Genomic DNA, 142,301 nt, shown 5'->3' on the forward strand with positions numbered 1-142,301 from the left:
TCCCTGCAGGAGACTGAGTTGGATGCCTCTGTCCACAGCTTTAGCGATGCTTCACTACAAGCATTCGCATTGATGTCTAGGGAATTGGGGCGGTTGATGTCTACTCTTGTGCAGGCTCGCCGCCAGGTATGGTTGGCACAATCTCCTCTCACTGAGGCCTGTAGGAGAACCCTCCGCAGTGTTCCGGTGGAACCAGGGGAGCTGTTTGGTTCCGCAGCTCTGGAAGCGCTTGAGCGCACGGTCCAAGCCGGACGGACTCGACAGCAGCTGTCCGGGCTTCAGAGAAGCGTTCCGCCTCCTAGCAGGCCTAGAGGTCCTCCAGCTGTCCCACAGCGCAGCTCTCGTCCACAGGCTCACCCCAGGGGCTACCTAAGGTCTCTGCGCCCACGTCCACAGCCTGCTCAGCAGCAGGCACCGACCTTTCGGGTGCCTGACCGGCTGCCCTCAGGACAACCTCAGTCCTTTCCGACCCGTCGTGCCTCTGGAACCTTTAGAGGCCGGGGACCCCGGCGCTGAAGCCCGGGGGTCGGCCGTCGGCTGTTTTTCCCAGCAGCAGCTCAGCTATTGGGCTGCCTCCACCAGGGACCCATGGGTGCTCTCAACCTTAACCCACGGGTACAAACTTCAGTTCCGACGCCGGCCCCCAGCCCATGGCCGGGTCAAGATGACCATCATAAACGACCCGGCAAAAGCCCAAGCCCTCACCCAGGAGTTGTCCGCCCTCCTGGACAAGGGTGCCATCGAGCCAGTAGATCCCCTATTGCACCCCGGGGGGTTCTACTCAACTTACTTTCTGGTAGCAAAGAAAGATGGCGGACTCCGTCCTATCCTCGACCTGAGGGGTCTCAACAGGTTCCTGAAGGTTCTGAGGTTCCACATGCTGACCACTGCAGAGGTTCTACGTACAATTGCCAAAGGAGAGTGGTTTACGTCAGTAGACCTGAAGGATGCCTACTTCCACATCCCTATAGCTCCACACCATCGGCAGTTTCTGCGGTTTGCCTTTCAAGGGCGCCATTTCCAGTTCCGAGTGCTCCCATTCGGTCTCTCCCTCTCCCCTCGGGTGTTCACCAGGTGTGTGACCGCAGCCCTTTCGCACTTGCAGTCGCGGGGCATGAAGATTCTCCCATATCTGGACGACTGGCTCATCTGTGCGCCATCCCAGTCTCAAGTGGCACTGGACACGTCGTGTCTTCTCTCCCATGTGGCCCGCCTGGGCCTCCGGGTGAATTTTACAAAGAGTTGCCTGGTTCCATCGCAGGGCACGCTTTTTCTCGGTATGACTCTAGATGCAATCACCATGAAGGCTCGCCCATCACCACAGCGGGTGGACGACATCCTCCACCTCCTCCTCCTGTTTCGGGAGGGCAGGCAGTTACGCTATGTGGAGTTTTTGCGCCTCCTAGGGAAGCTGACGGCTGCCGCTACCGTGATTCCTCTAGGACTGCTGTCGCTGCGTCCCCTCCAGAGGTGGTTGCACGGCTTTCATCTAGATGTCCAGTGGCACCGACACAGGAAACTCAAGGTGTCACGTCGTTGCCTTCTTGCTCTGGCCCCATGGAGAGTAAGGTCATTTCTCCTGCAGGGCATGCCCTTGGGTTCCATTGCATCTTGTCGGGAAATCCTCACAACAGATGCTTCTCTCTCGGGGTGGGGTGCTGTGTGGCAGAATCGAACAACTCAGGGGCTGTGGTCTGTCCGGGAGCGCTCACAGCACATCAATGTTCTGGAACTGCGGGCTGTGCACAGGGCATTGCAGGCCTTTCTTCCCTTCCTGGGAGGCCGGCATGTGCTTGTGCGATCAGACAATGTCTCAACTGTGTCTCACATAAACCACCAAGGAGGCACCAGGTCTGCACCGCTGCTGCAGGCGTCCCAGGACCTCCTGCTGTGGGCAGGGCCACACCTGGCCAGCCTGAGGGCGATGTATTTGCCTGGGGAGCAGAATCAGGCGGCAGACTTACTCTCCCGTTGCAAGCCTCCGCCGGGAGAGTGGCGGCTTCATCCGGATGTGGTCCTCAGCATCTGGGACATCTTCGGCAGGGCAGGGGTGGATCTCTTTGCCTCAGAGGAATCGACCCATTGCCCCCTCTGGTTCTCCTGGACGGAGAAGAGCAGCCCTCTGGGCCAGGATGCTCTCGCACACGATTGGCCAGAGGGTCTCCTCTATGCTTTTCCACCAATCCCTCTGATTCTTCCAACACTGCAGAGAGTCCTCCAGCAGGGTCACAGGCTACTGTTGGTAGCCCCCTTCTGGCCGGGAAGAACATGGTTTCCACTGTTGTACAGTCTCTGCAACGGTTCACCGTGGCGCCTCCCAGACAGGAGGGATCTCCTGTCTCAGTTACAGGGCCGAATCTGGCATCCCGATCCTCATCGCCTGCAGCTGTGGGTCTGGTCACTGCAGGGCCCGACCCGCTGCTGACTGAGTGTTCAGATGGCATCTGCAATACCATATTGAATGCAAGGGCGCCTTCTACCCGGGCGCAGTATGAGAACAGGTGGCAGCTGTTTACTACATGGTGCTCAGACAGGGATGTGGACCCTGTGCACTGTTCAGTTCCAAAGATTCTAGAGTTCCTCCAGTCACTCTTGGATGGCGGCCGGTCCCCGGCTACCTTGAGGGTATATGTGGCAGCTATTTCCTCTCGACATGCTCGGGTGGACAACGACACTGTGGGGTGTCACAGATTGGTGTCTCTTTTTCTGAAGGGTGCATGGCGGTTACGCCCCCCACGAGCACAGCGCGCCCCAGCCTGGGATCTGCACCTGGTGCTCGATTCTCTATGCTCACCTCCCTTTGAACCCCTGGCTCAGGCAGAGCTGAAGTGGGTCTCTATTAAGACTGCCTTTCTCCTTGCTATCACGTCAGCGAAGCGTGTTGGGGAACTTCATGCGCTCTCTGTGAGTAACTCATGTTTGCGGTGGAACTCCGATGGCTCAGGGGTTACCCTGTGGCCGAATACAGCTTTTCTTCCGAAGGTTTTGTCTTCATCCAACCTTAACCAACCTATCCACCTGGCGCAATTTACTCCCCCAGAAGGGGAGGATAGATTACAGCGGCTGTGTCCCGTACGTGCTCTCAAAACCTACGTGGTCGCGACTGCGAGTATAAGGCAGTCAGACCAGCTCTTCCTCTGCTATGGTGGTCCTAGAAGGGGCTGTGCTCTCTCCAAACAGCGGTTGTCTCATTGGGTGGTGGATGTAATCACCCAGGCATATAAACGAGGTGGTCACCCCCTGCCATCCGGGGTGAGGTGCCACTCTACCAGGGCGGTCTCAACTTCATGGGCGGCCCTGCGCGGCGTGCCCCTGGAGCGCATCTGTGAGGCGGCATCATGGGCATCCCCAAGTACCTTCTCCAGGTTCTACCGGGTGAATGTCGCCACCCCCCATCCACTGGAGGTGGTCCTGTTGCCGGACTCTGTGCTCTCCTCTCAATAAGGTATGTGCTAAATTCCTCGTGACTTTTTTGGTATATGTCATCCAGTGCTTAAGCACCGCCTCTGGCGGTCAGTAGGGATGAAATAGAACGAGAGTTACGTATGTAACTACGGTTCTATGAATCCCGGATGACCGCCAGAGCGTTCTGTCACTCAGAATCACTGTGTACTCGCGAGAAGATTCTGTAGGAACAGATCCTCTGATGTCACCGGAAGTTATAGACTCTCCGTAGGCATCAGGGGTCACGGGTGACTTTGTTGGTATAAACACTCGACCTGCGCATGCGCGAGATGGATCATTCAGTGCTTAAGCACCGCCTCTGGCGGTCATCCGGGATTCATAGAACCGTAGTTACATACGTAACTCTCGTTGTTTATCCATGGATGCCTTCTGAGTTCTGATTAAATTTAAAGTCACTAAAACTTTCGATCAATGCTACCTCACGCTCCAGGTTTCAACAGAATTGATGTACAATTTTAGATATATATTCACTGGCAAATTAATCAATTAATTGTTACGATTCATTCTGTTAAAACCTACAAAATATATATAGCTAATGACGATTAACTGTATGCATTTGCATTTGAGCTAAATCAACAATTCCCGGAATTGGAATAGTGATAAACAATAATTTCCCTTAACAGGGTGGTGGAGAAAATATCAACATTAATAATTGTAATTATTAATGAATAACTTATCATTATCAAAATGATGATTGGTTGTTTAAACAACACTATTCCGTAACCCCTCTATTTGCTACAATGTTCTTACCTCAACTTAGATTAATTAATACATACCTATCTTTTTCAGTGTGTGCACTTATTGGATAGAACAGAAAACCTTAAAAAAGTTTCACAGGTCACAAATTTTGTCCAAACTTCACGAAACTCGACATACACTATCCTTGGACCAAGCCTCACAAAAGTTACTAGAAGGATTTTTGATTTTTGGAAGCATTTGCCCGTCACAGCCCAAACTAAATGTGCGTCGACGCCGCCAAAACAGGAAGTAGTTTATATCTCAGGAACACTTTCACGTATTGAAACCAAACTTTGTACATGAATTTTGGTCTCCAATGTGAGGATGCACAACATCAAAAGAAAAAAACATTTTCTAAAATTGTATGCTGCCAAACAGGAAGTAGTTTATATCCCAGGAACGCTTTAATGTATTGAAACCAAACTTTGTACATGAACTTGGGTCTCCAATGTGAGGAGGCACAAACTAAATCTGCGGCACACTTTTTCAGGTCCTCCGGAAATGCATTTTCTAGTTCTTTTTACAGCACGTCGTGAATGTGTTAGCATTTAGCCTAGCCCCATTCAGTCCTTGGGATTCAAACAGGAATGAATTTAGAAGCAACCTAACACTTCCATATTTTCCCTATTTAAAGACGGTTACATGAGTAGTAAAACTAGGAAGAATGGTGGTACAATACAAAACGTGGCGATTTTTTGCTCAGATCTGATTTTTTCTTTGACTGTTCACACTATGTGGCTAAAATCAGACCGCTGTGTGAACTGTTCGTGATCCTGAACTGCATCGCATGCGCAAAAGAACAATACTACTTCACACGCAGCAAGCGGTAAAACGGAAATTAACGTGCACTACCGAGCGGGTGTTGTGGACTTCATACAGAGCTTCGCAGACTGGCCAGTTGACGCGTTTTATTTCAGTTCCGTGGGAGCGAACGATACAAGCCGAGGCAGTCTGCTCCCGGGTCACGTGCAGGTCCGTCATCTGGACAAGCTTCAGGAAAGTCAAACACACTTATTTGCGTGTAAGGGGCTTTCATGTATAAGGCGATGTGCAACAGAAGCTTAATATTTAATGTCTTGAATGTTTTTAAGTAGTTTTGCAAACATGCCGTTGGTGCATATTTCCACAAGTGTGACACACTTCAATCTAGAATGACATAAAAGTCGCATGAATTCCGATATGACTGTTCAGACTGAGGTCGCATTGCAAAACATCCGACCTGTATCTGATTTAGAACCACATATGGAAGTGGCTCAAATCAGAATCGAAAAGATCAGATTCCATGTGGTTTGTGCTGTTCACACGGTCATACAAAGAGACAGACATGGGTCACATTTTGATGACAGTGTGACCGTATTCTTAGTCACTTCGACCTCGGGTGCAGTAACATCAACTGACTACTCCCCCTTTTGCTTAAACTTGCATCAATATTACTTCGCCCGAGGTCAAGGGAACCTGAGTCCAATTTTAGCCGCCTTTACACAGGGCCGCATTATCCATAGATGGGATTGAGTGAGTGTCCTGGCAATAGGGGGGCACAGACAACTCCAGACCATGAATCATTTTTTTTCAATCATTTTAATTACAGAACCGTCAGAAAATTATGGTGTATGATGTTGACGGTCACTCATTGTGTTACAAATCAGATCCGAGGACTGGTTTGTGACAATGGATTTAAAGGATGCCTATTTATTTTTCCTGCTCACAGAAGGTTTGCCCTTGGGAGCGTGGCAAACAATATCGGGTCCTTTCCTTCGGCCTAGCTCTATCCCCTCACGCATTTATAAAATCTAAGACACCTAGATTTGACTGAAAGACTGAAAGAAAAGTATGTTAGTCTTAACACAGGTGATCGCATTTTCAGGGTAATATGGAACAATTGTCTACTGCTCATGTCACATTCCATTTTCACAGAAGTGAACAAGATGAAGCTGGGTCAATCGTACACCAAGTGGTGGCTCAAAACCAGGGGCCTCATTTATCAAGCGCGCGTACTAACAGAAGTGTGCGTAAAGTGTGCGTAGGATCAGTTTTACATAAAGTGTGGAATTTATCAAATTGCACTTATACGTAGAAATGTGTGTAAATATACGCACACCTCGGAGTATGCGTACGCAGAGCATCTAGTTGTATAATAGTGATACTACACAGGACCGTCCATCCCTAGCGTTAAAAGAACACTACTGTCTATTTATTATCCACCCCCAGGTGTTAAAAATGATTACTGTTAATAAAGTAACTGCAAATCAGTGTTGAAGTTAATTAATGAAATTATCGTCTAACCCTATATAAGAAAGCTCCGTCAAATGCTTGACACAGTGCAATGGCTTATCTTGCATTATTGGAAGACTTGGCAAATCATCCATTCCGCCGGGAGCGTGTTTTCAAAGATCGCGCCGAGGATGCTCGTTATGCGGCTGTCCAAGGAAAGTTCTGTCATTGTCTTTCCTCCTCCAGTTGGACTGATTTCCCGTCGGTGTGCTGTGACGCGTTTCTTTATTTTGGCTGATAATTTAATGTCAAACCACTTTTTTATTTCTAGAAGTGTTTTCATACCCAATGGAATTAAACTCACTGGTAACATGTTCCCATGCAGATTTGTTTTCTTTTGTTAGTCATTCCTCCTGCACTAAGTAAACCAAACAGGATGTGTTATTAGGATTTAACCTCATCCACCAGTAACTCAATTTCTGTGTCTGTAAAATTCCTCTTTTACGCTCTCTTTGCCATTATTGCGATGAGGGAAAAAGCACAACCACGTGACTTATAAGGGGAGGTGTTGTCACCATATATGGTTCATTGAAGGCGTTTCGGAATGCAAATGACCATGAACGTGCACGAGCATGGTGCTTAAGAACACATGGGATTTATCATCAAGGATTACTTACTGATGTGTGTACGAACCACGTTCGCACGTTTGACAAATCCCGATTTTTTTTTGTACTTACGCACATACTAAATTTCATTCGTAGGTAAAAATATAGAACATTTTCTACGCAATGTTGATAAATGAGGCCCCTGGGGTCTGTCTCAAGGCCCAAGGTTAGGTGTGGTATGTCGCCACAGGGTACATAGGGTCAAAATCTACATGGAGCAGACGTTCTGTTGAGGCATGCGCTGAGCTCTGGGGAATGGAAACTCCACCCAGACGCGGTGAAACAAATCTGTTGTAGGTTCGGTCATGCAAAAGCTGGCTGTTTGCGACTACATTTACATTACTTTTACATTTAGTCATTTAGCAGATGCTTTTGTCCAAAGCGACTTACAATTGAGGTAACAATACAAGCAATTTGAGCAACACAAGAACAGCAATTCATAAGTGCACTAGAACTAATCTCATCAAGTCTAACACAGTATACATAGCCAAGAGTAAGTTTTTTTTTTTTGACAGAGAATGTAAAGATAAGGTTAGAAGGTTAGCAAATGAGGTGTTGGCGGAAGAGATGGGCTTTTAGTCGATTCTTAAAAACTGCTACAGAGTCAGCAGATCTTGTCGCAACCGGTAGTTCATTCCATGAACAGAACCAGAGAAGATACGTGATAGTGATTTTTTCACTTTTTTTGGGGACGGCACCACTAGCTGTTGCTCTGTGCCAGAGGGCAGGGATCTAAAAGTAAACAAGTCTGTATAAGTAATAGCAGGTAAGGGGGCGCTGACCCAGTGGTGGTTTTGAAGGCCAGGAGCAGAGCTTTGAATTTGATGCAAGCTGCTATAGGAAGCCAGTGTAAACTGACAAAGAGAGAAGTGATGTTTATCCTCTTTGGCTCATTGAAGACCACTCTTGCCACAACATTTTGGATCATCTGTAAGGGTTTGGTTGTGCTGACTGGGAGTCCGGCCAAGAGCCTGGACTAGGACGTGTAGCATTGTCAGATAGGAAAGGTCTAATTTTCCTAATTTTGTAGAGGATGAATCTACAAGAGCAGGTGGTGCTGGCAACATGCTCTTTGAAACTCAATGACCATTCCCAGGTTTCTGGCTGTTCTGGGAGGCTTAATGGTCAAAGAACGTGACCAGTGGGGGATCATGTGCAGTGACTGGGGGATAAGTCAAGATCAAGAGTGAGGAGGAAATAATCAGAGGTGTGTATTAGGGTGACCCGGGCGTGTTGAGTGGAACAGCAGCGTGTAGATAAGATCTAAAAGATTACCAGACCTGTGGGTTGGCAAAGTAGTGACTCGCTTGAGGTCTAGCGATGCAGTCAGGGTGTTAAAGGTGACTGCCTGTGATTTCTCAAGGTATATGTTGAAGTCACCAAGTACAACTAAATGAGTATCATCCTCTGGGTAGGAAGACAGAAGTACATTTATCTCATCCAAGAAATGACCAAGCTGACCTGGTGTGCGATAGATAACAAAAAAATGGATTTTAGTAGGGTGGATGATAGTAACACCATGCAACTTAAAAGAGCTGTTGTTGTCATTGTTCTGCCCTCTTGTCCTTGTTCTACTCTAGTTTTGAGGCAGGATCATGACAGGCCCATGTTTTGTGTGCTAGTACATGGCCTTTTGTTTGGGCTGTGTGCTTGCATGTCTAGTCTCCTGACCCCACCCCTCATCGCCTCATTAATCACCTTGTTATTGTTTGATTCATGTCACCTGTTCCCCTCTTGATTTGCTCCCCTATTTAATGCCCTTGTGTTTGCTGTCCTGTGCTCGATCGTCTGGTTATCTGGAGTCTTTGTTTCCATGTGAGTCTTTGTATGAAGTCAAATCAAGTATAGTTAGTTTATTCAAGTCTGTTTTGTCTAGTTTAATGTTAGCCTGAAAGTCTGTCTGTTCATTGCCTTGTTTACCCCTTGTGGGTTTGTTTTCGTTTTTTTGTTCAATAAATCTGTTAAGTGTTCACCTGAGTCTGCAATTGGGTTCTGTCTTCCTACAACCCTGACAGAACGATCGAGCTGACAAAGAACCCAGCAGACCAGCATGGACACATTCCCGACGGGCCCACCAGGCCCATGTGTTATTCGGTCTCCGCCAGGGGGAGGCCGATGTCAAAGACTTTACATTAAATTATTTGAAGGCAAAGCCCCTCAAGCCCAGTGAACAAAGGATGCTGAGACCCCTCCTTTGAGACATGATTAATTACCTGATTAATCGTGAGCCCAGGGGTCCAACTGGTACTGTCCGGTCTGTCCTGCTTACCACTATCCCGGAGGATTGCGTTATAGCGGTTACATCGCTAGAGGATCCTGCAACGTCCATCTCGACTCCCGGAACCCTGCCCCACCAGTATGCCTTCCCTGGAAAGGTCCCCTTCCACTGTCTCTATGTCCTCCCTGAACTCTCTTCCCTATCCAGTCAACCCTGGACTTCCCCTGCCTGCCTCATTTCCAACTCCTCATCTGCCCTGGAACCCTGCCTTGTTCCCTTCCGTTCCCCCCATCCTTTCTGGTCCTACCCTACCACAGCTTGTCTCTCCTAAACCCCACAAGCATGCCCGGACTCCTCGCCCCAAGCCCCCAACTTTACCTCCTGGACCTAAGACCCCTTCCTCGCCCAGTCCCACCCTGCCTGGACCACCCCCTATGAACTCTGTTCCCCCTCCCCCCTCCCTTGGTTGTTGTTTTTATTATGTCACCCCAACCCTGTCGTTGTTTATTCCTGTTTACCCTTGTTATTATTTGTCATGTTCTGTTGGTTTGTGTCTGTGTTTCAGTCTGTCATGTCCCGTGTTAAGTGTTCCCCTGAGGTGCGTCTGGAAGCCGCTCCTTAAGAGGGAGTTCTGTCATGGTTCTGTCTTCCTACAATCCTGACATGTTGTCACATGAGGATGTGAGCTTTTGGAATATCCAGTCATTTGGAATTAGCACACCGGTCCCTCCACCCCTTTCTGTTGTGTGAGGACTGTGGGAGAAGGTGTTAGAGTCCTCTTGTTTGATCCAGGTCTCAGTAAGTGCTAGAAAAGAAAGATCAGCATGTAAAGCAATAGCTGTAATGAAATCAGCTTTGTTTACAGCAAACTGTCAGATCCATAAGCCAATGGGAAAAGTCAGTGAGGCGGTGGTGGATTGTTAGAGAATGCAGAGAATATTAGCACTGTGTCGGTGGCAACGTGATCCAACTGAATTACTAGTTGTAGTGACAGTATAGTTTTGAAAACACATAGTAAAATAGAAGAATAGGAAATGTACAAGAAAGGAAAAAGATCAAGATAAATATAAAACAAAAAAGTTAGTACAAAATGTGCTATACTGAAGTGCTCTGTTGGTGTCCCTGCCCCACAAATTTGAATTCAGCATGTGAGACAAAGTAAACAATACAGCATTTCTCATCAATGAGACCACACTAAAACTTAACAAGACTATAAGCAAATCCACTTTCACATTTCTGTAGACTCCTTTTGATAACTGCTTCACCTAAGGAAACTAAGGAGAACTCACATGTACTCTTTGGTTTTCTCTCACTCACCTGCCCGGGCTGGATGTCATGGTACAGGAATGACATGAGGGCCTCCTGTTTTTTTCCCCAATCTCTCTGCTCCCAGGAGATCTGGAGAGGGTCCATCAGCAGAAGATGCACCAAAGTCTCTACTTAGTCTCACTTAACTCTTTCACCGCCAGCGTTTTTAAAAAAAGTTGCCAGCCAGCGCCATTGTTTTTCATGATTTTCACCAAAGTTTAATGCCTTCCAGAAAATGTTCTTCTTTAAATATATAAACATACAATATACCAAAAGAAAGAACAGACCCTCTGCTTTCAAACAAAAAAAAAACGTTTCATCCTACCTTTAGTGGTTCTTTTGCAATCAGCTTTTGAATATGGGTAGGTTTTCGCAAAAACACCATATTTTGAGCAAAAAGCAGAGATAATTCCATTTTTATGACGGACTTTTCATAGAGATCCCATTCAGAACGATCTTTAAAACAGACACGGACATGCAGCCGCTTGCCATAGGGCAATACTTCCGGTTTTAAAAAGTTGCGGATAATAGCGGTATTGCGGAAAGACGGAAAATCTCGTCATTGGCGGGGAAGCGTTTTCTCTTAATTGACGAGATATCTCGTCAATGGCGGGGAAAGAGTTAAGGAGACTAACAAGAACTTACATGTCCTCTTTGGTAGTCTCTAAATCACCTGCTCTGGCTGGATGCCATGGTACAGGAATGCCTGAATGCAATCGCTCTGCTCCCAGGAATTCTGGAGAGGGTCCGTCAGCAAAAGGTACAGAGTATGGTTTTTGAACCTGGTTTCCCTTCTAGACAGCTTCCCATTTCAGGTGCTGATCAGGAGGGATTTGTGGTCTCAGGCAAGGAGCAGTGTGTTTCACCCCTGCCTAGACCCAATAATAATAATAATAAACTTTATTTTATATAGCACCTTTAAAGTTGCATCTCAAAGCGCTTTACAGAATCATAAAAATACATTATAAAATACACATACATCAAATTTAAGAACATATAAAATAAGATGCATACAAAGGGAATAAAATTACTTATAAGCTAACCTAAAAAGTACTTAGAGAGTCGGCCTGTCGAATCTCAATGGGAAGAGAATTCCAGAGCCTGGAAGCAAACGAATAAAATACCCGGTCACCCATAGAATGTAAGCGCATTGAAGGAACTATTAAAAAGTCAGAGACAGAGGATCGAAGATTGCGTCTTGGAGCATATGCAGTTAAAAGTTCAGACAAATAATGTGGCGCTAAACCATTCAAGGCCTTGTAGGTGAGCATGAAGATTTTAAAATCAACACGATACCTAACTGGGAGCCAGTGCAAGGACTCCAGAATAGGAGTAATGTGCTCACCTTGCCTAGTTTTTGTCAGGATTCTGGCTGCAGAGTTTTGGACATACTGTAATTTGTTTAGGGTAGATTTAGAAACCCCAGCAAGCAGAGCATTACAGTAGTCGATACAAGAAAAGACAAATGAGTTTATCAATTTTTCAGCCACAGAGAATGATAACATGGGGCGCAATCGTGCAATATTTCTAAGATGAAAAAAGATTGAGTTTGAGTATAGAGGAATGAGTTTGTAAGTCTGGACATAGCAGTTATTTTCATGCTTTGGTTTCAGCCAGTAAAGGTTTCCCGGCCATCAGACTTTGCGTAAATGGAGAGTTGAGTTTATCTAATTTGCTTATGAAGCCTTTTCCTTTAACCATCAGAGTGCATTGAACTAGAGGTATGGCAGGATCTTAATCCCTTGGAGCAGGTGCCCTGATTCAGGATCTCTGGTGATGCGGCAGGTTGGTCCTCACAACTTACTTTTGTACAGTTTTATGAGTTGGATCTCATTTCTACTAGAGAATTTTGGGTGCTGAGGTCTTAGTTGTACTTTATACACAAAGACAGGCACTCGTTGTCTGGCAGATTGGGTATAGCGTTCCCATAGCATCACTATGGCGACATAGCGCAAGTTCCCTCGAAAGGGAATGTCTCAGGTTACCTATGTAACCCATGTTTCCTGAGAAGAGAACTAGATGCTGTGTTTCCCTTGCCATACTTCCTGCATCCGTGTTACATCTTTGTAGGGTGGTGCCAAATCCTGACAAATGGTAGCTGCATACAGCCTCCAATGACTGAATCCAAAGGTCCTGTTGAATTAACATCTACCTCCAAGACAACCACCCCACTGTGCAGAGACAGAATGGTCACACCTACACTTGTTTCTTGTCTCCCTCTCTCCTCATTCTCTCAGCTCAGAGCCCCTTAAGTCTCACTTCTCACTTGTAAACTGTCTTTGAAATACTACATTCTGGTCCTGGAGGGCCAGTGTCTTGCAGAGTTTAGCTCCAACCATAATTAAACACATCTATAGGAGCCAATTAAGGTCTTACTAGGCATAACTAGGCACCATTTTAGGCAGGTGTGCTGAGGCAAGTTGGAGCTTAAAGGAATAGTCTACTCATTTTCAATATTAAACTATGTTATTACCCTAACTAAGAAGAGTTGATACATCCCTCTATCATCTTAGTGCGTGCACATAAGCGCTGGGGCGCGCTGCGATACTTCAATAGCATTTAGCTTAACCCCATTCATTCAATGGTATCAAACAGAGATAAAGTTAGAAGTGACCAAACACATCAACGTTTTTCCTATTTAAGACAAGTATTTATACGAGCAAGTTTGGTGGCACAAAATAAAACATAGCGCTTTTTAGACATTGCAGACATTGTAAGTCTCTATAAATACTGTTTATTGTGGTCAAAACAATAGCAAAATAAATAGTTCTGTATTATTAAATTGCATGTTGTATGTTTGGTGCGAAATGGGTATGGTGGGGGCCCAACCTCCTATTCTTTCATAGGGCCCAAAATTGCTAGCGGCACTCCTGCAAAGGACACTGCCACTCCAGCTGCGCTCTCCAACATTTTAGTTATCTATCGCCCCCCCAGGTCAACTTGGACACTTCTTGGAGGAGTTGGATGTACTGTCTTCATTCCCAGAGGACAGTACTCCTTTAGTAGTACTTGCTGACTTCAACATCCACCTGGTGAAACCACAGGCAGCTGACTTCAACACCATGACTGCGTCGTTTGACCTCGAACGAGTGCCTACTTCACCAACACACAGGTCTGGTAATCTTTTAGATCTTATCTACACACGCTGCTGTTCCACTTACCACACCCAGGTCACCCCACTACACACATCTGATCACTTCCTCCTCACTCTTGACCTCAACCTAACTCCCCCAGTCACTGCACACGATCCCCCATTGGTCTCTCCCTCCCGCTTATCCTCTGTGGTCTCTTCCATTCTCCCCCCTCCCAACCAACTCTATCTGTTAGATAATAACAATGCCACCGACACACTATGTTCCACTCTTACATCCTGCTAAGACAGTTTATGCCCTCTGATGTCTGGATACACCATCTGCTCCTTGGCTACCTGAGGTTCTCCTCTGCTAAGACCCAATACTATCATTCAAAAATCAACAGCTCACCTGACTCTTGCACTCTCTTCAAGACCTTCTCTACTCTTCTTTGTCCGCTTGCCCCCCCCCACCTTCATCTGACTTAACGGCTGATGATTTTGCTTCCTTCTTTGTGAAGAAAACAAATACTATCAGTAGTCAGTTCTCTGAGCCACCGCTTCTTAGGCATGATCGCTTCCCTCTTTCTTTCTTCTGTCTGAAGCGGATGTTTCCAAGGTCTTTGCTTCTAACCATCTGACTACCTGCCCGCTAGATCCCATACCCACTCATCTCCTTCAGGCCATCTCTCCATCAGTAATCCCTGTTCTCACCCACATTATCAATTTATTTCTTTCCACTGGTCCCTTCCCCGTAGCATTTAAAGAGGCTCGGATAACCCCGCTGCTGAAGAAACCCACACTGTCCTGCTATTCTAGAAAACTACAGACCCATTTCTCCTCTTCCCTTCATTGCCAAGACTCTTGAACGCATGGTGTTTGACCAGCTCTCCTCTTTCTTCACACAAAATAACCTCCTGGATACCAATCAGTCTGGTTTCAAAAGTAGTCACTCCACTGAGGCTGCGCTGCTCTCAGTCATTGAAGCCCTGAGGCAAGCAAGGGCAGCCTCCAAATCATCTGTGCTGATCTTACTAGATCTATCCACCGTTTTTGACACGGTCAATCACCACATCTTCCTGTCGACCCTCAAGGCTATGGGTGTCTCTGACACAGTGATTCTATGGTTCAAGTCGTACTTCTCAGGCAGGTCATTCAGGGCATCCTGGAGAGGTGACGTCTCCAAACCCCAACGTCTCAATACCGGGGTGCAAAGAGGGCGCACATCACTCCTCTCTTTGTCAAGTTACACTGGCTTCCCATAGCAGCTCGCGTCAAATTTAAAGCTCTGCTCCTGGGGCCTCATTTATCAACAGTGCGTAGAAAATGTTCTATATTTGTACCTATGAATGAAATTTAGAATGTGCCTAAGTACAAAAAAATCGGGATTTATCAAACGTGCGCACGGGGTTCGTACGCACATCAGTAAGTAATCCTTGATGATAAATCCCATGTGTTCTTAAGCACCATGCTCGTGCACGTTCATGGTCATTTGCATTCCCAAACGCCTCCAATGAACTATATATGGTGACAACACCTCCCATTATAAGTCACGTGGTTGTGCTTTTTCCCTCATCGCAATAATGGCAAAGAGAGCGAAAAAGAGGAACTTTACAGACACAGAAATTGAGTTACTGGTGGATGAGGTTAATAACACATCTGTTTGGTTCACTTAGTACGGGAGGAATGACTAACAAAAGAAAACAAATCTGCATGGGAACACGTTACCATCGAGTTTAATTCCGTTGGGTATGACAACACTTCTAGAAATAAAAAAGTGGTTTGACATTAAATGATCAGCCAAAAAAAAAAAAAACCGCGTCACAGCACACCGACGTGAAATCAGTGCAACTGTAGGAGGACAGACAACGACAGAACTTGGACAGCCGCATAACCAGCACCATCGGCGCGATCTTTGATAACGCGCTCCCAGCGGAATGGATTATTTGCCAAGTCTTTCAATAATGCAAGATAAGCCATTGCACTGTGTCAAGCATTTGACGGAGCTTTCTTACATAGGGTTAGACACTAATTTCATTAATTAACTTCAACACTGATTTGCAGTTACTTTATTAACAGTAATCATTTTTTACACATGGGGGTGGATAATAAATAGACAAAGTTTTCTTTTAACGCTGGGGATGGACGGTCCTGTGTAGTATCGCTATTCTACCACTAGATGCTCTGTGTACGCATACTCCGAGGTGTGCGTATATTTACACACATTTCTACGTATAAGTGCAATTTGATAAATTCCACACTTTGCGTAAAACTGTTCCTACCCACACTTTACGCAAACTTCTGTTCGTAGGCACGCTTGATAAATGAGGCCCCAGGCCTCTAAAACCACCACTAGGTCAGCACCCCCTTACCTTCGCTTACTTATACAGCCTTATGTACCCTCTCGAACCCTGCACTTTATCACCAAGCGATGGCTTGTGGTGCCATCTCAGAAAGGGAAAAAAACTTTATTGCGTACCTTCTCTGGAGCTGTTCCACAACTGTGGAATGATCTGCCAGTCGCGACACGATCTGCTGACCCTGTAGCTGTCTTTAAGAATTGGTTAAAAACCCTTCTCTTCCGCCATTTTTACCTGACTTCCTAATATAAGACTTACTATCTTTTTCTTTTCCTTTTTCCTGATCTCTATCTATACATTCTTAAAAAAAAAACTAACCCATGGCTATGTATACTGTGTTAGACTTGATGAGACTATTTTCCAGTGAACTTATGTATTGCTGTTCTTGTGTTGCTATAATTGCTTCTATTGTTTACCTCATTTGTAAGTCGCTTTGTACAAAAGCGTCTGTGAAATGACTTAATGTAATGTAAATATAATACAACGCAGTGTTTGATTCCCTTCTCAGAGAACAAGGGTTATATACGTAACCCGAGACGTTTGTATGCAGAATCTGCCTTTTTTTTGTCTACGCACCTTTTAAGAATGAATTCTATGGGATGTTTTATACATGAGGTCCCTGGTGTCTGAAAGGGAGCTGTTTTCCCTCATAATACTTGATGTCATTGACAAAAGTTGACCAAGCACTGCGAGACAGACCATGTGTCTGCATAAATGTAGCAGCTACCATAGCACCTCTGTGCACTTCGAAATTGAGGTTGGTTGCAATTTGCAATCTCACCACTAGATGCCGCTGAAAAACCCACATTACACTTTTAAAACCTGGATTAAAACCTTATTTTTGCCCTCCTATAAGATCATTACCTTATCACACTGTGACATGGATCGTTTAAACTCGGGTACGACAAGCATGTAGACTGTACGATGATGACAGGGAAGCTTCGGCAGCTGCGTCACACGTTAGCGCAAGTCACCAGCATGCACTTGTGGTAAACAAATATTAGTATGCAGGTCGTAGCAGCAAACACACTGTGCAGTGATTATGCTGAATTTCTGACATTGTCAGAGAACTATCGTAGGCTATCTTTCGATGCAAGACCGGGAAAACAGCCATCTTTGAACCTCTCTCACTGTACGACATAGGACCACCGATAAAGAGCCGACACTTGGTCAGGTGGAGCCGGGGATTGAACCATCAACCTTCCACTGAACCACTGCCACCCCGCAGTGCTTTCTTTTTGCTTTCTAAGCATCCTTTTCAAAAATCAAGTTTCATTCATTCACTGCCAGTTTATTTTTTCATAATTTTCATTTATTCTTTACACGTTTATGTTTGCCATTCTGGCGCAAACCTCTTGTGTGGGTGGGACTTAATTTAGCATCTGCTTCATTCACATCATTTCAAACAAGATAAAATAAATATTACGATTCTCAAAATTAAAACTATTCTCTAAATATTATGTCTTTAATCTCGTATTGCTAGGACTTTATTTTTGTAACTTGGTCTTCATTCTCTAAATAACATGACTTTTTCCTGTAATGTTGACGTTATTTTTTAAATATTAAGACTTTATTCTAGTTATTTTATTTAGTTTGTACTTTTTCGTGATAAACTGTAAATTAAATGTTGCAATATAGTGACTTTAATCTCGTGATTTTATCTTTTATTTTAGCTTGGCCTTAATCCTCTTTTTAATAAATGTAGATATGTTATTTGCGTTAATCTGTTTTCTGGCATTAAGGATTTCAAATTTGCACGCATGAACACATTGGCAGTTCTAATAAATAAATATGTATTGCTTGAAGTTACATTTACAAATGTGGAGACTCATCACAAAAGTAGCTACGTTAAGAAGCTATTTGCTTCATTTCCTAGTGGCAGAGAGTGGGATGTGTGTTTTTGCAAGATGTTACAGTAGATTTACTCATTTTGTCCTTGCATCACCTGTTTACGTGGATCTTTGTTCTCAACCTTATGGAACTGAATTGATTGGTTTTGACCAAAATGTCCCGCCTCTGTCTCCCATGAGAAAAGCTTTTTCTTAGAGAGCGTGAGATGGGCGACGGTCAGACACTGGTAGGAACCAACATCCATTCGTTCTCCAAACCTCCTCGTCTTCTGCAGGGTTGTGGCAGAGACCGACAGTCGCACAAATTTATAGCACAAGACCCCCTTGCTGACTAAGATCACAGATAGTTGGTAAGTTGTCTATGATATCTTTTCTAGTTTTTAATGATATAACAATCTTTTAAACTTTGTATTCATTCTTTTTGAAATCATTGTTTTTGATTATCATTTGATTTTGTCACTGTATTTAATGAACTTGTGTTGATTTTGAGTTCATACTCGTCATACAGTCTCTATTGTCCCAGATCATTAGAAGTGACATTGTGGTTTTCTCCACAGAACTTTGATCATGGATAACGTTTCTGCTTTGAATCTGAACACAAGCATTTCTGGGTGGCATCCTCCGCTGTGGTACCAGTTTGACGAGTGTGCTGTAACCCCTTATGGGTTTATCTTCTACTTCTCTGTCAAAGTATTTAACCTCATTGTAGGATTCCCGAGCAACGTCCTTGTGATATGGCAGATTTTGACACAGAAAAGTGAAGGCTCAACATCCAACATCTTCTTTTTTAACCTGTCCATTATAGATGCATATTTCTGCCTCATGACGCCTGTAGACATGATTAACCGTCTTTACCTGGATGATCAAAGCCTCTGGTACTTTCAACGATTTGCTTACGGCCTGAAAGACATGGCTCCCTTATTCCTCACCTGTATTTGCCTTGACAGGTACATCGCCGTGGTCCATCCCATTGTATTCACAGGGATTCGAGACAATCGTATCCGAATGGGTGTCTCTGTGGTGGTGTGGGGACTCATCCTACCGTACACGTTGACCAAGTGCATCCTGAATGTTCTGAGTGTGTACGAAGTGTTCAGTGGAGTCATCCTCTTTGCATTCTTCCTCATGGTTTTCTGTAACTTGTCCATCATCTGGGTTCTCAGGAAGAGTGTAGCCGGGAAAGAAGTCATGAATCCGGTCAAAAAGAAGGCCTTCAAAACGGTTATTACAGTTCTCGCCATCATCGTGGTGAACTATCTTCCTCCAGTGGCTCTAATGCCGTTTGCATCAACCTACTCATTTGTGGACTTTCACTGTAAGATCACCGTCGCAGTGTTCGGCATCATGGACCTGAGCTGTACAGTTGAGCCTCTCCTCTATGTCTCTAAGATGAAGCGATCTGTGCTGTGTTGCTGCCTAGAGAGTCGCTCAAAGAAACCCATCGACGTTAGCGTCTGAAACCCAGCAAAGAACCGCCTGAAACTTTTCTTATGTCTGTACATCTTCTCATACGGTGTGTCCCCACTCAATTATATTCCACATTTTTTAGGTTTGTCACTTGGTAGATGCAAAAAATTATGCATCAGTTATTTTGCAAATTCCTAAAGAATAAGTTCATAAATATATATTTTTTGTTTGATACTTGATGTAACTGAAATTAAACCAGCTGATAATAGTTGATGTTATTTACTGCTATTGTTAACAAGCTTTTGAACTGTGTTTTCTGAGTGCTGTGTTTCTGTAAACATCATCTGTTCACTTGATGTTTAATTGTTAATATCTCTGTCTGATTGATAAATAGACTCTGAGAATATAAAAAAACTGAAACGTGCAATGATACTTCACAGTTTATTTTTTGCTGTCAGATAATCTTGTTCGTTTACTTCTCACAGATTAGATCACAGGTGCATAATTAAGAACATTACCAGTCACTAATGAAGATGTTAATTGAAATGCCTGGGAAAATAATAAATAATGAGCCAAAGTGACACAGATGGCACAAGCTTGTAATTGTTTAACTAGATGATTAATTATCATGAAAAACATTTACAGTAGGTGATCACATGACCTTCTGTTGACACAGATTGCTGGGTACAAGAATCATTTTTAAAACCAGAACAAAAAGAAAACCAAAGCACATCAACCTTATAAAATCACATCAGAAAAGTTAAAGTAACGTGCGCACACCGAAGCTCCAAAATATAAAAAATGTTATAAAAGATTTGGTCTGACGAAGAGCCTGTAAAAGTCACATATTTAATCTTGGTGTGCTGACTGCCGACTTTACTAAAGCATAACAAAACAAACAAGAAAAAAACAAAAATTGTTACATCATACAAACTGAATTTCCTTTAAAAATATTTGATTGTTTTTAAATCAACGAATATGACATGAATATGAATATATGACATGTGTGTACATTTCTCTTATAACCAAATACTGCTCTTTTTAATAATTACTAAATGTATATTTGTTAAATGTATGTATAATGAACATCAGTCTCCATTGTCACCATCATTTTTAAAGCTTTAAACAAAGATTCATTACGAACATATCTACAAAGTGTGATAATACCTGCACGTCTTAGATCTCAAACTCTGCTCATGTTTATTTAGTTTAAATATTACAAAATCATAATTACATGAAATGTCATGAAATGAAACTATAATACTGAAGAAAACCTGTTTTATCTCGAACACTGAAACTATTACGTTTACACAATTAAAGATGCATTCTTTCATTATATAAGATAAACATTTCATCAACAGAAGATGTTTAACGGCGAGTAATTTTGGCAAAAATCTCTTGGAGACTTTCTTCATTGCCAGGTGGACCATTAACCGATGTTACATAACCAGGGTATTGATGATGAAACTCTTGTGCTGGACAGGTGAGATTCAGCTCAACTTTATTAGGTAAAGACACAAGTGGAATCAGTTTAGCGTGAGCGTAATCAATTTCAAATCCTTCAAATATAAGCCCCACCCCCCATGCATCAAGCCCCGCCTCCAGGAGCCGGGAAACATCTCGAGTGGCCAGCACCATCCTCTTGTAGTCCGCTTCCTCTAGTCGGAATACGTCGCTAGAAAGTGGTTTCCGGGGAATGAGCACAGTGAGTCCAGGCGTGTTGGGAAACGGTGTAAGAAAAGCAATATGGCCGTCATCTTCCCAAACCCGCCACTGCTTTTCCTCTCCACGCACAATCCGTGGAAACAGCCCGCAGTCAGAGGCTTTACCCAGGAAGGTGTAGTTCAGAGCTGCATTTGGGACGGGCAGCCGAGCCCGTATGCTGTTCTTGACGTCCTCAAGACGGGAGTCTGCCCAGCGTGGCCCACTCTTGGAAGTGATGTATCCTGGGTCACAGGGCTGGAAATCTTCCTCTGCAGCAATGTGTGGTTTCCAATCTGCCGTCACTCCGTGAAGAGGAACAATAAGGAGCTCCACGCCGAGTCCGCTCGCCCGTCTGTGTGGTGTATGGACGAGCGCACAGCGCTGAACATCCAGCTTTTCACAAAGGAGCCTCGCTACTGTTCTTGCCCCTAGAAGCAGAGACAGGAAAGAATCCTCAGGTAAGTGGAAGAGGCTGCTAGTGTGGTCAGGGGTCTTATGAGTAACGACAGTGACCCCTGGGGTCCAAGGAGAGGGGTGCAGAAACGCCAACAGCTCCTGGCTCTCCAAGATCACATTCAAATACTGCAGTCCAGAACCCATGGATGAGATTCTGGCACATAAGAATTAAAGATAATCGCAGTTATTAGCAAGAGTGTTATAACAACATGGCAGAAATGTTGTCATTTTAATGAATTAATCAAAGACATTTGTGTAGGGACATCAACACAACGCCTCTTTGCAAGTTCTGTTATAAACATGTTTTATAAAATAACTAACATAAATGAAAAAGCTCATTTTATACCTGCCTAAAAGACTTCCAAATAACAAACAGCACACAGCACGAGCTCTAAAGCTCATTAGATTAACTGTCATACAAACTAGAGTCGCTAAAACAGGTTAACTTCCCATGACTTCCGCATAAAAACTCTTTAGAGGACGCGCGTTTTCTTCTGCAGCCTCATGATCTGTGATGAAGCCCGTGACGCTGTCCGCCTGACGGCCGGGAGAGAAACTGCACTGCGCATGCGCAGATGTCCAGCAGATGGCGCCAAACAGTCAGATATGCAGGAGCAGCTAGGGATTTACTCACACTTTACTTTCTGTGTAAACTTCATGAAAGGTTGACCGACCGACCGACCGACCTAATTTCTGCGTTAGTAATGTTCCATAGGGATTTTTATTACAAATTACAAATAAGGTTAATGTTTAAAATAGAGTGCAAAAAGATCTGCAATAAAATGATTCAAAGCTTTTATTGTCATTTTAATGCCTTGCCACTTTATATTAGATCAACACCCTCACTCTCTGTTTTTAAAGCTATGTTGAAAACTTACCTTTTTGATCTGGCGTTTTTGAAACTATGGTTTTATAATATTATTTTGTATTACCCTTTTGAAATGTTTTTTTCCAGCACATGGTCAACCCATGGTTGTGTTTAATAGTGATATATAAATAAAATTTACATTGACATATGTATTAGTTCTCTGCCATTAAAATAAGAATACAATTAATAGAAAAAACATTTACAACTGTACAAAACAGTGGAACAAAACTAAAAAACTTGAAAATGAATTAGTCCTGCACATTTTTTTCAAGTCATTGATTGTGGAAAAACAGGCAGACTGATGATCTACTATCGTGATTAGAGCATATATTATTATTAAGTTCCTAGTAAGTCTTACTGAACTGGTGTGATCCGGTTTGAGCGAGTCGAGTCCTGCTAACACACCCACTAGTGAATCACACCCTCAATAATCTCTCTGTGCGTACTTTCCATAGTTAACCTTCTCTAAAATGAGTCAGGTTTAACTTGTACAGACAGAGCGCGCGCACACAGTTTTAGTAATTAGGCTGCAGCCTGCAGAGGTCGCATAAGAAGGCTGTATACGTCATCAATACTGGTTTATTTAAGTTAAAGGAGCGGTACATTCGCAAGCCATAATATTACAACAATTTACTAAGAATAACAGTCAACCTTATAATTGTTAATATTCTTAAAACAGTCTTGATGACGTATGCAGCCTACAAACGCGACCTCCGGATTGAGAAACGGCCACACACGCACGTGCACATCTATCAATTTTTTATTCTGAAGAGTTAACTCTTTAAACTGGGGATCAGTTTAGATAATTAAATGCTTCATTTAGTTATGTGTCAGGTAGTTTTGTGTTCAGATTTATTGTTTATGAGGATCTGTCAGAGAACACAAACTTAAAGTTTATAAAGTTATTTATAAACAAATGTACAGATTATGTCAACTCTCTCAGATTGCAAAATATAGGAGGACAAACTTAAATATTTTAGGTTGAACAAGGAATCTCATTTTTCAAGATTTTACTTCAGATCTGTAAATCACAGAACAACAATCTCATTTAATAAAGTAAAGAAAACAGTCACAGAACTTTTCAACCGAAGCATCTTTAATAGCAAAAAAGCAATGCAATTTTACAAGGCAACACACTTTATCGGGAGAGATGTAAGCACGTTTATTCAGTTTTAAATAGAGCGAAAGAGCACAAAGCAGCATTTGTACAAGCACTACAGCAACGGTTCAGTGTAACAACTCATGAGGACCCTTTCTGGACATTAAATGATTCGAGTAATAATGAAAGAATGAATTTAGTGCAGGAAAACTTCAAGTTTATCTGACAAACACCAGAAGAATCACAGCAGCAGCGTTCAAACCTACAAAGAGCTTCAGGTCTTATCCGGCCCATCTTAGGCTGAGCTGACTTTAGCTTTGCGGTGTTTTGCAGAGCGAACTTCCTCCATGAGGTTCTTCAGATACTGGATCTCTCGGCTGATGGAATCGGCTTTCTCTCGGAGATCTTGGTTTCTCCTCTCCAGATCGGTACACTCGGCGGTCAGGACCTCCTGCTCGGCCCGCTTCTTTTGACGGTACCGCGTCGCTGCGGTTTTGTTCTGCTCCATCTTCTTCAGTTTCTTCTCCACAACTTTAGGAGCGCCGGTCTTCACCCGACTCGAAACGGCGGGTGCTGCTTCGGATCTAGAATAGGGTTTGGTTCTGGAGGATCCCACTGGCTTGGGTGACGACACGGGATCCGGGCAATGAGCTGGAGAACCGGAAACAGAAACACCGCTGTCGCTGTCTGATGAATCGCCGTTGTAACCGAGGGAGTCGACTCTCGTTTCCTCTTTGGGTGTCAGAACCACTACAATGTGAGATGGACTCAGATTCAGCATGATTCCAGGAGACTGAAGCACCGTGGATGACTTTACCAGCTCAGACACGTCAATCTCACTGCCCAGGTCCAGTGTGTTGGGTGAGGAGAGGCCAGAATCAGGAGATGGTGCCGGAGAAGGAGGCTCTGATTTGATCTCCACAGATTCAAGCGTTTTTTCTGGGTCAGCTGCAGGTTCTGAAAGGCCAAGATCAAGGGGAATTGGAGGCAACGGAAGGTCCAGGTCTGATGAGCTGAAGGCCATGGAATGAAGGTCCAGTTCCATATCGGCCTCCAGACAAGCCAGGAGATCTTCTGGAGAACTGGGAGGCTCATCAGAATCACACGACCCAATGAGAGAATCCAGGTCAAAGTCACCCAGGTCTATTTTCTCCGTCATCCAATCCATGCTAGAAAATGGATCTGATGTGAAAAGCGTGATAAAGAGGAAATTCTTTAAATATATAAACCACATCCACAAACCAATCTGCACAACTTTAAATATTTCAACTAAAACCAAAGTAACACATCATATACGCATACACATGTGTGGGTCTACTACGAGTTGTGTATGTGCGTTTACCTTTACTCTGCTCCGGCTCAGATGCAGGAAGCCACGAGAGCGACGACAGCTCTGACTTACACCCTACAGAAGCACAAAGAGAGGGAGAGAGGGGCGAGAGAGAGGAGGAAGATTCAGAATAAGAAGAAGAGAGGGGCGACGACATCCCCTCGGACAGAACGCTCTCCTCATCTTCGTCCAGAAGGGGCCCGAAGGGGTCAGCCATCAGAGACGAGGGCCCCAGGAGCAGGGCCCCCACCTCCTCTAGACACATCGGGGACATCATAGACATGGCTGCGCGTGGGTTGGAAATCGTACTGAAGTTTTAATGGGCTGATGATGAACGGTGATGTTATGCTGTCTATAGCAGCAGAGCTGTGGGTGATTGCCACAAGAGACCTAAAGGAGAAGAAAACCATACATGAGGATAATAAACCTAAACAAAAAACTTGATTATGGGGCAGTTTCCCAGACAAGGTTTAGATTAATCCAGTACTAGGCCTAGCTCAAACATGCATTTTAGTCTGGGACTAGGATAAACCCAGTCTAGGAAACTACCCATTAATGTCCTGATGATTTTTATACTGGACACGTTTGGAGACGTTTTCTCTATGATTTTGTCGTAAAATGTAATATGTTAATATTGCAAATATAATATTAAGAAAATATATATGTGTGTGTGTGTGTGTGTGTGATGACCACGTAGCGTACATAGCGTAAACTGAAAAATTCCATTCTGTCGGCTGGTTGTTCGGGCAACAGAAATAAACTTTGTAATAATAATTAAAACAGAACCGGTTCTTAAATGCCAACCCTTGCTGCAGGGGACATTTAACCGTAGCTTTATTTCACTGGAACAAGACACTTTAAACACTTTCCCAGCACTGAACAACCAGTTTAACCGGTTTATAAAACATCCAATGGCATTCTGGCTCGTTATGACCATAAACACCACATAACCAAACGAATACCAGACGTTAACCTCAGCAATGAACTATACACAAACATTCATTTCCCGTCACATTTTAGCCGAAAACTCCCACTCATTACTATAATTAACAGACATCAGTTCCTCTTTATGTCCCGTACCCTCTGACAACGTTTCCTAATATGGTCACGATAGCGGTTAGCCACGCCCTCTGGTTCCTGCGAGACATGAATGTGTCCTTAACGCCCTCGCGCCATTTCGAGCACTCTGCACGCGGCCGCGCTCACGCGAAAAGAGCGCGCGCGCCATTTTGAGGTGCCACGTTGCCCATCCACGATTGCTATAAACTTTATTATATTAACTTCTATCATGTTTATAAGATTACGCGTGATTGCGTGAAGCGAAAGGAAACGTCACACCGGCACAAATCAAAACAAACCGAGCTGTGTCAGTGACAGCGGTTTCCAATAACTTTAAACCGGTGTCCACATACGTGCCCGTTGTACTCTTTAAAAACAACACTGGCTATTTATTACGAACGTTAAGAGAACTTAAACAGCTTTTGAAAAGTTGAAGGCGTTTGTGACATATGGTCGTAAATTATTCCCATTAAATTAAACTTGAAAATCTGAGAAACACTTACGCCATTTTGCCGAATATTGCCAGAGTGCACAGACCGCTGCACTGCCGGATTTGCCGCTGCGAATTTTGCCGCTGCGCTCCGCTAAACCGCCATGATTCCCGTAGGAGAGCCGCGTGCGCACTGTGAGAGGAAATAGAGACAGAAAACGTGGAAACGGCAGCGCCTCGGTTCATATAGTCACACATCACAGCCGTACAATATCCTTCCCCTACACCCCACTGTTATGTATCACGCCGCCCATTTCTAGGTGATGATTGGTTCTTGAGCCTGTCAGTGTTGCAAACAAATAGTACCCAAATATTTACATTGTCATGGAAAGTAGGTCATGTGTGGGGCCACGTACGCGTAGAGATTTTAAACAGTCTGATCTGATGGATCGTATGTAGGCTACTATGTATCTATTGTAAATAATTATTTGAGATTATATGGCCAAGATTGGTTGGTGCTAAATTATCCTGTTTGTACTTGAAAAATATTTAAATTAAAATATATTATATACTGAATAAAGAACTACAATCGATTATTATTGAACGAAGCAAGATTTATGTGTTATCAAAATATGAATTCTGGCTTAAAGGTTTTTTTATTCAATGAGTTTTGCGAGAATACGACAGAAGTTTATGCGGTTTTAATAAATGACACGAGTTGCCCTCTAGCGGTCAAGAGATGAAAAGCATAGACGTCGTTTTATCACTTCATTCATATCTCGTCTGACAGCAGTTTATCACATAACAAACCAAGTGTCATTTATTCTGCACACACAATCAGTTTTGTAAATATGTTATTGATATGTCATCATGTACAGATGTTCATTCAGAAGAATCTCTGGGCTTCCAGATGAGTCGGTTCTGATAAAGCTTAGATTTGATCTTTGTGTGAACTTTATGGCATGGTTCCACAGCTTAGCTAAAGTCAGGACTAGGCCTTAGTTACATTAAAGAGATAGTCATCATTTACACACACTCATATTGTTACAAACCCGAATACATTTCTTTGTTCTGATAAACACGAAGAAAGATATTTTGAGAAATGTTTGTAACCAAACTGTTAGTGGACCCCATTCACTTCCATAATAGAAAAAAAGAATACTATGGAGATAAATGGGGTCCACGAACAGACATTTCTCAAAATATCTTGCTTTGTGTTCATCAGAACAAAGACATTTATTCGGCTTGTAACAACATGAGGGTGAGTAAATGATGACAGAATTTTCATTTTTGGGTGAACTAGATATGGTTTATCCTAGTCCCAGACTAAAATGCATGTTTGAATTGCTTTAATTTTAAAACACCTTGACCTGACATTGTTCTGTCTCAAGATGCACACATGTTGGGGCGGTTTCCCGGACAGGGATTAGACTAGTCCTAGACTTAAACACTTTTAAGAGCTCTCCAAACTGAAAACAACTTGCACTTACATATCTTAAAATACATCAGGGCCCTTTGTTTTACCTGAAAATGCACACAGGTAATGTTTTTAGTTAGGCATGTTTGTTAAAACTAATTATATTTTCTAATTAAACTAAGGCCTAGTCCTGGATTAATTTAAACCCTGTCCAGGATACCGCCCCTAAGATATTTAAGCATCTAATAATAATAATTTGTTATATTTATATAACGTTTTTCTGCAACACTCGACGCGCTTTATATAAGAAAGGGGTTTTTCTTCTCAACCACAACCAATGTGCAGCATCTATAATGAGTATGCCTTAAATAAAGATGTTACTGGTGTGTATCTTCAGTCAAATTAGTGGCATTTGCATATTTTGAGATCTGTACGTGCACGCTATTATAAGCTGAGGCAGCTCAAAAACGTGCTTAACTTATTTCCTTCTCAGGCAGGTTTTACTGGAACTGATGGTGAAACTTTTACATGAGACAAAAAAGATGAATGCAAAGTATTTGCAATATCATACTATTCTTAATGCATACTCAAGTTTTATCATCCCATATACCAATGAAGCCATTGTAACCTACCTAACATCAGTTTCAAGTCTGTATGAAAAGGTATTTGTTATTTTAACAATGATTTTAATTCTATGTTTTTGCTACACCATTTCCCAAAAACATTTTAGTGAAAGATTGTATATATGGGGGCAGTTTCCCAGAAAGGGCTTATTCTAGTCCCAGACTAAAATGCATGTTTGAGCTTAATTTAAAAACACATTGTCCTGTTTAATTTTAACTTATACCACAGGGCTGTTGAATGCTTTTTTAATGATTGGTTGAGAAATGTTTCATGGGTAAAAAAGAAGATATTTTGATAAATGATGGTAAGCCCACAGTTGATGGTACCCATTGAATTCCATATTTTTCCTTTATTAAGTCAATGGTTACCATCAGCTGTGTGCTTACCATCATTTATCAAAATATCTTTTTTTGTTTATCAGAGAAAAGAAACTCATACAGATTTATATTAATGTGAGGAGGAGAAAATGATAACAGAATTCTCATTTTTGGGTGAACTATCCCTTTAATAGTAAGAGCATTGCATTATCAATGGCTTTGATACCCAGGGAACACAAATGCAAATAACATTTAAAGCTTAAATCACTTTAGTTAAAAGCTTCATCTAAATGGATTAATGTAAATGGCCCAACACTTATGTTTTACAGTCTAGACAATGAAAGAAACATCTCATCTGAAAGATCTGTTCACTTCAAGACTGATAAAAATAAAGTTACAAATATCCCTACAGAATATTGTTTCAACCAGATAACTTTCTGCTTTTGTTTTCCGCTGGTTGATATCTGCTTTCAGAGGAACATATTCTTTGCTAACATGAGAGACAACAACAGCCTTAAGAGACATTACCAGTCTCCATCTTAATGTTCCTCCTTAATAAATACACTCAGCAGACAAGAACACTTTTACAGAAATATTTTATAAAAATCACCTCAACCCCCAGAAAAGAAAATATATACACAGTCCAACGGAGTGAAAGAGAGATTCTGAGATCATCCAAAGATGAATATTAAAGATTGGAAAAATATTCCTCCTGAAATTTCTGGAACTCTTGTTCAGTGAAGACGGATTTCTCCTCAGGTTTGGAGACGGGAAGATCTGGCTGATGACAAGCCCGACGTCCAGAGTTCTGCTTTATGATCTAAAGATAAATGATGATATAACAAAATGATTAATATTTGAGAGATGTTTTTGGCCAGACGATCAAAAGAAATTCGCACCTTTCCCGTGTGCTTGGATTGTGTTTTGTAATCAGCGTTTAAAAAATATTCAAGGTTTGATGTCAACTGACTCTTCTTTTGTTTCTTTCTGTATTCATCTGAGGAAAACAAACAGAAAGATGACGATCCCAACTACAGACATCAGTGATATACAGTCAGAGAGTAATGATGTGTTCGTGTACAGTGTCCACACTCACCAACAGCAGATTTAATGTGTTTGTCTTTAACTGTGCTTTTATTCCTCACAGCTGGACGAATCTGTTTGTGAACTCTCTGTTTATTAGAGCTCATCTTCTTTTTATGCTTCTCTCCATCTAAAAAGAGTTCATATGTGCACATACACTTAGATTGTTGTTTTACAAATATACATTGTTATTTCTACGTTGACTTTTTCTGTACGTTGTTATAGAAATCCTATGACTGAAAGTTTCTTGAGAGGCCTGACTTTACTAAACATGGATGCGATAACAGATAAAAACACAAACAGTATTTACCTTTCTCACTGAATAACTCAAGCCCTCTTCGGATCACTGATGCTGACATGATAAAACAGAGAAATACGGTGAATAATGAATGAAATAAATATGAATTAAACGTTCAGTGTGCATACATGCGAGTTCTGTTTGTGCACCGCTATAAAAACTCCCGCCGGAAACTCAAACTCAGGGCAGCAGAGTTCCGTTTACAAAACAATCAAAGGGCACGAGCCTCAGTACAAACACGTCAATGTCGGCATTAATATTTAAAATACAAAACATCGAAAACAAGGGAGAAAGTCTAGCTGGTAACTCCAAAATCGCCAGAGGTGCAAAGCTCCCCGGGTGCTGCAGTGATAGCTGTCCCGTTGCTACGCGCATGCGCGTGAGTTCACTACTCCATTTCGTGTGTGTGCTTTATTTGCATGACAAAAACTATACATAATTGTATTATTGTATTGAAAAAGCGTACAAATAGTGCAATATTATGCTACGTATATAGTGCAAAATTTAAATTGAAATAGTAAGTTATAATAATAGAGAATAAGAAGAAAGTTAAATAATAGAATAAAGCGGTAATATACATGAAGTACAGTATCTACATATAATGGAGACATTAAGTCAGGTCAGATTGATTTTCTCTTATATTCACTACTCATTCACTGGGATGGATTAAATGCTATTTTTTACAGTCTATGATTAACTGCAGAGGTCACATTTTGAGTAAATTTAAAAAGACACAACAAAATGATAAATAAAAATGAATAGGCCTACATTTCATCCAGTCTTTGTTTCAGATTCATTTGAAGTAAAGGCTTTATTCTGACATTGTGTAAGATGATGTACTGATGTGCAGGATTTATTTGTTGGTGGAAGAGCAAAGTCCCAGTCAGATCCTGGAGCAGAACACATCCTCTTTATTTGATTTATTAAATTCATACTATTTAAGAAATTGAATTAATAAACTATCCCATTCCTCCAAAAGTCTCTCTAATGTTAGTAGTTATAGTAATAGACTTTTGTACCATAAGACATCTGTCCTGTACAAATATACAGTGACTGCTGTTAATTTAGATGACATAAATCCTAAATATAAGTAACATTCATAAAATATAAAATGTATAAGGGTTAGAAAGATAGTTTCATTCGAGTGCAAGCCCCATGTAACTGTGATTTATTGCTTTAATAGACAGAAGGACAAAACAATCTTAGAAAGATTAAGCCTGCAATGAGGGACTCTAAAGCGAGGAAAGGATCTGGTACTCGAGATGAAGGACGTACGTGTAGGGTCTGAGATTATTTTCTGGGCCTGTCTTACGATTGTTTTATTGAAGATTGAACACCTTTCTTCTTAAATTCTTCAATGAGATGACCCATTTTCTCTGAATATCTATTGCACTTATGAGTACATGTTCCACTGTCACGCAATCCTGTAGGGGTTTCCCCGTTATATGCATTGTTGAATGAAGTCCTGAATGACAAAGTCTTAATCTTGACATAATACAGTCTTCCTTCCTTCCTTCTCCTCCATGAATTCCTTCCTCTTCCTTCCAATGGCTGTATTGAGTGTAGATGTCATTATCCCCAATAAGATTGACAGTTTTTATTTATCCTCTTTACTTGAGTTCTGATTTTCTATATTTCCATATCTATTTTGTCTTTTGCCATAGCTTGTTTTACTAACTTATTTATGTATTTAAATGTTTGTGTAAAGCTTCTCTTCACTTTGGGTAAAGCACTATAAATATAACATTGAATCGGCAGCATTTGTGGCGTAATGCCGATTACAACAGAAAATAATTTTGCTCGTTCCTTTTTTGTTGTTCCTGAAAAGCATGTTCAAGTCTTTAGGACATTCTGGAGGATTTAAGCGGAAATATTGAAGTTGTATGCTTGTTTAAGTGTTTTACTGATTCAGTCAAAAGCTATTTATGGTTCGAGCTGTAATGAATAAATTGTCTTTATAAATGTTCACATCCTTCTCCTTTCTGAGATTCTTACTTATCTGAAGTATGTTTGCACAGACATATTCATGCATAATATCTTATAGTTGTAGCTTAGAAACTCTGTGTGTGATTCTGTTACTGTGACTTTGTTAGTTTTTAAAATAGCAATGAATCTACATTATTTTTATAGTGCTAGTTAGTACTAGTAAGACAACACAGCAGTATAAAATCTGTGCTGAGTTTATGTATAGCAGATGTTTGATTGTGTTCAGACCCCAACCACTGAACCTCACATCTTGCAAAACTGCACAAAAAAAGAAGTAAAAACATCACAAGAAATGAATGTAAAATATTTGAGGACCTATCTTCTCATAAGCTATTGTCTCTGAATGAGTTTTTGTTTTGAAGTTATTTTTATTGATGATAGCTCAAATTTTCCGTCAGGCTACCTTTATGATAATGAATCATAGTTTTAAAACCACAAAACCATGGTTACTAAAGTTAAACCATAGCTACCACAAAAATAACCATGGCTTTGCTACAACACATATAGTTAAACCATGGTTTTGCCAATGGTAATCAATGCATCAAAAATATGCCAATAAAAACCCTCATTGTTACTGTGACACGTGGTTTTAATATTAATATGTTGTGATAGTTGTACAAAAACTCAGTTTGACTTCTCACTTTAACTCAGGGTGATATTTTAGTTATTTATCTCGTGACATACAGATGAAACTCACCCCCCCCCCAATCCCATTCATACAAAAAGAGAAAAACACTCACATTGAAAGCTGTCTTGTAAGACAGAAACTTTTGTTGCATCATATATTCAACATATTACAAATAAACATGATTGATGTTAAATCTTTATAATCTCTTAAATAAGTGTATGTCAGCGTTTTTCAACAAACTTCCGAGGGGAAACGATAATTTATTAAAAAATTTAGAGAAAACAACCATTAAATAAATTGACTGCAAGATGTCTTTAATTATTGGGCAGAAATATTGAGTGTGTAAGTGATGTCACGTGTCGCCAGAGGGCGCTACAGCAACATCTGAGGATTAAACTCATCTCCTGTCATTAAATACAAATAAAACATTAAATCCTCATCATAGTAAAAAAAACCATCATAGTCAAATAAATAAAAATAAAATAATCATCATAGTCTGAAGTCTTGTGTGTTTAATGTTGGTGTTATTAAAAAAGTTATTTCATTAGGCTATTTATTTTAGATCAAACACAGTTGTGAATATACCAATATATTTGAGATATTGATAAAGATGTTCACCTTTATTCTATATAAAGACTTTATTAATATCCTAGTATGACGTCAGTCATGAAAATGTTTCATCAGTTCATGTATCGTCGGGAAAGTTCTCGGGGATTTTTTAGAGCAGAAGTGACACGAGGTTTCTACAGAAGCGAACCGCAAAGTTCATTTATTTCTCTTCAAACGAGAAAAGGAGACAAAAAGAGAAAACAGAAAGCTTTAATGTTGAGTGAGTAAGTGATGTGAAGTTTTAGTTGTGGTCCAGGAGGGCTTGAGATCAGATTATAAGATCAGACTGAAGGTAAGGCACTGCTTTCATTCATTATTATTCCTGTATTTCTGACGATGTGTTGTGTTAAGATGATTGTTATTCTGTTAAACGCTAAAATCACATGAATATAACACAAGAGAAGTGAAGCGTAAAGCTGCTGCTCGTGTTCTTGTGTTGATAAAAGAGAAAGATGCGAAGAAACAGGAAAGAAAATAAAGGTGAGACTGATGAAGAGGAAACTGCGGCTCTCTCAACATAAATAACTACTGTAGTGTGTGTGTCCGCGCGCGCGCGAGTGTGTGTGTGTGTGTCCGCGCGTGCGTGCGTGCGTGCGTGTGTGTGTGTGTGTGTGTACCTGGTAATTATCATGTTGTGGCGACCAATTGTCCCCACAAAGATAGGAATACCAGTGTTTTTTTGACCTTGTGGGGACATTTTAATGTCCCCATGAGGAAACAAGCTTATAAATCAAACAAGATGATGTTTATTGAAAATCTAAGGTACAAGAAAGGTTTTTGTGATGGTTGGGGTTAGGGAATGGGGCAGGTAAGGGGAATAGAATATACAGTTTGTATGGTATAAAATGCATTACGTCTATGGAATGTCCCCATAAAACATGTAAACCAGAGTGTGTGTGTGTGTGTGTGTGTGTGTGTGTGTGTGTGTGTGTGTGTGTGTGTGTGTGTGTGTGTGTGTGTGTGTGTGTGTGTGTGTGTGTGTGTGTGTGTGTGTGTGTGTGTGTGTGTGTGCGTCCGTGCACGTGAGTTTGTGTTGTGTATTTGTTGTAATGCAATAAGTTTGTGTGGTTTATGGTTCATTATTTTTCACGTACCGCACATTATTGTTGCTCCTCTATGCCCTGCCTCCCTGAAACGCCTTGATTTTGTACAAAGCTCATCGTTCTGAAAAGCGCCGTGTCCTCTGATTGGCCTGCACATAGACTGTAAAAAAAGATGGAGTTTGGAGCCAAGGCATGCGCAGAAGGAATCGTCCGTGGAGCGAGAGACGGAGCCGCGGTATCAAACTTCCGCCCAAAACGCTCGCGTAAACAATTTGACCACACCAATCATAATGACACACCTCGTTTCTATAGCATCAAATTACAAGCTTAAGTTAAACTTATCACAACAATGAACACTTGAACAAATATCAGTGTGATAACAAATACTTGAAAGGACCAAAACCATCTTTCAGAAACTTTTATTGGAAGTGTAAATAATATTTTTATTAAGAGCAGAATCCCATTCGTTTAAATGGAGAGGGCGGGGTTTATGACTTGTACTGCAGCCAGCCACCAGGGGGATGTATGTTTTTGTAGCATTCTTATTTTTACATTAATTTTAATTTGAGTTATATGTATAATATTTGAAAACAATTTCTGAAAATAATTAAACATAATTAAAAAAAATAATAAAACAAAAAGGCAAGGTGGCGGATCCAAATACAGTTTTTAGTGAGTTTAATAAATCCAAAAGATGCAAACAGCCAAGGACACACAGCAGGACACAAGGTGCACTGGCATTTAATACAGTGCTGCGTTCAGACCTGACAAAGCGTTGCACAATAGAAACGGTGATGTGTTGAACACCCTGTTCTGATGACGCAAGAGTTGCAACTACGGTACCTGAGAGGCCATGCCTTGTGTTCTTTGTTAAATGTTTCTGGAGCCTGATAAAATCGTTATAAATACGTGCGTAATACTGTAAAATACGCACAATGCCATCCAGAATGAAAGATAACATTACAACCTGAACCCACTGTGCGAGCCGTCTCTTTAGTATCGCATGGTTTATTTACATGTTGGTGCTGATTGGATTGGAGTTCTGACACACCCACCAAACAAGAAAAAACGTATCTCAAACCCTGTTGCACACCGGTGAACACCGTTTCCAGGAAATATTAGTTAGTTATTGTCGCTTTTGAAGCACTGCTTCATGTTGAGGCTTCGAAACTTTTACGAATCTTTTGTTTCGAATCATTAGTTCGGAGCGTGTTTTAAAACTGGTCAAGTCAAGGGATTTTAGCAAACGAGGCTTCATTACGTCATAACTGTTTCATAAACGTTTCTGATGGTTCACCACTAGGGAGAGTTGTAAAATGCAATGATATAACGTAGTGCCCGAAAATAATCCCCTGCTATTAAAGGTTACCAAGTGGACTATTTTCATTCGCTGTGCAATATCATTACGCCTCCTGCAGCCATGTTACAGCAGCAAAGCCCTTGATTATTACACCAGAATAAGAGTGTAGTACCTAACCATATCTGCCTAGAAAATCACAACTTTTAATTTTCCGTCGGTCTTCGTACACAATGTAAGTATGTTTATATATTTCCTGGAGCTGCCTGTTTAATGGTTCTTCTTCTGCGGTGTATTCAGTTTTTGCACGAGAGCGCCATCTGGGTTTTGGATGTAGCGGCATTTTACCATAATTACAGTTTTTCTCGGCCGCTTTGGTACATTTCTTGAATCATACTTAACAATAATTGCATTTCTCAAAACAATTTGTACAAATAACAAAACACAATGGATAAAAGCCTGCAAAAGCCACTCTCTTACTCAAAATCCTTAGTTCATCTCTCAAAAGTAAATATCTGTGTCAATGAACACATGTCAGTGGCATCAGAATGACAAGTCATTGTGTTATTGTGTATGGATAAGACAGTCAAATTGTTTAGTCATGTTGTCAATATAACGGTTTACTCTGAAGTAATGTTCTGATGTAAACTATGGCTAAAGTTTTCATGAAAGTTATTGTACAGCTTAGCATAAGTGATGTGGGAGTTTGATTGCAAGAGACTGAACAAAATGTACAATTACTGTAAGCTTTTACTGTTTGTACTGTAATTTGTTGAAAGACCATCTCATTGCCATAAAGAAAGGAAAAGACAGCACTGCATAGCACAAAGAAACAAAACACAAAAGTAGAAATGTGAACATAGGACAATATCTTTAGGGGAAACTGTAGGAATTACACTGAAGTCTTTCTATACCTCCTGACCCAGCAAGCATGTTTGGCTAAAACAAGGCTAAATTTGGGCTGTCAGTAAAAGTCTAATAGACGTCTAACCATAGCCCAAGAATAGACAATGCATATACTTTTAGAACATGTCAAAGAAATGAAAGCTAACACCTTGAACACCTGTTGACTTTGCTTACATGTTGGAATATCATACGTCTTCAAGTTATTTTAGCAAAAATTGCATGTAATCAAATTCAAGATTATTTAGAGTAGAAGTGGGTTACTCATAGCCGGACTATATTGGGTCTATAGTTAGCCGTCATTTTTAACATCTTAGTTTTTGCTTACTGGGGACGTTTCTGTCTGTTAGAGAAAGTCAAGATTCACCTGGGAGCAATTGACCAATTCGGGACAAATTTAGAAAAAATGTCTAATGGAAATGTATAGAAATATGTTTGACCAAACCCTTGTTCAATCATTTTGCATGTAAAGACTTATACAATGAACTGATGTTGCGGGGGGTGAGACTATTCAAGAGAGACCCATTATAATACATTTTGATCAACATGACATAAGCAACTGATAATGTAGGAAACATCAGAGAATTGTACATAATCATTTGAATGGCTGTACTAAAGCATTTGCAACTTCTTCAAAGAAATGAGAAACTTCTTTTTTGATGTGACTCAATGATGTGAAGATTGAAGAGGTAGTTTTGAGAATTTCAATTCTGATCTGAGAAATGTACCAAAGCGAATGAGAAAAACTTTAATATATCAGCAGAAAGTTGTGCTGTGCTGGGAAAGAACTGGTTTCTATTTTCTCTGAACCTGTCAGGACAAAGAGTGAAAGTGTCAAAGAAAACACAGAAAATAGCCACAGTGTGGTCGGTGTGTTAGATTCTGAAGCGACGTGACGGTGTGCTCATATACAGACACTTCATTATTATAAACACTGTGATGTTTGACTTTAGGTCAAGTTCACATTCACTTTAGTCCTGTCGTCTTTTGTAACATTCAACCAGCACATTATAAATTATTTGGAGTTTTTTAATCATTCAGATTTGGTTGTGTGGTTAACCCTTACACACAACAACATCAGCAGTGAAAATGACAAATTTTACCTTTTAACAAAAGGAAAAACCACCAACAATAAAGATCGAATGATTATATGTCATGGCTTTGCAATCGAAAAATGTCATTATAGTCAATGGGGCAAAAACAGGCCCACAATAAATGAGGGAGAAAAAAATGAATTCTGATGTTGCATAAAAACTAAAAATGCCTCAAAGCCAATGATCACTTTTTATATTGAAAATCAGTGATATCACTTATGAACTTGGCAATTAAAGAGTTAAAATCATGAAGTTTTTTGTAAAGATTTGGAAGTTTTGATCAGTACTGAGGTTGATTAACAGATTTATGAAAAAAAATGTGTAGTTTAATTTAGTGTCTGTTTCCATCTACGAATAACACAAAAGGATAGTGAATTGAATAATGCATATTAAGGGTTAATAATAAATTTTTCTGTTGTGTAACAGAGAACATATTTAATATCAGACTTTACAAATCTGACACAAACTTTACAATGAGGACACAGTCAAGTGTTTGACAGTCATAGTTTTTCTAAGAATATATAAAGAGGAACTGTAGTATAAGATGAGTTGTGTGAGTTAAATGTGAAATGTATCTGAATGTCTCTAACTGAGATCATTACACTGAAGTTTATTTCAGATATATCATACAATTATATTTATTATCAGCAGCGGTCTCAGTTTAGACGGTTAAAAAGGGTTAAGGACAGAGAGTTATTTTAAAACATCTTCTCTTCTCCTTTTAGTTTTATTAATATCACAGCTCTCAGTGTTGTTGTGCTGACTTTACTCAAGAACTAAATGATCAGTTATCAGATAGTTAGTTACATAGATAGATAGATAGATAGATAGATAGATAGATAGATAGATAGATAGATAGATAGATAGATAGATAGATAGATAGATAGATAGATAGAAACATAGATAGATAAATGGGTTTTGGTGCCTTAACCACAGGTTGTGGTCACTTCTCTTGTAAAGCTTCTTTCCTGCTCGGAAATGTGGGCCTTGATACACACAAACGCACACACAGACACACACACACACATGCATTCACACACAGACACACACACACACATGCATTCACACACAGACACACACACACTCACACAAATTGCAATTAGCCTAAAATAAAAAAAATTCTGCTACACTTTTGTATTTTTAAAACATTATCTGGAGAAATGCAATTTGTCATCATTCTCTTTTGAAAATGTTTCCCTTTTAACATTACACTACATACTTTAGTAATTTTACTTTTATTTCCACATTGGACACAGACCAGCTGCAAATGCTTGCCGGTTTTGTCATGCCAAAAAAACACACTTAAATAAAAAAAAATGAGAGAGAGAGAGAGAGAGAGAGAGAGAGAGAGAGAGAGAGAGAGAGAGAGAGAGAGAGAGAGAAACGTCCTACTCAGTTTCCGTTTTCTGCCCTGAATTTTGGTAAATGTCACGTCAACATCAGTGGTTTCATCCACAACTTGATACCACAGATCAGTGTGTGTGTGTGAGGTGTGTTTGTGTAAGGTGTGTGTGTGTGAGATGTGTTTGAGGTGTGTGTGTGTGTGGGAAGAGAGGAAGGGTTTAGTTCACTGTGAATCACTCTTTTAACACTGAACTGTGTGTGTCATAGACTCAGACGGCTGCAGTCAACCCATCATCTATCACACGTATGTAACCTTCATTTATATAAGTCTCTACATGTGTGTGTTATGAAGAAATAATAGACACGCTGTAGACATTTAACCTTCACTGTTCTCTCTTTCTCAGTGTTTGTTGACCAGGAGAGGATTTCCAGATGCTGAGAAGAAATGGCCAGGATGAAAAATCTGACTGTAATTATTACAGTGATGATGATGATGATGTGCCTTCATTCAGCTCTTACAGATCAAAGTAAGATATTGTGTGTGTGTAGATAGACAAATGCAATTCAAATCTATTAAATAAAAATACATATGAATGCGGACATATATTCAACACTGAAATAAACTTCATATTCATTTAAATTCAATTTCACACTTGGTAATTGTTTCAAAGCAGCTTTACATTAATAGAAGCAGGGGAAACACAGAAAAATCGACAGACAATATAAGTAGCAAAATACAGAGGCTATGAATAAACCTTACAAGTGAGCGTGTTTATGATGTAACATATAGAAGAGGGTGCTAAGTTAAGCCATTGTCGGGTTGAAAAAACCCCCTAGGAGGCTTTAGCCAGGAGGAAATAAAGTCTTAGGCGGAAAAACCCTTGGGCATCACATTGAAGGACGGCCAGTAGATCAGTGGTGTGTTGACCTCCACGGCAGCTGGAACTGGGTCTATTTGTCTCAATGTCCTCGGGATCAAGGCCGAGACAGGGAGAGAAAAACAAAATCCTATTAGCGTAGGGGCCGTTCGCATGTAATGCAAGTAGGGCTGGGATAAACGATTATTTTTTTAACGATTAATCTAGCGATTATTTTTTCGATGCATCGATTAATCTAACGATTCATTTTGTCAGTCCGATTCGACTTCGATTCGATTCGATTCTCGATTATCACCCCATTAATTTACTAATAGCAAGTTATACATGTTGATTTACATATCTGAATGTAAACATTTCAATATATCTTTATTGCTCTTAAAATTTCAAAATAAAAAAAGACTATACAAGTGCAAAATAATGCATTCTTAGACAGAGGTAGCATTCAATAAAGCATTTGCAGTGCATACTGTGCAGTTCAGTAACCGTATAAAAATCTCAAGTTCAAATTACTTTATTTTACATGCATTTATGAGCAAAACCTCTTCAGTGTGCCTTTTGATGGTCTGTGTAATTTTTATAACTAGATTTGTTTAATCCACATTGTTTTCGTGCTGTTCTAGTCCATTTAATGACAGATATAAACTTAAGATAGACTTATTATAGACTTAAGAAGCACATATATTATTAAATCTCTTTCTCTTAAGTTTGTTAAAATAGATTAGGACTCATTTACTGCTGGACAGAGAGTGAATGAAAGCGCAGTCTTCTGGCAACAGTGACATATTTCATTGCTTTCTGTTAAATTGCTCAAATGACTGTTTAAAACACACTTGGCATCACATTCATGATTTTATGGTAAAATGACACTTTTTCGCGTAAATCCACGAGCATTTAAACCATAAACAAAGCACTTTCACTTTAATTGAGCGTGAGCAGCGCAGCAGAACCACGCAGAAACGATTGCAGCACTGTTGCTACAGAGCCGCCCAAGTATCTGCGGCTGGCTCCGACCTCCGTTTATATCCGTTTCGAGCCGCGAGCTTGCGCTGCTTATGCGGCGGGGTGCATGCTTGTTAACATGGGCGCTGAGAAAACCACGCGCCGCGCGGCCGCAGCCACTGCTCACCCTGTGTGAAATCGGCGTGGACTGAAGCAACTCGCGTTGCTACTACTGCGCCGCCTTTTTGGGTCTGACAAATCGACGCGCATATTTTGCGTCGACGTATTTTTTGCGTCGACGTCGTCGATTACGTCGACGCGTTGTCCCAGCCCTAAATGCAAGTGTCACACAGTGTTGTGTTTTAATATATGCTCGTTTTCAGACATGATAGCTATTGCGGCATTAGTATATTACCCAGACGAGTTATGTGAATGCTTTGTTCCGTACATGCTAGCTATTGCGAGATAAGTATAATTCACTAGACAAATTATGTGAATGCTTTATTAAAGAGAAAAGTCTTAAGTTTAGATTTAAATTGATCGACTGTGTGTGATTCTCAGATATCACAGATCAATTATTATATCGCAGAAATGTTGTCAGTTTGAGCTGTAAAAATCAAACTACATAGAATGTGATGGTGAAGTTTATTCATGTAGAGATCAAACTTAGGAGAAATGTTTTGTTAATATTGAGATCTCTGACTATAGATGGCAATGCATGAGATTACTGCCGTCTCAGGAGAAAATCTTGAATCACTATCCATTGAATCTTCATCTCTTATTGCTGTTTATGAGACAGACTGAGATATCATAGAGATGTCATAGTTGTTTAATGTGTCTTTAGGTTTGAAGTGTTATAATGACTTCTATAACACCTTCACATGCGTGTGGAACACATCAAACGTCCAGATCCAGCCGCCCATCACACCTCAGACAAACTGCTTCCTACACGTAGAGGTTAAAAAAGCGTAAGATATTATATTTATTCACATGTTTATGTATATATGAACCATGCTAAACTCTGATTGATGGGTTTTCAGTTTTATAGTAATGAATAAATATTTATGTATTTCTTTCTTTCAGTTTAAGTAGTCAAACAGAAAAGCAGCAGATGTCCATCGATAGCTCAGACCTCAACATCCGCACAGCCAGCGTTGATTTTAAAACACCTGTAAGTTGTGTTTGGATGAATAACAATAATTTGAGCGTATGTAGACAGGTTTGATTGAACAGTGACAGAGATGTGATGTTGTGTTTTCTTCTTCATTAAAGGGAGGAATCATAATAGGTGCTGCCACCATCTTTGAAAAAGTGATGTGTGAGAACTTTGATGCACCTGTGGTTCAGACACAACACAAAGGCAGGGACAGCGGTAAGCACACAAGATAATACGAGCGAGAATCACATGAATATCTGGTGTATTTGTGAGCGTGTGCTGTTTGTGTTTTTGCAGTAGTGAAAGTTCTGCCTCCTGTGGGAGTGAAAGTTGACGGGCTCAATGTTTCATGGAGTTTTGCTTCCCCAAAATCACAATATTTTCTGGGTCATGTGTTTGAGCTGCAGTACAGATCTGCTGAGCAAAACTGGACGGTGAGCAGATCATCTTCTCGTTCTCTTTCCTTTATTTTCACAGGAAGAAGTCTTAAAGATAGATCCTGTTATAATCATCATCATCATGTGTTTGTGTGCAGGACAGTAAGAGCGTTCAGATCAATGACCCTCATATACAGCTTCCTGAAGATCTTCTGTATTTACATCAGCATTATGTATTCAGGGTCAGAGCCAAACTTGTTTTTAAAAAAACCAAAACCATCTGGAGCGAGTGGAGCAGTGAGTACAGCTGGACATCTGATGATGGTAAATCACGCCCGACACTAGATACAGGTGAGAGATGTACAGAAGACCATAGCAAAAAATATTTAAAGAAAAATTCGAAGAATGATGTTCATGAATCTGTTTCAGAGTCATTTCAAGTCTGGATCACATTCACAGGAGTCGGTCTCAGCATCATCTTCATTTTTATCATTCTGTTCAAATGCAACAAAATCAAATGGTGAGCGTGACGCTGTGACACTCGTATCATCTGTTCAGTCAAATGAAATTAAAGGTTTACAGAGATAATGATTTGTGTTTTTGGGTTATTTCAGGCTGCAGAAGATCCATTCTTCATATATACCTGATCCCAGCAAATATTTCACTGATTTAAACTCATATCATAAAGGAAATTTTGTGGTAAGTGTTTTTTCAATATGCTGTGTATTCAGAGCCTCTTTACGTATTCAATTTTGTTTTATTGCAGCCTGATTCACAGTCGTTTAAATTTGTTTTTAATAATAATCTACACTCAGGACCTAAGAATGACAAAGAGGAAAACAAATCTTCTTTGTGATATTAACTCTTTCCTCGCCAGTGTTTTTTTTTAAGTTGCCAGTTAGCAGCAGCATTTTTTTTGTGTGAAAAGTTTAATGCCTACTAGGATATGTTCTTCTTCAGACCCTCTACTCACTGCTTAGTTAAAGCGCAGCCTTGAGCCTTTTTATATATGACACAACAAGCTTTATAGTTTGTACACCTGGATTGAGCGATTTTCTGTCATTTCTATTTTGCACCTCCTCTCAAGTTCGGTCATACTTTCTAAAAGCAATACTGTTAGGTTTGTAGTGTAACATAAAAAATGAAAAAGTCCCTTAATTGTGCGCACATAAAGGCATTATAATGTCATATCATGTGTATTTCAATTTGACTATCATGTTGTATTTGTTTATTGACGGCGGTGTTTCTCTTTTTCTCAGTCATGGCTCGGTTCAGCGTTCGCTCTCGAAAGCTTTGTCACAGTCGACTCTGAGTTCGTCAGTCCGGTTGAGGTCGTGAAGCTGCAGGACACCGGCGACTCTCACCGATTGGACGCACACGGTGCCACATTGAACGAAGGATGGGAAAACACTTCAAAATCCTCCAACTTCTCAAACTCCACTTACTTTTTGTCCCAGAGCTCCAACAACCCCAACGACACCCTGGAACCCTGCTCGGCACACTGCTCGTACGGCCCTGCGGGGGGAGACATTCTGCCGAACAGTGCTGACGTCGCTCGCGGTGTCGGGAAGGATGAAATGTTTGAACTGGAAAGTTCTCTAAAGAGACTGGAGCAGCTCCGTCAGGACACCCAGAGTCCCGATTCGGGCTTCGCCGTGGGTTCTGAAGACAGCATGGAGGAGTCGGACCTTCCCAGCCCGTTGGGTCTAAATCTGACCCCTCACCCGCTCCTGGGCCTGCCTGCCCCTCATCCTCACAAACATCTCTTTATGGGCTGGGAGCAGACACCTCTTGTACTGGGACCAAACCATCTGATGCACAGCATAGACTTGGACCTCAAGCTTTTAGGTTCATGTGGAATGATAGAGCCCTCCAGTGACGATTACATGCCAGTGAAAAATGTCCAAAATTAATTCACCATTTACCCGCAGATCTCAAAGTCTCTGTGGGTGAAGAGAAAAAAGTGGGTGGGCTCATTTTACTCTGCCATCCAAACAGTCTCTCAGGATCATCATGAATGTATCAAGCCACGCCCTAGCAACCATTTTGGGCACCCTAGCATCCGATCCCATAGACTGCCATTGAAACAAAGCCTATATCATCATATAATCTTTTCACTTGTGGCCAGGAGTATAATCACTGGTAAATGACAATTCATTCATTTCCTAGCAACCAAACAGAGGTACCCTAGCAACCAATTTAAAAAGCCTATACCTCTGCATCAGAACATCGTAGATACATCGGGGGGTGGGCTCTTCTGAAACTTATTAACATTATTGTACCAGTTTGTTTCCTGAATTTTGCTACATCAAGCACCACTTCACATTTTCTTCAGAACTATCTATGTATTGCTTTAATGTATAAGATGTTATAGGATTGTGAATTCTTTAAAAGAAACACAAAGCTAGAAGTTAAAGTTTATTTGTAGCTTACTGAAGTCCGTTTATTGTCATTTATCAAGAGTTCCAAAGATAAAACAAGATTGAATACTGGTGTAGGGGGACGATGCGACACTCTAAAGTCCCGCCTTCCAGTTCAAAGAACCAATCAACAATGGATAAAGACTGATGATTTACTTCATAAAGACTGATCAGTTACTCCACTCTGCTGCTATTTGAGAAATGAAATGCATTTGTGCATTGTGCAAGTGAATGTAAAGATACATCAGTGACTGGAGCGTCTGTATGTATTAAATGTGCCGTCAGTGATTCTGGTTATTTAAGCTTCAGACTTAAAGTCCCCCTGTGGTGAAAATCAAGTTTTATTGTTGTTTATATGTCTATGCGGGGTTTATAATATGCTTTAAGACAACACAAATTTCTGCGGTTTAAAATTGCTTTGGTTTGCTTTGGTCAATCAGATCACCACATTTAAACGAGTGGATCAGTTTGAGTATTATGTATGGATGCTGCTTAGACTCGGTGCAGAAACGATCACAACGTTACTGCTTCAGCTCTACTTCTGTGATGTTCACATGTGCAGTGTGAATGCTGTAAGCTGTTAACATCAGTGCTTAAGATAAGTGCTGCAAACACACAGTTCTCGTATTCATTGTGTAAAACCGAACTTAGCAGTTATGTGTCTGAAACTGTCGAATGAGCATCTATTTACATTTATATCTATGGTCTGAGGTGGTGCGAAAGAGTAGAGGTGGGAACTAATTTGCATATTTACAGATCCATGTATATTAAAGGAGGCTAGGGCGTAGAGTTACATTCATGCTGTTTTAAACATGAATAAATTACTGTCATATATATATATATATATAAATGCTATTATGATGCTCAAAGATGAGTTTTAAAGGATAAAATTATTGACTACAGGGGGACTTTAAGACGTCATGGTCTGTTCCAGTCTGGAATAAAATCATTTAAGTTAATATCAGTCTGCCATTAAACTAACTGTGTTTACCGAATTTACCGTGTTTTAGTGAGGTACAAGCTTATACTATACAGTATGGGCATAACTAGTTATTGGAATTTACTAATTTTCCAGGTTATTAAATCATGGACAAACTTTAATTTTAACATAACTCTGGATCATTTCATTTCATAGTTTCACCCTGATGTGTTATTGGAGAGTCGCCTCATTTTCTTCAGATAACCCCACTACGTGACTATAATAACAAAATATGAGTAGCTGCGTTGCATATCAGGCTTCTTCATTAGGTCAATAAGCTTGTTTGACTTTTATTATTATTATTTATTTTTCCTTTATCGAAACAAATGATTCAAATCATTCAACAGTCATATAGCAAGAATGTTTCAACAAGATATAACTCACAGATCTTTAAACAGAATAACAGATCATAGAAAAGAGAGGGGAAAAAAGTTAGAAGAAAAAAGTAAAAAAAAAAAAAAAAGAGTATACATCTAAGTATTTCTTCCTTTTCCTTATAGACATTCGAGTTTCATAAAGTATAGTATACCTAACAGGGACATTACACTAAAAAAAAATTACATAAAGGTTAACAAAATGTCATTCTTTTTGTTTTAATTTAATTTCAATGACTTCTTTAGTGATTCCATCTCAAGTAAGAATAAATTACATTTAGGGATAACTTTTGCAAATTTCTGTTTATGGATATAGTATTTACCATGATGTAGAAGTTCACCAAACATTTTGCTTCTGTGTGTGAAAGAACATATAACATCTTTTAGAGATAATTTACAATTCACCTTTCTTGGGTTTAAAAGAAAAGATCTAATATCAGTCCAACATTTTAAAGATAGATCACAGTTGTAAAACAAATGAGCCAATTCTTCGTCGTGTACATTGCAAAAAGAACATTTGTTGTTTTGATAATGAAGCTTTACAAGATTGTGTGAAATATTTTAAAATGTACCTCTTTAATTTTATTCAACATACAAACCTTTTTTATTTAACCATGCCGCTTTTCAAGTTCAAAGTTCAGTTTATTGCCATATAGTGTAAAAAACAATTGGAATTTTTTACAGTCAGTCATGCATGGATGTAATGTGGCAAACGAAACATTTAAGACAGAACAAAGATAAGACACACTATACACAATCATATGGAAGCTACTAAATGTAATACTGATATACTGATACTTATATTAATACTGAATAATACAAGTAGGAGTATTAGAAACATTAAAGTGCAAACAGTGTATTCAGTCCTGAATAGAAATCGAACAGTCATTAAGCAGCCTGGCAGCAGTGGGAAAGAAGCTCAGGCGATGCCGGGATTTAGTAGTTCTCGGGAGCCGAAGCCTTCTACCTGAAGGGAGCAGCTGAAACATGGGACAGCCTGGATGAGATGGGTCAGCCATCATTTTTCTTGCCCTTCTCACAGCCCTAATGTTGTGAAGGGTCTCCAGAGAAGGTAGAGAGGTGTTGATCGCTCTCTCTGCCGAGCGGATCACCCGCTGCAGCTTGGCCTTGTCCTTGGCTGCTGCAGCAGGGAACCATAATTATTGCTTTATAATGGAATCAATGATGGCAGAGTAGAACCGGATTAATATTGGCCTGGGCAGCCTGAATTTTTTCAGCTGTCGCAGAAAAAACAACCGCTTGTGGGCCTTTTCATGAGGGCCGTGATGTTCTGACTCCATTTGAGATCGCGGGAGATGGTCAGCCCAAGGAAACGGCAAGACTCCACAATGGTCACTGTGGTGTCCCCCAGCATGATGGAAAGGGGTGGAGCTGCATTCCTCCTAAAATCCACCACCATCTCCACTGTTTTCAGAGCATTAAGCTCTAGGTTATACCTGCGACACCAGCCCTGCAACCGCTCGATCTCCCTCCTAAGCAGATTCATCCCCCCGAGAAATGAGGCCCACTAGGGGTGTCATCTGCAAACTTCACGAGCTTGACCGAGTGGAGAGAGGTGCAATGAATATCAGAATTTTTAGCATGCAAAAAAAAAAAATTCTCTCTATGAGAGAGGTGGATGACGTCAAAGTACCGCGAAAGCGAGACAAATTTTAGTATGATTTCTCGAATCGTTTTCGCGGTACTTTAAAGTCATCGGCCGGTAGGTTCTTGCAGCGCCGAATGAAGTCGAACAGTCTCATTTTTCTTTTTAAAACCCTGCCAAGTGCATAATAGCCATCAGAATATCAAGTGTACTAAATACTGGACAGATGCGTGTTGTCATGACAACAGTTTGAATGATGTCCGTGTGTCATTAATCCTACAGTATTGTCAGGTTGAATATTTGAGGGAAAAAAACTGACCTAATCTTTCACTTCTCACTGCATTAATGAATGTGAAATAAATCTACTCATTATTTCATTCACAACAGAGGAACTCAAACCTATCTGATATAAGGATGATGATTGAACATTAGCTGTACAGCTGTACTACAATAAAGCATGTGTAGTTGCTACAGAGCGCGCAGGTGAGCTGTGACGTCACTGCAGGTAAGGCGTCGTTAGGTGTTGACTGTCGTTATGTGATTAATTAATATTCACTCGCTGTACATAAACACTCAGTCAGCATCTCGTGTCAGAGAGAGAGAAAGAAAAGAGAGAGAGAGAGAGAATCGATCCGCGTGCACAGCAACCTTTGGACTGACAAACAAAACGAGTTCAGCTCGTGTGAATAAAACAACATGTGTAGAACCTGAAACCGAACCCGAACACATCCACAATAATCTCTTCATGAAGCTGCTGAAGAAGAACCTGAGAGAACGGTTCGGTTCCGATGAGGGATGGAGCTTAAAAACGATTTCACTTCGAATCCGAGTCCCGCGAACCGAGTAAGAGAACACGAGCGCTATCGGCCTGTATTATCAGACAGCTGTTGATGTTAATGAATGTGATTATCAGACAGATGTTTAATACCTGCAGGTGTCACGTGCTCCTCATAAATGGAGTTCGTCGAAATGTCTGATTATCTTCATCTTCACCACCATCATCCTCATCCTCGCAGCATCTACATCTCTTCTTTGGTACTTTTTAGGTGAGCCATTAGCCATAGTTTGACAGTCATGGTGAAATCTGTTTACTTGAGTAAAGTTGTAATAATGTATAGTTTAAACTAAAGATCATTGTACATCACTCAATGACTACAGTATATGACATAAGCTACAGTATGAAATGTTGTGAGGTAAACAATCACAGATTTTACATTTAGAGCCAATGGGTTTCTTGTTTACATCCCTGATAACACATACAGAGACATCTATTTGATGTCTGCGTTTACACCTGCAAGATGAATTATTTGATTGTTTGCTCATCTGCAATACATCTCTGAGAGTTTCCTAAAAGATGTCATATAAAGAAATATTGAAGAGTCGACGTCTGCAAGATGTCTTTGATTTAAAGAATGTCAGAAATCAGATGTTTTTACCCACCAGCCCTGCTGAAAAAACAGCATCAAACCAGCATGGGAATAATACTGGTCTATGCTGGTTTAGCTGGTGGTCACCAGCATACCAGCACCAAAACACAACATATGCTGGTCTTGCTGGTATGCTGTTTTTTTCAGCAGGGAGTTGTATTCCAGATCTTCAGCAGATATCTTAGAGATGTGCTTGTGCTATCTGGGGCTGTTAAATAGTTTAAATGGGATGGTTAATGTGTCTTTTTACAGAATACAGGGTTTGGGTTCAGGAGCCGCGTATTATTCAGCAGTACACGGCCAGAGTCTCCATACTGAATGAGAACTTCACCAAAGATCTCTCCAGACATGAGAGCTCAGAGTTCAGAGTTCAGTCCAAGCGTGTGCAGAGCATGGTGAGACTGGACCTTCCAGAACCACCATCAGACACCTGCTCTTATCATCCCAGCCGGCATTTCAACGTTGATTCTCTGTTAAATTAACGTCAAGGACAAGGTTGAATCAATGTTGAATTACCTTTTGATTTTGCAAATTGAATCAACGTTAAACTGACATTATTTCAACCATATTTCAACGTTGATTTTAAAGCATTTTATTAGCCTTTTGCAAACATTTAGCATTAAATGTTGTATCAACATTGAAAACAGGACCTGACATTATTTCAACCATATTTCAACGTTGATTTTTAAGCATTTTATTAGCCTTTTGCAAACATTTAGCATTAACTGTTGTATCAACACTGAAACAAGAACTGACATTATTTCAACCATATTTCAACGTTGAAACAAGAACTGACATTATTTCAATCATATTTCAACGTTGAAACAAGAACTGACAATATTTCAACCATTTTTCAACGTTGAAGGTCGGTCATATGCCTGCTGGGAAAACTTTGGTTTTATTATTTGTGTTATTCATCTTTCTACAGTATTTAAAACAACATGCAATAAAATCATTTACTGATTGGTTTACAGGTGGAGAAGTTGGTGAAGTCCACAGATCTGTCCAGATACTTTAACTCTACGGTAGTCTTTGCTTTCGGGTGAGGTGCGGTCGTTTTGCTGTTTCTCTTGAGAGTGGAGCGGGATCTTCATGTCGTGTCCTTGTGTGTTTTTCTAGGGAGGGCAGTCTGGTGGCTCATTTCTGGCTGCTCCTCTCAGTTCCCAGCAGTCACAGAGATCAGATGAACGTCCAGCGAGTGAATGAAAGTCTTTACCGAGAGCTTCAACACTTTACAGGAGAAGATGAAAGGCACATCTGCACTTATGATGGTTTTCAACTCCTAATTTCATCTTTCACTATAACCGGTAACATTCATCAGATTCATTCATGTTCTTCTGTCTCGTGTTAGCAAACTTCTCTTCATTCGGTTTTAATGCTTTGTGTTTTTACCTTCCAGAAACGACCCCTAAAGTTATAGATCTGTTTCAAGCTTCATTTGGTATTACATTTTATGATTTCATTTCTTGCTTTTACTGTATTATTTTAATCTTATGTTGGATTTTTTGATCTTTTAATGTCTGAATGTTTTACATTAGAAATTAAACCCAACATAGTTTTATTTTACTGTAAGATGCAGAATCATATTTTGACATTTGTTAAGTTTGATAATGTTGAAACTGAGGACAAACTATTATGAGATTGTGTGGGTGTAGATAGTGTGATGATCGGTGAATCTAGACGTCATACATCCACAAAAAATCAGTTTGACCTCAGTGAGATAAAAGTTATGGCAGAAAACAGAAGTTTATTCTTAGAAAAGTTGCCGTTGTGTTTATCAGCAGATCTCACACACAGATATTTTCAGTAAAGTGACATTTATAAAGTGCTCACCACTGAAGATTTTAATCAAGCTTTTAAATCGGTCATGATGACCTTCAGAGTTTCATCTTCTCGTGAATGTATATGATGAGTGTTAGTAGATGACAGATATAAACACAAGTTATATCTTTACAGACTGTTATCGGTATCAGTCGGTGCTCTCCACAGACGTTGTGATACTGGAAGGGCCGAATACACAGCGATCGTCGTGTCTGTGGCACCTGAGGGCTCCTGCGGGCTCCCGGCTGGAGCTGAGGGTCGAGTGGCTTCTGTCCGAGTGTCGGGATCGACTGATCATTTACGACTCCGTCACTCCCACAGATTCACACCTCATCACCTCGTGAGGAAAATATTCAGCTTTCATTGTTACAATAAAAGGAGATTGTGATATCTCTTTAATTTATTTATGAATAAGTCCAAACGTGTCCAGATCATCTTCCTCTCTCTCTCCGTCAGTCTGTATGGCTGTAGCAGATACGAGCGGGTCGTTCAGGTGTTGTCATCTGCTGATTGGATGACTGTAGTTTGGAAAGAGGGTCTGTATAATTATAAAGATCCTTTCTCTCTGAGTGCACGAGCGTGGCCGGATCAGGGTAACACATCGCTCTCTGTCAGGATCTTATGATGGTGATTTATTAAAGATGAATAAGTGAGTTTGTTGTTGTGTGTTTCTACAGATTGTTTATTCACTGTTGTGTTAGAGAAGAGAGATGGCGTTCAGGGGATTTTACAGACTCCTTTCTACCCCAGTTATTACCCTCCTGACACCAACTGCACCTGGCTCTTTACTGTAAATGTTTTGTGTCTTATAGATCTTTAAACTGATGAGGTTCATCTATTATCATCAGAAGTGTTTGTGTGTTTGTGTTGCGAGTGAAGTTGTCGTTATAACAGAGTTTGTGTGTTTAGGTGCCGTCTGTAGAGTTCGGGTTAACTTTGGCTTTTGAGGGATATGAATTGAATCGTGCCAGTTACACGCAGACCTGCACGCAGGGCAAATGGAGCATCCAGAACCGCAGGTTTGTCCTCTCGTTGCCGTCCGGTGTTGTGTGTTATTGCGTGATGATGAAAGTGTTTGTTGCGTTCAGGATGTGCGGGGTTCGAGCGCTGCAGCCGTACGCCGAGAGGATTTACGTGCTTTCCTCCGAGGTCACGGTCGCCATGACGTCAGAGGTGTCGCTCACGGGTCCGGGGTTACAGGTTCACTACGGCATCTTCAACCAATCGGATCGTGAGTACGAACCTCTGACGTTTACAGGCTGTGATCGACGCGAGTGAATTTTCACACCGTTTCAATCCCGCAGCGTGTCCGGGTCAGTTCCTGTGTAACGTCAACGGCCTTTGCGTCCCGGCGTGCGACGGTATCGCCGACTGTCCCAACGGCCTGGACGAGAGAAACTGCGGTAAAGTCCCTCTTATTCACTCTTTCCAAAATTCTTGAGAAGCGTGTGACTAAGCCCAGGTAAGATTTTTTTAACACTTCTGAGGAAATGACATGTAAAGGAAGTGAGAAATGACGTGAGATGCAGGAGAGTGGGCAGTGAGACAGGTTTTTTTTAAACAGCCATGAACTTTAGAAATCATTCCTAATATAATTGTACTGACTGCATTTGTTGTGTTGTGTTGTGTCAGTGTGTATCGCTCAGTTTCAGTGTACAGAAGACAGTCGGTGTGTTGACTATTATAAAGTCTGTGACCAACACTCAGACTGCAGTGAAGGCAGCGATGAGCAGAACTGCACTCATGGTATCACACAAACACACAAAACAACACAAAACACTCAACATCTTTTCTAAAGTCAACTTTATTTATATCTTTTAAAGCATCTTATAGGGCTAATAGACAGGAAAGTATTGAGATGTGATGTTAATGAAGAACCAGCAAGTGTAGGAAAGTCAGATCTGTTCTGCTTGAGTTTCATGTTTGTGAGAAAAAAAAAAATCGATTTGGTTGATTAAAAATCAATTCTCAAAGGCCACAAATCGTTTTTTTTTTTTTATGAAATAACCTGATCCTGTTTGATCAAGGAATGCGACTGTTTTTACTTTTTTTAGCATACATTTTTTATCTTGCATCAAAATTGTATTGTATTTAACATAATTGTATGCATTTGAAAATTAGAGATGGGTTCTGTTTTACAGTTTTTTTCGATTGCTAAACGACAGTGGGCACAACTGGAGTCACATGTGCAAAACTCTAACTACAGTCTGCACAGCAGCAGTTCATGTGGACCAAACTCTAGTTCGTTTTTCATTGTTTAAACACAGTTTTCAAAACTTTACACACTTATCCCATGACTTTAACCACAACCTGCACAACACTGTGGATTTACAGCACTTTGTTCAAATGCCAACACACTGCTGTCAAAACTGGGAACCACACATTCAAAACAGAAAAGATTTCAGCTTTAAATATATGAAATAAGATTTCATATAAATATAAATTCCAATTTCATTTATATATTTCATTTATATATAATATTACTTTTTATATAAATATGATAGGTAGAGCTTAGAAAGACAAATTTTGGAAATGGAACAAGGAAGATGGGTTCATGGAGGGAGAAGGGTGGCAGGTAGTGGTCTGATGCTAGAGAGAGGCAGGATTAGCTCCTCAATTATTTGTTTGAATTACAGTATGTACTTTTAGTTTCTACCTTTTTTTCTCATTACTATAATTCTGTAAATTACTACAGACTATTGAAGGAAACTGCTAATTTTTATTTACCTTAAAGAATTGTTCTGTTCTAAAAATTTCAATAAATCATGTGATAAATAAATAAATAATTATTTGAAAAAATAATACATTGTATGAAGTCACTGAAATTGTTCAAACTGTAAAGATAAAAAGTTAGTATTTTCTGTATTGGTGTTTGATGCTAGTGTTTTTACTCTCAGTGTGTTCTGAATGACATTGTGTGTTATCTCAGTGAGGGTTGTGCTTTGTGTTTGGCTGCAATGAGCTGTTTTGAGTCATGTGTTAAGAGTTGTGTTGCTTGTAGTGAGTTTTGCAGGTGATATGAACTGTTTAGCTCAGGTGACTGTTGGTAGTGCAGACTGTAGTTAGAGTTTTGCACATGCAGCTCCAGTTGTGCTCACTGTCGTTTAGCAATTGAAAAAAACTGTAATTTACCCAAGTGTACCTAAAATAAAAAAAGTGTAATATACAGGTTGGTGGCGCTTAATTTCTTTTTATAAATTACCCACTTGTAAACTTATCTTCACTGTTTTTTTTATAAATAAAGTATTTATATAAAATCTATATTCGTTGAGTTGAATCGAGAATCGAGTATAAAAATCGGTCCCGTAATCGAAATTGAATCGATCCAGAACATCGGAATCAATACCCAGCCCTGTAGAGCACATTTTAAAACCACCGGTGTGGACCAAACACATGATAAAGTAGGCAAAAGAAATAAAACATAGCAAGAATATAAAGACTGATAAATATCAGGTTTATAAATCTTTTAAATCAAACATTAAGGAACCCAGAGATAAAGACTGTACATGTTGAACATTTACTTGTGAAGCTTATGAGAGTTCATCAATGATAAAACGAGAACAGTGATGTCATCATCATCATCATCATCATCGATTCGCTCTCTTATATTACACAACAATCAATGTGATCTTAACCAGACAGCACACAACAACAACAACAACAACAACAACAACACACAAGTGCTCTGTCTGTCCACACTTAATGTAAAAACAACACAATCACAACCAGTTTATATTACAGTTTTTTACAGACGCTAGGACACATTTCTCAATACTTTTGCAAAACTCTTCACACAGTTCTCCTAACAAACTTTCAGCTTGGCAAAGCAGTTCATTTCACATTCAAAATGCACTACAGCTATCAAAACACTTTATTCAGGTCTCAAATCAACTCTAACAAAAGTTGACAGCCGCCAAACACACTTTGTCACCCACAAAACAATGACCAAAAAAAAAAAAAAAACACTTACAGCATGTAGCATTATACATTATCTCTGTTTATAATTCACTGCAATCTATGTTACTGGAATCAATCAGACATGATGCAGAAGTCTTCAATATTTTATGTTGTTTATTTTTATTTTTTTTGCACCGAGTAACTCCAAAATACAAGAATTTTTATACACACCATCCACTGATACACATACAATAGTAATGCTAATCTACTCGGTCTTCTTCCTTTGGCCATTTGTTATTATTGCATTTCATTTTAAGATTTAAAATATATTTCATTAAAATATTAATGTAGAAATGTAGTAAGTTGATGTCTTATTCAGTTTTGTATTTTGTTATTGTTTTGAACATAAGTTTAACAGTTTTGAAAACAGTACATAAGCATGTGCAAATTGTCCTGTATGAATAAAGAGTTTTGGTAGTTGTTGTGTCTGAGTGAGAAAAGAGAAATTTAAGAGATGTAGTCATTGAATGCATTTTGTGCCAAAGCAATGATAATTCATCCTCAGTTTAGCCCACATAGACTTCTGTTGTGCTCACTGTGTGAAGAGTTTTGCAAAAGTGACCTAAGTATTGAGAAATGTGTCCTAGCGTCTGGAAAAAACTTTATCTGTTGTTTTGTGACTTTAACCTTTCTGCAGTTTAATAATAGCTGACTTTGATTGACAGCTGTGCCGTGTTCAGACCTCACATATGTGTGTGAAGACGGAGCGTGTCTGAAAAAACCAAACCCAGAGTGTGATTTTATCACCGACTGCCCAGACAAATCTGATGAGAAATACTGCGGTAAGAGTGTGTGAGCAGGTGTGTAAGTGTGTGCAGGTGTGTGTGTGTGTGTGTGTGTGTGTGCGTGCGTGCGTGCGTGTGTGTACCTGGTAATTATCATGTTGTGGTGACCAATTGTCCCCACAAAGATAGGAATACCAGTAAATTTGTAACCTTGTGGGGATTAGGGGAAGGGAATAGATTTGTATGGTATAAAATGCATTACATCATTGGAATGCTCCCACAAAACATGGCAACCAGAATGTGTGTGTGTGTGTGTGTGTGTATGTGAGCATGTGTTCAGTGTGTAATTGTGTTGTTTTCTCTATAGACTGTGGTCTGAGGCCGTTCAGCAGTCGTGTGGTGGGCGGGGCTGATGCGGTGGAGGGGGAGTGGCCATGGCAGGCAAGTCTGCAGGTCAGTGGTCGTCACATATGTGGAGGAGCTTTAGTCTCGGCCCAGTGGGTGATATCTGCAGCTCACTGCTTCTATGATGACAGGTGAGCGGTCGTGTCTGTCTGTCTGTCCATCCGTCTGTCTGTCTGCAGTTCTTCTGGCTGTTTAATATCTCTGTCTGTCTAGACTGTTCTCCCCGTCAGTATGGACGGTCTATCTCGGTAAACTTCGTCTCAGTGGTAACAGTCAGACAGAGGAAGCCGTCCGGGTGTCACACATTCACCTGCATCATTACTATGACGATGAGACGCACGATTATGACGCTGCGCTGCTGCGGTTGGTGCGGCCCGTGTGGTCGGGTACTTTAGCTCATCCCGTCTGTCTGCCACCCAGAACACATCAACTGGAACCGGACCTGCTGTGTTGGGTCACGGGCTGGGGAGCGCTCCGAGAGGGAGGTGACGAACACGTTCAACAGCTCTTCTGCCCTTTATAATCAAACCTTAAATACAAGCTTAGAATGCAGACTTTGTCTCTGTAAGGTCTGGAAAATTTGTCTCCAAACATCTGGATTAGAAATAAACACTTCTATAACACTTTATATGCTTAAATATGACTGAACTCACTCTCTGTGTCTGTGTGTTAGGAGGAGCAAGTGATGTTCTGCAGAAAGTAGACGTGCGATTGGTCAGTGAACAAGCCTGTGTCCGTTCCTATGGTTACGCGATCACTCCCAGAATGATTTGTGCCGGTTATCGGAGCGGAGGGAAAGACGCGTGTCAGGTCAGCATCACGTTCTGTATGGTTCATCATCTGTAAGAGGTTGAAGTCACAGATGTTTGTGTGTTTTGGGTCAGGGTGACTCCGGAGGGCCGCTGGTGTGTCAGGAACCGTCTGGTCGCTGGTTTCTCGCTGGTGTGGTGAGCTGGGGCAGAGGCTGCGGGCGGCCCGATTATTATGGGGTTTATACACGTATCACCAAACTCACCACCTGGATCAAACAGCTGATTTCTTCATGAGGAACATCTGAACTCGGTGTATTTAGAGACGGGTCAGGAGAAACCTTACAGACGAGAGCTGTGAGCAATGATGAGAGTTACATGAGCTCTAAGTCTTCTGGGTAATCTGGACTACGACAGTGTGAACATGAGTTTATTTCTAGACCGGACTTACACACTGTTGGTAAGAGATGTGTTTATCCTGAGGTGAAGTGCACAGAAGGTTAAGCATCGCTGTATATTTTGTTTTAGTGTAATGATCAGATAATATATTTACTAAAACATTTACTCACTTTCCTGTTGGCTCGTGTACCTGTATGACTTTTATGTGTTTGAATGTAGGTCCAGGCATTGGTTTTCATACGATGAAAGTGAACAGATGATCTCACAAATTATCAATGAGATACGAGAATTAATTTATGAAGACAGAATCTTTATTGTGGTTTATTCAATTCAATTTTATTTATATAGCGCTTTTCACAATAGTTTAATTGTTCCAAAGCTGCTTTACAACAGCTACGATTTAACCGTACTAGTAAGAGTAGTAATAATATAACCTATAGAAGAGAGATCCAAGTTAAGCTGATGTCAGCTGAAGGGTTAAAAAAGTTTATTTAAGCTCAACCACTGCAGTGTGAAGTGTTGACATTAAACAAGACTAAAGTCACAGATGCACAAGCAACACTTCAATAAGCTTATATTTTCTGGAACAATTAAAATTTTAAAGGTCCCATATTGTCAAATCTGAAATTTTGTGGCTTTTTTCATGAATTAATGAGTTCTTGGTGGCCTTTGAGGACCATACGAGTTTCAAAACAGTCATTAAACAGTTAAATGTAAACAGCCTGCTTGAAGTAGCTGTGAGTTAAAATAGTTTGTTTGTACGTGATGTCACGAATACACAGTTGCCACTTTAAATCTCCACCCCCCCCCCGAGCACTGTCCATCGCACCCACCCCCTTTTTTGACAAGCAACAGGCCAATCAGAAGAGAGGCTCATGAATATTACTTATTACAGGCCAAAATGATCTGTTCTCAGCAGAGCTCCTGAAAGAGGAGCTGTAAAAAATATATAGAGATTGTTTTTGGTACTTACACTGTAAATATATATTCTTAAGGACGTCATAACCTAAAATAAAACTCTAGAAAGCTTTGAAATATGTGACCTTTAAATAGATTTTCAGAAGACCATCAGATGAGATTTCAGAGTGAAATACTGACACCCGGCGGACAGCTGCAGAATTACAAAAGTTAATATTCAGGGTCTATTTTTTATAAATACAGTTTAAATATGTGAAAAAGAATAAAACAGGAATAAAAGTCACAATATTTAAGATATTTTCTTTCTTTCGCAATTACTGCCATGTGGCCGTCACACTGAGCACTTTTGTAACGTCTTCAGTTTAGTGTCACATTGTCAAGATTTTGCAGAAGCTTCTTGGGATTTAACCCTGAGATGATTTTTAAACATGATCTATTCTGGACTCTTATTGGCTGCTTTTTCTTTATTCATTCAACAATTAAAAAAGATGTAGTTTATGAATAAAATAAATATGTGAGCTGTCTGCATGTTTGAGGAACACCACAGATCTATCTACTGTGATTACAACTTGTTTAGAAAAACTGTATTTTGTTAGACTGTCGAGCAGAAGAATGTGGGAGTTTTGGTGATTCAGAGATAATTCAGCTGTGTGTGGTTACAGCAAACACAAAAAACCCAAACCAGTCAGATATAGGAAAGGTTTAAGAAGCATTAGAGCTGTTTTTTATTGAGGTTACTTAAAATATCTATTTAATAAAATGAAGACATAAACACTCTTTTTGATGAATTTAAAGATTATTATCTAAACTTATCTGAAACTTTCACAAGCAAAATTCATTTAGTGCATGCAGCTTTATTAAAGTTGATGGTTTATTCAGTAGTCCTTGAATAAACAACACAATTAATGTTGTTTATAATTATGTGATAAACGCAGTTGCAGATGTTTTACAAAATACATAACAATGTTTGCACCAATATAATGTGCAAACTTTCTGACATCTCGGGCAAAAGTCTCACAATTTACATCCACAACATGATGCATGGTGGGATACACTTAGATAGTGTGAGTTAAGGGCACTGCACTGACAGTTTTAAGACATGGCACAGTCTTGCACACTTACTACCTGTGGTCTGCATGAGCTCTCCAGTGACCAAGACCACAAGTATGGGTATTTGGATGCAGCCACTGATTCAAACACACACACACACACACACACACACACACACACATATTAGAACACACACACTGATTCAAACACACACACTGATTCAGACACACACACACACACACACACACACACTGATTCAGACACACACTGATTCAGACACACACTGCTTCAAACACACACACACACACACACACACACACACACACACACACACACACACACACACACACACACATATTAAAACACACACACACACACACACACACACACACACTGATTCAGACACACACTGATTCAGACACACACTGATTCAAACACACACTGATTCAAACACACACTGATTCACACACTGATTCAGGCACACGCTGATTCAAACACACACATTCATTTTCCAATACACAATTATGATCTGCTGACATCAGCATCTCTCACAGATCCTAAAAACTTCAGCAGCACACAGACACAAACAAAGAGATGTACAGAGACAGAAAAGAAGCTATAGAGAGAGAAAGATAGAGTGATAGAGATATATATATATATATATTAGAGAGAGAGAACGAGAGAGATCCCTGAGTCACACTGAAGGTGCTTGAGGACACAGTGGTGAGTTAAAACATTTCTTTCTCAACACTATTGAATCATTCAACAGTTGAACTGCATGATTGTCTGCATGAGTTTATGATTTATAAAGATCTCTAGATACACTTCAATTCATTTAAAATGACTTATTAAAGATTATTGGAGATTCATAACTTCTATGTGAGGACGTGGCTCTCTCTCTCTCTCTCTCTCTCTCTCTCTCTCTCTCTCTCTCTCTCTCTCTCTCTCTCTCTCTCTCTCTCTCTCTCTCTCTCTCTCTCTCTGTATTTCTCTCTCTCTCTTTGTCCTCGTCTGGAATTCATCAAACTCACATCAGCTTCATCAGTATGAATTATTGTGTTTGCTATAGATTTGTTTGATCTTTAAAGATGATGTTATAGATTTGAAAGCATCCTAATAAAGTTTGTAAAAGTTTAAGAAAAATATAACAGAGACAGACAGAGAAACATCATTATTACTGATAAACAGTGTTGGGGCTAGTTACTCAAAAGAGTAATATATTACGTATTACATATTACTCTCAAAAATAGTAATGCCTTACTTTACTTTATTACTCCCTGGAGAAAGTAACTAGTTATATTTCTAGTTATATTACTAGTTACATTTTTTTTCTGGACAAGAATGTTTATTTGGGCAAGCCACAGCCAAGAAAATGCTGGCTTCCTTACCCGCTACTGGACGTAGGGCACAGCGTTCGGAGAAACATTAAAGAGTGTGCACTTCACCGTCAAGTTATTTTTCTTCCGTTGAACATAATAAAATATGACTGAATCTCCACCCGTCGAAACTAGCTTTCTGTTGCTGGGAACCTTCCTCTGAAAAAGAGCTTGCCGTTGTTGACGCTTCCATTTACCCGATCTGTCTTTGTGCTGCTGCCGCTCTGTGCTGCTGGCTGCCGGGTGTCGACCAATCGGTGATGGTAAATGATACCTCGTGATAAACTTAGACCAATCACTGTTCCATTCACGCCCTCCTCCCCTTCCCTTTTGTTCTCTGTTTTTTGTGCCTTGTGTGATGAAGGTGCTACTGGCGAATGTAACTTAAGTAACTAGCTCGGGAAAACAGTAATAATATTACCATTTTCAGACGGGTAATGCCTTACACTACTAGTTACTGAAAAAAGTAATATTATTACAGTAACTAGTTACTTTGTAACTAGTTACACCCAACACTGCTGATAAACTTTAAATATAAAGCTGACCGGTCCTGCTGAATGATGAACAGATACACACATCTCATCTCAGAGGTTTATTACTTCCATAAAATAACAGCATGTTCATGAATCTGAAGATTACACTTATTGTGTGTTTTTAAGAAGATTACCCGAGTCTCTCTCTCTCTATTCAGGTGTCATCATGTCTGCTGTTTTTCTGTCTGCACTGCTGCTTCTGCCCACTGTGGCCTTTGGCTCCGCCTCTTTAAGACCGCCGCCCAGACATTGTCGAAGGTGTTGTGATCAGCTGGACCCACCCCTGAACCCCGCCTCCCATCCTGCAGCCAATCATACACCTGAGATCCGCACCTTTATTAACATGACAATCCTTAAAGGTAAAGTTCACATCATCACCTTCAGTCCTGCAGACTCACTGAACACAGAGATCATTGCTGTCATTGGTCAGATGAGTCATGTGATCACAATGTGTTTGATTTCACTGTCATTATAACAGCAAATATTCAAATACACACTGACCACATAGATGATTGGTGAATGTTTTTTCTCAAACCTTCAATGATTCACCTCTAAAATGATCAAGATCAAAATGATTAAAGTCCCTATGAAATAAAAAATGCCTATATTGCAATGTTTATTATAAACAATTTATCAGCGTGGGTCATTATAAAAAAAACATCTGCCCCAGACTTCAATCTAAATCTAAACTTGTATTTCCACCCACTTCCGGAGATCATTCTCTTATGACATCATCTAGACGTCATGGGCGAGAGCCTCCGTTAACTCCGCCCCCTCTAACTGTCAGTCTGCTGAGAGTTCTCAATGAAACGCCTACTTTTTGATATCCAATCAATTCACAAGCAACGCAAGCGTTTTCCTCACAGATATTCAGTTTCACACAGAAATACATCACAATACGGAAGTAAAGTGGAAGAGTAATTCTTGAATTTATTGACAGGAGAGAAAGGAGAGCGTGGTGACCGAGGAACTCCTGGCAAAGCCGGTGGTGATGGACCTCCAGGATTCAGAGGTGAGATCGGACCCAAAGGCAGTAAAGGAGACACCGGAGCTCCTGGAGATCCCTGTAAAGTCCAGCGGTCCTCTTTCTCCGTGGGCCGACGCAAAGCTCTGCACAGCGCCGATTATTACCAGGCTCTGATCTTTGACACGGTCTTTGTGAATCTGGACCAACACTTCAACATGTTTAAAGGCAAGTTCTTCTGTTTAGTGGCGGGAGTTTATTTCTTTAATGTCAACATTCACACCTGGAACTTCAAAGAGACGTACCTGCATCTGATGCACAACGACCACGAGCAGGTGATTCTGTACGCGCAGCCCAGCGATCGATCCATCATGCAGAGTCAAAGCGTCATGCTGTCATTAGAGCTGAATGATGAAGTTTGGGTGAGACTGTACAAACGTCAGCGAGATAATGCCATTTACAGCGATAACACGGACATTTACATCACATTTAATGGACATCTGGTGGCACCTAAACTGTAAAAGACAGACAGTGAATATTTCCCTTTTATTCTTCATCTCATACTGATGAAATGACTCTCTCAGTCTCGCTGGATGAGTGATGATGATGTTTGTTGGTTGGTTTAACATCAGGGTGTTTTTCTCATTTCATCTCTAAAAACATAAACAAGGGGTTTTCGTCTGGACTGTTCCTTTAATTCACTCGAATGATTTCAGTTCCCTTCTCGTAAAATAAAGACAGATGGAGTCAGTGTGAAATGATGCTGTAGATGTGTTTTCTCTGGCAGCTGGTCTAGGATCAGTCTTTATCTTCTCTTGTGTTTGTCAGTTGTGTTCATGAAAGCTCTATACAGTAAATCATCACAAATCTCAACCATTAATAGTTTCTCTTTTAGTTTTGTTTCATGAGTTTATAAACTGGTTTTGTTAGTGTTTCAGGAGGTGCTCAGCTGTATGTTTACTTTCTACAAATATTCCTTTAATTCTGATGATGTCCTGCTCATTTTTATGTATTTTCAATTAAATTCAGCAACAAAATAATCACAAAACATTATCTCGAGTCTTGACTCGTTGGTATTTGCATTCGCTTGTCTTGGACTTTGACTCCAGCAATATAGACAATTTCAGTAACAACAACATAAACCAACAGCTTTTGTGGCCCAAACCTAACTTCCAATAGACTTCTGCACAGAACAAGGAAAATAAATAACCAGTAAACTACCTTCAGTTCAAATCATAGCTAAAGTGTATGAACTAATGTTACTGTGTAAATCTATACGATGTTAACTACACATCCTTAAATTCTTGCCTGGCTGCCAAATCTGCACATCAGTGATCTGTGCTCACTCACAGTCTCCTCCCATCGTTTTTTATTTTCCACACAGAATTTGTTCAAGAGGTCTTTTTAGTCACTAGCCGTACAGACACACAAGACCGGAAGTAAACTCTGTGCCAGACGCGCAACAACATGAGTCCGATGCCATTTTTCTGCCAGATACAGCAAAATATATACACTCTAAAAACAAACGGTGCTATATAGCACCAAAAGTGGTTCTTTGCTCGTAATCATAGAAGAACCGTTTTTAGTGCCATATAGCACCGGTGAAGCACCTGTGTAGAACCATATAGTGCTTTGTAGAACCATATGTGGTGCTATAGTGGTGCTATATGGCCCCTATATGGTTCTACACAGGTGCTTCACCGGTGCTATATGGCACTAAAAATGGTTCTTCTATGGTTACGATCCAAAGCAACAGTTTTGGTGCTATGTAGCACCGTTTGTTTTTTTAGAGTGTATATTTTCTAATATAATTTTAAATATATTTTAAAATATACAAAAAATATATGTACTGAAATATATTTTGAAATGTTTACAAAATATATTTTTCACCAATATATTTTTGAAATATATTTTAAAAATGTTTTATTGTAAAGCACTTAATAAAAACTGCTACAACCGTTACATCCCTGAAAATGTTTGAAAAGATTAAAATTAAATATATTTTCAACTACAAAAATATACTTATATTTTATACAAACTTTTATATTTTGAAAAATATATATTTTTTGCCATATGGGTTGTAAAATTAGCAATGTATTGTTGCCCCTAAAATATATTTTGAATGATATGTTAATTAATTAAGGTTAAAACTAAATTCACACATATATTTAATTGAGTTTTATTTTATACAAAATGTATTTAGCATATATTTAAAACATATTTTTGGCCAAAGAAATGTAATTTTTTGCCGTATGGGAATGCCAATAAGCAGCTGCATAATATTGAGAGCAAGCCTGGGATCAAAATGCTCTCATCTCTTATATTCCTCAAGAGCAACAATCCACTTCTGTAATAAAGAAAAGGACACTGAGAAACATGTCCAGTATGAGGATTAGCCGTTCACATTTTGCAACAACCTTGCCGTTTTCATCCGCGCTTGCGCTCCCGTAGCGTCCGCCGTTGCTAAGGAACCATGAGCCGCACTTTTCCTAGATCCACTAATGCGTCTCCATCAGGTCTCCATGCATTGCTAGGGTTGGAGGCAGATAAACTCTGCAGAACAGTGGGTCCCCATAAGCAAAAGTGCTTAAGACTTTAGAGATTTATGCCTCTTAAACTCGATCATGATCACTCGATCAAATGTTGTACATTTGAATTGATTTCACGTAATGTTATGTCTTGCATTTGTTGAGGAGGAACTGCTTGTCTTGGTTGTCATTAGTATCACACTGCCCTCTAGTGTGCACATTAATACACTATCAGTCCTGTTCATTTTCTGCATTATGTTTACATTAACATACCGTACATTCTACTGTAATGTGGTGACCATTGAGAAATCAATTTTCAACATATTTAGCTTCTTTAGTGAATATATAACCTTCAAACAACAATCCATGTCATCATTATTTCACACCAATCACACCGAGTAGATGTGACAGACACACAAATGCAAACACTTTTTGTAATTAATTTATTATATTTCTTTGTCATAGAATTTATTTGTATGTTTTTTAAGGTTAACATATAGCCATTCATGTACACAAAACAAAAGGATTGTATAAACTCTCCTTAATCTTCTCATCAAACCCTTTGACTCTCTTTAGTGTTTAATCAGAGGATTTATGACATTTACAGTTTAAATGAAATACATGAACATGAGAAACTCTCACAACACACTTAATGTCATCAGATGAGAGAGAGAGAGATAGAGAGACCTTGAACTCTCTATAGGTTATAGACGCACCAGTTGATGTTGATGTTTATTGAAATCAGTGCATGATTTAGTGTCAAAATCATATTGATCATCATCATATTGATCTTAGTGTTATGTGAGTGGTAACAGAGATTAAACAGTGAAATGAGAAAACTGTCAACACTTTAAACCCAAACATATAAAGACAGAAATATCCTTTAATATATTCAAGCAAACAGCGCAGAATAAATCACCAATGAGAAGCAAATAAGACAGCACAGCGGCCTGAAACATCACAGCTGTAAGTCTCTGTATGTGTGAAGATATAACTCATTTTGTTTAAATAATGTTATAACATGTTTATTATAATGTTATGATATTTTATTGTGTTTTATTGTGATACTTTGCTGTTTGATTGATATAAATTGGAATTAGATTTTGAAAATGTAAAGTTTTCTTGTTTTGGAAGCAAACTCTTCATATTATCATCATCATCATCATCATCAGATGACATTAGACGAAAGGGCTCTGTTCTTTTGAATCCATATGTGTGTCATGATGAAGCTCATCACACACAAGATGTTATTATAAACACTGACCGTGTGTTATTTATATGAAGTTGTGTTGTGTGTCGGTGACAAACACTGATGAAGATTCAGAAGACACTAAATACAAGCGTATGACAACACAAACGCTTCCGGCTTCGGAGACTCGATCAGTGTGTGATGTAGACATGATTGTGTGTTTGTGTTCATGTGGACAGTGTGTTTGTGTTTCAGATAATAATAATAATATTAACTGAGAGGAGAGAGACATTCAGCTTTACCAACAGAAGAAATCTTCCCTTCATCTACACAGAAACAGGAGAGTAATAAATAAGATAAATAATGTAAACAGCAACAACATTTACAACAGCAAACACAAAACAAATATGACAGAGAGAGAGAGATTGAAATGAATGAAAGATCTGTGGGCTGAATATTGCAGATATAATAATGTTTTAAGAAAATTAGATGAACAATTAGAGATTATTCAACAACAAATATCACACCAGACCTCAGCTTGAAATGTCTGCTTTGCATTTTTAATCCAATTTCATCTCAGTCTGATTAAATGATTCGTTTTCCATAACATCTCCTAGCTGTGTTTCATGAGATGTGAGAGGCATTGAGTTACTGTAAGAGACGACTGATCTGTCTGTAATGAACCACAGCCAAACGTTTACCAGAATAACTCTCATAACAGATCTCAGTTTATAGCAGCAGACACTTTCTCCTCTCAGTCGTGTTTTAGGGTTTGTGTTGATCAGTTACTGCTCACTTTCATCGCATTGAAAAATAACTTTAACGTTCTGCCAAACGAATCTGTAATGTAAATAATGTGAAAATAATCCCTGTGGTATGAAGTGACTTTACTCTAATGTAATCTGCTGATTTAATGAGAACAAAAGTTCCTTAGCAGTGTTTGGTAAACACATTCTGAACAAAACCTTCAGCCGTCTCGATCAACTCATTAAAACACTTTAACATCAGACTCAAACTCATTTTAATGGGTTAATCTTCAGTGTGAGGTTACTAAACACACATAAATATGGGGTAAAATAATCCAATAAACTCAATTATTTCAAGCAAACTTTTCAGTATCGATTGATTATTAAAGGTGCATTGTGTAACTTTAAGAAGAGTCTTTTGACAGAAATGCAGTATAATCTACATAAATATATTATGAGTGGTGTATAAAGACCTTACATTATGAACCGTCTTGTTTTTATTACCTTAGAATGAGGTGTTTTTATCTCCATACACACGGGTCTCCTTACATGGAAGTCACCGTCACTTTCTACAGTAGCCCTAAACGGACAAACTATTCTAGAGAGAGCATTTTATTATTATGTTGTCTCAGACGATGACATGTTTGTCCTGCGACAGCTACCGTAGCTTCACTATGCGCTTCGAAAGGGATGGATGAGATGTGCACTAAGCCATTGGTTGCAATTCACAATCTCACCACTACAAATCTACACAGTGCACCTTTAATATTTATATTTTGACTGAGGTTATTATGTCTCTTTCTCTCTCTCTCTCTGGTCCACAAACGTATTCAGAAGATCTCACAATGATAGACAAAGATTATTTTGGGGTCTTGAGGAACTGTAGGATGGGTTTTGTTCTTGATACGGAAGTGCAAGCAAGAGAGACAGATGACAATCTGATCACACAAACACACAAACATCCTCACACAGAAAGAGCCGGACAGTCATTTACTATTACCACCAGAAGTGTCAAGAGCCCAGTCTGTCATAGTTTTTCAAAAGAAAACCATTCATGTAAACATCTAGTAAAACTCTGCAAATGATAATGACATGAAGGTTCTGCCATTGGCCGTGTCTGGGTCAAAGGGTAAAAGGCCGTCAGCTGGCATCTCCTCATCCTCCAGCACTGCTTTGTTCCTTTATTGTCAACCATCTTTATAAAATCCTTGCGCCGCTCTACTACGGTCCTGTTGGCTTGGAGTAAGGGTTCTCCAACAAATAACGGTAGCGATTGTAATTATCTAGCAGGAATTTGGGAGCATACATGTGTTCCTTAGGGTCCGAGGGCGGATACTCCTGTACGGAGCCGTCAAACCAGCCACCCGTTCGGATCAGCTCACGGATGTAGTTGAGGTCCCGTTTATCCTCGTAATCTCCCCACCGAGGAAAATCTCCATTCTGGGCCGAAATGAGTTTGAAGTGAATCCCCTCGGGCGTGAAACACCAGGAACAGTGCCAGCCCGCAAAATGGAATGGACTTCCGACGGACCACTGCACCAAGATGTGGCCGGTGTCGTTCTCGTACTTTCGGAATCCCGACATGGTGTAGTATTCCCGTCTGCGCAACCGAATGCCGTCGTTGTCGTAGACGTCCCTCAGCATTCCGACGGTACACCCGGACACCACCTCGAGGGATCCCAGTTGCTTCCAGAAGAATCCGTACAGGGATTTCCGCATGTGGATGGCAAAGGGCTCCGTCCAGCCGTCAAACAATTTGAGGAAAAGCACTCCTTCCTGAGCTGGAATTTCATCTGCATCATTTATAAGAAAAACGTCATCCGACCGCAAGCCCACGACTCGAGACATTCCATCACGGGTGAGGAACGTGCGCAGGTAGTCGTCGGCAATCCACCCGTCCTGGCGGCCACCGTCGGGAAAGTGGTCCAGGAAGACGTAGAGGATCTTTTTCTCAACATAATGGTACGTTCCGTTGAGCAGCATATTGAGGAACCTCAGCGGTCGTCTCTCCCCGTACGCCGTGAAGTTGGACTCGCACACTAGGAAAAGGTCCACGGCCTGGCTAAGTTCACGGAAGCGCACGTGTAACAGGTCGAACTCATGGTTTACGTTGATGGCGTTGATGACGCGTCGGGGTCTCTCGCGTGGCGTCAGTCTTTCCTTGGTGGGCAGGTTAGAGTGATAGACCATGGTGGGCACTCCGCAGTACGGACCGTGCCAACCCGGCCTACAGACGCACTTTACCAGCCGTCTTCCGCGCTTTTGCTTACCTTGATCCTCCAGGGATTTTCCTTGATTCTTGGACTCGTTGTGCATCTGCAGTATTCCCCGCTGACCTACTCTAACTACCGTGGGTCTCGCTTTCAATGTATCATCTTTAGGGGGTGCCGTCTCTGTGCCTTGGCGGAAACACAGAGCACCCGCTTTGGTGCGAATGAAATACTTGTTGGGATCGTCCTTAAGGTTGTGACGGCGACGGTGTAGGTCTCCCAGCAATCCCAGAGGGTCCAGATTAGATGTTTGATGGGCCTGGGGATTTTTCACTACGACTCTCGCAGGACTTTCTCCTCTTTTTGGATCTGGCTTGTGATTGGGTGGACTACTGGGTGGCCAGATGACCAAATTTCCCCTCTGAAGCTAAAAACAGTAAAGAAGAACATTAAGTTTCACTATGAATCACACATTTCATTATTAAATTATACAAACAAAAAAACAACCAATGACCGTTGTGAAAAGAGAAAATGAATCACTCAAATTCTTATTTCACTTTTGTCTATAGTGAAGTAACCATCAGATTGTACCTCTGTAGTGACTGAGCTCCTGCGCCGTGGATCTTCAGGTCTCCTCCACGGCCGCGGTGCTTCAGGTTCTCCGCTATCTCCTCCAGTCACCCGGGACTCGATCTCCAATGGCCTGTAGACCAGAGGAGGACCTTTCTCCGGAGACGCACTGGACAGCGGAGAGGAGCCGTCCTTCCAGAAGAAACCCGTTACCATGATGAAGGATCTGATTTTGGGGTAAGGTGCAGACAGTTCCCTCAGCAGAGACACATAGTGCAAGGCTTTGTAGTAGTGCAGGAAGGAAATGACACACAACCCCACCGTGCAAATCAGGAACACTCTGTGACGTCTCATTTTCATCCTGAGACACAGAAAAAGAGAGGGAGATACATCAAGGAGTGAGTTTGACGTCAATGCTTTAATTATGTAGGCAGGTGGTGCTGGGGAGCTGGATTTACACTGCAGATCTTGGTGCCCAATTTCTTCAGATTTTTGGACAACCTGTTTATATCATCTTTTAAAAGTGACTCGTATCCTATATCAGCATTTACACCAGGGATGTCTAATGCTGCTCCTGGAGGGCCGGTGTCTCTGCAGAGTTTTATTCCAACCCTAATCAAACACACCTGATCCAGCGAATCAAGGTCTTACTAGGCAGACTAGATACTTTGAGGCAGGTGTTTTGAGGAAAGTTTTAGCTAAACTCTGCAGGACACCGACCCTCCAGGATCGACTTTGGACACCCCTGATTTATACTAAACACTTGGCGAAACAAATGAAGGTAGACATACAGATTTTTTCTCTTTATCTGGAGTGACCCTTCAGCATAAATGCTGTTTGGAAAATGCCAATTATCGTGGGTGGTGTCCACCTGAGTTGACTTCATTTGCCAGCATCACAGTTTTAATGATGAGGTCATGAATGCATATATCTGATTCATATCTGATTTATTTTCACATATGAATGAGGCTTGAAACCGGGCGGAGAATGTCTGATTTGATGCGATTTTCCTGCTTACAGGTTTGTGGGTCATATACCATCTGTGCCACATGAGGGAAAACAAGATTCGTAATTGAGTCACATCAAACAGGCAGTGTAAATGTGGCCTATGTGATGATTATATTATTTCTCTATGCTTTTACACTGTTCTTCAGGGTATTATTGTAAATTCCTTAAATAATATTAAACTCCTGCTCTTAATGTTTTTTCATTTTTACCCATTTTTGTGTTTTTTTTTCTTTGTCTTTCTTGGAAAGCTGCTTTGAAGCAATGAAACATTTTTAAAAGAATGCTATATTAACAAAACTTGAATCTTAACAAAACTGAACTGAAAAAAAAAAAAGAGTTAAAACCCAGCTTATAAAATGGGATCCACATCATAAACAGACATACTGAACATCTGTCATTCAGACGTTTGTTAGATCAGAGCTGATGTCCTATTGGACGGTAATATGATATACAGTATGATGTCACAGGGGGTTTTGTACCGCTCTTCTCTCTCCACTTCCTGTCTATAATGAAAGTGTTGAAAAGTCTTTTCTGTTATAGATTATATCTGACTTTGGAGTGAAGATTTGCAGATCTTTGTTTTCTTCCAACAGCAACATTTCACACAAACTAAAGCCAAAGTGAACTGTAAGACACTTTTAAATCCATAAAGTCTAGCGTTAATCTTTTTTGCATGTTAAATTCATTCTCGTCTGCTAAGTGAAACATCTCAGAGTCTGTTGTGTGACTCATGATGACCCGAAATAAACGGCCAAGATTCCTGAGCATGAGACAGAAAACACCGGAAAATCTCCTGTAGGGCCAGCGGCCTCCACAAACACAACATGTCAAACAACAACCGTCCTCAGTACAAGGTTAGCAAGATTAAATCAACACACACACAGCACAAAGTTAGCTTAGTTTATATGAACTGTGTAAGATAAATATAACAGAATGATAAACTTCACATGAAGACATATAAACTCACACAAACACACACACACACACAAACCTGTTGTGAAGAATAAAAGACTGAAACAGGTTTTAACTTAAATAAACAAGACAAACTTTGCATCCACTCGAAAAATAATCACGCGCTGAGGGAAAGCAGCTTCTGCACAGCAAGAAAAAACTGAGACGGCAACCCTAGACCCGATATAGTCCAGTTTTGAGTAACCCACTTTTACCCTAAAAAACCTTGAATTTGGTTACAAAGATTGTACTATATTTCATCATGTAAGCAAAGTCAACAGGTGTTTAAGGTGTTTGCTTTCATTTCTTTTACGTGTTTTAAGTGTATCTTCTATTCTTGTGCTATGGTTAGACGTCTATTAGACTTTCACTGACAGCCCAAATGTTGCCTTGTTTTAGACAAAATTGCTTGCTGGGTATAGTTGTAAAGTAAATATTACACCAATTAAAATACAACACAAAGTCTCTCACCTTTAACCAGCGAAACACTCCAGAGAGCAGTCAATGACTGAAGAAATAACTTAGAAATAATACAAACCAAAAACTGACTACACAGAGTAAACCTTTAAACAAACTAAAGCAACCACGCATGAACACACACTGATACGCACACACAAACACACACACACACACACACACACACTGATATACACAAACAAACACACATATACACGCACACACACACACACACACACACACACACACACACACACACGCACGTTCTGGTTTCCATGTTTTTTGGGGACATTCCATAGACGTAATGCATTTTATTCTGTACAAACTGTATATTCTATTCCCCTTACCTGCCCCATTCCCTAACCCCAACCATCACAGGAAACTGTCTGATACCTTAGATTTTCAAGAAACATCATTCTGTTTGATTTATTAGCTTGTTTCCTAATGGGGACATCAAAATGTCCCCATGAGGTCACAAAAACACTGGTATTCCTATCTTTGTGGGGACAATTGGTCCCCCCAACGTGATAATTACCCGGCCGCGCACACACACACACACACACACACACACACACACACACACACACACACACACACACACACACACACACACACACACACACACACACACACAGGTATGTATATAGTGTTGGGTGCACTGGGTTTAGTGGAATCATCAGATTGGTAAATGTGACCTGCTGATGTCATGACACTGAGAGTAACACAAGAACACACAAAGATCTAAAGCTTTATCAACACATCTATCATCATTCACTTCATTATCTGTTCTACTGTTTCGTATTCAGAAGACATAGATAGTTTTGATCTGTTAACAGTGCTAACCAGCTGCTAACCTTATACACAAACTAGAATGAAATCTTTAATGTAAATGTATAATATATTGACATAGTCAAACGCATAAATAATTTCAGCATTACATAAAACATTAATCATGTGACTCTTTATGTTTGTTTGTATATAAATAAAGGGCAACTATCGTCTGATTCACTATTTTTCCTTTGGTGTGTAAGTGTGTATTAGTTCATGTTAATGATATGCAAAAGGTACAAACCCCAAAGTAAACGATGACGCGAGTTATCGTCTCCAACATAAATCTCTTTTCTTGGACTACAACAAATACACAGATTGTAGGCAACAGTTTACTTCCTGGGATTGTTGACGTGGACACACCGCTCATTATCATAATTAATCCAACTTTAACTCACAGCCTGTAAGTTAACTCCTGTTAGCAACCAATCTTTCAAACATGGTTACGAGTGTCACATTTCCTTCTGACGTCAGAGGTATTCAGACCAATCACAACATACAGATTAGCTGGCCAATCAGTGACACAGAGCTTTTCAAATCAATGAGTTTTCAACAAAATCAGAGCCTTTAAGGAAAGCAGAGATATCTGGAGCTACAAAAATGTACGGTATGTGGAAAATAATGTGTTTTTAACCATAAACCACACAGACCGATCTAAAAGTTTGCTACTTGTAGTCAAGGGAGGAGTTGAAGACATAGCTGTCAAGTCGTACACCTGTTGCTTGCCATGTTTCCTTTTTTAAATCGCAAAAATTGTGAATCTGTAAAAAAAACCTTTTAACAGAAGTTGCAACTCGAAACCCTTTATACTGAATATTTTAATTGCTGTTTATACTGTATGCCCGAAAATAACTGGAAACATAAGTCTACATTATTAAAATACCAACAGAGTTTCGTCTAATTTTTATTTTCGAGACGATCGTGACGTTTTGGCTTCACTTTTCAGAGCTTGTGCGGCACGCTTGGTTGATAGAAGAACTGGGGACCCAATTATAGCACTTAAACATGAAAAGATTTTCATGATATGTCTGCTTTAAAATGTTAATGAGCATTTCCACTGGACATCAGTTAATCTCATCTTTGGTAGCTCCTGAAGGCTTCATGTATGAAAACAGTGCCATGTCAGTAAGAGCATACAGAACCGGAAGTGATCGTTTATGGTTAACAGGTTAATAACCTTATTATTAAATATATTGACACTTTCATCTGACAGACATGTTGTCGTGGTTATGTTTCTGGATGAAGTTTAACTACCGGTCTCTGTTTGTTTAATGATCTGACTAGTTGCTAAACTGAACTCTGGAACAAATACCTTGTGAAAATAGAAACTAGACGACGATAATGGATTACCGCTTTGGGACGGGAGGTTTGACAGACGATCTGTAGTTAAGATTGTATACATTATATACCGTATTTTCCGGACTATAAGTTGCATTTTTTCATAGTTTGGCGGGTCCTGCGACTTCTAGTCAGGTTCGACTTATACATCAAAATTATTTCATTTGAACCAAGAGAAACCATAAGTGTCTACAGCCGTGAGAGTCCGTCCTATGCTGCTCCTGTATTTATGTCATTTAATGGATTCAGTGATGCTGAATGACTTCAGGACTTTTCTGAACTTGATTTGGCTTGTTGTGTTAATTCAGCCTCGCAGGTATGTTCTGTATGCTATTGTGTAAATAACTGTTTATTATAACTTTAACATGTATGAACACAACGTATAGTCCAGTGCAACAAAGCATTTTTGACTGATAGTCGCATCAGTAGTACACATTTTAAGCAGTAACGTTAGCTCAGTGTAGTTTTTTATATGTTTTGAACCAAGTCATCTTTTTGTTGTTTATTTAGCTTGTTATCAGAAATAAACTCATAAATAGATGCTAAGTAAATGCAATGGTATATATTATTTTCTCATTGACTATCAAACAAGCAGTCAGTTAACAAGATGAGTAACAGACAGTCAAATGAAATTAAACAAGCCTTTCTATCTTACATGGAAATGACCCTTAAAAGAAGATTGTTTTTAAATATATCACAAATAATTTACAATGACACCATGAACAGCAGTGTCAAAAGCACAGAGAGATGATATGAACATCATGAAGCACCACACACCTACAACAGCTGAAGATCATTACAATAAAAGCCATATTAACAGAATGGACTAAACCCTAAAGTTAAGTTCATGTCAGCAGTGTCAGTGTGAAAATTGTGAATGTAACAGTTGGTGTTATGGGCAGTTGGCTGTGCCAACACAACACTGCTAAACCACCTGCTGTCTCCACGTATGTTCCCATGGAAACACACGTCACACATCATGTGTCACCAAAAGTCTTGAACAATATGTGCATGTGTGTGTGTGTCTTTGTGTGTGTGTGTGTCTTTGTGTGTGTGTGTTGTGCACATTAGATCTGATTCTCTCTGGTCATTCGACACACTGTGTCCAGTTCACCTACTTGGCAGGCAACATTTTGCTCCCCTAACTGTTGACTATTGCCCTTCATACTGTAATAATGATTATTACTGATAAATAAAGCAATGCTGACATCGCGGGCAACCGTGTTGAGTTTTCTGGGGTAATAAATTTGTTTCAACCGGCTTGTTACTTTAAAATGCTTGTCATGCAATATCCACTTCTCGCCGGATGGTGATAGCAATTTTTACTAAATACTACAATAAATACAGAAGCGTTTGATATTTTGAGCTTTAGTCCTGAGGTGCCTGAAAATAGTCCCCTTGGTTACTTTTAGTATCAGGGCAATATTGTCAGGCGCTGCGTAATTTCACTACGCCTGCTGCAGTCATGTTACAGCGGCAAAGTCCTTGATTATTACACCAGTTTGGGAGTAAAGTTCCTAACCATATCGCCTAGAAAATCACAACTTTAGAAGAGTCAAGTTTTAAATAGGAAAAATATCAAAACTCTTTGTTATTTTTTAGCGTGATGCCTATTGTCTAATCACATTCAATGGATTGTGCTAAGCTATGCTAAAAGTGCTAGCACCAGACCCGGAGATCAGCTGAATGGATTTCAAAATGGAAAGATTCAAATATTTAAAATATTTAACATATTTTCAAAAAAATTGGAGTGACCCTTTAAGCAAATTATGTTCAAAGCTGAATGCTGCAAAAACACATATTAACTCTTTCCCCGCCATTGACGAGTTATCTCAATCTGCTCTTCCGCAACTTATAAAAACCGGAAGTATTGCCCTAGTGCAAATAGCTGTATGTCCGTGTATGTTTTAAAGATCGCTCTGCATCTGATCTCTATCAAAAGTCCTTCACAAAAATGCAATTATCTCAGCTTTTTGCTCAAAATTTGGTGTTTTTGATGAAACCTACACATATTTGAGAGGTGATAAAAACAGAACACATGAAGGTAGGATGAAACGGATTTTTTTGTTTGAAAGCAGGGGGTCTGTTCTTTTATTTCATATATTGTATGCTTATATATTTAAATGCTGGCAGTGGCTGGATGTATTACAGCTGCCAGAGTGATCCTACGGAACTGGAAGAGCACAAATATTCCCTCTTTCAAGGACTGGATTGAGATTATGACTTCTAATGCATCATATGAGTCCATGCTGGCAAACCTTACAGATTCCACTTCTGCTTTCAATCAGAGGTGAGGCAGTTTTCTGGAATATTTGGAAAACAAGTAGACCAATTGTTTTGCTGTTTTTTTAATGTTATTATTATTGTTATTATTTTATTAACATGTAAAGACTGTATTGGTAATGCTTGTGTACTTAATGTTTGTGGGGGAAAAGTTAAAATAAATAAAAGGTTAAATGACAAAAAAAAGAAAAATGCTGGCGGCGAAAGAGTTAAGAAATATTTGATGTAATGTGAGTGAGCAAATCTAAATGTATAATGCTGTAATCCACACGCTTCATTTTAACATTTCATTGAAATCTCAACAGTCGTAACCGGTCTGGTTTGGAACTTGGGTGGCAAATTTGTTAAAATTTCTGAGCCTGCTTGCCACTAAATCTCACGATCATTTCTCAAAAGTGTGATTCATAAAACGACGTGCACACAGAAAACAAGCAATTAGATGTGAAATCATTAAATCACAAATTATCTTAAAATTAACTGTGCACAGCTAAATAGTTTCAAATCTCTGCATTTAAACTAGTGCTGTGATGGATCGTAGCTGATCCATGATCCGTAAGGATAGGGAAAGTTTATCATTTGCACATGTTTCTAAAGCTTGCAAATGTTAACATTCAAGTGATTTAAAACTATTTAACTGTAAAAGGCGCTAAAGTGAGCAGATTTCTGTACGCACATGCAGTTAAATGTGTCCGGTCCAGCTCTAGTCAGATGTAACTTAATCATCCATTCAAAGATCAGAATTCCTCGTGTGTAAACTATAGAGAGAGTTGCACTACTGTGTCTCATACTGTAGTCCATTAACATACATTTGCTGAATAGAGCAATGGAAAACAACGTAACGTTTTTATGTGGAGCGACTGCTGCATCTTCTTCCTGAAGCGCCGTTTGGAATTCGCCCTCCGCCTGTGTGTGTGCACGCGTTTAAGTGCCCTCAGTAGTGCATATACGGAGAGACGCATTTCAAAAAGTCAGTCAACATAAAATCTTTCTGTTCTTGACAGGGCACATACAAAATGATCTCACAGTATTCTTTTTCTTATAAAAACATTTATGTCTTAAGTGAATTATAGAGTCTGAAACCAGTCTTTGGTTATTTGTTCTTAAAGAGACAGTAACCTCAATTAACCTACTTAAAGCTCTACTGTGTACTTTATTGAGTTAATTCTTAACAAAAACCCATGTTTTCTTTCAAAAGTATGTGCTCATTCATGTGTAATTACTTCCCACCCACTAATGAAAGGTTTCTCGTAAGTGTAGAATCTGCTATTTTAAATGCATACCGTCGAAGCGCTCTCTGGCTGAATCCATGTTGTGCCTCCATCTTTGAAATACATTTGCCGACGAGGGACATTCCTGAAATTCAAGCTCCGCCTTTCGCGCTTTCACTCTACACTCACGCTGGCCGATAGCTGAAGCCTCCGGAGGTTGCATGTGTAGGCGCTATACGTCATCAAGACAGTCTTATTTCAGAATATTAACAATTATAAAGCTGACAATTATTCTTAGTTAATTGTAAATTGATGTAATATGCGTATGACTTGCGAATGTAATGCTCAGTTGATTTAAATAAACCTGGCTTGATGACGTATCCAGCCTGTGACTTTGGATTTTACAACAACCGCACACCGTGATGAACCTGCGATCTAATGCTTTGATTTGAAAGCCTGTTGAAGACATATTCTCGAGGACATTAAAACAAATCGCCAAGGAAGCGAAACGGGGATTTTAAACGACAACGTTACAGGAAAAACATCAAGACCAAAGTCAATATTGGAGTTAGTTTTCCAAGATGGGGCTCAAGGGACACTGAAGTTGCACTTTCTATATTCTCCACAGGTAATTCAGCATATTCGTTTACATCTATACAGTCCATGTTGTAAACTTGAAGTTTTATAGTTCCTTGGCTAACTTTAGCATGATTATGCATAACACTTGTTAGTGTAAACATGCATGTGGTTTAATGTGTTCAAACAGACACACGCCGTCTCTCCGCCCATTTATGTAATCTGAGGTACTGAGATAAATGTTTTTCATCTTTTCTGACCTCTAGCACAAACACACGGTGACAGCGCTATTTTTAGCCTTTCATTGATAAAAGCGTCTGATCTGCGCGTCTTTCGTTTCATTTTACAAGCGTGTGAAAGTTGCGTGATCTTTTTTCACCAATATGAGAGAAAGCTCTTACATATACACGGACATGTAACGTTTACTTAAAACATAAGCATTGTACTCTGTCATAATATTAGTTCGCGTCCATTTAAACCCGTCATGGTTGCTTTTTGTATATGATTTTAAGCGGACATATCATGACAATCAGACTTTTTTCATTTTAAACATAAATCTGTGTGCTTTGATGGATCACAGGCAAAGGACAATGCAAATTGTTCATTTTTTTCTCATTGCTTTTGCTTTGTAGCTACTGGAAGCCATGTTAACCTTGGCATGACACGGCCGGGCCACCGTACGAGTTAAAACGCGTTCCGAATGGGGGGGCTAGAAAGTAATATTCAGTTGCTTGTCATATAGACTTTCACCGCTAGATGGGAGTAGATCCTACACAGTGGAGCTTTAAGTCTGTGTCATTAATGTTTATCAAACAACCCAAGACAAAGAGAAAATCACTTATGTGGCTCTAAAAATAAATAAATAATAATATTTAATTTGTATAATAAAGACAGTGTTATTATTCATTTAATTCGATTTCTGGACCTAATGCTAGTTTTAGACCTTATTAATGTGCAACACTGTTCTTTTTTATAAATGTTTGTAATTTCTTTATTTGTTATTAGATTTTTCACACCCTTTTTTTTTTGCCGATCCGAAAAATTATCCGATCGGTGCCTCAAAAAACGTAATGTGACCCAAACCGTGAGTTTTGTGATACGTCACAGCCCTAATTTAAACAATGCCTATTTAATGTCATAGACTTAAAAGAGTGCCTGTTCATGATTGAATCATTTACGAGCAACAAGAAAGACTTATTTTCCAAAAACCTGCAGTAATCGGAAGAGCAAAAGTGCGTTCGTCTGCTCAGACGTTTTTATAAATATGAACTTTGCTGTGGATTTTTACGTACGCACACTTTACCATCAAATCAAATGCTTTATAAATGAGGCCCCAAGTCATATAAAACCCCAAATCTGTTCTGTGTGTCTGTGATTGATGGCAAACAAGATTTTGATGTAGAAAATGAATTTCAGAGCGACACATCAATGACTCAAGATTCTCATGATTAAAATCCTTGTTTTGTGCTCACTGAAGTTTTTATGAACTTCTGCTCGCGAGAGTAAATCTGTTTGAGATCTCCATCCGTTACTGTATGAGGTCTCTGCCCCCCCCTCTGATGGGAAATAAGTGGAACATTCCAGCCTCCGTCTCGCTCCACAAACACTCACAGGTCAATAACAGGTCAGCACCATTTTGGCAGCAGTGGGTGTGTACTGTACACAGCTGTGTAAGGTGACACTACACACACACACACACACACACACACACACGTTACTGTTAAACTACACACACACACACACACACACACACACACACACACACACACACACACACACACACACACACACACACACACACACACACACACACACACACACACACACACACACACACACACACACACACACACACACACACACACACACACACACACACACACGTTACTGTTAAACTACACACACACACACGTTACTGTTAAACTACACATTATATTTATCATTATATAAGTCTGACATTGTGTAGTTTGAGGATCTTTTGCTCTGTCAATAAGAATCAAACAGGACGATTCATCTGCTGTCTCATTAAATATAAACAACACAAATCCACCTCTGAATGTACGCTGAGACATTTCTCATATGAACCTTTTATTTAAAATAAACTAAACCTAACAAACACAAGTCCTTCATGAGCAGATGTGTGTACAACACCTTCACTTCTCTTCAGTCATTCCTATTACTGCTCATAATCATCTGAATAAATCTGATTATTAACCATTAGTGTCGAACACATCCGGCCTGTTTAACTTACAGTCCTCAAATCACACCGCTTAAAGTTCCCAATCCAAGCCAAGTCTTCAATTTCCTGCGTGAACAATTCCAATAAACGGCTGTTTAGTTCTTAGTTTCACAATGGGGGTTTGGATCTGGAAACGGTTTTCCTTACGTCACAACAACACAAGCAGATTACATTTTCATAAAAACTTTACCTACATTTTAAAGCAATAAACAAAATCTCCGATATTCCAGGACAACAAAAATATAAAATTCCCCTATTTTCTGGAAAAGACCTTTTAAAATTCAATGATATTCCAGAAATTCCATGACCTGTGGGAACCCTGACAGCTTGTTTAAGGAGAGACGTGCTGTTACTTTATTAATCATTTAATGGGTGAAATGTTCTTACTGCTTATTACACGGCTCATTGGAATGCTTGATTCTGATTGGCTGGTCGCAACATTCAAAGGTTTGTTATTCCCAGATAAAAACCTCTCCAAACTAATAACACTCTGTAACCCGGATGCTGCAAATCATTTTGACAGGTAGAGTTAAATATTACACAAAATTAAATATAAATATGTCTTTTAATAACATATATGACATTATAATTATAAATGATGATCTGAACAAAAGTAAAGGGGTTTTCTTTACAGAAGGTCTGCATTCATTAAAAACTAATCTTCATTATTACACACAAACACAAATCACAGTAAACACAACATGATGGAGAAACAAACATTTAACTCTTAACCTGTAATAACACATCAATTAAGATAAAATGCTAACCTGCCAATGACGAGATTTTACATCAATCCATATTTCCGCTATTATCCACTAGGTGTCGCTCTTACCTAACTTATAAAACACTGAAGCATCCACTGATCCAAAAACAGTAAAAACTCTGAATCTGATCTCTAACAAAAGTCCTTTACAAAAATGCTAAGCTTTTTAATCATAATTTGGTATTTTTGAAGAAACCTACCCATATTTGAGAGGTGATAAAGGACAAATTAAAATAGTATTAAACTTTTTGTAAATGTATTTGTTTGTTTGATTGTTTAAAAGCAGAGGGTCTGTTCTTTCATTTGATACATTGTATGTTTATATATTTATAGACAAAAATCACCATAAAATGCTAATGGCAACTTTTTTTTTGAAAAGGCTGGTGGGGAATGAGTTAAATATGTGTTACGTTGTGTGTCATATGAGATGTCATTGACTAACTTTAGAAGCACAACATGTAAGATGTGCTCAGTGTTCATGTCATGTGTCTCTGTGTGTTGTTGTAGGTCAGTAACTCAATCTATATCATTAACTAGAACACAACCAACCGAACAAAGATGTTAACTTGAACTCACTCTACTAATCGTCTATAAACTCACTGCAACACGTCCAGATTAAATCTCATTACAAATCAAACCAAATAACCAAATCAAATAGAAACCATTAGCATTCATTTGCACAACAATCCAACACATTTCCCTACACACAAATTCTGATGCAAGTAAATCTGATCTGATCTGATGTAGGCTACATGAGTTACAGTAATGAGAATCAGACACAAAGCAAATGTAAAACATCAAGACGCATACGGTAGATTAGTGTGCAAACACCAAACAAATCATCTAATGGTGCTAAAAGTGCCTTCATCATATCTCACTTTTACTTTCAGATTGTAAGATGGACTGACCTGAGGTCCTGTTTCCACACAGATGTGATGTCAAACTGATTTCACCAACACACATCACACAACACACAATACACTTCATTATCATAACGAAATTACACATTTACATGAGTGACGTCACTAGGCATGGAAAAGAAAAAGCTGAGAAGCTGAGATTTGTTTGGCAGGACAAACAAAAAATCTGCATTGTAAAACCGCTCGAGGTCACAAGAAAAGAAACCAGATCCTCATCTTCATCATCATCATCATCATTCTAAAATGAGTGATCTTCATATCGTTTCTTTATCTGTTATCAGACATTTGTGATGATGATCTCTCTCTCTCTCTCTCTCTCTCTCTCTGTATGTGTGTGTCTGTCTCACCCATCGCCTGATGATGATATTCTAGATGTTCATTGCGGAGGCGCTTGGGTCACGGTGGAGGTGAATCTAACCGGACGGAGGCTGCTGTTCGCATTAAAGCGGTGCATCGGGTTCGGTTCGGGCCGGGCGGGTGATGCTTCAGCGGCGGTCCGGTGGTGGTGAAGATGATGGGGGTGAAACGCGCTCGGGTCGGGTGGTGGTCGCGTTTAGATCCATCAGCGCTGCGGAGGAAAATCACACTCGACGGATCGACGCCTCGTCTCCCGGTTTTTGTCGGTTAACGGGAAGCCCGTGCGTGTTGACTCTCTCTTTCTTTCTCTCGGTGTGTTTTTGCGCTGAAGTGACGCCTTTCCGCCCCAGCAGTGCTCGTCTGTAACCGGGGGCGCGAGACCCGCAGCTCCGCCCTCCGCGCGCGCCGACCACCGACAGGAACGCGCGAGTGCGACGACCAGCGGCTCACGCGCACACAACAATCACAGCACTAACATTATTATTACTGTTTTATAATTATTATAAAATATTAACTTTAATATCTTTGTAATTATTATTATTGTGAACACAACAACACATGAGCACGAGCTGACCAACCACATTTAACATTATCATCACTTCATGTTCATGTGTTATAAACGCATCAACGCAAATAGGTATACAAATATAAGCAAAGCAAAGCACATTCACTGTGCAGGTGTGCAAACGTGTATTTCAGCAGTCTGAGAGTTGTGTGTCTGTGTGTATATGAGATAATTGTGTGTGTGTGTGTGTTAATGGTGACAGGTAAATGATCATGATGTGACCTGCAGGGTTCCTGAAATGCAAAGTTGTAAATGTGGTCAGCTGTGATATTTGATTTGTTTTGTTCAGCCGATGTTTGAGATATAAGAATCCTGTCAGTAAGTTTGAATATTAATAACAACAGGAAGAAAACCTTCTAAGACCTGGATGTGCACATATGTGGACATCATTTTTTTTTGTTTGCACCATTATACTTAATTCTGTGTAACTGGAACCTGTTGTACACAAACATGGACTAATAAACTGCTTCATGTTCTTAGAAAACAATTTGGCTTTATATTTATTGGTTCTTCCTAACCCCAAAATAGCTGCTAGAAATCTGAAAAAAAGACAAACCAAATCCCACGTCCTAGGAGGTTAAACGTCTCATCAGATTGAGATCAACAAACAAAACTATATTCAGTAAGACAGATTTTCCTCTTCTTTCAGGGGTTTTACATCATATGCAGCAATCACTTTTTATTGAAAAAAAACCCCATTATGCATTATGGTAACTGGTTAAACAAAACTACCAAAAAAACAACAACAACAACAACTTGTGCTCAGAAGTGCTGAATGTTGTTGTGGTAAGAAGCAAGAGCGATCACAGCACCATCTTTCTTTTTTTAAATTTTAATTGTTTTTAAATGGGGTAATTTGCCTGATTGCTTTGTACTCTGTTGTGGCACTTTGAGATTTTCTTTAAAATGTAAAGTGCTTTATAAATAATGCATAATATTTATTATCATTATTTCTAACAAAACACTTCTGATTAAAGCCAGATTCAGAGTAGTTCCCCTCAATAAGTCTGTCAACAAATGGATATAATCTATTATTAAAGAGGAATAATCCTCTTCTCATCTTGATTTTAAATGTATAAAGTAAAACTCAACTTTACACTTCTATGTTTACTGTTATTATTCAGTCCAATCTGCTGGAAGCTGCAGTTCAGTCACACGTCAATCAATCAAATCAATCAAACACACACACACACACACACACACACACACCTCAAATAAATCATGATGAGATCAACAAATCTTCACAAAATGTTTAATACTCTCTCATTCATGAGTCACTTTTGATGAAAGTATTTGCTAAATAAATGGAAATATAATTAAATTATTCTCATATATATTTTATGTTAGCCTAATTAAATGTAAATACTTTTCAGTTACATGTTTAAAATCTGTCAAATCTGAGACATTTATTAAAGTAGATTTAATAATCATATTTTTTTTAAAGTTTTGCTACAGTTGTTTAATTTTTTTGTGAGCTTTTAGATTGTTTTCAGTTAGATGCATGTAAAAATATTTTATTTAATAACCATTTTGTAAGTTAGGTTTATATTTGAAACAGTAGTTGTATTTTAACACAACACTTAGTTGAAAAGTGCACTAAAATACATGAAGTACACTTACTAAATGTATTATATTTACACACCAATTTTGTACTTAACATACAAACTATTTGTCTGAAGTATTTTCTAAAATAAACTTCTAAGTGCACTCAAACTGTGCTATTTTGAGACAGTGTTTATTTGAATACACTAAAAATCTATGCAAGTGTTACTGAGTTGTAGTACAGTTTTTAAGTGCACTGAAGTACTACTAAATTAAATCTATACTTTTATTTAGTACATTTGTAGTGCACTAAATAAATAGTGTACGCTCTTTAAGACAAAAATAACGTCTAACACAGAGTTTGAATGTCTTCAGTTAAGGGGTTAAAGTAGTCGTCCTGAACTCAACTGGTGAAGAAAGTAACTACAATATTACTTAAGCGAACACAGGTATTTCCGTTTAAATTAAACAGAAAGTTAACTTGATATCACTTTTATCAACCAGTGGCGGTCGGTGACTTCAAAATGTGTGTTCGTTGTGTCATCTGAAATATATGCATGCATCATGCGCCATGTCAAAAATCCTTGCCAGATTGATGAGATTAAGCGATTATCTGGCAAACATGAGCATCTCTTTTATCATAAACCCTTCAAGATGTGTCTGCAGAAGGCTCTTATTTTGACAGGAGGCATGATGCACATATTTTGACATGACAAGCCACACACATCTTCGCATCACGCGTCCTCGAAAAAGAAGTCGCCGACCTCCACTATTATCAACATTACTTTTGGCAGGACAACTCATCAAAATAATGTCAACACTTATATTTAAACTAACAATGCATTAAATAAAGCAGCGCTAACAAACCCTCTGAATTATTTTTAGAGTCAGATCTCAGACTCTTACCAACTCATTTATGAATACATAATGAGAAAGAAAATCAGAATGTGCATATGAACATCCACAAGTCTTTATTATAGACATTGGAATGCACAGTAAACACATATAAGCATGTACACACACATACATAGACAGACACACACACACAAAAAAACAAACAGAAGAGCAGAGAAATAATAAATGTTCTTATAAAAACAGGTGAGTACTGTAATAATGAGCAGAAAACAGATGAGAAATAAAGTCACGTCTAATACTGGACAACACAAACCTTTGTTTGAAGAAGTGGGCCAACATTTCAAACTTAACACCATAAGATTTCCTCTTTTATATCATCAGTTTAATTATTCTATTAATGATGATCACCTTTAATTCATTTTACTAGAACCCTAAATAAATAGATATCCATTATGTGTATGTAGGTGCATACGTCGTCAGGGTCAATTCTACCTCGCTGGAACAACAGACGACTTTATTTGTTCCTCATATGACTCCGGCCCGTAAGAAAGCTTCACGCCGTGAGTTCTGATTGGTCCTCTCAGGCTACAGATGTTCAGAGTTCGGCAGTCAAGGCCTGTCCATCGCTGTGATCCGATCCCCACATCCGGTAAAACTGTGTGAAGTCCACGTACGGCGGGACCCGTCCGGTTTCATCCGGCTGAGCCGCTTGGCTTCCTCTCTGTCGAAACAAACTTCCATCTCCAGAACTGGAACTGGAACTCTGCGTGTGCGTGTTGGTGGACTGCAGCGTCTGTGTCGGGCTTTGACTGGTAAGAGGAGCGGAGACAGACAGAGAGGTGGGAAGAGAAAAGGGGGCGGGGTCAGACAGAGAGGTGGGAACAGGAAGCTCATTTATGGGCTGTAAGGCAGTCTGGGGAATCAGAGGTGTTATTAATCTAAAGTTAAGGGGCCATGAAGAGAGAGAGAGACTTGTAGATTATTTAAACATGAGCATCATTCGGGACAGGGCGAGTTTTAGATAGTTACCCAGCGGTAGGCGTGTCTCCCTCAAGTGTGGATGCCGTGTTTGAGCCGTTGGTCAGCGTGCCCTGCGATGGCATGACCAGAGACAGCGTGACACTGGTTTTACTGGTGCTCTGATGATTGGAGTACGGCACAGACACGGGGTAGATCCGTCCTCCTGCAAACACACAAATCTGTGAGCAACTGATGGCTGCGTATTTCTGTGAGACAGTCTGATCTGAGATCAGTAGCGTCTGACCTTGTGTTGGTGTGAGCGATCCGTCTGCCAGCTGGTAGTTGATGATTCTGATCAGCAGCGTCATGTCCTCGTGTCGAGCGCAGTGTGACGCTCTCTGCCTGCCGCTCACGTACACGTCGTGATGCAGCCGTTTGACGCGCTCCACCACCGACTGCGCAGCCGCCTCCAGAGTGCTCTGCAGAGCCAACTCTGCTGCTACCATGGCAACGATCTCCTAAGAGTGGGAACATGGGAAATGCAGTTCATGCAGATGACTTTACTTCAATATTCCACTCATTTATTCTCCAACAGTACACAAGTGTGTGGTCACCTGGTTGACTTGCTCCGGTCCGTGGGCCGATTCGAGGGCTTTGATGAGCCCCTCTGACATCAGCAGCAGGAAACCCGTCACCTCCTCCAGCGATTGGCCGCCGTGAATCTCAGGCTCTGCGATGATTGGCTTATTCTTTGCTGCACTGAATATGAACACGTGGTTAGAAGAGAGTCATTCATGCTGTATAAGTGATCCTGAGGCTCTATAAACACCTGAGCACATCGATGTCTGTGTAGTTAAATTTGACTTTGTAGTCGCCAATCCGACGAGTGCTGCTGTGACCAGAAATCAGTCCAGACTGCCTCAACCGCACCGGATCCAGACCTGAATGAGAAAGAGAGATGATCAGACTGTTTGTGTCAATGTGTGTCCATCTGTGTGTGTGTGTGTACTGACCCAGCTGTGCGAGTCTAGACAGCTCATCCTCGTTGTCAGTCGTGTGTGCTCGGCCGATCTGGATCACCTGGTTCTGACCATCAGTTGTGGTTTTACAAAGAAGAGCCCGATTGGTACCTAAATACAAATGCACAAATAAATCATCAGTATAGAGAAATAACAGATTGGTCTGCTGTGTGGCTGTAATAAATCTGTTGCACTTTCCTACTGTTTACATCTGTCTGAACTTAATGTGTTAAAATCCTGTACTACAACAAACACGTGTGTGTGTATGTGTGTGTGTTTAGCCCTTTTTACACAGACATTACAGAAAATTAATGGAAAATGGGTCCGGGATGGTTTGATTTTTGGTTCATTTACACTGCCAGTGATTTTTCGAAATCTGTGCATGCATTCACAGATATACTGTAAATATACACATGACATTGAAAGTCCCGCACTTATCCTTTATGTAATTATCTAGGACCAAAGTGTTATGTGAATGGGGTTTGTGTGTGTGTGTGTGTGTGTGTGTGTGTGTACGCACCTACATTGGCGATGTAGAGTTTATTATTGAGTATCAGAGCTACTATAGCTGTGGCTCCACCTGAGACCTCCTGCTCTAAAGACTTCAATCTTTCTGACATCTTCTGAGTCTGAGCTGTGAGAAAGACACCCTGACAGACAGACAGACAGACAGACATACGTAAGGTGAACATAATAAAATCTGAATACATTGTAAAAGTGATGCGTGTGTGTGTGTGTGTGTGTGTGTGTGTCATCACCTCTGGTAGTTGTGTTTGTAGGTTTGCCCTTTCTGCCAGAGCATCATCAATGGTCTCAAAGTAACTCTTCTCTACGACATCAAAAGCCTTTGAAGAAATGAGTCAAAGATGAAAGAGCAGAGAAGAGACAAATAACAAAGAGTTGGGCCAAAACATAATAAATATTTAAATTAGGAGTGAATTCATGTCTGTGTAAACCTACGATACCTGTGACAGGACTCTCCGTACGTCTGCATCCGTATGACTGACGCTCAGCTGATCCAGTAAAAGTTCGGCCGTCATTCGCTGACGCACAAAATCTGCCACCCTGCTGCCGTCATAACCATCAAACACTCCATAGAGAAAACAGCACTCGGTACTGCAGACAAAACCAGAGCAGAGTTTTATTAAACCAGATACATTATTAACATAACACGTTAAATACAGTGAACAGTTATGATTAAATATACATTTATGACCAGTAAATATTAACCGGTGGGACAAAAAAACAATAGTTGGCCGTGGGTTGACTTTACCTGAAGCGGAAATGTCCGTCTTCATTCGGGTGGCTCTGGGTCCCTTTCCCATCGGGGCCGTACACACAGTTTGGGGCTGAGCCGACGCCACACAGCTGACACAGAGGCAGATCATCTGTCCAACTCTGATGCTGAAATCAATCAATCAATCAAGTCTCATATAAACATGCTGATTTCAGATCAGACTCATTGCAGAAGACACAAACTTAAGAAATATATTCAACTTTCAAGAGAAAAACTTCAGTTTCCAAGCTTCACGCAGTCTTAAAGAGATTATCATCTAGTCACCCTGATGTCTTTATAAACCTGTAAACATTTCATTGTTCTGACAAACACATAGGAAGATATTTTGAGGAATGTTGGTAACAAAATCAATCGTAAGCCCCATTCACTTCCATAGTAGGGGAAAAAGAATACCATGGAAATGAATGGGGCTCATGAACATTACTCAAAATATCTTCCTTTGTGTTCCTCAGAACAAAGACATTTATACAGGTTTATAACAACATAAGAGTGAGTAAATGATGAGAGATATTTCATGTTTGGGTGAATTATCTCTTTAAGATGACCTGATTTTGCATGCTTTTATTCATTCTAAATGAATGGCAGTCAAAAAGCCTACAAACATACACAGCATCAGACACACCTGATCCGATCTAAACACTACTGCTGACCCTGAACACAACAGATATTTAAAACCTGAATCGGTCTATGAAATCAGCAGATGAGATGTTTAATGTTGTGAAGAGTCCCTGAAAGCTGAAGTCTTACACATACACGAGTCACTGACTGTTATATGTCTATTGATGAAGTTACACTAAATGTTTAGTAAAAAGTGTTGCTCGTTTAAAGACTTTAAACACTTCCTTACGCTTTGCATCAGACTCCAGCGCTGCGCCGCCATGTTGAGCGGAAGGACGTGACGTCAGATCTGAAGCTCATCTACGCGCATGCGCCATCATTCGGACGGCCAGATGAAGGGAACAGCTGTTTACTCATAACACCAGTATAGAAATGTAAATCTACGTTTTATTGTGATCAAACGAGACTTTTTCTGGAATATGACTGAAATAGTTTCATAATAAACTACTGCTGTAATACATTGTTACGTCTTTTCTTAGCAGTCATTGAATATAAATTTTAAAAGTGCAGAACAACAAAAAGAAACCATTTTATAAGACATTTTAATGCCAAAACATAAAACCTTTATTATTATTTCTGAACATTTATTATATACAGAGTTTTAAATAGAGCAGATATATTGGCATGAACTCTTCCCTTTATCATGACATTACACACAATACTGCACATAAATACAGTGAAAACAACTAAACACACACACACACACACACACACACACACATAGACAGGATTGTGTAAGATGTTTCTGAATGTTTTGGATTTAACTATTTATCTTGAACTCAAATCCCCTTTATTTTTCAGTGCTTGTGTCTTTTTAAAGATGTTAAATAAATCTTTGGTGTTTCCAGAGTGTTTGTGAGGTTCAAATATCATACAGATAATTTATTATAAGATGTTATAATGTCCACTATGTGGGTCTTAGCAAAAATAAGTTGTTTTGGGGTGTGTCCTTCAAAATGCAAATGAGCTGATCTCTGCATTAAATAGCAGTGCTGTGGTTGGATAGTGCAGATTTATTATTATTATAATATCCCCTTCTGACATCACAAGGGGAGCTATATTTCAATAAGCTATTTTTTCACATGCTTGCAGAGAATGGTTTACCAAAACTAAGTTACTGGGTTAATCTTTATCACATTTTCTAGGTTGATAAAAGCACATGGGGACCCAATTAAAGTCTGATTTTCATCATATGATCCCTTTAAGAATCTATTTCTACCTGATCAGACCCTTAGAAATGACTTGGTGTTGGTTTAAACCTAATGTAGTCAAGATGTCTCAGTCATATTAGTATTCACATGAAGCATATTTTAAGTAAAACACTTTACCAGTGCAAATAATAATAAATGAATGTGTACGAGAGTCGGCTGTTTTGTGTTCATTCATTCTGTGTCTCTTATTTTTGTTCATAGCACAGTAATCTTCAGACATACATGAACTGTATTTATCTCAACCTGAAACTACCTCACAGTCGTGCAGTTACAGGAACTCAATAAAAACACGATAAGAAGAATTCAACAATGCTCTGTAGTCTAAAACTTTAGCTGCAACTGTATCAAATTTAATAATGTGATTTGTGTAACATGAACACGACAGCGTCAAGTGTACCCGAACATCTGCTCATATCCCTCATGCCACAAATCATTCAGTAGTCCTGTCGCTGGTACCCTGCTGACCCATCAAAGACACCTTCACCGCTCTGCTGATAAGATCCGGCTCCTTCAGGACTCTCCAGGTCATCTCCAGCACTGTAGACGGCAGCAGCAGCATCTTGACTCGGATCAGTGTAGTCCTGGGAGAACAGGGCCGAGTCTGCACCCAGTTTATACCTCCGAAACGCTAGGAAGGCCTGTCCGGCCTGATCGGCCAATCACAGAGCAAGAATGTTGGGGGAAGAGGTTTCATGCAGGCATGGATGTCAGGATGAATTATAAGGCGGTGTGTGTTTTAACAGAGGGAATTCATTAATGTGAATGTTGAACCGAAGAGTCATGAGATGAATGCAAACCATTAAAATAAACCCAGAATAGATCAAAGTAAAAGGAATGTTACATTGTTAACAAAAGAGAATAAAAAAAGAGAGATATGAGGAGAAGGAATGATGAGGGTTTGGAGGAGAGAAAATAGAAAATGAGAGTTTTTAATCTACAGCCAATGAGATTTCATCAACATGTCACAGTACAAAGATACAAACATCACATATGTGTGTATATAACACTGCAATCTGTGGAAAAACATGCACTTTAATGGCACCTGCTGGTGAAACATTTAAACTTCACATTCCTTCAAAGCATCCTGATTCTCGTTAAAATAGGAAATTTAGTTCATTAACACTGACCTTTAATATCTATTTGTCCATAAATAATACTTAGATTCAGATCTCTCAGGAGAAATCAATATGAAGGATCTGTATTTGATATTAATTTTAAGTTCATCATCTATAACTTTGCGGTCTTCTGTGACTCCTTAACATTCAGACACATGCGAGTGGATGTTTGTTTGTCTGCGTGTGTGTGATTTCAGCGGTATGATGGGTAATAAGTTCCTCATATTCCTCTTCGAAACACACACGCTTCAGTCTTTCCCAAGAGAACAGCGTAAGAGCGCCCTGAAAAACACACACATGTTGGTGGCGCTATCATTATAAAGACGTCATAGGCGTAATGTAGTGACTAAAGGTTGTATATGTATATAACTGTGTGTATGACAAAGAAAAATCTTGAATCTTGGATTTCATACTCAGCTCCTAACCCAACCCCTAAATCTCACCCTTATAGAAAACTTACTAATTGTTTACTTGTTTAAAGGGACACTCCACTTTTTTTGAAAAAATGCTCATTTTCCAGCTCATAGCTTAGCATAATCCATTGAATCTGATTAGACCATTAGCATCGTGATAAAAAATAACCAAAGAGTTTTGGTATTTTTCCTATTTAAAGGGACACTTCACCCATTTGCATTAAGCTTTGTATAGTTAGAACCCCAGTCATGTTTTTGAATGGTCATGCATCATTTTCTCAGTTGCCGCTGAGACAGGAGAAATACAGATTTCAGTGTTGCACTTCCTTCTTTCAATGATATAAAAATCATCATTTTGCATCATTGAAAGAAGGAAGTCCAATATCTTTGTTGAGGGGGTGAGACTACAAACACCCCTTTTCTCAGTCAAATAGGCACCAAATTCGAAATGTATGCTACATTTCAACTACAAATATGACGCACTTTCAATAAAGATTAATGTTTCTACGGGTGAAATGCTCCTTTAAAACTTGACTCTTCTGTATTGACATTGTGTACTAAGACCGATGGAAAATTTTAAGTTGTGATTTTCTAGGCAGATATGGTTAGGAACTCTAATCTCATTCTGGCGTAATAATCAGTGACTTTGCTGCTGTAACATGGCTACAGCAGGTGTAGTGATATTATTCACTGCCCGAAAATAGTCCCCTTGGTTACTTTCAATGGCAGGGGACTATTTTGCGGGCAGTGCGTAATATCACTACACCTGCTGTAGACATGTTACAGCAGCAAAGTCACTGATTATTAAGGCAGTTTGAGAGTAAAGTTCCTAACCATATCTGCCTAGAAAATCACAACTTTTAATTTTCTGTCGGACTTAGTACACGATGTAACTACAAAAGAGTCAAGTTTTAAATAGGAAAAATATTGAAACTCTTTGGTTATTTTACGTGATGCTAATTGTCTACTCAGATTCAATGGATTGTGCTAAGCTATGCTAAAACTGCTTGCCCCAAACCCAGAGATCAGCTGAATGGATTCCAAAACGGTAAAAATCAAATGTTAACTGTAGGAAAGCTGGAAAATGAGCATATTTTCAGAGTGTCCCTTTAAGATGTTTATATAGTGAATGATTTGAATGATGTGGACTGCTGGGCTCATAATACAGGAGGAGTGACCTAAAACACACATTAGATTATTGGGACATTCAGTCATCATAACGGTGGCCAAACCAGTAGACACACATTAACACACATGTTCACATATTAAAGCAAGAGATGCACTACTATTCGACAGGCCAGAGACTGGAATTGGCCAATTTTACGTTTGATTGACCAGTAACCGGCTGGTCAGTCTCATGACATTCAGATTGTGAGGCAAAGTGCACGATTTCTTAAAAAATGCTTTGGAAAAGGGTGTCGGGCCGACTACCAAAACACACCTCTAGTCAATCAGCCGTAAGAGGCGTCTCTACTAAACAACATCGTTGCCTGGGTTGCGAATGTGTGGGGCGGGTCTATCAAAAGAAGGTCCAGAAACACAAATGCATATATGAAGATATTTATGGTCACAAAACTGAATAGTGTGGTGCTCGCAGAGTTAATGCACTGGAGTAGTAGTGAAGTTAACACGTCATAAGACACATAAACAATAACCGTAATTTAAACATCTAATAAAGTCCTAGTAAACCGCTGGATTAATGCAATACACTACGTGAAGATCCGTGAGAAGACGCTTTAAGCACAATATCCTGTGCCCAAGAGGCGCATTAAGGACATCTGATGATTCAAGTGCATCATTCTTCTCCCAGGATGTGCATAAGCGCTATTGTGACACTCAGTACTGAAGTCTTTCATGTAGTGACAGTTTTGCGCAATTAAGTACAAATATACTTGGACTATTTATTTGTACACACACACACACACACACACAATTCTAAATGGATCAAGAAAAATACTAGGATCAGATCGGTATTGGCCGATCCTCAGAATTTAGGTATGGAAATCGGATTGGTAATGGAAAAAGTGGTATCAACCCACCACTATTTATAATGATGAATATTGAGTCGCCAAAAATTGGTATCGTCAGGTCACAACTACAGAAAATCTGGATATTGGAATCAGCCACAAAAATTGCAATCGGTGCGTCTCTAATGAAAACACAGGCGCATCCTAATTACACACAGGCACACAAATGCCTGATTGATTCTGCCTGAAATAATCACTTCAGTTCCAGGACAAATTATCTTTTCTCACATTCAAAAAATAGAGCAGGTACAAACCCAGGTGAAGATGGAGAAGAACGAGAAGGCGATGGCCGCCCGTGCAGCGTCTCCACCTTTTCGCAGTGGGTTGTCCTCTGGTTTGGCCACCTGCCACTGATTGGCCAGTAAACAAAATCCTACAAACCACATGAAGGACCAGAACGCTGGAATAGACAGAGACAGCAGACTCAGAGAGAGAGAGAGAATATCATATACATTAAATGTACTGCTGTGTACAAGTATCGATGTGATGGATCACAAAATCTACTTCAGGTGATACCTGACGTGCCCACATCTGCCAGCACAGCTTTCTTGCGATCTTTAACGCTGCTGATCTGAGGGAAATACGCATCTAACGCCAGGAAGAGCATGCAGCACAGGAACGCCAGCGAGCCCATGCCAACAGCGTAGTTACAGGCGTTCTTGTTACGATTGAAGATGCAGAACTCCTCAGCATCACCGGGTCTGTTAATGTAGCCTTCATTAGCTATGCAGCCAAAGATCACTAATGAAAAAACCTAAATACAGACAGAGATAAGAATATTTAAAACTACTGATGGTCTTCAAAATGGTGTATTACTTCAATAGGTCATGTTTAAATCATTTATTCTTTTCAAGGTCGACTCATGATGAAAAGCTTTAAGTGTCCAAATCAGTCCACAGATTGAGATTTTCCTCCCTCTCTCTGATTCTTTAGTTATGAAAGTTACAGCTTTTTTACAGTACAATGAAATCTTTCAATTGAAATAAAAACTCTTATGATGGGAGTCTTTGAAACTTCTTTTATAATGAAATCAGTCAAGCTGTAGGAGGTACAAAAATAACGTCATTTAAAACCATGAACGTTCTGCTGAAATAGAGACAGAAACACACAGGTGTTAAAGACGAAGCAGAAACAAAACTAACTTCCTTTTTTAATGTGAAACGTCCATACTGTGTGAATGACATGCACACACGCACACACAAAATATTAACAATAAAAAGGTTCAGTATTTCCTTATCAGGATTGAAATCTTTTTTTTTCATATTTATGGTGAATGAAAAAATCTTTGTTTGGTTGGTTGTTTTGAGCACAAATTCAACAACTTTAAAGGTGCCAAAGAATGCATTGCAATAATCTGTTAAATTGTTCTCTGATATATTCATATAAGGTTTGTATCTTCATTAAGTGCAAAAATGATCCAGAGTCAGTTTTCATGTCCATTTACAACCCTAGGATTTATAATGAAATGGTCTATTATTAAGCTATTTGAAAGGGTCATGAATAATAATGTTAAACTCTGCTCTGATTGGCTGTTTCTCAGAGCAGCTCCTTCAGTAGCTCTGTGTGTGTGTGTAAACAGATCTTGAGTCTATGAGGCTGTTTACACTTGGCATTAACATGCGTTTTCGTCGATCGGATCACAAGTGGACGACGTTAATGCCAGGTGTAAACGGTGTTTAAAACGTTTTGAACGTGTCCACTTTCGACCACTTTCAACCACATTCAGAGGTAGTCGAAACCACTTTCGCTTTGGAGCTGCGGAACGCAATGTGGTTGAATGTGTTCGAACAGCCACACGCGACCGCCTTCTCTCCGCCCATTTATCTAATCTGAGCTATTAAACACAAATTTTACGTCTTTTTTTGACTTCTGGCGTGAACACACGGTGAACAGCGCTATTTTTAGCCTTTCATTGATACAACTAAAGCGGCTGATCTCCGTAGTTTCGTTTTGAAAGCGTGAAAGTTGCGCGATCCAATTTCATCAATTGCGCTGAAAATTCAGAGAAAGCTCCAACAAATAAACGTACAAAACACTGTGCAGCATGTATACTTGCTAAACAAGCAGCGGGCTCCGACATAATATAAGTTTGCGTCCATATAAACTCATAATTACTCCCGCTCGCGTTTGAATGACAGCAGAGAGACTCGCCCACCGTCTTACGGACCGTCCCCTCACAGTATTCAGGACAGAAGTGGTTGAAAGTGGACCAAAGAGACGGATTTAAATACCAGATGCAAATGTAAAGTGTCTCTCTCGTCCACTTGTGATCCGATCGATAAAAACACATCTTAATACCAAGTGTAAACAGCCCCTGTATTAGAGGTGGACCGATATGGCTTTTTCTCTGGCCGATGCCGATATTTAGAAATCAGGGCAGCCGATGGCCGATATGTTTGGCCGATTTTCTATATGTACATAATAATCAAAATGTTCTCATCATAAGCAGATATTTTAAATGTAAAAATGTCACTATTTAAGTCAAAGTATTTTAAAAAATGATGACTGGTCTTTCTGAAGAGTTTTACAACCTCCTCTGCAGCATGCATTTATCAGACACAGATATTACCTGACACTCTGCTGTCATCATCTTTGATCAGTTTTTTACCATGGCTTTTATTGCTTTGTAGGATTAAATCCTTATTTGGTAGACCTGATAAATTATTTATTCATCATAAAGTTAACATAGTAAATGTCTATGTTTTTTAGTTGAGACTGTTATTTAGGGCAAATCTTTCTAAACACATTTCCATTCTCATTTCTGAGGCGCTATAAGTGACTGATTGTGCTGACAGTGACGTCTTGTGAGTTTAGTGTTGGGACAGATCTGTTGTAACAACATTGTTCTTAATTTAATGTGTAATTTAATGTTGGGGCGTACATCTGGACTGTAACGTCACAGTTGGTGTTATGTTGAGATTGGTCTGTTTTCCATCGGTCTTTTGGGGTTTACATAAGGAGGAGGAAACAATCGTGTTTAAGGCTCATGATATGTCATTACCATGTACAAAACTCTTATTATTCATTTATGTCTAACTTAAATAAAGTTTTATATTCTACGGCACCTTTAAACATTTAACTCATGGAGATTTTAAGTGATGATTTGATTAGCTGTGCTGATGTTACAGGTGGTTGTTAGGATGACTGGTTACTGGTCAAAGTAAGAAAAAGCCCAATTCTCTATGGGTTTGTAAGGACATGAAGTCACTTCTGCATGTGGTTTATAACTTTGTAAAATTATACAAATGAGGGAAATTCAGCTTCAGTAGATTCATTTCACCCTCGCTTTCATTATAAAGCTAACTGTGTCACGACCGCAGACAGAGGAGTGAAGACCAGGTAAGAGTGAATCCATTTGCAGTAATACTTTTAAAAATAAACGACGTAGCACAAAAACAAACACTGGAAAACACTACACACGGTGACACGTAACAACAACAATGAACCGTAACAAACAGGTGAACAGGAAGTGACTAAATACATGACAATTACCAATAGGAGAACTGAAACAATAATAAACAGATACAAGACACCTGAGACAATTAAATGAAACCATGGTAACAAATGATGGGGTGGAGATATAAACAAGGCAAGAGAGACGGGCAAATAATAATACAAGAAGTCAAACAAAACAAACAAAGACACAACCCTAACAAACTGTGTGTCATTCAATCTGAAGATAAAAATGAATTAGTAGTTTTGGACACATTATATTGTATTATACCACGGGTCTGTTGGGTACCCTGCTGAAAAAAAAAACAGAATAGACCAGCATAATTCCCATGCTGGTTTGTTGCTGGTTTAGCATACCAGCACCAAAACACAACATATGCTGGTCTTGCTGGTATGCTGTTTTTTAAGCAGGGTAATAAATGGGACTTGAAGCCCACTGTTTGCTGTGGTCAATTTAAAACTTTATTTTAATAAGGGTTAGGGTTGCATCCTTATTGTATAGTTTTACGCATTTGGGAGATCAAACCATCCAAAGTGATTTAAACTTCCTATAGGCTACTATATATTAGTAATCAAATTGGTAATCAAATCCCATAACCTTGGTGTTTTCAGCATCATGTTTCTCCAGTTATAATACAGGAATACAAATTTATACATACACAACCATTAACATATCCTCTATCTAAAGCTAATATAGATATAATATAAAGTCAGCATCCCTACATACACGCACGCGCGCGCGCACACGTGTGTGTTTGACTGGTCCAGGAACATGTTTCTAGTAGGAAATGAATGCGAGTGATGCAAGAAAAGCGGAATGAGACTGAGGTGTTACAACATCATTTCGACCGAACCCTCAAACACTCCACAACCCGAACCGTGATCGCTACGTACCCACGACACGATCCTGAGCCCGGTTTGCGGCTGCTGGATGAACGTGATCGGGTCGAATGCCCCGCCGGATCTGCCCGCGCCGTACGCGCCGAAGCCCTGCTGCATCTCGTCCATCAGCGCGCGCTCCCGTGTCCGTCAGGCTCTCTGTGACCGCCGCCGGTTCCGTTATTTATCACCAGCAACAACCGGCGATAAATCACGATTTCTGTCTGTCTGCGTAAATCTCCTCGGCTGTCTGTGACTGACTGTCGCTCTCACAGCAACGAGCGCGCTTCAGAGAGGAGGAGAGAGAGCCCGTAGGGAGTGTGCAGGCGCGTGCTTCTGTTTGAGCGCGTGTCCGCGGTGATTGAAGAGTCGATACAGAGATGCAGTGAAACATGCAAACAGCGCAAAACATGATGCTGTATTTACGTCATTTACACCGATAATGATGCACGTGAAAGACGAATCTTTGAAGTACAATCATTTAAGGTTGTCAATGTGAATATATTTATTTTGATTGAGTGTTGAGCCGAATCAACATGAAAACCAAGAGCAGCTGTTGGAGTCATCAACTAAAACAACATCTGTGAGGACCACCAAACATTGAGCTCTCCTCAGAAATACACGGAGAAACTTAAACATTTTTTGCTCGTCCTCACCTTATTATTCCAACTGCAGTGATATCATTTCATTGTATTTTTCTCAATATCAAAGTCAAGTCAGCGTCTTTATGAGCAGCAACAGTTGATTTAATGACTCACACTCAGTTAGTAGTTTGTGAGAAGAAGCCCGCCCTCTAGTGGTGACGTACTATTAAATGTAGAAGTGACGTTCTTCAACGCTAAACCCGCTGAACCAATCATATTGCCTGATAAATGCGGTTAGACCAATAGAAACTCTTAACCTCAGTTACCAAGCAACGCGTGGGGTTTAGGTTGCCGTGCCATAAGGAAGAAAGAGACACGCGTACACAATCACATTAAATTCTGTGTTTGATCATTTGGTCGCTGTTGTGTTTAGTCTGATGGTGAAGTTAAGAGCGAGATGTGTTGTCGTGGGTAAGAATCCGTTTCATTGTTTTACTACACACTGAGTTTGTGTATTTGTTTAAGTGCATGACGGCTCGTGTGTGTGTGTGTGTGTGTTCAGGAGATGCAGCTGTAGGGAAGACTTCTCTCTGTCACATGTTTCGCAGTGATGGTGCTGTGTTTCAGAAGAACTACAGTATGGTAATAGCCAGCATCCGAACACAACAACAACATCTACACAACATAAGTGACGTCATTACATTCACTTCACACAGAAACAATCATGATTTGAGTGATTATGAGTGTTTTTGTGAGGAGCAGTAAAACGGCATCACAAGTTCCTTCAGATGTTACACCATTATTGAGACCAATGTTGGGTGTAATTAGTTAGTTACTAAGTAATTAGTTACAGTCATTTAATAACTTTATCCACTGAAACAGTACAGTAAGGGATTGCTCAATAATTTAATGACAGGAACTTTTGATGTAATTGAAGTAAATGTTGTGTATGGACTTTAGATGAATGATATATAATTCAATAATAGATTTAACATTAACATTTAAAGTCTAAGGTTAAAATAACACTCTAGTGTAGTTTACAATTCACACAATTAACTAGTTGGTTATCATTAGCATGAATATTACTGAGATATTGGTTGTTTATTAGCACATATTAATGTCTGATTCTGCAAAACCTTATTCTACACCCTAAATCCTACCAATAATTCAACTTAACAACTACTTTACTAAGGATTAGCAGTAATTAAGAGTAAATTGAGGAAAAAGTAGTTTCTAGTTAGTTAATAGAGAGAATTGGGCCGTTTCAAGCCATTCCCAACAAACATTTGGACGTGTGATGACCGTTGAAAAGACGTCCGTTCGTCACGTCCCGTCCGCGTTGAAAAATATATCCAAAATGAAAGTTGAGCCGACGTCTTTGACGTCATCTGGCCGTGAATTACACGTCTTTTCTGCACGTCCCTGGACGTCTAAATGCGCCGTATTTTGGATGTTTAAATGTGTTCCTGCATAGTTTAAATATATGTTTTAAGCCGTCATATAGCAAACATGTGGACGTTTTATGACCGTTGAAAAGATGACCCTTCGTCACGTCCCATCGCGGTTGAAAAATACCCTAAATTAAAGTTGAGCGGACGTCTTTGACGTCATTTGGCCGTGAATTACACGTCTTTTCTGCCCGTCCCTGGACGTCTAAATGTGCCGTCTTCTGGATGTTTAAATGTGTTGCTGCATAGTTTAAATGTATGCATATAAAATGAATATACACCCATTGTGTAACATCGTGAAAGGCAATCAATTGTATTGAGGTTTAACACATATTCACAAAGGTTCAAAATCGGTTCAAAATTGGTCCAGTCAGACCTGAACGTCCATAAACCGTTTTAACCACGTGTACTTCACAAACACATTAAAGAATACATTATTTGTGGCCATAACAAAAAAAGAAGCATGTTCTGATTTAGCACTTTTTATTTTTTTAACCATTTAACTATAATAACAACTTCAAAACACTTTCTATAAAGGGATAGTTCACCCAAAAATTAATATTTAGTCATTTATTCCCTCTCATGTTTCAAACCTGTATACCCTTCTATGTTCTGCTGAACACAAAGATATGTGAAAGAATGTTTTTAACAAAGCAGATCCCACAACCCATTACTACAATTGTAAAAAAAAATATTGACAGTTAATTGGTTGTGAAGTTACAAACATTCTTCAATCTTTGTGTTCAGCAGAAAATATAAAGGTATACAGGTTTGAAACATGTGGATAAGAAAATTATAACAATTTTCCTTTTTTGGTGAACTCTCTCTTTAACACATCACAGCTGTTTGGCTTTTTTGTATCCACCACCCCCAGCTCTTCCTGGAGCGTGCTTGAGGTGGTCTGCCATAGCTGCATCTATTTCCGAGTCTGTGGCATTTGGGCTCCACCTCTTCACAGCATCTGAAGGAAGAGAAGAATATGTTTCTTTTTAAAATAAATACAATTAAAATTTTGAGGCAAATGACATGCACTTACTTTCAAAATATTTATGGTCTACAGCTAAAATGATATATTAATATTATATATATTATTGTACAAAATATGCTCTGCTTTAAATAAGTGTTAGATCAGTTGTGGGGGATACAGCATTTGTCCCCTCCCTCTACAAAACCACTGTGGTGCCCTTGAGAAAGACCCTTAACTAGGTGTGTCAAAAAATGAACAGGATATTTCTGATAAAGACAGGTGAGCTGTGATGTCCCCTGAATAGATCAAGCATAACAATAAAATTACAATCAATATACAAGAACAAGTTTTTTTTAGATCAACATTCCCCAAATTACCTTGAATAACATAATACAAAGGTGTGCCTTTAAAAGACTTCTTTTCCAGATGTCCACCACCCCTCATATTGAACTTTGCCATAAGACAATTTGACATCATTCTGTGAAAGAAATGTAAGATTACTTCACCTTAGACAAATAACCTAAAAGGTCAATAAATCACAATTAACAGTAATGAGCAATTGCATAAAATGTTTAAACATACACTATGTGTTAACACTTCACAACTTCACTTGTTTCATCTACCATGTAACAAGTGCTATGAACTATATCCTCATCCCTAACTTTGGGTGACAAGTAATGGCTTACACTGAAATTATGTTTTGATTTCTTGTTTTCAGTATGGCTGACTGTTTAAGTCATTACGAACATTAAAACTTCTCAACAAGTGATGTGTGACGGATTAAATCCTGAATTGAAGTAATATAAATAGCTGGGTTAATTATGGTGGTAATCAATATATATTCCTTAAATATTATGCAGGATTACACAAATCAAGAGAAATACATACCTGTTCATAACGTTGTTCACGCAGTCTCTGACAGAATATCCACCAACTCAGACAGTTGCTGGAACTAAATGTGAAAACAATTGAAATAATGTTATAGAAAGATAGATGGAAATATAAATACATATTCTTTATGTCATAACTTACGCAGATCACCTTGTTATCAACATATTTGATGTATTCATAATGCACAATACACAGTCATATAGCATTTCTTACATGTTGCATTTGAAGGTGAGGCCATAGGTGAAGAATCAGGTAGTCTCCATCCGGTAATTTTTTCGTTGTGTTACCTCACCTGTACAAATAGAGTTAATTATATGGTAGTTTAAAATATTAACAGTAAATCACTTCACAGTGTAATACTGCATTAGTTATGAAATCAGCTGGCTGTACTTTTAGGTCTTTGTGGTTGAGCAATGACAGATATTATAAGCTCTGTATTTGTAACTATTAACTCAGATTCAGAGAAATGTAAATATGTTTATACTCTTAGCTTTGTTGTCACTAATGTAAAATCTTGCATGACACCTTGCATGTAATTTCATTAAGTACAATAAACATTTTAAAAAATACATAGTAGTGTAAAATATTAAAATAAATCACTTTTTATATCAAAGTTTTTGGATATTATGTTGACATTCAGGCAAAACCCTGACTCATGGAATACATTTTTACCTAAAAATGAGAATGACATTATAAAAGGCAAAAGTGTATGCACTTAGGAGCCAAGCAATGTGTTTGTATAGTGTGGGAATGCACCAAAAAAAGCATCAGTAGCACGTACGTCTCATAGTGTCACAGCTTATTCTAGGGTATAGATCAATCACACCATTGTGATACCGATGTTTACTGTCATGAAGTGTGCCTGTGTAAACAAAATACACCAAAACAATTTATATACATTTTTGAGTTTCATATCAAAATATATAAAAGTCATTTTTGAAAGAATCATGTTTTTTCGTAGTATTAAGCAAAAGCAGTCAAAAACTTACAACTTAATGTAGGGTAGACAAAGTCAGGGGTCGGGCACGCCTCATCTAAGTGTGGTGGACACAAAACTTGATCTTTAGCACAAACAAGGACATATGAAACATTAGAACATTAACAAATGTGTAGACTGTTTAAGTCATATCTACAAAAATTCATATCTACAGTTTTCCATACCTTTTTTTATTGTTTGTAGAATGCACATCTTTATTTGGTTTGTGTTGACCTTCAACTGTAAATAAAACGAAATTGTAATTATTGATATTAACTCCACAATAACAACTCCAATTTGTTAATGTATTTTCAAACTGAGACATTTACCTGACTTGGGTTTTGGGTGGTTATATTTTGGAGGGTCTGTGTAGGACACAGTGCCTTTAACAGCTTGTTTATTTTTTATTTGGATGAGGTTCTGCTTTTCCTTTGTACAAAACAAAAGCAAAGGAAGTTAATCAAACAAAAACTTCTGCTAAACTTTTAATGCAAAACAGTATTTAATATTTTGCATGTGCAATGTTTAGGCAATCAAATCATTGTAATTCCATTAATGCCAAATAACTTTTATTTTTCAGATAATTTACTTTCTGAAAGAGACTTTCAAGAGGCTACATTAATAAGTTACTTTGACTGTATCCTTAAACATACTTTATACCATGTATAAGTTCAAAGTACGTTAGCTTTTAGCCTTCTAGCTAATTATTGCAATACTCAGTGTGGACAATTCTGGCAACGTTTATTTCGGAGCCTTCGTGTCAAACAAGTAAAACTTAAGCACGTTAATCAAATAATACACAATGTAGCCTACTTACCCAACAGTAGATTTTGAATGATATATAGACAAAACTCCCTCGTAATCGCTCCTCGTGTTTGAATGTGAACTTCCGGAAGAACGCGTGACGTCACCACTATCTCGCGAGATAATCTGTCCTATCGCGGGATTTTGTAATATCCCCAGATTTATCACTATATTTCTTAAATTAATAGCACAGTTTTTGAAATTACATCCAACTCAGACCTAAATGGTGACCGGATATGTATCTGTTTTACATTTATATGCATACATTCAATAATAAAACAGCTTGGAATAATGACTAAAATGCAGTGTGGCTTTGCAATCACACTGGGCACTTTGTGATTATAATTTATTTAAACAAGATAAAGTTAATATATTTACTTTGTATACAAATCGTGTATTTCATAAAGATTATCCTGTTTTTTTCCTACTAGTCTAGTCTAGACGTGTAAAAGACGTCAGTGGACGTCTATTCACAACCTCTTAAAAACCTACTTTTTGCACTTAAATTAATTATTGCAGTATTAACCAAGGTGTAAGCACAGCATTTGCATATTTCACAATGACTTTATAGAAGGTTTATGATTTTTTATAGAGGGTCATGATGGACTATAAATGCACGTGTAAAAGACGTCACCTAGTGACGTCCTCTTACAACCGATTCACAACAGGGTATAAATATTGAAGCACGCGTAGTAAAAGTCAAAGTAACAATTATACATGCAACCCCATAGAACTATAGACATGTACAAATGTATCTGAATGCATTTTTATGAAATGTTCTGTGTTACATATTTTCACCGATTTGTGCCGTCATACCGCGACTATTTTTGGCCAGGGACACGACGTTGCGGTCGGACCAATGTTTGCTGGGTTCTTTGTTTCATTCACTACATAATATTGAGAGAGTAATACTTTTTTGAGAGAGTAATGTGTACAGTAATCTAATTACATGACAGAAGATGTAGTTAGTAACTAGTAATCAATAATTGTTTTGAGTAACTTACCCAACACTGGTTAAGACAGAGATGTGATCTGTTGACTTCAGCTAATGTAAGTGATGGATAGATTGATACAGAGCGGTCTGATTCTCATCTCAGATTGTGTTTGCTGGTAATGATGAGGCATCGTTTCCCATCATCGTCTGTGCTCATGAGCGTGAGGTCACAGCTGTCAGATGAATGATGGGTAGTGATGCTGTTTTACTACAGGTGATGTTTAGAGACTCTGATAGGAGCAGATCACTTTAACAAGAAACAACTGTGACTATTTGTTTGTTTGTTTGTTTGTTTGTTTAAGACTGTTGGTGTTGAGCTGATGGAGAAATCTGTGTTCATTCCAGACTCCAGTGATAGTGTGGTAAACACACGCACGCACACAACCACACACACACACACTTTGTGTTGACTGACTGACAGTGTAATTGTGTGTTTTCTCTCTGTCAGGAGTTTTATATCTATGACTCTGCTGGACGAGAGTTGTTTGCAGACGCCTGTGAGAACGTTGTGAGTAAAATGTTTTGTGTTGAGTAAACTGACTTAATATCACGATAACCTGATGTGTGTTGTCTAACATGTATGATGTGTGTGTTAGTGGGGTCAACCGTCTGTGATCTGTGTGGTTTTTGACATTACCAGTGAAGCCTCGTTCACCAGCTGCAGTCGATGGGTTGAGAGAGTTCAGTCTCACTGTAATGGACTGCAGGTACCAGGTGAGAGTTTATAAACACACACACACTAGTAGACTCTTAGACCATTAGTTTAAAGCTAAATCCACCTTCAGTTTCTTTTTTAATCCCCATTAAACCAAAGCAGTCTCATTAGACATGCTGTTTTGATTCTCTTGTCATTGTGACATCACACTGATAAAGCCCCGCCCATTGCCACTAACTGACTGCTTACTTTTACCCAAAAGCTTTTCTAAATGTGTTTGTTAATGCAGCTAAATATACTATTGTCTCAGACTGTATTTACAGGAATCAAATCTGATTAAACTGAAAGCGCTCGCTGTCTGTGTGAAAGTGAACTTTTTGAATTAGTGTGATTTACGTCACGTCTGTAAACAGACCTTTAGAGAAGACAGCTACTACATCACGTCAGGTCAGGTGTGTGTGCTGCTGCGGATGGTGAAGAGTTTGTAGTTTGTTCAGTTCATCTAGATGATGGTGTCGTGTTGTGTGTGTTTGTTTACAGGTGTATTGGTGGGTAATAAGTGTGACCTGTCATCCAGGAGAGAAGTGGAGACTTCTGAAGCTCAGACCTGGGCTCAGACTCACGGGCTTCAGTACCACGAGACATCAGCTGTAAGTTAAAACACATTCATCTCACAAAGTCTCTCTGATGAAGATCTAAACTCAACTGTTGTTGTGTTGATCTGACAGAAAGAAATCGGACAGTTTGAAGCTCCGTTCCTGAGTTTAGCTCAGATGTTTTACTCCCACTATCAGGATCAGATACAGAACATCAGGAGTCTTCTTTAAACTTCTCTGATATTGTTTAGGAAGTGTTTGTTATGATTTAGTAGTGAAAGTTTGTTTTTGTGTAAAGTCTTTGTCAGAAATATTTATGTGATCTGAACATAATTTCATGATATTGTGTTTTAGAGTTCTGAATAAAGATCTTCATAAAGAAGCTCGTATCGTTTATGGTTTACACAGACAAACAAACACACACACACACACACACATGTTGGCATATGTGGTTTACACAAACTGTATATTGTATTCCCCTAACCTACCCCAGTTTACGGGAACACTTCCTTTGTTTATAGCATAATTAACATGTCTTAAAGGTCCCTTTAATACCCTACTCATCCTGAAGTCATCTGAGATACATAAGTTCATCATTTTTCAGACAAACACATTTTCGGTTATTTTAGTAAATGTTTTAGATCTTCCAAGCTTCATAACAGTTAGAAATGGTTTCTTATTACTTCAAGTCCAAAAAATGTGCATCTATCCTTTACAGATGTAATCCACACGGCTCCAGGAGGATAAATCAAGGCCTTATAAGGGCAAACCATGCAATTTTGCAAAAACAAATCCATATTTAAAACTTTATAAACGAATAATAATCTAACAGTTCTTTGCGATACAATACAATATCGATTATCTTCGCCAGCGATGCTATGTTTGACAATATATCAAATGTTTCTTTGATGCAATTATGGTTCGATTCGATTAATTTATATAAACTTTAATATTATGTGCCTAGTTAAGCCGTTACATTTTTAATAACTCACAGATGCAACCAAAATATATAACATGAACATTTAATTAAACTCTTTATGAAAGGATCTTGGGCATCTGGTGAATGTGTGTTGGATTTGACTGAAAACTAGTTATTATGAAGAGGGAAGTCGATACCCATAGGACCCTCACGTTAAAATGCCCAACTTTACAATAAAAACAAATATGTTTACAGCCTTGTACAAAAAGTGTTTTTGGTCTATATAGCTCATTTTGCCCTTCATGACAACTGTGGGGAGGGGGGTGAACTCATTGTTTAAATGATATTAAGCCTTAAAGTTCTGCATAATTAAGACCACTTAAGTGACGGGTGAACTGCAACTGCTGTCACTACCGTTGAGCTAGGCGAGCGTGGCCTCACCCACATCCTGCCTCTTTACCAATTTTAGTTACCTGCGACTGACGCGCGGCCAAGATTGCGACGGCAGGCACCACCTACTATTGGCTTCAAAAAAGCTCTTCACAAAACTATGGGTGACATCACGGACACTATGTCCATCTTTTTTTTACAGTCTATTGGTCATTTTAATTTCAGTCGCTTTAGACGCTACACCAGGGCTCTTCAACTTCTCTTCTTCGAGGGTAAAATTGTACATATGACACATAATCAGTCTTCACCTAATGACTAAAATTGCACTTTTCTTTTTTAATATTTTAAAGATTTATAGCTAAACCACCTTTCGCCCACTAGTGGCAGTCGTAATAAAAATTTCAGTTTAATCGTAATTTCTTGTCAACATGGAACATCACTTCCGGTCGGCTCAGTGTGTCAAATGCGGTGCAGTCGCATTTGTTAAAGTTTTTTTATGAATTCAAACAAAGCTCAAATTGGATCTGATAATTACGCACCCGCAGATGGTTGGCATCCCACGCAGCCCATTTCTGACTCTCTTTCGAGTTTATCGGCAGTCATTTGTCAGGTACAGCGACAGCGGGCAGGTAAAAGTAACCACGTGATGTCATGAGACTCAATAACTCTGCTCTTTATGTTTCTCCATCATCACTTTATTGACTTCTGCTCTTTTTTTCTCTTTTTAAATCAAGAAGTCTATTTGTGTTAATTAACAGTTGGTATTTTATAGATGTATATTTATATATATAGTCATGTATGTATCATTAATACATATATATATAATGATGACATTGAAATTGTGGCCAGTTTGTGGGTGTTTTTATCTTCCCTGGGGTCACAGCGGCCACAAGAGTCACAGTATTGATGTGCAACAAAATGAAATGAAAATAAGATGAAGAGAGAGAGAGATCAAGAACTTCAAATACACCAACTCTCTGTTCAGCGTCAACTTTGCAGACATGGCTAAAAATGTGTTAGTTGATGTAAGATTAGAAAATCATGCATTTGCTTTTTTTGGGCTTCAACATGTAAACGTGTTATCATTAGCGTTAGAAATATCCCAGAGAGCGTTTTTACTCGCTTCAGTTCTGCTCCCCGCCAGCAGATGGAGCTCATACAGGTGTGGTGCGACGGTTGGCATCCTTCGAGTCCTTCTGGATGCAGTTGTGAACCTGTAGGAAGCTCGGGTCTCTTTCCGAGTTGTACATCGGTGGCGATCCGTGCGGGGCCTTGAGCGTATCGCCGCCACGGCCGAGCGTATACATGGAAATATCTGTGGAGGGTAACGCCGGGAACCCTTTTAACCCCACCGGCGAGGCTTCCCGTGAGCGCGACGGGTCCGTGGACCTGCTGGAGGAGCGCGAGCGACGCCGGTACCTGTAGCGATAGCTGGGGATCCGCGCGATGGCCGAGCCCTGGAGATAGTCGCCGGTCCCCGCTCGTGTCCGAGTCGAGCGTAACTCGCGATGGCGGTCGATGAACATGTGAACGGCGAGAACGCCCACCATCTCGGCCATGATGAATGACAGAGCGCCAAAATAAAAACTCCAACCGTACGAGTAGCTGTTCTTTTTAGAATCGCTCTTGGACGGGTCCCCCGCGTTTGCTGATATGTACACGATTATCCCGATGATGTTACTCAGACCTGAAGACAGACACAGAGATGTTAAAGATATTCACTCAGTCTTGAAGGTTTTAACATTAAAGCATGCAGTTTTAAAGTGCAAGGTTTTGAAAATGATGTCTGGTCGACTCCATATAAGCTATGAAAACTTAATACCTTTTTCCTTTATCATCTTCTGACAGGCGTGTGTGTACATTTTAGTGGCATCTAGTGGTGAGATTGTGAATTGCAACCAATAGCTACCCCCTCAATTTTAAAACACATGTTAGCCGGCACATGACAGACATGTTGTTGTCTAAAATAACGTAGTGATGAAACGCTCTCTTTAGATCAGTTTGTCTGTTTAGGTTTATTGTAGAAACATGACGGTGACTTCCATGTAAGGGGACGCGGTGTATTTAGATAAAAACTTATCATTGTAAGGTAATAAAAACAATATGGTTTATCATGTAAGGTCGTATACACCACTGATAATATAGTTAGGAAGATTATATTGCATTTCCGTCAAGAGATCCTCCTAAAAGTTACACAAGGCACCTTTCATTAAAAGATTTAGTTGAAAATGTTTAAATATTTTAGGTGTTACCATTTCATAGATATATACACTAGATGTCGCCTTGGCTACGGCAGTTCATTGGACCGAATGCGTCAAATAGAGCCGCCACATCAGCGTCATTGTAGGCAATGGTGTAACGTAAATAAAATCAACATAAATTGTCATGAACGTGATTTTCTTTTGGTTCGTTCCAACAGTCAGACATGTATTTAGCATTGAGTCCAGAAAAAAATACAAATTTGGATATTATGAAAATCTACTTTTTCTAACTATAATGCATAGTTCTAGTAGGCCTAACATCCATACGCAGCACAAAAGTCCGGCATCATCTATGAATTTGAAGTACAGGTGGAGATAGCAGCGTTATCTAGCTACTTCCTATGACAAGACCCCTGTTCCAAGATGGCGGCGGTTTTGACACATGCTTAGAACCCCAAGGCGACATCTAGTGTATATATCTATGTTACCATTTGAAGTACATTTTAAAATCACTTTTTATATTGTAGCCCAGGGACGCTTGTAGTTATAAATCTACCTCATCATCCATCTAAACAAAACTGCTGAATGCTTAAGGTACATTCATATTATAAGCGACTAGCAGTAGCAGAGCGACGCAATCTCATTGATTTCAATGGAAGCTCGGCGGCATCCAGCGACACGAGCGACAGTGACCGTTGACGGCTGGATGAGAACGAAGCAGTGGAGCTCACATCATCTGTTTCTCGTCAGTTACTTTAGTGGATTTTAGGGTTAGGGTGAAAGTTTTCCAAATAAAGTCATTAGCAACACATATTACTAATGATAAATACATTTTAGATATATTTACAGTAGGAAAGTTACAAAATCTTCATGGAACATGATCTTTACTTATATCCTAATGATTTTTGGCATCAAAAATTAATTTGACCCATACAATGTAATTTGTATGCAAACACAAATATACCCGTGCAACTTTTTTTCCAGGTTTTGTGATCCAGGGTCAGAAATATGATGTTTATAAGTGTCAATGGATTTAATGATCAGAACTGAAGTGATCCTATATTTTCTCTTGTTTAAGAGAAGCAGTTTGTATTCCTGTAGCAAAATTTTTAAAGCATTAACATAAAGGTCATGTGTTTGATTCTCAGAGAATACACACATACTGTTTAAAATGTTTCTCTTTAATGCACTGTAAGTGGTTTTATAGTTAAGTTTCTTCTGTATGAATGTAAAGACGTCTGCTCACCTGCAGAAACGAAGAAGATCCCTGAACTCAGGATGATGTTGTGATGAGATTTATAAAACTCACTCGCAGCGACACACAATCCTCCCATAAAGAGCAGAATAACACTGAGGATGGGAAATATACTGGAGGCTCGAACCGCACCTGTGTACACACAAACACACACACGTACACATGATTCTATGCTTATATTCACTTCTTTGATAAAGTTCATGCTGGTAATGAAAAACCCATAGGATGAGAGTGACGACTGATTTGATCAAACACATTTCTCTTAATATGATGTTAGGGTTAATCTGGAATCACATGTAAGAGGGAAGATGGACTTAAATGTGTCCATCATGTAAGCAAAGTCAACAGGTCTTCATGATGTTTGCTTTCATTTCTTTAACATGTTTTAAGCGTTTATGCATCCGCTATTCTTGAGCTATCTTAGACATCTATTAGACTTGTTTTAGCCAAAATAGTTTGCTGGGAAATGTCCACAGGTAGAATTGAAATCTCTGTATGAGCTCTTATCCTGATCACATGCTACTTTATTAACTTATGACATCACAGTATGATGTCACTGTTTTGGTGCAGTAACATGACATCACTCTAATCATGATACAATATCTGTCCTGCTGTATTGATCTATTCTCTCTCTCTCTCTGTGTGTGTCTGCATTTTGCATCTGGGTTTACTATGATATATGTTTGGGATAAAACCTTTAATCTGGAGAATCATAAACTGGAAAAACAATTTAGACAAAATAAATGTTTCTCTATTCACATATAATTCTAAATGAAAAATGTCCTATTTGGTTTGATTTGAATTAGTTTTATTTTAACGTTAAAAGTACATGTCCTCATTAGATTGTAAAACTGTATGTCATTAAAATAAATCATCCCTCACCTTCTTACTACAACTGAACGCTTTAAAGAGGAATAAATAAGAGGAGGTGAGGATGAATGAGATGAGATGAGGTTAGACTTGGATGAGAGGGCATATAAGAGTTTTGACCCATATAAACTGCAGTGAAATATTTATAGAAATGAGTGACCTAATTAAACACAGCTTTGAACACCGCACACACACACACACAATGTTTGACTTACGTAGGAAATACTCGGACGCATCAGCTTCATAATCCGCACCTTCAGGAAAATGATCAATGTGTTTACACATCCCTTTAAAGTTACCTGTGAGACAGACAGACAGATTGTGAGATCCTTTAAACACAGACGGCTTCTGTTGAATCTAAAGTCAATGTGGGACTAACTTAATAAAATCTGTTTTCTATAACACTGAACAGAGATCAATGAGAGAGGCAGATGTTAGCACTGAAATCAATGTCATGATATCTTCTAATGGATGTAATCAACAGTGGTGGACGAATTACACAACTCGTGTACTTGAGTAAAAGTAAAGATACCCAGGGTAAAATATTACTCAAGTAAAAGTAGAAGTACTTGCTTAAAATTTTTACTTGAGTAAAAGTACAAAAGTATCTGCCTCAAAATTTACTTAAGTACAAAAGTACTGTGATTTATTATGGCCGTATCATTTTTGTCACAAAACTCAAATTATGTGAAATAACTCTCTTGGCTAACCAATCAATTAATAGAAGGACATTAATAAATCAGACACTGATGTCTATTAAAATGATCATAAGCCTAAAACCTTAAAAACAAAAAAATTCCTTTAGCATCAAATGAAATAACAGGATTTGAGAACAGTAAGTCTCATTTCACGATTTATTTGTTAAATAATTTAACAGTTTAAGTGTAATAAAAACTTGACTTAAGCACAGGTTCACAATAGTTTTCAAAACATTAAATACATAACGTTATCTAGAAATCAGTCTCCCTTTCTTTGACAAATAAAACAAGCCAGAATATAATTTCAGAAACGTTTCATGTGCTTTAGCATGTCATATGTATATTGTAATACATAATAAATGTATTTATATATTTTGGAAGCAAAACTTTTGAAAATATTAATAACAATCTCAGTTAATAGGGAGCACTCCAATCCACCTGCCTGTTTAAGCATCATACACTGCATGGCTAGTCAAAATGTCATTTATATTTTACAACAGTGTTGATAGTGATTGTCATTTCAAAATAACAGAGCACTGAGCTTCAAATACAATGAACTTAAGTGAAACAGCTAACTATACGGCTAAAAATAGCTTCAGCCTGCTCAGCTTAAAGTTCATTCATAATAACGTCGTATATATTTTAGCAACACAATTAACAGTTTTCTGCAAGCTACTGTTAAGATTGCTCATTTAAAAATATAACCAGAATAAAAATGGCTTACTTCTACGCGTTTCCTTAGATTTGAAAGAGTATTCTTTTAAAACGAAATAGCACAGTTTTAAGGCAGGCAGAGAAGACACGAAGGACTCGTTCTTTTATTCAAGGACTTAAAAAAACGCGCGTAAATAAGGCCATTGTTGTTGTGACGGGTCAGTTATCTCCTCCGTTGTTTTTGAATGCAGTTTCATTCTCCAAACGATGCATTGGCTGGCTGCTGCACTCGCGTGACTCGCGTAGCTTACGTGAAACAGCGCGGCAACCAAAACAAGTTCAAGCACATGCTGTACCCTGATTGGTGGTTTGACGCATCACGTGTGCATCTTAGTTTTTTTGTGCAGCTTTAGTTTGCCCAGTTACGTTTTTATCCACTGATAAATAAAAAGGAACGACCGATTTTTTTAAAATGTAGTGGAGTAAAAAGTAAGATATTTGACTTTAAAATGTAGTAAAGTAAAAGTAAAAGTCTCCCAAAATAAAAGTACTTGAGTAAAGTACAGATACGCGAAAAAACTACTTAAGTACAGTAACGAATTACATTTACTTCGTTACTGTCCACCACTGGTAATCAAGTATATAGCAGCACAATATTACACTGTTTCAAAGCAGCTAAAGAAATGACAGAAAACAGATGTTGTAGGTTCTTTGTGTTCATGTCTTTTATTTTAAAGTCTTGCAGTATTTCCTTCTGTAGTTCCTAGTCATGGTCATTGTAGTCTTTTGTGTTACCCCACAGGTGTGTCTTACATATTTAGACATGACGAGCCACACACATGACAATGTTTCGACGAGTTTCGCATTCGTGCCTCCTCGGAAAAGAAGTCATGGGCCGCCAATGGTTTTGGGGTAGGATTAGACTGAAAAATCTGGCTAGAAAATATACAGCATAAAGGCATACGTTCTATGTATCCCTTCTAGCCACAACCACAGAGGAGTCGAAGCCTTAAAGTGCACCTATTTCATTGCTAAAAAACTGTATTTTGTGTATTTGGTATAGTACAACGTGTTCACTTGGTTTTCACATAACATACATTTTTGTAGCTCCAGATTTCTTCCTCAAATGCTTTGATTTTGTACAAAACTCATTAATCTGAATGTGTCCCTGATTGGCCAGCTAATCTGTACGTTGTGATTGGCTTGAACACCTCTGACATAAGCTGGAAATGTGACGCTCCTTACCATGTTTGAAAGATTTGCTCATAATGCAATGCCGACAGGAGTTAACTTACAGGCGAGAGGAGTTATGATCATTTCGGTCTTCTCTACATCACCAATAAACTGTTGCCTACAATCTTGTAGTCCAAGAAAAGAGATTTACGTTGGAGATAATAACTTGTGTTATTGTTTACTTTGTACCTTTTGAATATTGTTAACATGAACTAATACACACTTACACACCAAAGGAAATGTAAAATCATGAATCAGACCATAGGTGCTCTTTAAGTGACTCTCTGTATAAAGTTCATTGTCTATTATCAAATTATCAGGTTAAACAGATACTTGACACATTATCTCTTTTCCTACCAACCACTAGTTTTTCCGGCAATCCGTAAATCCGCTATTATCCACCAGGTGGTGCTCTTACACACATTATAAAACCCTGAGGTATTCCCTTAGGTTAGGACAAACAGTTTAAACTCTGTGTATGTTTTAATTATCGTTCTCAACCTTTTTGCTAAAATTTTGTATTTTTGAAGAAACCTACCCATATATGAGAGGTGATAAAAGAGAACAAATGAAGATTGGATGAAAAGGTTTTTTGAGTCTCAGTTGTTCTTACATTTGATATACTGTATGTCTATATATTTAGAGAAGAACATTTTCTGGAAGGCTTTAAAGTTTTGTGAGAATCATAAAAAACGCTGGCAGAGAAAGAGATCTGAAAAGTGCTCATAATTAATATAATCTACAAATGTACAATAATTGAATGATTATTAAACATTCATGTGTGTTTGAATATAATTTAAAGACGTGACGATGTGGGCGGGGGGATTTATTTGTGCGACAGGATCAATCAATAAAACACTTCTGCACACTTGTGTATGATCGCTCATGTCTCCTCAGCAAACCTCCTAACTGCTTGTTCCTCGAGGTGCAAATAAAGAACTGAGACGTCCTACAACAGGGCAGAACTTGGTTGATGTCTGGGTTTTAGGAGCATATTGAGAAGCACCCAATGAAAAGTAGGACAATGCAACGCTCATATGGCCACTCCTTTTGTGCCTCATATGGTGCTTTCCATTTATCCATTGGTTGATTTGTTCTTTTAACTGAAAGGTGGGACTTCTGTCACCAGAGCAGACATATGCAGGTGCAGCAGCTAAACCAACCTTGATAAAGGTGTTTTAGTGTAATTTGAGGTTAAGCAACAAATATTATTGTAAGTTGATTTCAGGTTTAATTGTTGGTCAGAGATATCTGTTGTTTAATTGTGATTTTAAAGGCATCTGTCTTTGCTCATTCAAATAGATAGGACTTATAGTGGCTGACTGACAGCTGCAAATGACTAAACTCTTAAAGTACAATGATTATTTATATAATACTACTTAAGAGGTTAAGTTGAAGTTAATGTTATAGATAACAGAACCTCTGCTCGCCGCTGTTTGTGTTGCAGGAATTTCTGCTGCTGCACGCACGGATGTTGCATAACTGAGTTACATAATTCAGTGATCTCCACACGTGCAAGTGATTATAACTGTGTCTAACACCATCATCTTTATTCTAGTGATGTTTGAGGTACAGTCAGTGTGCACGCAAACAAACACACACACACACACACACACACACACACACACACACACACACACAAACACACACACACACACACACACACACACACACACAAACACACACACACACACACACACACACACACACACACACACACACACACACACACACACACACACACACACACACACACACACACACACACACACACACACACAAAACACAAAACACACACACACACACACACACACACACACACACACAAACACACACACACACTGGCTCCAGATGCACACGTTATACAGTGGACTGTCGTCACCTTCAGCAGGCGTGAAATGTTCTCAGTAGAGCTGCAAACATCTCACTACCCGTCTGTAAAGTCCATACCACGGGTATGTTGAATGCTGTATTCTGATTGGCTGAGAAATGTTCCATGTGTGTTGGTTATTTTTCGATAACCGCACACCTTGTCAAATGTCTTAAAAACAGACACCAGAGTGATGTTTGTGGTATAAGAGGAATAATTGACTCCGTTCCTTTGAACTTATTTGAAAATAATGCACAACCGCAGTGTAACGGCACTCCGCTTTGTGTTGTGCCGCATTACCACCTTGGGTGTGCATTATTTTCAAATAGTTCAATGGCCCGTCATCAATTATTCCTTACTGATAAGATCATAAGTAGCGTGATCTGTTCTTCTGGTGAATGATCTCAGGTTCAGCGCTGATAGTGAAGAGCTCCCTGATCTTTGCTTCAGTCCAGTTTGCAGACATTTCTGGTTGTGAATGTTCATCTGCGTTTGTGTCAAAGAGCTAAACCATAACTTCTTGTTGCGATGAGACGCGCCACATTTTTTCTGCCTTCACAAATTACCATTTAAGATTAATTTTTAGATGTGACTGAGGACTGTGATGGTTCAGCTGGACTTGCTGGGATTTCTCATCTTATATTTTAGAAATGATCACACAACATCTGACCTATGACCTCAGTATCCACAGCATCCAAAATATAGATATAACCGTCTTCACGGCTCATTCACCTGAGACCTGAAGGGTCAAAGATTAAAAGCTTTATCTGTAGAGCCCATCCTGACCTCAGACCTGCTGATCAGACTGTGAGCACATCTTCAGTCCAGACAGAGAAAACACATTACATGTGAGAAATGAGAGAGACACAAGGAGAGACACTATCTCTTTTCTAAAGCAGAAACATTGCTCGCACAGCTGCAAATACTTCAGATGTTTCTGTGATCATTAGGATTTTAAACAGATAAAGCTGTTTCTATGTACATGTAAAGCTGCTTTGAAACAATGTCACATTGCAAAAAAAAGTTTGATAAATTGATGATTTAAAGCTCATGTCCAGCATCTTTAAAGCGGATTGGTTGCAGATTCTCATAGAATAGATATCACAGATATTTACAAGTTACGTTTGAAGTACTCAGTAAATGAAACACAACACAGTCTGTGATTGGCTGGTTTACATTTCAGTCAGGTGGTCTCTTCCTGTCTGTGTTGCAACATCATCAGATGACCCCTGTGTTTCATTGAGTTCAGTGAGGTCACACAGGTCACATCTGAACACTGTCTGCACATCACAATGATATAACAGAGAATCAAACCACCGCTGTGCCCTGCGCTTAACATGACATTCATTCAATTTATATTGAAATGACATAGAAACAGAAGTACTGTGCAGAATAGAATATGAGCAATAAAAACTCATGGAAATATTTTACTAAATAAATACACATATCATATTATATACATGCACATTTAAACTCACAATAATAAGAAGTGTGTGTGTGTGTGTGTGTGTGTGTGTGAGAGAGAAAGAAAGAAAGAAAGAAAGAAAGAAAGAAAGAAAGAAAGAAAGAAAGAAAGAAAGAAAGAAAGAAGGGAGCAGGCGAGTAAAAGTAAAAGCTGAATCCCAGTGGGTTTATGTTAGGACAACTCTTGCTTAAAACAGCAGTTTTATAAAAGCTCCTAAAACTTTGAGAGTCCCACAAAAGGAAAGATTTCGATTTAGAAGTGTCTGCCAACAATACCAATTCATTCTCATATGAGTTGTATAATCATTGATTTAAACATTAAGTGTAAAAAGAAAAACAATAAATGATTCAATAAGTGATTTCTGCTTCATCAGTTTTGTATTAAATAATAATTAAAATGTTATTTATTTAACTAAAAAAATAGGCAGTAAATGATCTAAAGCTCCAATAATGAGAGAGAGACAAAATCTATTAATAATAAATATTTCAGAAATAAACAGCAGATACTGAATCTACTGAAATATATAAGGAGAATTAAACAGGAGTTAATTTACAGGCTGTGAGTTTGAAGCGGGCGGAGTTATGATAATGAGAGTTGTGTCCATATCACCAATCCCAGGAAGAAAACGGTTGCCTACAATTTGTGTGTTTGTTGTAGTCCAAGAAAAGAGATTTATGTTGGAGACGATAACTTGCGTCATCAATTACTTTGGGGTTTGTCCCTTTAGCATATGGTTAACAAGAACTAATACACACTTACACACCAAAAGAAATGTAAAATGAATCGACCATAGTTGCTCTTAAACACCAGTGGCGGCCGGTGACTTCTTTTTCGAGGGTGCACGATGCGAAGCTCTCACAACATGTATTTAGTCGGCTCGTCATGTCAAAATATGTGTTCTACGCATTTCACCATGTTTATCATGCGTCTTGACTCTTGTCAAAATATGTGCCTTCTGCAGATGCGTCGAAAGGGTTTATGATAAAAAAGACACTCACGTTTGCCAGATACTCGCTTAATCTCACAGTTTAGTGTTAAATTAGTGTTTTGCGAGAATTTTGTGAATCAGAGCATCTCTTAAGAAGGCACATTTTTTGACAAGACGCATGATGCACATGGTTAACATGACGCAACGAACACATATTTTGAATTTGCGCCCCTCAGAAGAGAAGTCACCAGCCGCCACTGCTTAACACATAAAGTGAGAATATTTAAGTTCTGTTACCAATTGAAGTTAATCCAACTTTTACTTTACAGTGTATGTTTGTCTTTTGTGTTTTAGTCTCCATTACAGCCGTGTGCGGCATTATGGGTGGTATTTAGGGACTCTATCTATAATAATTAAAATAACAATCAACATTAATGAACATCATTAGGCTCTTCTCACATGGAGCAGTGGGGCTGGATGTTTTACATCCGTTACAAAATATAAAAATGCCATTTTGCATTTATTCATCTAATGTTAAATCATAATCAGAGCGAGAAAATCAGCACACACCTCTATTCTGATCAAAGAATTGAAACTGCTGTATTCATGATGAGATGTTTATGTTGTTGTTGTATAATAGCCTACTATTTAGGCATTGTGGAAGCATGGCATGAATTTTACCAGCTTTTTTTGATATTTAAAGTAATTAAAAATTCCTCCATACCTTCAAGACAGCAGGTCCTCCACAGGCCGGAATGGGTCATCACTTCCTCGTTCTTCTTACTGGTCTCGTTCTCATTGGTGGTCTTTATTTTGCAGACCCCGCGTGAGTAGAGCCAGTAGTCCGTGCCCACAGCGATGGTCATCAGGCTGAAGGCGGCGAATGCACCCACAGTGGTCAGGAGCATCTGGACTCCGCGCTCATACGCACCCATGTTCCCACATTCTATGAAAGGGGAGCCCCCTTTCCTCTTGATGTATAGGAAATAAATATTTGTAAATCTGAGAGGCCGAAACAAGAAGAAACGGAATGGGTGAGAGAGCCCAAAGCTCTGAAGATGATCTGCACGAGAAGATCGAGTCCTGTCTAGGCCACTTCTCTCAAGATCTGGAGAACTCTTAACCCGTTACCGTCTTACTAATGTAATACTCTCAATATACCGAACACGAGCTTCACTTCACACTATTCATCTGTCTGATCATTAAACAATGAGACTCATAGAGATAAAACATCCGTCACGTTCCCAAACCACTGCCGCCGGTACAGCAGACGCGTGCGCGTGCCTCCGGTTCTGTTCTCGGTATCCATGAATCTAAACGGAATATCCGAGGAATGAATTCAAGCGAGGGATTAAAACATATCCCATTTAAAACAAATCACGATGGGTTAAACCCATTTCGACTCAACAGAAAGACGTCAATGAAATCAATCCATCCCGGAGATTCGTAAAGAAACGAGCGAAGAAAAATGAAATAAAATCACCGGTTTTCCTTTTTCCTAAAATTCTGATCTCCAGTTTCCATATGTGTCCTTTATATCGTCGAATGTTTCCAGTGCGAATGTAAATCTTCAGTCACAAACATCAGCCCTGCTGTCACCCGAACCTGTGCTGCTGTCACAGCCGGTACCCGAACCGCCTCAGCCCTCCCGCCATCAACGATACGAACACCGAATCACGACCGACCGGTGAATATAAAGCAGCGGCGATGGATCTCAGGGTCAGTCAGGAACATCTGATATTCTCTCTCTCTCTCTCCTCGGTGTCGTTTTCCAGCAGATGTAATTCTTGGGTCGATGTCTGTCGCTGCTGCTGTCTGTCTGTCTGCCTGTCTATCTGTCTGCGGCGCCGCCGCTTGTTGCTGGAGAGAAACCTCAAACACTTTCATTCGGCTTTAATGTGACAGATGAACGTAACGATACAACCGTAGATTCTTCAGTATTCCTCACAGAATTCTCACGGTTCTGTTCACACACGCGCGCGTGAGCAAACATCTGCATGGCTCAATGTTTGCGGCAATCATCTTCACCAAGAAATCACATTTAAGGTAGTAATACAGATTTGTATCTTTTATCAAAGTAAAATCTGACCGTAAGATGTGAAGTGCATCGATGTTTACAGAGTGATGAATGCTCTGCAGATGATGTGACAGTCGCGTTACCAAGGCGACTGTCTCCCTCTTGCGATGAGATGGACATCAGTGAAGACTTCGACACGGACTACTGCAAAAACACCGTGTATATGTGATCATTTCACCAGCACTGGACAGGAAAGCAGATATTACACTAGTTATTAATAATTCAGCTCAAGTCTGGTTGTTTTTTATAAACTGTTGTGTCAATAATAACTGCCAAACAATGCGGTGATTACTATAAAACAATATTCAGAATGTAGAATGACCTTAACTGCCTTATTAATGTTAGAGAGAAACAGACAGACAGAGAGAGAGAGAGAGAGAGAAAGAAAGAAGGGAGCAGGCCCTGAATGAACAAACGCTTTAGACCGATGATCTTTTTTTAGACATTCTGTCTTTCTGCTCCACACCAAAGGACACACTTTACATTCAGGACACAGCAAACACACTGAACCAGCAGCCAGTGCGGCAAAGAGAAAGAGGGAGAGATTCGATCAAGAAGATTTATGAATATAGAATACAATAGAGTGATGTCATACACAAGGGGCATTCTGATTGGCTGAAGATTGGCCTGATGGTGCATGTGTGTTTCTCTCATGTCATATAACACACAGACTAAAGTCTCTTAACAACAGACAGAAACCAAAAGCACATTATTTCATATTTATTTAATACACACACTGAAAAGGCTGAGTTTAATCCTTTAACATAACGTTCAAGATCTGCAACAAGGGAGTCTATACATTGGTTTCATGCTCATAAAATAATAAGAAAAGCTCAGTATATAAAATCATGCCAGAACCAAAGCTTGAATGGGGGGATAAAAGAGAGGTCTGCATACATAACAGTGAGCAAACACAGAAATAAACACCCAAAATGGGAATTAATAGAAGTACCCACCAAACAAACGTGTGTGCGTTGTGACTCGACCAATGAATTTGGCAGCTTTGGTTTATTTGTTCATTCTGTCCAATAAACAGATCAGAGCGGCTATTAGCTGGATTACATCAGACAAACAAATACACACTTTAGTCCCATCAGTGACATTCATATTATAATAGTGTAGCTGTCTCTCTCAGCTTTGATAACATCATAACTGTTAACATTTTATTTATAAATAAAGTTTCTACACAACCCTGGATGTGATTTCTGTCTTCATGTAGGAAGCCGATTACCTGCAAACAAATCTTTACTCAGCACACCTTAGACATGAGATTCCACCCTGTGTAACGTGCATCCCCCCAAAGAAAATACATAACATAAACCAATCTGAATTAAGCAAAACATATTAAATGATAAAATGTTGAGCTGTTAGTTCGTAGCTATTTTCAGGGGTTTAATTATAAAGAATTTACAATCAAGTATTTTCTAAAAAAATTGTCATAAATCTGGAGCCCAGCACCATTTTGGGAACCACTGCCTTAACAGTTCAGTAGGCTGAAATGCTTGGTAAATTCCTGCTTCTCTGATGTTTTAGCTGGGAATATCATATCATGGCATGGATTTCTGACACATACAAACGCACACACGCATGCACACAGTCCAGTTGTCAGTGGTGTTGTTAAACAGCAGTGCTGGTGAATTCAGATGATTTAAGATGCCAGCATTATTGACCACAGGTGTGTGTGTTTGTGTTTGCTCTGAATGTTAAGTTGAGCTGCAGATGTGCTGACTGCTCAGTTTCCATGGGAACAGCTTCACCTCTCCTCTATATATCATTATTACTACTGGAGCTGAAGCATAGATATACAGAACACACTTCATCTGCGCTATTTATTCACAGTTGCTTCTTACATTTAGACTGAAGTTTTTGGTTGTTGCGTCACAATTTTAAGACTGCTTGACTATTTGCCACAAGTAAACACACAGTATGTAGACCACTGAGGTTTCATTTAAAGGGATAGTCACACAAAAATAAAATTCTGTCAATCATTTACTGATGTTAATCTGTATGAGCTTCTTTATTTTACAAAAGAAGATATTTTGATAAATGATGCTAATCACAGTTGATGGCACCCATTGACTTCCATATTGTTTGTTTATCCTATTATGAAAGGCAATGGGCACGATCAACTGTGTGGTGACCAATATTAATAGAAATATCTTCTGTTATGGTAAATGGTAAATGGACTGCATTTATATAGCGCTTTTAACAGACCTATGGCCATCCAAAGCGCTGTACATGTTGCCTCACATTCACCCATTCACTCACACATTCATACACCGACGGCGGTGTCAGCCATGCAAGGCGCCATCCAGCTCGTCGGGAGCAGCTGGGGTTAGGTGCCTTGCTCAAGGACACCTCGACACTTGGTCCAGTGGAGCCGGGGATCGAACCACCAACCTTCCGGTTTGTAGACAACCTACATGAACCACTGAGCCACTGCCGCCCCCTGTTTATTCTGTTGCATTCAAAAGAATAAAGAAACTCATACAGGTTTACATCAACATGAGGGTGAGTACATGATTGACAGAATTTTTATTTTTGGGTAAACAATCCCTATACTCTATGTGGGAAATGATAGGCAAGTACATCGACAGTAAATGTACCATTAAATGTTTTATAAAGAATAACTCTCATGAATCAGAGCAGGGTTCCTCAAATCTCACCCTGGAGGTCCAGAGCACTTCAGAGTTTAGCTACAACCCTAATCAAACTTAACCACCTGTGATCTTCTAGTAATCATGAAGACCTTGATTAGCCTGCGCAGGTGTGTTTGATCAGGGTTGGAACTAAACTCTGCAGGGCTCCGGACCTCCAGGGTAAGATTTGGAGAAGGGGGATTAGAAGGATGACCAGTGAGTCTATTGTGAGTGCATTAACACGAACACTGGCGCCATCTGCTGTACAGTGCATAAAGCACAGTTCAGCTGTCAATCAAAGCCAGTTTCTGAAAACTGATCCATTATAACGAAATTATTTACCTTTGTTTTCATGACTTACATCAGTGGAAGGTAACAGCAGTCCTGATGTCCTGCATATTTTGGTTCCAACCCTAAAAAAAACCCTCTATCTACCCAACTACAGTTTTCAGGTAACTCTTTAGACCTTGATAAGCCTCTTCAGGTGTGCTTGATTAGAGCTGGAAACTCTGCAGGACATCCGCACTCCAGGACCGACGCTTACCCCTGATTTTACATCAGGTCACTCATCAGAGAAAGGTACAGTAGTGTTACCAGAGTAAACAAATATATCTTTATTTAAACAGCACTTAAACAACAAAGAATTTTACAAAGAGATAAACAGAAGTCACGGGTAGATATGAAATGATATTAAACGTGTAGGAGTTTAAAGGCATTTAACCCAAAAATGACATTTAACCCATGATTTACTCACCCCCAAGCCGTCCGAGATGCATACGTCCATCATTTTTCAGACACACACATTTTCAGTTAAGAAGAAGTCTTAGATGTTTCAGTTAATCAAGTGAAAAGTTAAGGGGTCCACTCCTTCAAGTCCAAAAAATGTGCCTCCATCCTTCACAAAAGAAATCTGAACGGCTCCATGATGATAAAGGCCTTCTGAGGGTAATCAATGTGGTGTTGTTGTAGAAATATGCATACTTAAAACTTTATAAACGTAAATAACTAGCTTCCGGTAACCCCGCCATCTTAGTCCGCATTCAAGATCAGAGCTTTACGCAGTTTAGAGAGGTTTCTCTGCTGCTGCTCTGTGCCCCAGCCCTCCGAAATTGTCATGCGTCACTAAGAAAGTGCGTACAGTACGCTGATACTCTCTCCTAAATACAGAGGAGAGTCTAAGATTGCGGCGTGACCGGAATGTAAGGTATTTCTACAACAACACCGCACAGATTACCCTCAGAAGCCCTTTATTTATCACCCTGGAGCTGTTTGGATTTCTTTTGTGAAGGATGGATGCACATTTTTTGGACTTGAGGGAGTGGACCCAGTAACTTTACACCTAATTAACTGAAAGATCTAAAACATTTTCTAAAATATCTGAAAATGTGTTTTTCTGAAAAACAATGGACATATGCATCTCAGACAGGCTGGGGGTGAGTAAATCATGGGTTTAATATCATTTTTTGCCGAACTATTCCTTTAAGCAGAAGTCATGTGCACTGTGAGACATTATCTACAGCACTTCTAGACACTTTACGAAGAAATTAAGTTGATCAAAACAGAAAAGATCACAACAGATCCACATTGATCAGGTTCAACCATCCGTTAAAAACAGATCTTCACCCCTACCCGGAAAACCTCAGGATCCTCACAAGCTCTGAAATAACAAACAAATGAAATTAGAAAGAAAGTCAAGGGGTCTGAGAAAGATTTTAACTTTCAGAATTAAATCACAGTCAAAGTTTGTCAGGTTTAGGTAAACGGTTGCGAGGAGAAACAGTAGGTTCAACAGCAGGGGCCAGTTTAATCCAGGACTAGGCCTTAGTTAAATTAGGACATTTAAGTAGTTTTACAAATATAACCTTACAGAAAACACCACTGGTGTTCATCTTGAGAGAAAACAAGGACACTGAGATTATAAGAAATGTTAGTGCAAGATGTTTTTTAATGAAGGCAGCTCAAACATGGATTTCAGTCTGGGACCAGGAGGATTAGCCCTGTCTGGGAAACCACCCCAAAATGTGTTTGTGGACTCAGACTAACATCAGCACTGCTCTCTTCAGACCAAAGTGCTTTTATATGCACGTCAGTTTGCGCAGTGGACTAGTCATCACTGATCACACTAACTTACTGTAATGAATATAAACCAAACACCATACAACACCTCTAACGTTAAGCAAACGACAACTGAGGAAATCGGAATCCTTTAACCACATAATCATGAGATTTTAAAAAGAGATTTTATCATTAACGCAGCGATCCTCACCTGACTGCTTAAAGAAATTCAAAACTCCCGTTTCTCGATCGCTCTCTACTGGAATTCAGCTCCACGGACGTGTTTGTTTCTGCCGCATTTAGGCGACCCGGAAGAGATCTGTGACATAAGGCAAACGCAACTTCCGCTACCAGTGACGTTTACGTTCGACTGCTAAATGAATTTTAGACGCATTTTCCTTACTTTTTTGATGCTTACGTCTTGTATATAATGTGTATAACGAAATACTTTTTTTTATCGATAGAGATATGTGGCAAAAAATAGAGATACTTGCCACTCGCGAACGGCGTTGATGTCACACGACAGTTTCGCACACTTTACGACAGAGACTCAGCAGGCCACACGACAGTTGCGCACATTTTACGGCAGTGGCTGTCAGAGGTAAGCGCACGATTCTTTATAAAGTTTAATACATTTCATTTTATTCATTAGAAAAGAAATGCGTTTACATGAAACAAAGGTACAACTTTGCTCGACTTTAACGACATAAACAGTTGAATGTGCAGTAGCGGTGCTTGAGTAAACTGTTTAATGTGCTGAATATCGATCAAGTGCACATCTGAACTTTAATGATTTACACAAAGTGTATTATTAATGTAATTGGTATTAGGTGATGAGATTTGATCTGGCCTCTGTAGGAACTCTGAAGGTTTTCTGTCTGGTGAGTGTTTGTGTAAATATAATCTCTGTACTTTCACTTTCATATTAGACAGATGACCTGATGCTTCATGTGTTTTACATTAAAGGCAGGGTATCTGGTAAATGCTAACTTTAGCCTACTAGCACTGAAATCATGATCCCACCCGCCATCCAAAGCCACGCCTCCCCCAAAGCACATGAACACGCACAGACCAGAAGCCCATTCATTCAACATTGAGAAAACTTTGCAGTATAAAGTGAATAACATTACTAACATAAACAACTGTTTTAAATCTGAATTAGATACAGCATGGTTTCAGTTGTGTATACGTAGTAGTTTGCTTGTAATTTTGAAAACATAAATATCGTTACACTAATTCATAAAGATACACAAACTTCATATGCAACACAATGATTCATCAAAATATAATATCTGAATCCATCTTAATAAAATCATAGCGTGTACCTACCTTACCAAAAGAAACATTGCAACACTTTCAGACCCTTTGCCTCCCGCAGCTGTTTCCATCTCAGCAGGAAAGTTACCGATGTTAAATTCAGGTTTTTGCTCTTTGCCGATCCAGACGCTTTTTGGTCCTTTTGGTTTTTTGGTCCTACGCCTTTCACAGATTACATATATTTACACAAATACATTTAAACACTTTAACATAGTGTTTGCTATCAGGCAGACTTTCAACCAGCATGACTAAAAAATTTTCTGAATCAAAATCTGAGGGGTAGCCTTCCGTTCTCTCTGATGAAGCCATTACTGAAGTGATTTAATCTACAATTCATCGACTGCCCACTAGAGGCTCTAAAAGGGAGTCGATCCCCTTAAGACCCTTATGTTCAAATTCTCAGCTTTACAGCAGAAAATGATGTGTTTACGGCCTGGTACAAAAAGTGTTTTTGGTCTGTATAGCTAATTTTGCCCTTCATGACAACTGTGAGGGGGTTGAATTTTTTTGTAACTCATCAGTTTAAATTATATTAAGCCTTAAAGTTCTGCATAATTAAGGGCGTGATCACTTGAGTGACAGGTGAACTAGTCGAGTTAGGTGGGTGTGGTTTCAGCATCCAGACACCTCAGCTTCACCCACGTCCTGCCTCTTTACCCATATTCAGTTATCCGTGAGTGATGTACGCCGGTGACGCGTGACCAAGATGGCGACGGCAGGCACAGCCTACTATTGGCTTAATAAAAGCTCTTCACAAACCTATGGGTGACATCACGGACACTATGTCCATCTTTTTCAACTATGATTAAATCAGATACCTTGCCTTTAAACCGGTCTGACTGTATTCAGTTTATTTAATTACACTCATAGTTAATGCATCTCTTTATCAATGTCTATGATGTGTCTGTTTGTAGAGTAGTTTATTAACTATGTGTGTTGTTGTTGGGTTATCAGACAGTTGTGTTGAGTGTTTTGATGTTGCCGGTTCTGCGGCGGGTTCTAGGATTTCGAGCGTTCTCCATGGCATCAGAAACTTACTCATCTGGTACCCACTCTGCTGCCTTCGTCACCTGTCCTAATGACACAGTGGCCAAAGAGCTTGCCAGGTAATGAACACACACACACACACACACACACACACACACACACACACACACACACACACACACACACACACACACACACACACACACACACACACACACACACACACACACACACACACACACACACACACACACACACAGTCACAGGTTTACTGTGGAAATACACACAAATGTTTCATTCTTTATAAATAAAATAATGTTTGTCTGTTTAACACAGAGGAATCGTGGAGAAGAAACTGGCTGCATGTGTGAACATCGTACCTCAGATCATATCTGTGTGAGTAAAGCTGTAGGGTGTGTGTGTGCGTTTGTGTGTCTGATTTGTGTGTGTTTGTGCGTGATGTTTGTTGTTTTTGTTTCAGGTATGAGTGGCAGGGGAAGATTGAAGAAGACAATGAAGTTCTGCTTGTAAGTTAATCTGAAACATGTGCTCTGATGTTCATTCATTCATTCAGTATCTTCATCACTAATCTTTATCAGGTCTATAATATCACTAATATCAGTCATTTTTACAAGAGAAATCCAGCAGCAGTAAAATAGATCGAATTCAAAGCACAAAAATGAAACGTGGGTAGTGAAGAAAAGCAGTGAAGCTAAATGCTTAAAATGAACACAAAACATCATGATGTATCTCATGTGTTAACGCAGGGTCTTTTATTTTTGGATGGTTAACATGGATTCAGTCAAATATGTTATCATAAATGTGGAGTTGATGGATTTTTGGGGTGGGTCTATCAAAAGAAGGTCCAGATTCTGTTGGGGTAGGGGCAAGCTTGTTTAATGGCGCTTTTCCATTGCATAGTACCCCACGGTTTAGTTTAGTTTGGGTCGGGTCAGCTTACTTTTGGGAGCTTTTCCATTGGGTGCAGTACGTAGTACCTGATACTTTTTTTCGTACCACCTCGGTTGGGGTTCCAAGCGACCCGAGCTGATACCAAACGTGACGCGAAAACACTGTAGATCACTGATTGGTCTGAGAGAATCGTCACGTCATCGCTATAATGTAAATATTAGCTTTAGCTTACTGCTAGCTTGTGCTGTCTCAAGCAAACATGTTGTTATCTGTGTTCTGCTATAAGTTTCCAAACACCCTTTTAGCGATGAAAAACATCCGCATGCTGAGAATCCGGGACACCATAACAGTTTTTTCGAGACTTGCAGTTTGTGGCGGCACATTCGCGACGTGCACGTCCGCATTATATATGCTTAAATGCAACTTGAATGAGGCTCAGCGGAGCGCCGTCGGGTGTTTGAACAGAAACTGTCATGTGAGACAGAGGTAGTTATAAACGCGATGTGCAAACATCTATTTGTGGTGGCCAATTTTAATTTTGTGGCAGACTGAGAAATAAATGAATGTATGGGAATGTGCAAAGACGCTCTCACGTGTATGATGTCACAGCAGTAGGCAGCGTAAATATAACGACACGCCTATAATCCCTCCCACTCCGAAGTGATACTAAACTTGATGGAAAAGCTAACTAACCATGCCAAAGTGAGGTGAGCTGACCCGACCCAAACTAAACTAAACCGTGGGGTACTATGCAATGGAAAAGCGCCATAAGTGATTTCAAATGTCAACATTGGCTTTCAGAGATCATGGACCAAGCCTTTAAGTAATGTATGAACATAAAAACAATGCTGTTAATTGAATAAAGTAACACTGGTGATTATATATCAGTTGTGTTACATTCAATGGGTCCTGTAATGCTTTTCTACATAATTGATCTTGATTTTTTTTTTTATGTATTAAAAAAGCTTTTCATGCTTGATTATTCATAAAACAACACCTTTCTTCTCACTCGGTCTGTAATTCACTGTTTTAATTCCCATTGCAATGAACGAAGCCTCTCCTCATGAAACACTCTGATTGGTTAAGCTGACCAGTCTGTTGTGATTGGTCACCCACTCCGTATGAATGTCCCACCTTTTACCATAACCATGAGCTCCAGCTTCTCAGGTAAACAGAAACAATGGTGTCAGTTTAACAAGCAGATCACCCAGAACAAACTTGTAGCAGTGAGTCGAGTGAGTACACCGAGCACCAGACTTCTGTGCAGGACAGATCATCAGTTTGAGTCTCACTCAGAACCCCTTTTGGTTCGACCTGGTTACAAAAGTATAACTTAAAACGGGACATTTCACAATTGGTAAATGGTAAATGGTAAACTATGTGTGTCGAAAGGGTTCATGATAGAAGAGACCCTTACGCCTCGCAAGATGCTTGCTCAACACTAAACTCTGATTACACATGAGATAAAGTGAGTATCTAGCAAACATGAGCGTCTCTTTTATCATAAACCCTTTGAAGCGTCTGCAGCAGGCTAAGATTTTGACATGACGAGCCACACACGTGACAATGTTTTGACAAGTTTCGCATTTGTGCCTCTTTGTAAATGAAGTCACAAGCCGGCACTGTCATAATTGAGTAATCAGATGATTTAGTTCAGGTGAGTGATCTTGACTTTATATCTCTTTCAGATGATTAAGACGAGAAGTTCAAAGGTTCCTGCTCTTGCTGAATATGTCAGGTACCGTCTCGTGTGTTATTTTTGTATTACCAGTAGCACAGAATGACACATTTAGGCACGACTTGTTTAATACAGTGCACATCACCTTTATCCTACGAATACATCACACATCTGCAGATGTTTAGTAGATGTTTATATGTTTGACATTATTATAGGACACATATTATGGCCATTTTTACAAGACGTAATATAAGTCTCAGTTGTGTCTAGAATGTGTGTGTGAAGCTTCAGCTCAAAATACCCCACAGATCATTTATTATAACAAACCCCTATTAGGGAATACCTGTTAACCCTACTGTTTTTTTCTGGGATTCTGCCGTATTTTACCATTCTATTCTACCATCATCCCATTTAAATAATTTCCTTTGAAAAAATTCCCACTGGCCGTATTTGATGTTTGCTACATTCACCTTTGGTAAAGGGGACGGCAGTTTTCATGTGTGTACCTTTAAATGCAAATGAGCTCCAGCTCCTCATTCACTTACACACAGACAGTGAGCACTTTCAGTTCAAATAGATCTGATTTCTGTGAGACGGTCTTTATCAGTGTGACATCACATTAACAAGAGAATCAAAAGATTGCTTTGGTTTAATGGGATTAAAAAAGGAGTGGGTGATTGGGTTGTTGTGTTTACACACTGGCAACACACATTTATGTCCAAACACCTTGTAAAAGTGGATTTTATACAATATGTGCCCTTAAATGTTGTTTATTCTGCAGGTCAAATCATCCGTATGAAGTGGCAGAGGTGATCAGTTTGCCGATTGATCAGGGAAATCCTCCGTATCTGAAATGGATCGGTGACGTTGTGCCGGAGTGATGCGAGCGTTCGGTTCACTCGCTGTACTTCAGTTACTACAGCTGTTAAACACACATGAAAAAATATCACCTTGAGTTTCTTTCATTTGCTGCTTTCTAAAATGTTTGTCATTTGAATAGCAGAAAGTCAAATATTAAAGGTGATGTGAGCACTTTATGTGATGTGAGACAGATTTATTTGTAAGCATTATTTTCATTTGTATTAAAGGTTTTAAGTCGACGGATGCCTAATACATTTATGTGTATTCTCATTTGAAAGTGTTATTATTGTCATTTATTCAACAGAAAGTCATGTGCTCATATTATTCTGCTCCTGATCTGATATATAAGATTATATAGATTATAAGTCATCCAGGCTGATGTTAAATTAACACACAACCCATTCATGTGTATACTGTATAGAGAGCAACAGTTCAGATAAAGATGATGTCTGTCTTGTATGAACAAACCTGACTGCAGACTTGTGTTCATTCATACAGAAATCAAATCAAATATACAGCTGCGGAAAAAATAAAGACACTGCTCCAGTTTTAACTTTAATCATCATTTCTACATTTATTGTGAGCATTTCAGTTCAGTATCTGTTGAATTTCAACAAAGCAAACCTTGGGAGTCACATAAAGTTACCCAACAGCAAATGAACACTAAATACTTTTGTAGAAACACTGACAGCTGTTCCCAGTAACTTACTGTAGATTTAAATGTATGTTATTTACTGAAAACAGTTTGTTCAAAGTTAAATGAAAATTAAACATTAACAAGACTTTATTTTTACAGGAAAACACTATTAAAAGTACAGCATCATGCAAAGCCTTTCTGGGAACCAAGATAAAAAAAGTTTATGAGGATTTCTGTTTCCCAGAATGCTTTGCATGAGGCTGTTATTTTATAGTTTTATACTGTAAAAATAAAGACTTGTTAATGTTGTTTTATATTCATGTGTCTTTGAACAAACTGTAATAAATTAGATAAATATAAATCTACAGTAAGTTACCAGCAAACAGCTGCATAATTACAGCAATTTCTTTACAGTGTAAAGACCGAGAGCATAACAAGGCCCAAAATGTGACTAAAAATCTGTTTGTTTTATAAAAAAAAATCTTTTTTTCTCCTAAAATGCATGTAAAAACATGAGTATTTTTTTTGTTGAGAAATGAATTTGAACTTGTTTTTTCTGCAGTATTGAAGATCTGAAAACACTGCATCCTTATTTGTTATTTTTTCTGCATCTTTTTTGCCCAATTTAAATTTTCAGTAAATAAATGCAAATTATTTTTATTAAGAATTTGACAGAAATGTTGTCAGTACAGTAGTTGACAGAATGAAACAAAAATGATTGTTTTACTTGAACACAGCTATAAATAGTACATTTTAGGATTGTTGAAATTGTGTTATATTTTTTCCGCCTCTGTACAGACACTTACTGTAACGTCTCTTAAATCTTTTTATCTGACACATCATTCATTGCTGTGATATCATCTGTGAATCATGTTATTAACACATCTTTCATTGACATTTTTCTTGTTGTTTCTGATGTGTTTTAGGATTTCTGCCCCTCCACACATACAAGACAATCTTTTAATAGAAGATGCATCACATCTGTATGACATCACTATGTGCAGTGAGTCCTAAAACATCTGAACACACACTTCACAAACAAACACAAAAGAAAGATGTCTGTCATTCAGATAGTAAATATTAACAAACCTGAAAAATAGTTTTTTTAACAGCTGATGGATTTGACGCAGGTAGTTTTTCCCGTTGAATAACACTTTAGATTGAGATTATAATATACATTTAGAGTCTGTATTTGCGATGATTATTCTTCAACTTTGACAAACCATCTGTATTTGTACGTCCTGAATGAAGCAGTGATGTTTGTCATAATGGATCTCCGGCTCGTGTTAAATGAACAGCAGCTGTGGGGTCAGAGGTCAACTCATCCATCCACTCACATCTTTGCTATAGTATTGCAATGTTTTTCTGCTGTCCTGCAGTTTTGTCATCCTTATAATCATGCAGTCGGTCCAGATTACAGATAACTGATTTCCAGAGCTGTGATTTTATCGGCACTCTTCTCAGACAGGACTTTTTGTGCTTTTTGTCTTTGTGCTCCATTGCTGACAGCTGTGGGTTCAGGGCTCAAGCTGATGGAGCGTTCACGTCGTCCATCCACAGCTTTGCCGGTGCCACCATCTGCTCTCCCGGTGACCTGTCGGTATCCACGTCCGTTCCCGCAGAGCTCTGTCTTTTCGTCGGCTTCTTCCGTGTAGCCCAGCTGCTTCACCTCTCTCGTCTCTTCGTCTTTCAGATGTTTTACGAGGTTCAGTTCTCTTTGGATCTCTTCCAGCGGTAGAGCAACCATTCCCGTCCCTTGCCGTTGGTCCTGGTTCTCTACGCGTCTAGACGACCGGCACAGAGCTTTCCTGAAGCCTCTTTTAAAGTTATCGGACAGAAAGCCGTAGAGAATGGGGTTGGCGCAGCTGTTAGCGTAGGACAGAACCACGACAAAATAATACAGGCCGCGAAACTCACCCGGCAGCAGCACTAGCAGGTTTACGATGTTTAATACGTAAAACGGCAACCAGCAGAAGACGAACACCGCCACGACGATCACGACCATGCGCGTTATCTTACGTTCCGATTTCCTGCGTCGAATAGACGTTGCTCGAACTTTGCGTCCAGAGCTGCGTACTTTCACCACGATCAGTAAATAGCACAGACATATCACCGTCAGCGGGCCAAAAAATCCCACGGTCGCCGTGTAGATGATAAACGTCGCTTTCCAGACCTCCGCAGGCTCCGGCCACACGATGCTGCAGTTTCCGTCGTCTTGCAGAACGTCGGCAAACGCCACCACAGGTAAGACGACCACAAAGGAAACGGCCCACACCGTGGCATTCACGACTTTTGCCACACGCGGCTGGCGCCACCTACAGGAGCGGAGAGGATGCACTACGGCCAGGTACCGGTCGATGCTCATGACGGTCAGACAGAAGATGCTAGTAAACTGGTTAATGGCATCCACGGTCATAACCAGACGACACATGAAGGAGCCGAAGGGCCAGGAGAGGAGACCGTTTTGCACGGCGAGAAAAGGTAAACCTAGCATGAAGAGTTCATCTGCTATGGCTAAGTTCAGGATGTAGATATTCGTAACCGACTCGGCCGGTGAATATCGCAACACGATGTGGATTACCAGAGTGTTTCCGATCAGGCCGACGATACACACGGTGATGTAGATCAGAGGAATGAGAATCCCTGCCATGTCTGGCCCGTATAAAACATTACTGTTTGTTGAGTTCTGCAGGGAGCTATCTATCGGCGGCTGCTCGCTCGATAACGAAAGAGGAAAAGTTTGGCTGAGATCTGAGACGTTACTCCACACTTCTGGTCCTGAACGCTGCGAGATGAAGCCGAACGTCGATGTCATTCTGTGGATCTCCATCACTACGAGAGGTTTGATCAAACCGACCTCAGCAATCCTCCATCTGTCCTGTAAGTGAGATTATTACACACTATTATACTGAAAATATCATTTCTATCAAAAAGAAAACTTATTTTGTGATAAACCAAATAAGATAATTCAAAGCAAGGTAAGTTTATTTATACGGGACATTTTATATGCAAAGGTGATTCAAAGTGCAAATGATTTAAAAGGGAAAAAAGTACACGAAAGTATTTTCATGCAAGCATCAACCATTAGAAAATGTAGAAAAGGTTTTACCAATTGTTTTTGTTTCGTACTGATATCTCAGATGTCAATATTTGACTAGTGGCTTAAATACCAATGCAAGGTCTCTGTTTTAGTTTTCAAACATTTTTAAAAAACTATTTTCTAATAGTTAAGTAAGTGCAGCTTTTAGAAATGTCACGCTCATAACGTTGTTCCTCCCTTATAAATGTGCACATGATTGGGTAAAATTTAGTATTATAAATTTTGGTTTGTGGATTTTTAATTCAGAGAGTGGATTAGGTAAGTTTGTTGTCTCCTAAAAACTTCTTAAATATAAAGCACGAGTGTAGATGAATATTTCTCTGATCATCCGTGGTTTAGGAAAATATAAACAGATGTGTTCAATATATTGGTAATAAATGCATTATTATGTTATAACTTTTGACTGAAAATGTCACATCTATAACGCTGGAATTGCTCAACAGTAAAAAATAAATAAAAAAACAAAAATAAAAAATTTACATAATAGTAAAAAGATTTTTTGAGATTAAATCTTTCAGCTCTTGTACATGTAAACGTTTACACAATAGGTTTGAATGACACATCTTTACATATTTGGTTTGATTATGACATTAATGATGCATTTCTGTGATTTTTGAAGTTTGACAGACTCTTGTTACTGTATGTGTTCAGAGTAAACCTTTTCCTTTGTGTTTTACTGGAGAAAATCATAAAGTTATAATATTTTTTAATATTGTATGTTTTCTAACTTGTTGTTGTTGTTCCAGTGAGTTATTGACAGAAAGAGTGAAGTGTGTTATATGAACCTGATATGATCACACCGTGTATCTGAACCCCGACTGAGCAGTAAATGAGAGGAATGCTGTGTGTTTGCAGATGTGACGTCTGTTCAGATCCTCGTCTCGATCTAATACAGACTAATAAATGCAGCGTCGCTCAAACACAGACCTCTTCATTACCACTGCAGGAAGAAAACACTAAAGCTCAATTGTCTGGGATTATACGCAGAGATCAGAGCCGGGTCTGACTTCTGATTCGACTCTTTGAGTCTCAATGTAAGCCACACCAATTACCAGCGTCTGAAATCAAAGGCAGAGCTTCATTATTTCATCTGTTGTCATTCTCAACTGCGAGTTGGCATAAATTCACTTCTTTCACAAGTTTCTTATCAAAGCACACAAGAGATGGAGGTAGACACTGGTCAGTTATTTTAGGGTTAGTTATGACTAAAATAAAAACATCAGATTTGCTGCTATGAGACGGATCAGTGTGTAGATCATGGATGGGTCTCAACACAACTATTGTTGTCTTTGGAGTCAACAAACTTTCACAGTAATTTAAGAGTCCTGTGGTTTCAGAAAACCTGTGAGATTTCAGCTGACGCAGTTTTTAAACAATGACAATTTCAGCAAGCAATAGTTGTCATTTCACCGTTTAGGTTAACTATAGACTCGGTATAATCCAGCTATGAGTAACCCACTTCTAGACAAAATAATTTTGTTCAAATAACTTGAAATGTTTCTCTCTGAAGGTTATCAGCATATGATGCAGGAGCGTAGTGACGAATGCAGAAGCTAACCACAATAAACCTCCTCCTCTAATATAAAAATCCTACAAACTTTTACATACTTACATACTTTTCTTTTCGATCCCTGTTTTCGATTAACTGGAGTTTTGTTTTTCTCTCTGTGTTTTCTTGTTCGTCACTATGGCATTGTGTGTCGTATGCTACATCATACATCATTTGTTGAAAACGCACTTTCTTGTGAATTCGTGTTGGTCGTTAATAAAAGCTAGTTATTTTAAGTAAATTAATATTTTCTCACAAAAATTGCCACCAGAAGGCCTTTTTATTTTTAAAATCTTGGATTCCTTCTGTGAAGGATAGATGCACTTTTTTGGGCTTCAAATCAGAAGCACCATTTACTACCATTATAAAGCTCGGAAGAGCCAGGACATTTTTTAATATAACTCTGTGTTTGTTTGAAATAATAAGATAATCTTATACATTAGGATGGCTTGAGCTAAGTCCTGGGGTAATTTTCATTTTTGGGTGAACTAACCCTTTAAGTTTCTGAGAAGTTTAAATAATAATATGATTTTTCTTAAAAAACAATGTTTTAAAAGCACCTTAACAATCTTTAGTGTTTATCTGTGTTTGTTGTGACTGATGCTCTTTATTGTGTTGAGATAATGAACGGGTCGACAGATCGTCTCTAATCTCTGTGACACACAATAAGAAACACACAATCTCCTCCTTTGATGTTTGTGTGTTCTCTCTTTGTCCTTTAGTATTTTTAATGGACGCTGCACATGTTGTGTATCCACGGTGATGAACGCACACATCCTTTTCTTTAAGGTTTACTGGTGACCACACAAACACACAGGACGTCATGGAGATGAAGGCAGTTTTCAAATAGTGATTTCAAGGCCTATGATGATGTCATCTATAGAAAGCTCACAAATGAAATAATATCACAAATGACAAGAAATCCGGACAGGACCAATATCAATATTATTTCTAAAGGAGTTTGAGATTCAGGACAAAATAACGATAAAAAAAAAAAATGAAACATCTCTCTCTCATACACACATAGTGATGATGAAGGTGAAGGTGATTGTGCAGTCTGGTTCCGCTGTCTCTGGATGTAAACACAGGAGCTGTTTTTCTCTTTTGTGCTGTGTGAGATAACAGCAGTAATTACAGTCAGAAACACTCGAACGCATTTAAACACAGCGAGTCAGTAAACGCTCAACAGGACCTCGGCTCTTTACTTTAAAAACCTGGAAATGTCAATAAAAGAAAAACACACAGAACTCCAGAGTACATCAGAAGTGATGCTTTACCTGCTCAACAACACTGAAGCTTATAGATTTATATCAACACATAAGATGTGTCTGTGTGTGTATTTAATGAGTACAGTTGAAGATGCAGTAATAATAAAGAATAGTAGAAACACTAAAAGTGACTTTGTCACTGTGTGTCACTCGTCTCTTCAAAAGAGGCGTTTTTAAATCTGGTTGTCATAAACAAATGAGTAAAATCCACTCCAGTTACTGACGAGAGACGGATGACGTGAACCCCACTGCTTCGTTCTCATTGGTAGTCGCCCTCGAATGTCACTCATAATTTGCATAAAGTTAAACATTTCCCAACTATGTTGCGCGATTGAACACGCCCATCCAGTCGTTAACGGTTACTGTCCCCTTCTGACATCACAAGGGGAGCCAGATTTCATTGAGCTATTTTTTCACATGCTAGCAGAGAATGGTTTACCAAAACTAAATTGCTAGGTTAATCTTTATCACATTTTCTAGCTTGATAAAAGCATTGGGGACCCAATTATAGCACTTAAATATGAAAAAGAATTTCATGATATGTCCTCTTTAAGAGTTAAGGGTTAAAGGATTAGTCCATTTTCTTAAAAAAACTCGATCCCAAACGAGCCATAAGGGTCTTATCTAGGGAAACGATTGTCATTTTTGACAAGAAAAATAAAAATATGCACTTTTAAACCACAACTTCTCGTCTATCTCCGGTCCTGTGACGCTCCAGTGCGACCTCACGTTATTGCGTTGTGACGTAGAAAGGTCACATGTTATATATATTTATTACACGGCTCTCTGGAATGCTTGATTCTGATTGGTCAGTTGAGACATTTGCAGGTTCGTTCTTTTCAAATAATAACCGCTCCAAAGTAATAACGCATAGCCGAACTACTTGCACGAGTAAAATCGCTCCGCGCCAATAAAGATCAATAAAGATTACTGTCTGTTTGGCGCCATCTTGTGACAAACACTCGACAACCACGACAAGACACAGAGAGCTTACTGAGACTGAACTTGACAAAATAGAGCATGACAGCTACGAAGCCAACACACAAAAAAATACAGAATGGGCATTAAAACTTCTCAAAGACTGGCTAAAAGAGAAAAAATGGAGACAAGTATGAAGCAGAGGATCTTAATAAGGTATTACGATCATTTTATGCATCTGTGCAAAGTTTCGCGGAAGGATAAAAATGTTAATTTAAAACAAATATGCCAATAAAATGTTTCAAATTCATATTCATGTCCAGTTTTTTTTCTTATGTGGCAAGTAGCCATGTAATAAGCGGGATAATGTAGAGGCAGCCGGTAGTTATTGGGAAATAAGCCCCTTCAGTGTGATACAAGACCCTCCGCTTCGCGTCGGGTCCTGATCACACTGTCGGGGCTTATTTCCCAATAACTACCGACTGCCTCTACATTATCCCTTACGAAACGCACATTTGGGGACCATTTTAACCAATAAACTGACACAAAGACATTTATTATTATCATTCCACATACAACAACGTCTGAACGGTCCTCTTTCTCCACACTTGTAAACATTGGGGCATAGTTTCGCATTCGTCATCCGTGACCTCTTGACGTGATGACGTTTTGCGTGCGGTTGCGCTGGCGCATCACAGGACCGGAGATAGACGAGAAGTTGTGTTTTAAAATGTGCATATTTTTTTCTTGCCAAAATGACAATGGTTTCCTTAGATAAGACCCGTATGCCTCATTTGGGATCATTTAGAGTCCTTTGAAACGGCAAGAAAATGGACTAATCCTTTAACAAAAATAAACCATTAACAAGGCAGAGAACAATTCTGTTTTTATAATATTTGCAATATAAAATAGATTTTGAAATCTAAACTCTCTCTCTGTGTGTGTGTGTGTGTGTGTGTGTGTGTGTGTGTGTGTGTGTGTGTGTGTGTGTGCGTGTGCGTGTGCGTGTGCGTGTGTGTGTCAGAGAGGTTAATTTTGCGGCTGAAGTGTTTGTACAGGTTAAATATATTTGTTGTTGTTGTTGTTGATTTCTCTCCATCAGTCAAAGTGAATGCAGCAGTGTGAACAGATGTTCAGGTTAATCGAGATTAATGGCACCTCTGAAAACAAAAGCTTCAGTCATTTTCATCTCAGTCAAAGTGCCGCCTTTGAAAAACCCTTTCAGTAAAATCTACCGCATGTCGCGTTTATCAGAGACATCTGCAGTGACGTGCCAATGCATTCACTGATCTATGATCAGTCATTAAAGCTCAGTTATTACTGAAGCTCTTAAACCTTTACAGCTTTATGTGAGAATTCAACGTCTTTCATTTAGGAAGGCATTAAGTGGCTCTGTAATTCATAATCGTCTGCTTTCACATCTGCATGCACATGAAGGAACACTCATAATGATTTTAAAGAAACACTTCAGTATGTTCAGTATGAGATGTGATTTATATACAACACCTGTAGTTACCACAGAAAACCACTTCAACAAGCAAAATTCAGTCAAGCATTTACAACTGATATCAGCGGGGCCAAAGATGTTTTTTTAAATTACAGAAGAAATAATTTATTTTTATAAAAAGCTTGCCATTTTTTTAAAATTCTGCATCCACCATAGACGTCAATTAAAAGTGAATTACTGTAAAAATAACTGATCTGACTTCAGTGATCAACACATCACCTCACTGTTTGATGATTTAATGATTTACACAGAACCCGAGAGCATGATGATGACCTGACACTTCTTCATCTCTAAAGTAATGTTTTTAAATGTTTAACACACGACTCACAGTGCTGATGCAGTGATCTTCATATCATTCACTAATGTGTTGTTATGTGAACAGACCATCTCTGGATGTTGCTTATGCAGTTCACGTGTATCTCTCATTAACACAATGTCTTTAAATCACACAATCATAAAGATCAGAATCACATCGTGTTAAAAATGCCATACAGTCATATGATAATCATTTTAGTTTAGTTGAGAATCAAAGAGTAAAATAGAAACTTACTGATAATAAACTTCAGTGTCTTCACCTGCACACGCCGCTCTGAAGAAATGAAACACAGAAGCAGCGCGCGGAAACACAGCATCCCGTTACCAGGCAACCAGAGCAATGATGCTGTGTGAGTGAGTGAGTGAGAGAGAGAGAGAGAGAGAGAGAGAGAGAGAGAGAGAGAGAGAGAGAGAGAGAGAGAGAGAGAGAGAGAGAGAGAGAGAGAGAGAGAGACTTAGATTAGAGATATTCCTCTGAGATCACACATGGAAAATATTTCTCAAGTTAACTTCATGTCAGACAGACCTGAACTAAGATTATCATGTGTGTGTGTGTGTGTGTGTGTGTGTGTGTGTGTGTGTGTGTTGTTTTTTTATACACATTAAGATTTGGATTTTCCCAACGATACAGATATTTATTTATATATGTAGATTAGTTTTCCATGAGTGAACTGTATTTACAGTTTAATAACATTAGGATTGATGGTTAATGTGTCTTTATATTAAAGTAAAGGGGAGATACTGAAAGAAAATGGACTAATCCTTTAACAAAAATAAACCATTAACAAGGCAGAGAACAATTCTGTTTTTATAATATTTGCAATATAAAATAGATTTTGAAATCTAAACTCTCTCAGTTGTGTTTGTGTGTATACTTTACTGTCACTTTAGATTGAGACTGTAAGATGTTCTCTGGAAAAAGAGAATATTTCAAATGAATCCAAATGCAAGAATTCAGCTGCTGTTATGATGTTTTGGACGCGTTTGTGAACCTCAGACAGACAGACAGACAGACAGACACCCAGACAGACACAGAGAGACAGACAGACAGAAAGACATAGAGAAACACACACACACACGCACGCACACACGCACGCACGCACGCACGCACGCACGCACACACACACACACACACACACACATTCTGGTTTCCATGTTTTGTGGGGACATTCCATAGACGTAATGCATTTTATACCATACAAACTGTATATTCTATTCCCCTTACCTGCCCCATTCCCTAACCCCAACCATCACAGAAACTCTTCTACTACTTCACATTTTCAAGAAACATCATTCTGTTTGATTTATAAGCTTGTTCATCAAAATGTCCCCACAGGTCACAAAAACACTGGTATTCCTATCTTTGTGGGAGTGAATGCGGTTTATGATTGGTGTGGTTACAAACATTTCTCAAAAATATCTTCCTTTGTGTTCATCAGAACAAAGACATTTATTCAGGTTATTAACAAGATGACAGTGAGTAAATGATGACATAAGTTTTATTTTTGGGTGAATGATCCCTTTAAGGGGACCAGTGAGGAAAATGACTTAAATCTCTTTATGATGGGCACCACTGCATCTACACAGTCATCATTATGATCTATAAACTAAAGAACAGAGGCATCATAAGGATATATTCATAAGGATCTTGACACTATTCATAGCAATAAGGTCACCCATCCCAACCCTTAAAGAAAAGTTTTCTACCCATTCCTTAGGAAAAGATGCTCTTGGCAACTCTGAAGGAGGAAACTCTTAGAGCTTAAAACTTTAACGCGTATTCAGGAGATCTCTTAATGGTTGTGAGGTTTGTGAATATACAGGTTTTTTTGTCTTAGACAGAGTAAGATCCACAACAGCTCTTTAACCTTCTGATGAATCTAAAGATGCTATTTTAAAGTGCGGTTGCTATGACGACAGCACCACTTCAAGCCACAATAGATCATTTTCACCACTAGATGTTGCCAAACAACATCAAAACGGTGGTAAGATGATGCTGTGAAAGATGGGATGGGAGTTGTAGTC

At 39.3% G+C, this 142,301-nt stretch overlaps 14 protein-coding genes and 1 long non-coding RNA gene across 21 annotated transcripts; 6 read left to right on the plus strand and 9 right to left on the minus strand.

Annotated features, from left to right (window-relative positions):
- Positions 1-18,128: 18,128 nt before the first annotated feature.
- Positions 18,129-19,367, plus strand: LOC135720812 (P2Y purinoceptor 1-like). Its single transcript, XM_065242929.1, has 2 exons — positions 18,129-18,235; positions 18,443-19,367. The coding sequence occupies exon 2, from the start codon at positions 18,453-18,455 to the stop codon at positions 19,341-19,343; it is 891 nt and encodes a 296-aa protein (XP_065099001.1). The 5' UTR covers positions 18,129-18,235; positions 18,443-18,452; the 3' UTR covers positions 19,344-19,367.
- Positions 19,368-20,140: 773 nt separating this feature from the next.
- Positions 20,141-22,066, minus strand: LOC135720782 (uncharacterized). The gene is made up of 2 exons (XM_065242895.2): positions 21,799-22,066; positions 20,141-21,606 (listed from the first exon to the last, which is right to left on the minus strand). Exons 1-2 carry the CDS (start codon positions 21,867-21,869, stop codon positions 20,661-20,663), a joined length of 1,017 nt encoding a protein of 338 aa, XP_065098967.1. The 5' UTR covers positions 21,870-22,066; the 3' UTR covers positions 20,141-20,660.
- A 1,332-nt stretch (positions 22,067-23,398) lies between these two features.
- Positions 23,399-26,469, minus strand: atf4a (activating transcription factor 4a). Its single transcript, XM_065242897.1, has 3 exons — positions 26,312-26,469; positions 24,762-25,139; positions 23,399-24,601 (listed from the first exon to the last, which is right to left on the minus strand). Exons 2-3 carry the CDS (start codon positions 25,030-25,032, stop codon positions 23,715-23,717), a joined length of 1,158 nt encoding a protein of 385 aa, XP_065098969.1. The 5' UTR covers positions 25,033-25,139; positions 26,312-26,469; the 3' UTR covers positions 23,399-23,714.
- A 2,294-nt stretch (positions 26,470-28,763) lies between these two features.
- Positions 28,764-30,315, minus strand: rps19bp1 (ribosomal protein S19 binding protein 1). The gene is made up of 4 exons (XM_065294037.2): positions 29,990-30,315; positions 29,693-29,809; positions 29,496-29,593; positions 28,764-29,416 (listed from the first exon to the last, which is right to left on the minus strand). The coding sequence occupies exons 1-4, from the start codon at positions 30,036-30,038 to the stop codon at positions 29,285-29,287; spliced, it is 396 nt and encodes a 131-aa protein (XP_065150109.1). The 5' UTR covers positions 30,039-30,315; the 3' UTR covers positions 28,764-29,284.
- Positions 30,316-33,346: 3,031 nt separating this feature from the next.
- Positions 33,347-45,763, plus strand: LOC135783258 (uncharacterized). Of its 3 annotated transcripts, none has more exons than XM_065293928.2 (11): positions 33,347-33,492; positions 39,149-39,185; positions 39,286-39,408; positions 41,543-41,666; positions 41,782-41,869; positions 41,971-42,070; positions 42,152-42,288; positions 42,390-42,582; positions 42,661-42,751; positions 42,846-42,930; positions 43,491-45,763. In XM_065293928.2, the coding sequence occupies exons 3-11, from the start codon at positions 39,327-39,329 to the stop codon at positions 44,142-44,144; spliced, it is 1,554 nt and encodes a 517-aa protein (XP_065150000.1). In that variant the 5' UTR covers positions 33,347-33,492; positions 39,149-39,185; positions 39,286-39,326; the 3' UTR covers positions 44,145-45,763. The 3 variants fall into 3 exon arrangements, with proteins under 3 accessions (XP_065150000.1, XP_065150002.1, XP_065150001.1); XM_065293930.2 differs by having other exon boundaries at positions 42,390-42,555; XM_065293929.2 differs by lacking the exon at positions 33,347-33,492 and having other exon boundaries at positions 38,933-39,185.
- A 2,488-nt stretch (positions 45,764-48,251) lies between these two features.
- Positions 48,252-57,267, plus strand: tmprss6 (transmembrane serine protease 6). 2 transcript variants are annotated; one of them, XM_073815313.1, is made up of 18 exons: positions 48,252-48,453; positions 48,545-48,656; positions 49,290-49,432; positions 50,012-50,079; positions 50,157-50,344; positions 50,437-50,478; positions 50,994-51,198; positions 51,315-51,451; positions 51,536-51,648; positions 51,768-51,877; positions 51,947-52,089; positions 52,163-52,261; positions 52,491-52,604; positions 55,481-55,597; positions 55,908-56,076; positions 56,159-56,430; positions 56,619-56,755; positions 56,830-57,267. In XM_073815313.1, the coding sequence occupies exons 1-18, from the start codon at positions 48,406-48,408 to the stop codon at positions 56,989-56,991; spliced, it is 2,379 nt and encodes a 792-aa protein (XP_073671414.1). In that variant the 5' UTR covers positions 48,252-48,405; the 3' UTR covers positions 56,992-57,267. The 2 variants fall into 2 exon arrangements, with proteins under 2 accessions (XP_073671414.1, XP_073671413.1); XM_073815312.1 differs by having other exon boundaries at positions 51,768-52,089.
- Positions 57,268-59,504: 2,237 nt separating this feature from the next.
- c1qtnf6b (C1q and TNF related 6b) lies at positions 59,505-63,620 on the plus strand. Of its 2 annotated transcripts, XM_073815276.1 has the most exons (3): positions 59,505-59,784; positions 61,129-61,329; positions 61,911-63,620. In XM_073815276.1, exons 2-3 carry the CDS (start codon positions 61,137-61,139, stop codon positions 62,453-62,455), a joined length of 738 nt encoding a protein of 245 aa, XP_073671377.1. In that variant the 5' UTR covers positions 59,505-59,784; positions 61,129-61,136; the 3' UTR covers positions 62,456-63,620. The 2 variants fall into 2 exon arrangements, with proteins under 2 accessions (XP_073671377.1, XP_065098975.2); XM_065242903.2 differs by lacking the exon at positions 59,505-59,784 and having other exon boundaries at positions 60,968-61,329.
- A 1,266-nt stretch (positions 63,621-64,886) lies between these two features.
- On the minus strand, positions 64,887-82,517 carry mgat3b (beta-1,4-mannosyl-glycoprotein 4-beta-N-acetylglucosaminyltransferase b). Of its 2 annotated transcripts, none has more exons than XM_065242905.2 (3): positions 82,095-82,517; positions 69,199-69,538; positions 64,887-69,034 (listed from the first exon to the last, which is right to left on the minus strand). In XM_065242905.2, exons 2-3 carry the CDS (start codon positions 69,535-69,537, stop codon positions 67,619-67,621), a joined length of 1,755 nt encoding a protein of 584 aa, XP_065098977.2. In that variant the 5' UTR covers position 69,538; positions 82,095-82,517; the 3' UTR covers positions 64,887-67,618. The 2 variants fall into 2 exon arrangements, with proteins under 2 accessions (XP_065098977.2, XP_065098978.2); XM_065242906.2 differs by lacking the exon at positions 82,095-82,517 and adding an exon at positions 71,608-71,758.
- Positions 82,518-85,161: 2,644 nt separating this feature from the next.
- Positions 85,162-89,340, minus strand: tab1 (TGF-beta activated kinase 1/MAP3K7 binding protein 1). The gene is made up of 11 exons (XM_065242907.2): positions 89,190-89,340; positions 88,319-88,449; positions 88,011-88,161; positions 87,804-87,890; positions 87,566-87,695; positions 87,040-87,156; positions 86,856-86,967; positions 86,641-86,785; positions 86,331-86,544; positions 86,096-86,249; positions 85,162-85,875 (listed from the first exon to the last, which is right to left on the minus strand). The coding sequence occupies exons 1-11, from the start codon at positions 89,220-89,222 to the stop codon at positions 85,662-85,664; spliced, it is 1,488 nt and encodes a 495-aa protein (XP_065098979.1). The 5' UTR covers positions 89,223-89,340; the 3' UTR covers positions 85,162-85,661.
- Positions 89,341-89,483: 143 nt separating this feature from the next.
- LOC135783253 (synaptogyrin-1-like) lies at positions 89,484-98,443 on the minus strand. 2 transcript variants are annotated; one of them, XM_065293918.2, is made up of 4 exons: positions 98,074-98,403; positions 94,243-94,480; positions 93,981-94,126; positions 89,484-90,818 (listed from the first exon to the last, which is right to left on the minus strand). In XM_065293918.2, the coding sequence occupies exons 1-4, from the start codon at positions 98,185-98,187 to the stop codon at positions 90,606-90,608; spliced, it is 711 nt and encodes a 236-aa protein (XP_065149990.1). In that variant the 5' UTR covers positions 98,188-98,403; the 3' UTR covers positions 89,484-90,605. The 2 variants fall into 2 exon arrangements, with proteins under 2 accessions (XP_065149990.1, XP_065149991.1); XM_065293919.2 differs by lacking the exon at positions 89,484-90,818 and adding an exon at positions 90,825-91,568 and having other exon boundaries at positions 98,074-98,443.
- Positions 98,444-98,861: 418 nt separating this feature from the next.
- ift27 (intraflagellar transport 27 homolog (Chlamydomonas)) lies at positions 98,862-106,356 on the plus strand. The gene is made up of 7 exons (XM_065293920.2): positions 98,862-99,113; positions 99,205-99,284; positions 105,025-105,084; positions 105,171-105,230; positions 105,319-105,436; positions 105,918-106,027; positions 106,106-106,356. Exons 1-7 carry the CDS (start codon positions 99,080-99,082, stop codon positions 106,202-106,204), a joined length of 561 nt encoding a protein of 186 aa, XP_065149992.1. The 5' UTR covers positions 98,862-99,079; the 3' UTR covers positions 106,205-106,356.
- Positions 102,160-103,894, minus strand: LOC135783349 (uncharacterized). Its single transcript, XR_010545616.2, has 6 exons — positions 103,742-103,894; positions 103,254-103,353; positions 103,110-103,164; positions 102,938-103,009; positions 102,730-102,810; positions 102,160-102,240 (listed from the first exon to the last, which is right to left on the minus strand). It is a non-coding gene; the product is annotated as an uncharacterized lncRNA (long non-coding RNA).
- Positions 106,357-107,773: 1,417 nt separating the features above from the next.
- Positions 107,774-120,892, minus strand: cacng2b (calcium channel, voltage-dependent, gamma subunit 2b). Its single transcript, XM_065242912.2, has 4 exons — positions 119,181-120,892; positions 111,824-111,907; positions 110,730-110,870; positions 107,774-108,969 (listed from the first exon to the last, which is right to left on the minus strand). Exons 1-4 carry the CDS (start codon positions 119,389-119,391, stop codon positions 108,437-108,439), a joined length of 969 nt encoding a protein of 322 aa, XP_065098984.2. The 5' UTR covers positions 119,392-120,892; the 3' UTR covers positions 107,774-108,436.
- A 4,855-nt stretch (positions 120,893-125,747) lies between these two features.
- Positions 125,748-131,541, plus strand: LOC135783251 (protein CutA homolog). Its single transcript, XM_065293915.2, has 7 exons — positions 125,748-125,828; positions 126,058-126,108; positions 127,499-127,650; positions 127,868-127,927; positions 128,013-128,058; positions 130,132-130,181; positions 130,903-131,541. The coding sequence occupies exons 2-7, from the start codon at positions 126,061-126,063 to the stop codon at positions 131,000-131,002; spliced, it is 456 nt and encodes a 151-aa protein (XP_065149987.1). The 5' UTR covers positions 125,748-125,828; positions 126,058-126,060; the 3' UTR covers positions 131,003-131,541.
- Positions 131,542-133,033: 1,492 nt separating this feature from the next.
- Positions 133,034-134,397, minus strand: LOC135720814 (somatostatin receptor type 5). The gene has a single exon (XM_065242931.2). The coding sequence runs from the start codon at positions 134,267-134,269 to the stop codon at positions 133,034-133,036; it is 1,236 nt and encodes a 411-aa protein (XP_065099003.2). The 5' UTR covers positions 134,270-134,397.
- Between the last annotated feature and the right edge of the window lie 7,904 nt (positions 134,398-142,301).

The sequence above is a fragment of the Paramisgurnus dabryanus genome, chromosome 7, assembly GCF_030506205.2.
Source record: "Paramisgurnus dabryanus chromosome 7, PD_genome_1.1, whole genome shotgun sequence".
Lineage (NCBI taxonomy): Eukaryota > Metazoa > Chordata > Actinopteri > Cypriniformes > Cobitidae > Paramisgurnus > Paramisgurnus dabryanus.

Bases quoted from the DNA above. Each gene is read 5' to 3' on its own strand.
- LOC135720812 (XM_065242929.1), top strand. From the start codon at position 18,453: ATGGATAACGTTTCTGCTTTGAATCTGAACACAAGCATTTCTGGGTGG.
- LOC135720782 (XM_065242895.2), bottom strand. From the start codon at position 21,869: ATGACAGTTAATCTAATGAGCTTTAGAGCTCGTGCTGTGTGCTGTTTG. The intron at 21,607-21,798 runs GTATAAAATGAG...CTTATGTGCCAG, and splicing joins TTTGGAAGTCTTTTAGGCAG to AATCTCATCCATGGGTTCTG.
- atf4a (XM_065242897.1), bottom strand. From the start codon at position 25,032: ATGTCTATGATGTCCCCGATGTGTCTAGAGGAGGTGGGGGCCCTGCTC. The intron at 24,602-24,761 runs GTAAACGCACAT...TTTTCACATCAG, and splicing joins TGAGCCGGAGCAGAGTAAAG to ATCCATTTTCTAGCATGGAT.
- rps19bp1 (XM_065294037.2), bottom strand. From the start codon at position 30,038: ATGTCAGCATCAGTGATCCGAAGAGGGCTTGAGTTATTCAGTGAGAAA. The intron at 29,594-29,692 runs GTGAGTGTGGAC...TGTTTTCCTCAG, and splicing joins ACACATTAAATCTGCTGTTG to ATGAATACAGAAAGAAACAA. The intron at 29,417-29,495 runs GTGCGAATTTCT...ATTTATCTTTAG, and splicing joins AATCCAAGCACACGGGAAAG to ATCATAAAGCAGAACTCTGG.
- LOC135783258 (XM_065293928.2), top strand. From the start codon at position 39,327: ATGGCCAGGATGAAAAATCTGACTGTAATTATTACAGTGATGATGATG. The intron at 42,289-42,389 runs GTGAGCAGATCA...GTTTGTGTGCAG, and splicing joins CTGCTGAGCAAAACTGGACG to GACAGTAAGAGCGTTCAGAT. The intron at 42,752-42,845 runs GTGAGCGTGACG...GGGTTATTTCAG, and splicing joins AAATGCAACAAAATCAAATG to GCTGCAGAAGATCCATTCTT.
- tmprss6 (XM_073815312.1), top strand. From the start codon at position 48,406: ATGGAGCTTAAAAACGATTTCACTTCGAATCCGAGTCCCGCGAACCGA. The intron at 48,454-48,544 runs GTAAGAGAACAC...TAATACCTGCAG, and splicing joins ATCCGAGTCCCGCGAACCGA to GTGTCACGTGCTCCTCATAA. The intron at 51,199-51,314 runs GTGAGGAAAATA...TCTCTCCGTCAG, and splicing joins GATTCACACCTCATCACCTC to TCTGTATGGCTGTAGCAGAT.
- c1qtnf6b (XM_073815276.1), top strand. From the start codon at position 61,137: ATGTCTGCTGTTTTTCTGTCTGCACTGCTGCTTCTGCCCACTGTGGCC. The intron at 61,330-61,910 runs GTAAAGTTCACA...ATTTATTGACAG, and splicing joins TAACATGACAATCCTTAAAG to GAGAGAAAGGAGAGCGTGGT.
- mgat3b (XM_065242905.2), bottom strand. From the start codon at position 69,537: ATGAAAATGAGACGTCACAGAGTGTTCCTGATTTGCACGGTGGGGTTG. The intron at 69,035-69,198 runs GTACAATCTGAT...TACTGTTTTTAG, and splicing joins GGAGCTCAGTCACTACAGAG to CTTCAGAGGGGAAATTTGGT.
- tab1 (XM_065242907.2), bottom strand. From the start codon at position 89,222: ATGGCGGCGCAGCGCTGGAGTCTGATGCAAAGC. The intron at 87,696-87,803 runs GTGATGACACAC...TCTGTCTGTCAG, and splicing joins TACAAACACAACTACCAGAG to GGTGTCTTTCTCACAGCTCA. The intron at 86,250-86,330 runs GTCAGACGCTAC...GTGTGTTTGCAG, and splicing joins ATCGCTCACACCAACACAAG to GAGGACGGATCTACCCCGTG.
- LOC135783253 (XM_065293918.2), bottom strand. From the start codon at position 98,187: ATGGACGAGATGCAGCAGGGCTTCGGCGCGTACGGCGCGGGCAGATCC. The intron at 94,127-94,242 runs GTATCACCTGAA...TGTCTATTCCAG, and splicing joins GGCAGATGTGGGCACGTCAG to CGTTCTGGTCCTTCATGTGG. The intron at 90,819-93,980 runs GTTTGTACCTGC...TTGGCCGATCAG, and splicing joins TCTTCTCCATCTTCACCTGG to GCCGGACAGGCCTTCCTAGC.
- ift27 (XM_065293920.2), top strand. From the start codon at position 99,080: ATGGTGAAGTTAAGAGCGAGATGTGTTGTCGTGG. The intron at 99,285-105,024 runs GTAATAGCCAGC...TGTTTGTTTAAG, and splicing joins TTCAGAAGAACTACAGTATG to ACTGTTGGTGTTGAGCTGAT. The intron at 105,085-105,170 runs GTAAACACACGC...TCTCTCTGTCAG, and splicing joins CAGACTCCAGTGATAGTGTG to GAGTTTTATATCTATGACTC.
- cacng2b (XM_065242912.2), bottom strand. From the start codon at position 119,391: ATGGGTGCGTATGAGCGCGGAGTCCAGATGCTCCTGACCACTGTGGGT. The intron at 111,908-119,180 runs GTATGGAGGAAT...TCTGTCTCACAG, and splicing joins GAGGACCTGCTGTCTTGAAG to GTAACTTTAAAGGGATGTGT. The intron at 110,871-111,823 runs GTAAGTCAAACA...GTGTGTACACAG, and splicing joins TGCGTCCGAGTATTTCCTAC to GTGCGGTTCGAGCCTCCAGT.
- LOC135783251 (XM_065293915.2), top strand. From the start codon at position 126,061: ATGAGATTTGATCTGGCCTCTGTAGGAACTCTGAAGGTTTTCTGTCTG. The intron at 126,109-127,498 runs GTGAGTGTTTGT...TTGGGTTATCAG, and splicing joins CTCTGAAGGTTTTCTGTCTG to ACAGTTGTGTTGAGTGTTTT. The intron at 128,059-130,131 runs GTAAGTTAATCT...TATCTCTTTCAG, and splicing joins AAGACAATGAAGTTCTGCTT to ATGATTAAGACGAGAAGTTC.
- LOC135720814 (XM_065242931.2), bottom strand. From the start codon at position 134,269: ATGGCAGGGATTCTCATTCCTCTGATCTACATCACCGTGTGTATCGTC.